At 40.0% G+C, this 144,179-nt stretch overlaps 2 protein-coding genes across 8 annotated transcripts in view; one reads left to right on the top strand and one right to left on the bottom strand.

Annotated features, from left to right (window-relative positions):
• Positions 1–30,213: 30,213 nt before the first annotated feature.
• Positions 30,214–141,548, top strand: CALD1 (caldesmon 1). Of its 7 annotated transcripts, XM_088528443.1 has the most exons (15): positions 51,772–51,942; positions 52,663–52,774; positions 112,078–112,224; positions 114,202–115,285; positions 115,932–116,015; positions 120,404–120,546; positions 124,772–124,970; positions 126,405–126,545; positions 132,959–133,002; positions 133,109–133,187; positions 134,029–134,166; positions 135,104–135,199; positions 138,082–138,165; positions 138,447–138,480; positions 139,883–141,548. In XM_088528443.1, the coding sequence occupies exons 2-15, from the start codon at positions 52,704–52,706 to the stop codon at positions 139,909–139,911; spliced, it is 2,373 nt and encodes a 790-aa protein (XP_088384569.1). In that variant the 5' UTR covers positions 51,772–51,942; positions 52,663–52,703; the 3' UTR covers positions 139,912–141,548. The 7 variants fall into 7 exon arrangements, with proteins under 7 accessions (XP_088384565.1, XP_088384567.1, XP_088384562.1 ...); XM_088528439.1 differs by lacking the exons at positions 51,772–51,942; positions 115,932–116,015 and adding an exon at positions 30,214–30,366 and having other exon boundaries at positions 114,202–114,610; positions 139,880–141,548; XM_088528441.1 differs by lacking the exons at positions 51,772–51,942; positions 115,932–116,015 and adding an exon at positions 30,214–30,370 and having other exon boundaries at positions 114,202–114,610.
• Positions 141,549–143,310: 1,762 nt separating this feature from the next.
• LOC104573504 (aldose reductase-related protein 2) overlaps positions 143,311–144,179 on the bottom strand; it is an 8,646-nt gene continuing 7,777 nt past the window's right edge. The window contains exons 9-10 of the mRNA XM_088528447.1: positions 143,842–143,924; positions 143,311–143,407 (exon numbers count right to left, since the gene is read on the bottom strand). Of these exons, the coding sequence (XP_088384573.1) occupies positions 143,365–143,407; positions 143,842–143,924 (126 nt within the window). The 3' untranslated portion in view covers positions 143,311–143,364. The remainder of the gene's footprint in view (positions 143,408–143,841; positions 143,925–144,179) is intronic.

Here is a 144,179-nt window from a genome sequence, read left to right as displayed (position 1 = left end):
CACAAAGCAAAACTAAATGAAAGCAGTGGTGATGAGGTCTTCTTCTGATAAAGACTAAGATCTACTTCTGATGAAAATTTATCTCTGAAATATTTCATCAACCAGGATGTGTCAGAAGTTAATGGTGTTTAGCTTTCCTTTATTTTGCATATATATATATTTTTTCCTCATCATATGTAAATGTTAGAATATGTTTGTCTTTCATGGCCACTGCAAACTAGGTAGCGTGAGCAATGTAAGAACCAAATTCTGTTTGAAAGAATTGGGATACCTAGTAAAGTTGCATGACTTCAGTGACAGTTCAGCCATTGGATTGTATTAATTCTTGGAGCGCAGGATGGAACTACATTTGTCTGTGGACTAGAATATTCAACTGCTATTGATTTTAGTAGAAGTTTTATGGGTACCATTTTTTTTTCCTGAAACTTGGACCTCAGTCATGTTTAGTGTAAATCTGCATTCTTAGTTATGCTCAATGTCACACACCTCTGAAAATGGGGAGTTCTTCAGCAGTGTAGAGTAGAATTCCTTTTAGGAACTTTCACCTGAGCTGGACACAGCTGTGACTCTCCTTTGAGGTAGTTCTTGAAGCAATTGAGGTGTTTCTTGTATTTTTAAAGCAACATGGTTTAAGTTGTATTTAGCCATGGTGGAGCATAGAATTTGTATATTGTGGAGACCAACTCTTCCGTCACATGCTGTTCTTAATACAGATTCATCTGCGAGGTGGCATAGAATTAAAAAAAAAAAAAAAAAAAAAAAAAAAAAAACCCTTTCCTGCAGATAAATATTCCCCCTTAAAAACACTGGGGATTAAAAAGAGATGAAGCAAAATTGCATTGTGTCAGTTGCAAAAGTGTGACTTTTTCCAGGGAAGTTTTGTGGAGCTTTGCTATTACCTTCTCCTTAATCCAGTAGCTCTAATGAATACTTTTAAACACATATGCTGATCATGTTGATTAGAGGGAGAATGGGAAAACTAAACTGTGTATTTGTCTAATGAAATGTGTCTTGCAAAGTCAACTCCTCTGTGAGAGCTCTCTCTTCACCTGGTGCAAAAGATACAAAGGTGCCTAGGGCCCTATGACACCAGACTTTCATCTTCTAGGTATGTAGACATTAGAAGGTCTTGTATTTTCCCTACTTCCACATATAAGAGGAAACAGGAGCCCTAGAGCTGCTGAGAGCTTTCCCAATTACTTCAATCCAAGTGGGATTTCTGAGCCTATTCCCTAGGCAACTCTCTCCAGTGCTTCTGCTGAGGAGGCCTCCGGGAGGAAATTACCAGTCTCCCTGCACGCTCCCTAAGCTGTTACCTTTTATCCTAGCTGTTACTCTTTGGCAGCTGTTCTATCACAGTCACAAAGTGGCTTAAGACCATTAAAGACAAACAAACAGCCTGACACCAAAAGCTATGTAAATGCATTCCAGCAGCTATGCAGAAATAGCCAAACATCTTTGCACCTTTGAGTAGAGGCAGCTGGCAATTAAGGAACCATGCTGGTCTAGGAAAAAAAAAAAAAAAAAAAAAAAAGTAGGAATTCCTGCAGATACTTTTTGTTAAGTGAATCATGAGAATATAATCAGGTTTGGTTCTATTTTCATAATTCCAGTTTCATTTATCTCTAAAATCTAAAATCTCAGGTGTGCGGCTGATGCTTTCCAAGCTGTTTTTCAGCTGCACATGGGATGTTCAGGATTACATTACATTCCTATTGGGTTACAGTGATGGCAGCAGGCTCAGGTGAAGACAGTAGTTTCCCTGTGGGAAGAAGTAGCTCCTTTTCCCTAGTAGGACCTCTGATTCCTTTATACTCTACCAGAGTTGCTTCTTCCCCACTGGCAACTCCAGGAATCACTGGACAACATAAAGCAACTGCAAGTCAGCTTAGTAAACAGCACAGCAGCACCTAGCAGTGAGGATCATGATCTGGATATCTTATTTCAAAATCATCCTTGTTGTAAAGCTCCCCTAACTTTGGTGCCCTTTTCATTACCCCCATAAACAATTCTGTCTTTCCAGGGCCTTTCCAGTTTAATGTGTTAAGAAGATTCTTCATGGTAGCCTTTGACTGAACTGACCGCCAGAAATTGTTTGTTGAGAGCACAGGCTTCCACCTTGATCACTTCTTTTCTTGTACATGCACAACAGTCCAGCTTTCTGAAACAGTGAGTCATGGCTCTTGTGGTCCCTGGATACTACCAGAATGGGAAGGGAGCATTGCTTCCCTTGACAAGGCCTAACTCTCATTTATCTCTGTCATTAAAACTATGTGCTGTCATGCAAGAATGCCTGTACACACATAACCTCCCCTAGTTGTACATGCAGGTATAGACTGAGATAATTATTTCAGTTCAACAGCCACACTAGCCTTTCTCCTAGTGAAAGGTTATGATTATGGAGACTATTATATGTCATTAAGATAATAATATTGCTGAATATGTAGCAATGTCAATGACTATATATTCCCCTAGGTCTGGGTTCTGGTTTTAGTTTGGTAGGGACATGTGAAACAATTCTGCTTGCCAGGTGGGAGGAAATTTGCCTGGCTTTCAAAAGATTGTTGTGTCAGCACTTGATAGGAGTCTTGCTAAGCAATAATAATAATAAATGTTCCCAGGCTGTGCTTGTTTTATAATTGTGCTTTAGCAGAAAATGCTCCAAGTGAGGGGACTCCATCAATGTAAGCACACAGATGGAGGCTGTCATGCCATGTGCTGCAAGTGGTAGTACCGAACTGATCTAAAAGGATGGAACATTTATATAAAATAATGATTCAATACAGAGTTATAATGTGAAGGCTAATTAAAACAATAAAAAGGGATTTAAAATTCTGAAAAGAAGCTATCTTTAATCAGAAACTACAAGAGGAACAGGCCTTGAATGGTTACCCTGCCTCGCTGTGGAGCTTTCTGAACATTTCTCTGAAGTGACTGATACTGGCCACTATCAAGGCCTGTTGGCTTAGTGATATCACAGATCTGATTCTTCTTAACTTCTCCCATGACAGCAATATTTACAAACATGTCAAGGAGTCGTGGTGATAACGCACGGCAGAACTGATGGCTGCATGTCTGTATTAGCCCTTATTTAGTGGGCAGCAGACAGAGACTTGCCTTTTGAGTTGTGGTGCCTCTCACACTATTTTCCAGACAGCCTTTTATGACAACTAGAGTTCATCAGGCAGATCATTGTATCACTCACCCACAAATGCTCTTGAAGCATTTGCAAAGTCCCAAGCTTGGCAAAATCCTGAGAGCATATTGAGTTTGTGTGGCCAGCCGTAACCTGTCTGTGCACTAGCTGTGACAGTCTTTGTCCAGAGGGCAATGAGAGACACTGTGAGCTGATATAAAGCCCAAAGCAATACAAACCTAAAAGTGATAGTTTGTTGGACAGTATCAGCTCCCAAACAATTTCTATTTGGATGTGGAAGTGTAAAGGCTTGAATTTCAGTCCTTGGGAATAATTAATCCCTAAAGAGTGAGCAACAATACCACGTGCAGTGCAGTTGGTGGGCGGTCCTGATGAAGGTAAGTAAGAGCAGAATTATTCTGGGGACTGTTAACTATGCTGACTAACAGAGAGTTGGTTAATTCTGTAAGGATAATGTTTTGGGCAATTTCCCAGACTTCAAATGCCTGCAGGCAGACTTGTCCATATTTGTGGTATATTTGAGGTCTGGTGTTCCTTCTTTGGGCCATATATTTTAAGAGGAAATGTTGCTGGAAGGAAATATTGTTGCAGAGTAGCAGTCTTCTCTGAAGCACTTTCCAAAGAAGTGTTAAGGCCAAAGGTCTTATTTTTTCAGGGCAGAAAATGAGAATCTACAAACTTTTACTGTTATAAATAGCCAGGGGCAAGGCTCTAAGGATGGATGCCTGTGAGATTATATCAGGGATTATTGTTCCCCAAACTGAGCAGAGGCGAGGTTTGTGTTTAATTGATGCATCTTTTCTTCTTTTTTTTTTTTCTTTTTTTTTTTTTCCTTTTGTTACCAAGCAGTGTGTTATCATTAAACGGATAGCAAATAATTGTAATAAATCTTGTGAGATTTTCATTCCTCTGCTCTGGAATTTCTGCTGCTAATTTCTCCTCCATTCCAAAAGGAACAAAAATATGTCTTATTTCTAATGATGGATGACAGTTTGATACTAGGGGAGTCTTTATTTTAAATATATTGTTTTTCTAGTCGTGTTAGTAGTGATGCTGATTAAATCCACATTAGATCAGTGCAGATGATGGGAGAAAATGCAGGGTGATGAGGGGACCTCTCAAGTGGGACCTAGGAGGTTCTGCTATTGGATGGTCAGCAAGGTTTGGGCAAAATAAATGCAATTATCCATGCCTCTCTTTCCCCAGCTGTAAACAGAAGGAAAAAATAATGTGTTTCTTTGAGAGACGCTGTTTGAAAATGTATTACTTTCAACCGAGGACAAAATTTGGTAATGTTATTGGTCCTACATAGAGGAAGGCTAGCTAGTCTAATTAATCGATGGATTAATTTGCTTGCCATGGGCATTGTAAAGCTCAATTTTTGCATCAACATAGGCTTAATGTGAAACTGGAGTGATGCAAAAGCTCTATGTTGGCTCTCTAGGGAGCCTGAAGGGCAGAGCGTTAGTAAAGCCCTGACATTTCCAAGCAATCGCTGCACGTGTAGACGCAGGGGTCTGCCTGGAGTCACAGCCTACCTCTGTCGCCTGCTGCAAGGTATCTGCCCTGCTCATATGCACCTACATGGAAATACCCTATCGTAACGGTCAAAACCACCACATTACTTATTAATTCCTGCAATCTTTTCTTTTTTTTTTTTTTTTTTTTGTCCGGAACGTATGTTATTTTACAAATAGTTTTTACTACACTTTTAAGTTAGTGCTATCCACACCCCCAAAACGGTAGCTAATACTCAGCACTCCAAACCAAAACAAAAAAACCCTCTGGCTATTAAATGATAAAGGAATTGCTGCCTTTTTTAGTGATTGTTGGTACTATTATGTGTGCTAAAGTCATTCCAACCAAGGGCACGTGGCAATAATGGAATTTGATGTACAATCAGTTTTAAGGAACAGCCTGTGCCTTAATATAATCCATAAAAAGCTTCCAAACTTCCTGAAATCAGTCCTTTCTGTTTCCAAGTCTGCATATGATCTCATAGGAAATGATCTGGGAGAGGCTGGCTACCCTCTTGCATAATCAAGGTGGTATTGTTCTTCTGATGCCTAAAGTTACGCGTATCCCTGATACAAGTTCAGTGATCCACCTTTCCACTGCAGCCAAATCCCTGTTATCAGACTTTGCAGTGGCATTAGATAAAACAGTAACCGAGAGGACCAAAGTGTGACTTAAAGACTGGCCTTGGTAATGTCCTTCATTTGCTTTGTCACCCTTTTTGCACTTAAAAAAAAATTCCTAAAGCATGTGCTGGCAAGTGTAATCTGAAAGAGAGAAGCACAAATATCTAAAACAAATGCTTGAGGTTTATTCTGCAGTAGGCTTAGAAATACAGCACTAGGTAAGCAATCTATGCCTAAGTTTTATAAACTGCAGTAGTAGCAAGGAGGATGGTGACAAAAATGTCTGACCAATGTATAGATGTGATGTTACATAACCTCTCTTGTAAGCTAGCAGCAGATACAGGGTGTGTTCTTCATTGGAGCCCTTTAAACGGCCCCAGAAAAATGTTTTACATAAATGCAGAGTACTTCATGCAGTGCTTATTAAAGGTTCTTTTATATCCTCGGGATACCCAGGGTTTCCTTGATATATTTAGCCCGAGAAGGGAAACACTCCAAGGAGCCTCAGTCTCTGAAAGCCTTGTATGGCAGCTAGCATTAATCTTTGTTGGCTGGGGAGAAAGAACAAAAGTATCTGTGTTTTGTAACTGTGCAGAAAGTACAATTATGGTCTAGTTAACGTGAATGGATAGTAGCTGCACTGAACTGAAATTGCAGTGAGCCTAAGCAGAGGGCTCTGTGGCATTCTGCTTACTGCAGAGTTGTTAAGCTTGGCACTCTGCTCTGGGCTTCAGTCAAACATTTTCTTAACCATATTAGGTTATATGGAAATTGTCCAAAAAGCCATAGGCTTTTGATGTACTTACTGTTTGTGCACATATCTTATGGAGCAGGCAGCCACTGCTTTTCTTAGGAACTAGAAGGTTTAATAAAATTAGACAAATGGAACCCTTTAAGAACTGTCACTGAATTTTGGTAGCAACAGTAACAGAAAAAGCCTTTCTTAGGACAAAGGAATCAAAATTTGACATTATTAAAACAAAAGTTAGTGTTTTCCTTGGGCCATTCACCCATGGATCTTGATCACTCAGCAGATTGGTTTGCAATTGCCCACTCTAGAAATTGGACCCGAAAGCTTGGTAGTTGAATATTACACAGTAAGGTTAAAAAAAAAAAAAAAGACTTTAGTGAGGCTGAGGCTAAGGTAAGAACATATAAGGCTAAGGTAAGAACATATGTTCCCTTTGGTGGACTCATCAAGGTATGGTGGTCTGCAGCAGAGGAGAATGGGTGGGCAAGCGGATCAAGCAGTTCCCTTAACCCAAAGGCAAAAAGAATAGGACTTGGCATTTATTCTCAGGAGTACCTGAGGATGGAGCCCCTGAGAGACTGGAGCCTCTGGTGGAGGGCCCTCATGGGATGCTGCCCTCTGGTATGCACAGGGCTAGGCTACACGTGTCAAGGAGATCCTCATGAGGAACCTAGGTGGGTCGGTACAAAAGCAACCATCCTGACACATCTGTGACTCCTCAGTTACTGGACGCCTACAATTCCACCAACCAGAGAGCAAATAATTTATTCTGGAAATGTCAAAATACATTTTTTCAACCCAAACTTTTAAAAAAGTGTTTTCAGAATTTAACTGACAATTTGTATGTTCTTAAGAGCCAAAAGTTGAGAAGTAAGTGCTGGATAAGCATATAATTCAGTCAGGTCTAATCTGAAGTCTCCTAGACTGTGCTATTAAAATTACTTTCTTGATCATACATCTGTTTCTATTATTTTTATTTTAATACTGTTACCTGTAGCTGTAAACACTAGCTTTGCTGAAATTATGCTCTGCTCTTGCTAATACTCTTCTAATAGTTGCCGACAGTTTTCACTTCCTCTTCTCAGGATTTAGTTCGTGGGTGCACCCTTAGCTCTTTCCATCTTTGTAAGTCAGTCCCTCTGCTTGTTTAGCATTTTTATGGCTCTCCTGTGATCTTCCTCTGTATTTTTATTATCATTCAGGAAATGAGTTCTCCAGAGCTGAAAGAAGTATCCCAGGTGTGATCATCACAGAGCTGTATTAGGTATACTACCTTTTCTCCCTGTGATGTTGTCTTTGTAATTTGTTTAGCATTGCATGGTCTCTTTTTCCTACTGCATCATGCACTGATTTGATGCATACATCTGAAAAAGTTGGTATATACATGTCCAACTCTAAACCTTTGGGCTTTTCATTGTGAATTTTGATTACATCTTTTAAAGATGCAGAAATAGCTGGAAGCATGTAGTTGGTTTGTAGCTAAAGGCAACAGTATGTTGTGAGGAAGTTAAGAGCAGTTCATGAGTTCTGAGTGTGGTTCTGCTGCTGATGGGTGATATGCCATTTAACGTCTCAGCCCTGTGTCCTTATGGGTTAGAAGATGCTAGATGTGTAGTTGCTGCATTTTGAAAGCTTCCCGCCAGGGTCAGTTCAGGTTTGTACATGAGCTGGAAAATATGAAGATCTGCAAATGTGAAGTATTTGGGCAGGCACATTACATGATCTGTAAGCCTACGCTGTCCAGGCTTGTGGAAATCTAGGAGGACAGTCATTAAACTTCTATTTGTGTATAATTGTTTATCACCTTGTTTGCTAAAAGAAGAGGGGAACTAAATCAAACAGAAAGAATGAACTTTATATTGGGTGTAAATCCTGCCAATTTCACCAGAGATATATTAAGAATATTGTTTTAACATGTCCAAATGTGCTTTGTTGTTTTGCCCAGTTGTTGATTTTTATTTTAAGAGACCTGCACAAGCAAGTATACAATCAGCAGAATGTCTCAGAAAGGGAAGTGAGCCTGTCTTTTGTTTAGGTGTGTTTATATGGGCTCAATTGATGTGATTTTGTGAGGAGCCAGTGCCTGTTGATGCTACATACATGCTGAGGGGCTTTTCCAAGTCTCGTAACAGCTCTGACAGCCAGGCTGACTCCTGTGCAGAGTTTTTTTAATAAAGTCCAATATTACTTCTATGAGTTGGGAATATAGATATATACATGATTTATAGTTTCATTAATATATGTTTATATTTGAGAGTGCATGTTTTGAGGTGGCTGAAAATCTAATAGAAGAAAAGATTTTTCTCAAGGATAGTGCATTGTAAATAGTTGCTATTAGGTTGTTGATAGATTACAGAACCACTCGTGTGAAAGTACCGATCAGGTGAAGGTGTGTTCTCTTAAAGAGCAGAGTCATAGATGAGGACTGAAAGAATGGTGGATGAGGGGCTTGAAGGATGCACGGAGGGCTTTGAAGTAACTATTTATGTTCCTCCACAGCCTTCATAGCCCATCAGACTGAGGCGTGATAGTTCAAAATGCAATCTCAATGCTGATTTCATTCAAAGAAGATGAGAGAGGGGTGACAAGTGAAACACACCTCTGTTGGTTCCCATTTTTGATCCAGTGCAGAAAAGACCTCTATTAGTTTAATTCTTGAAAAAAATCATTTCTATGAAATTTAAACCCAAGGTAGACCCTCTCAAGAAAAGCTACTGTCTAAAAGGTTTGCCTGCAATTTTTTTCTGAAAAGAGTTTGCAGATGTTGGCACTGTTTTGTCTGAGCCCTGGTTTAGCTTTAATTACAAGAGGAACATCGTCCTGATTTCGATCTTTAAAAGATTCTTCTCTATCTTGTCTGGATTGTACATTGAAACAAATGAACATCGAAACATACCACCAAAAAAAAGAGTTGAAATGGCCAATTAAAAAGAAATATTAAAGTTAAAAAGTAGTACAAAATTTGTATAAATCTGAGCAAATTAAGTGTATAGGTTTTTTTTTAGCCATGAGTTGCTTGGTGGGAGAAACCTTTGGGTGACAGGGCCCATGGAGAATGCAGGTCTCCCAAGCTGCGCATAAGTCTGGTTTGGCAAAGGTGGCTACGGCCTGTCCCTGAGCATCAAGGTCTTCAGTGACCTTCTCAGTACAACGGTAGGAGTTTTTTTTTTTTTTTTTTTTTTTTTCCCAGAGGTAAACCAGCACTAATGAAGTTGAGATTGGGGTGGATCCAACCTTCTACTATAAGTGTGCATAAAAGGGAGCTATTTGACAGTAATGATTACTTCTGGCCCACCTGTATATTCAGAATATAATTCAAAATTATGATACTGTTTTAGGTGGTTTGTTTCTATATGCCTTCTTTAACTACTTCATTGTGGCATGTAGCATAGAGGACTACTATGTTTTCTTGAGAGGGAAGACAGGAGAAAATCTTCCTATTGTTGGATTTTTCTCCCTCTCTATCTGTTCTAAAATTTTAGTTAATCGAAGTTTTGATTAAGTAGCTCAAGTGTAAAAGAAGATGTTGTTTGATGACTCTGAACAAAACGTGTACAGATGCCTGTGAAGTTAAAGGTAAGTAGAGCTCATGCTCCAGGATGTAAACTGAATGCTAGGGATTCAGAAAAGGGTTCATCTGTCTTATCATGCTTGTTATTGAACAGTCATGGCTTTACTTCATCTTCTGAATTTCTCATATACGCTCAGCAGGCTACTGAGGTTGGTAGGGTAGCAGTCAGAGCTGGTATGGTCTATATTATGCATATGATCCAAGCAGAAATAACAGAGCTCTGAAATGATAGCAAGAGGATTATCAGAAGCAAAACTAAATATGTGGAAGAATTCAAGTGAAAGTAGTAGTGGTAGGGGAGGGGGATTTTCAAGGGCAGGAGAGAGATACTCAAAAGTCAAGGTTAGTAACTGTTCTTTGTAGCTCTTTAAAATTTCCCTTTAAAATTTTAGATTCTTTTTTTTTCTGAAAGGGAAAAAAATAATCAGTCCTTAAAACTGTATATTTGGAAAAAAAAATGTGCATCTTGAGTTCGTTATACTTCTGTAGCTATCCCAGTCTGGCTTTAGATTGGAGTCTTAATGTTGATTTGAATGTTATCTATGGTTAACAACATAGCGTCCATAGAGTATCTTGTGTTTTGCCTTTGTTACATCTGTCATCGATTTTTGATATTTTTTGGCTATGAGGATTATTTGACTTGCCAGCTGAATCTTGGGACTCTTTCCCTGCAAGAGCTTCTGTGGAGAAGGTAGTGTGACTATTTGCTTCCTCTGCTTTCCGATGGTCTTTTGAAGGGTTCCAGTTTACTGCCGTTCTTGTTTGAGTTATATGCATATATATATACACACATGTATATGTATGTATGTATGTATATTTACATATATCCTTCAATGAGATTTAGAAAGTGATTAGGAGAACAGCAATAATAGAAGCTCTGTATGGAGAACAGTGTGCTCAGTGTGCTTCATACACATTTCTATAATCTGATATTAGAAATCTTGAGGCAGAAGAGATAATGCTATGACAGAAGAGCAAATGTCTCATTGCAAATGGAGGACGTCCTGTGTAAGATATCATGTTGTTAATGTGGAAGCCATGCTCCTTCCATAATAAAATGAACAGCTAAAGGCAAGGTGCTTGCTCCTCTCACCTTCCTTGCCAATCCAGGAGTGAAAGACTTGAATCTTCAAAGTGAGTTTGCAGTAGAGGTTAGAAGAACTCCTTAAACCTAATCTCTTAGAGGTTTCCTAGACACACAAGTGATTGGTAATGGAGAGAGCAGCTCTTATCACATCTACTCATTAAACAAGTATAATGAGACATCTATTTCTTCTATTTTGGTAGCTAAGAAGATGTCAGTTACTAAGATCCGTTAGCCACAAACTTAATATGCTGAAGCCAGAATAGCAACCTTGTAGTGAAAGATCTGTTTGTGGTTTTTAATACTGCTGAGCCATTCATTCAGTTCAACATAGCTTTTTCTACTTTGTAAAAGAAATGTGTGTTTAAAAGAAGGGAGAATTAAAACAAAGTGCTTATCATGACACTAATACACTAGAGTTTGAAAATTTTAGGCTAAGGAAATGGAGAATTAGACTTCTTGTAATGAAGAATGATGCTAAGAATTTACAGTGGGTCCTTTATTATGATTAAGTAGAGACAGGGCTCTAATCCTTTGAAGAATACAAGTTTTTCACCTATTTGCACAGATGTGGGTGTGATTCAGCCAAACTGTCCATGGTGCAATGCTGTTGGAGCCAGTGGGCTCTGGGTCAAGTCAAATGAAGCCAACAGATTCACAGCAACAGTCTTACTAAAGGGTTAAGCTTTTTTTCCATTGGTGAATGCCTAGCTACAGTATTCACCTTCAGAAATACCATCATATACATCTTAGGGTGATAACTGATGCTAGGAGTAAGAAATAGCTGTTGTTTCAAACTTTTCCAGGCTCTGAGAGAGTCAGAACATATGTTTTTAAGCTTACTGCCTTGTCTTTCTTTCTGAAAATGCACACAAATAATTTCTGTCTGAACCTAGACGTGCCTTTTGCATGTTACTGTAAAATACAGATAGGCCTCAACTGAGTTCTAGATAAAATCTTGTTTGTGTACTATTGGATTTTACAAAATGGTAATTGAAATATGTGGAAAAAATAAACAGGATTTAGGCAGAGTGTGGGTCTGGCTCTGAATTATAATAAACATACAGAAAACTGACAAAGTTGTGCAAAGGTAAAAATTTGTTCTCCTCTTCACAATGCTACGAGAGTGTAAACACATCAAGCATTTACTTAGTAATGTAATATCTGATTTGTATAGACTTAGGAAGAAAAATCGAGCATTTTCCTTTTCCCTCCCCACCCTTTCCTTTAGGCATTGTTAAAGTATGTGCATATTTGATCTGATCCATACTCAGGGAACTGAAACAATTTTCCTCCACTGACCGGATAGATTTTGGTCATTTCCCCAGGGCTCTGGCATGATAGTCCTGTCACATTTCTTTCCTTAGAGTTGTCTTTAAGAGCTCCCCGTCTCTTTTACAAAGGCTATAACGAATATTCAAGAAATGTCTAAGCAAAACTATGCAAGTTGAAGTCCTCATGGCACTTGGAGGTCATGGTTCAGTGACAGAGTAAATTGTGCATTAGGGCTCTTCGTAATTGATCCACATTTTTAGTTGGATGGTATAAAGCAATGTGGATAAAAACTCTCAAAGATGATTGAAATCAAAAGCAAGCAAATTGGCAGATTAACTTTTTACTCTCAGGAATTTTGGTGGATGGAGCATTGCCTTTGCTTGTAAAGCTGTCCCAAACCTAGTATGACAGTGTAATGGAAGTATAAAGTCTGGTGGACTGGCTAATAGGATGGAAACGTGATGACAGATAAGCAGATTTACAGTGTTTGGTGATACGTTTATGTGCAACTCTAATGACTGTGAAACTTCTGTCTAAGTGTATCTAGTCATCCACAGTCAAGAATTCAAACTACTTCTTTTTATACTTATAGCTGAATTAATGCACTTTGAAGTGAGAATACCTGAATGGAAGACACTACAAGAGAGGAATTAACTGCTTGCAGTTACCATTTTTTTTAAGGGCCAGTCAATCTTTGCCCTTCATAGCACTGTAAACAATTGTACTGTATGGTGTTAATAGTATTTTTTTAATGTTATTTACCATGGTATAAGTAATCATGTTATAAGTATAACAAGAGAGTGAGTAAGATACACATGTAAAAATGGAAAAAGAGAGAATCAGTTCAGGTATTACATCAGTGTATAATGATGAGACCTTGGATTAGTGTCCCTATTTTTTAATTAATGATTTTCAAGTTTCTAGATGTGTCTGCAAGATCAGGACCTCACAGTGTTAACAGAAGTGGCTGCTGTTGTTGTATTGGAAGTGGTGTCTGTGCTTCGCAATAATAATATTGGTGCTAGGGAAAAGCATGAGGCCTTGCTTAATGTATATTTAGGTAAATTTGACATTAGACTTTTGATGTCAAGGCTCCTGAAAAAGAATTCTCCTGTTTGTCTAATACAAGCAATCTAAGATTGGCTAAAATTGTCAGCTAAAAAATGTCTGCAACGGAGTTCAGCCTGACAAGTGGAAGGTTTAATTGTATCTTAGAGAACCAAGGTATCTTGGATAAGTTATTTTCTCTCACTGTTCTAGACCCTCTCCATCTCTCGCATGGGAGGACCGGTACAGCTTGTGGTAGTTCCTCGGGTTTTGATCCTGTAACGTGTTTCACTGAGGCTGAACATGCAGCTGCTTGAAGTGGATTTCAGCACTCTACAGTCCTGAGCTCTTCATTTCTGTGTGGATTGTACAGTGCAACCTTGATTCATTCTGAAGCTTATGTCTCAGTGAGACAACCTTTTAGTTAGTATGTTGGATGCTGCATATTTCATGGTTCAGTTAGTTGTGTTCGTAGAGCTTTCCATAACCCATGCAATTCTAGAAAGAAATTTATGGGTTTGAATAAGTAACCAGTTACATAGGGCAAATGGCACTGTCTCCGATTACTGTATGAAAGGAAGTTTGGGTTTACCACTAATTGCAGATAAAAATTAATATTTGCAAAGGAGACACGTATGATTTATTTATAAGTGTGTTCTGTTTCCATAATGCAATTTCCTTCGGGTTTAAGTATAGTAATTTGGAGGAAGAAGTGGAGGTCTGTGGCTCATTAGTTTCTGGTGGTTGTCAGAAATCATTAATCAATTGCCCCTTTTACCAACATAGGTCCTAATTCAGCAAAACATTTAAGCACATGCTTAACTGTGAGCATGTGTTTCAAAGCACTTTGCTAAATCAGGGCTTTAATGTGGTTCAAGCTTGCCACATTTCTTTCAAAGTCTAAGGTTACCTGGAAATGACAGGAGTAGCTATTACATCAGCTAAGGTGCCATGTACCTTCCTCACCCATCCTTTTAAAAAGTGACATGCAAAGGGGGAAAAAATGGGTTAATTTCTCCTTTTTCCCTACGCTCTTCACATTGTGTAATTCAAGTCCTACTTAAAATGGTAGCAGAGCTCTGTTCTGCTATGAAGAGGTGATCCTTGGTATGCAGACTTGCTCTCTTAGGTCTAGGTAGGATATGCTCTACAGAACAGACACATTCAGGATAAGGGGAAGACAAAATTCAGCTCTCCCAGGCACTTCTACTCATGTTAAAATTGCTGTGGGACTTCAGTGAGGATGGGAGGTCAGGACTGAGGGTTAAGTTTTCAGTCCCAGTCTTGTCTGTTTTGGCTGGTGTGAAAAGGATGAAATGCAACCACAACTAGCCTATCAACTACAATAAAGCCAGCCTTAGTGACCAGTGTCTACCCTTTCCACTGCTAATCTGGTTAAAGACTTGGAAGACCCAAAGCAAGAGACTTCTTTTTCTCTTATGTTAATTCTTAGATGGTTTATAATTCAGCAGAGATCAAGAGCTGTCAGATATTAGAGCAGTTATGAAACCTATGTGATTTTTATGCATCAATAGGAAGCTGGATCACTTGGGAATCAAGGGATCCAGCCTCACAATCCCTTCAGGATTTGTTTGGCATGGGAGAAAATATGGCCTTTACATGTTTCCCCACACCTTTTTCTTTTTTTTTTATTGAAAGCTGAATTCCCCAGCAGTGAAGGCCTCATATGATACATAGGCACCAATTCATTACAGACTCTGAGGGAGCAGTTCTCGCTGTTGAATCATCATCATTACTTTTAGATAGACATACATTTTCTTTGGATTTCTTCCTCTCAAACACTGGTGCCACTGAAACTTGTTTAGCCTGTGAAATCTGACATTATTGAAGCCTAAGGGTTGTATGTGGGAAACAAAATGACTTCATTGAGTCATGTTTCCATTTTTCTTCCATGTTTGAAAGGAACAAGAGCATATGATGGAACATTACACGTAAACCTTTGCCATGCACATTATCTTATTATCTGCACAGCAATGACAGCTGAGGTCTGGCTCCTACCTTTCAGGCTCAAGCAAAAATTTAATTGCTTATAATCAACCCTTTTCTTGCTGCAGTTACACACAGTCAGTAACCTAGTGTGGAAAATCTTGGCTGCTTCCTTTGACTTTCTATCCATTTTCTGTTATCTGTATTGAGTAATATTTTTTGCCTGACTTGGGAAGAACTCATGCCTATTTATGTTAAATTATTATTAAATTCTTGTCATGCTGACAGTGGTGGAAACTTTTTGTTAAAGCACTCTTGCCCCTCTAAGAAGAGTACTTGAGCAGGTAAAAAAGAGTTTTTGTTTTGTTTTTGTTTTTTGGGTTTTCTTGTGTGTGTGTGTGCATTTTTTTTTCTTGAACAGAAAAGTAATGATTGCAGAAGTTTTAAGACAGCTCTCAGTTTCCGTTGATGCATTGGCCATGTTCTTGTTCAAATTCCTAGTTGCCACATATACTTTTTTTTTTAAATAAATGCTAGAGGCTTAGGGGGCTTCGTACATGATGTGCTCTGGAGGTTGTCAAGTGCTTTGAATCTGGGTACCACAAATCCAGCAGAAGCTGTGGACTTTGTGCAAGACTCTGTGTTCACAGGAGAAGGAGGTCATTTTTTCAGCCTATGTTAGTATACCACTCTGAAGCAGTCTCATGTTGCTTCTCAAAAATCTTTGCTCTAGATGACATGACACATCTGAGGAAAGGGATTATTAATAGAAAATTGATTAGTTATTGGTCTAGATAATCCATACAAGCTGCATGAGTTCTCAGCAACGATAGCTGCCTGTGGAAACTGAGAGTTCTTGACCATCTAGAGAAATCACTCAGTAATGCACAAATTTGATCTTGACTAATTAAATAAAATGCCTGTGTCTGTTCAAAGGCCGCAAAGTTTAACAACAGCAGCAAAAAAATTGAATGTGGGTGGGGAACAGAAAGAGGAATGGTAGGCTACGTATGATTAATACAGATTTAACTTTGCTGTCTGCAAAGACGATGTGCAGTGACGAAGGGGATGTGTTTTGTGATTTATTTTCTTCTACTTTAAAGTAGTGGAGCTCTAAAAATGACTAATGAATCTCCTTTCAATGTTCATATCTGTGACCTAATTCATATGTGTAGGAATCTTGTCTTCCCCTTAACTGCAGCAGAAAGCTGAGGGTTTCTCATCCAAAGAGAGTTGGAGGCCAAAGCGGAGACCCTGGATAAGATCCAACACAAATAGCCGCATTCCAATGAAAACAGGAATCAGATGTACAGTGCACATGATAGTCTAATTGGCTGATGCTATTTACCATATGTTAATTGCAAGTTATATTGTAAGTCATGATGTTGACTACAATAATGATTAGAGCAGCTTCGCATAAGATGCTCAGTCGTTAAAAATCATTGTCCCAATAGAGGCATTTTTATCTGGTACCATTGAAATAGGTTCTTTCAAACAAAACTATTCTAACTGTTTTGTTTATATTCTCAAATGATGCCACTTGGAATAGACGAGGTTCCATAGATTGGGTATTACTTAAGGAACTGGCCTGCTATTCTTTCATCTTATGCAAGGTACACTGTTATAATATTTACATTTTTGTAAATTGTGTGATATGTACTGGAAGATGCATCTAAGTAGCAATTATCAGAAAACTCTGTGTTATCATAGAATCATCTAATAGTTGTGTTTGGAAGGGAGCTCTGGAGATCATCTGGTCTAAAACCCTGGGACAGTGTCCAGTTGAGTTTTGAGTATGTTCAAGGTGGAGACTCCATGGTCTCTCTGGGCAAGCTGCTTCAGTGTTCAGTCACCCAGAACTTGCAGTGTTTCAGCTTGTACCCATTGCCTCTTGTCACTGGGCACTACTGATGAAAGTCTACCTCTCTCTTCTTATGGCCTCTAATCAGGTATTTATACAGATTAATAAGAGACTTTCTCTCCTTTCTCCACCCAAATGGTGGAGAAACGGTCCCAGCTCTCTCACTTATATTTCAGATGCCCTTCCTTTAATCATCTTTGTGGACTTGCATTGGACCCACTATAAAAAGACCACTTCTCTGCTGTACTGAGAAGTCCAGAACTGGACCCAGCACTCCAGAACCAGCCTCACTTGTGCTGGACAGAGAGGAAGGATTGTCTCCCTTGAGCTGCTGGCAATGCTATACCTAGTGCAGTCCTGGATGCCAGGATGTCCCACAAGGGCGCTTTTGTTGGTCCATGATCACCTTGTCCACCAGGATCCTATTTGCTGTAGGGAATCACATTACATAAATGGAACAGGTTATGCCTTTGATCCATATGCATTATGATCCATAGGACATTTTTGACTTGTGGGAAGGAGACTAAGTCACTTTACTGGCTGACAAATCATAGTCTCTGTGTTATCTAAACAGGGATTTTTAACTGTTTATATCTTTATGGATCTTTGATCAAATTGCAAGCACAGGTAACCCTACATGGAGTTCCACTAGGCCACTAATAATATTGGTGTTGCTTTATGTTCTTTGAGCAAGACAGTACTTAGGACTTGACTGAAGCTTTTCTCTTTTGCTATCCTTTCTTCTATTATTTTAATGATTTGGATGTAATTAATTGTTGGATAAAGAGGCCCTTTGATCTGTGTAAAGATCATGCTTTGGTTCTGATGCAAACAAGAAACTCAATAGCAACCCAGCTGCTATTTTTAGTGAAGACAGCAGTTTATCATCATCTGCCATGTTTGAGGGCTGCTCTCTCCCCCTTAACAGAGCATACCACTGAAAGAATTGCACAGAAACCAGTTCTGCATTTCCAGGAATTGAAGCATTTGTGTCTCTCAGAGAAAGTTGCCTTTTTTTTTTTTTTTTTGGGTAAAGGAAACCAAATGAAAAAAGGCTAGTCCACTGACGCACTGGGAGACCTCCATGTAAGATGTTCATTCACAGAGCATGTCTGTGACTGCATACAAGTTATTTATTTTCCATTTGTTACAATCAGCCTATTGTAAATTGGGAATAGAAATTACTCTTCATACAACTGTTGTGAGACTGAAAACCATGAATCACTCAGCTAGCATTGCAGTGGAAATCATGTGAATGCCACAAACAGAAATGAAAACTTTACTGTGGTTGAACTTTGACTAAAACTCATTAGAGATTTGATTTCCTCGTATATTTGCAAGGAACCATACAAACTTCAGCTAGAGAAGAGATGATGTGTTATTACCTGAAGACCTTCCCCTTATGGAATTTCAGCCATGTTCCTCTCATGATCAAATATATCTCTTGATTTCCTGTATTAATGCAGAGAGCAAAGTGTGTATGGAATTAGTGGTTTGTTACTAGAAAGATCCCTAAAACTATCGTCCCTCTCTGGCATGAAAAATTCAGAGTATTCTGGATGAAAAACACAGAGTAGTCAAACGCTATATGGAAATCAGGAAAACAGGAAAACATGTCCCTAATTGGGCTGGCATAACTGTTGTCAGTACTGTCTGTCAGGTTTGCAGATTGGTGAAAGACTTATTTCTTTGACACCACAAATCCAACATCAACATTGAAGTCATTGAGAGAACCTCATGACTACTTGTTTGGTTGCCCTCTCCCCACCCCCCAACTTCCTTTTCAAATAGAGCCTAGCAACTAGTTATTACTCAAGTACAGAAGTGGGAGCATATTATTAGTTTTCAGTGTTGCTGCCAAGAGAGTGAATTTGACACATTGTCACATAGAAACATAATTTCTGCAGCTCAGAGCTAGCATTCCAAGTATTCCACTTCAATGTTGAGGTCTATGGGAAAAAGTCAAGGAGCACTGTTTGGAGGAATTATGTTTGCCATTCCAAATTCCAGCTAAGGAATCCCTAGATGATAATTATTTAGAAAGTTGCAGCTCTCCAGTGGGTAAAAGTCAAAACTAGAAAAATAACTGAGATGATGAATGGCTTGGAGGAGAACAATCTAATTGTTTTGGTGAAAACTGTTTTGTAGATTAAGTTCATAACTACAGCACTAGCCATCTTACTTTTCAATCATCTTTCTTCTCTTTTTCCCCATCTGATTATCTCTAATGTCCTCATTCTGCTAAGATAAGTGGAATGAACCCTAGTTCATGAAATGCTTGTCATCGTAAGGCATTTTGTGCAGTCTTTCTGTTTGATAAATTCCTTCCCTCATGGTATGTGCAGCTTTCTTATAGGTGGAAAATCAAGCAGTTCCAATCAACTGTCTTTTTGGTGTTTGCAGAGTGGACAAGCACCACTGCAGATACTATAAATATAAAAGGATAAACTGTAATGTCTTGAACATGGTATATGCAGCTTCAGCTAGCACCAGCTGGAGGAGCTGTAAGAGTTGCTTTGGACCTCCTGATGTCGTGGTCCAGCTCTACTGCTAAACTTATACCTGCTAACATGGTCTTGGAGGGGGGGTCTCCTTGCCTCTGAGCCAACCGTTCTTCCCATTTTCTTTAACTTATCTGGTTCTTGCATACAACTGCTACTTGGTAATGCTATTTCTTGTTTGCATGTAACAGATGGAATATATGATAGCTAAGGTGGTCTAATAGGCCTGTATACCACTTGGATATTTATGGGTCTAATATGACCCATATAGAAAAGTTGCTTTGGACAAATGACATCAAGACATAAGATTAATGAACTCTCCATGATTGTTGTTAACAATGAGAACTGACAATAGACAACATCAACTAGTTTCCCATGAGAAACAAAACAATATCAAAGGGCAGTATATAGCATTCCATTTTCTGTTCGCCAGATGAGGATGGGGTGATTTTAAATGTTTTGCCCATTTAGACAGATGCTTGTGTTTTCAGTGGCCTATGTATGTGGTCTGAGATTTAAAAGATAAAGCAGTGCCATTATTGTATGACAAGAGGAGACTCACAGTCATTTAAAACATATCAGGATTATTGACTTGTTCTTCACTGATACAAAGGTCCTCTGAATTAAAGGTTGAGAGCATTTAAATGTGATTTTATTACATTTCTTCTAGCCAGGTCTCTTACCTTATTTTGCACTTCTTTTAGTCTCATTTTGGTATACTTATCCTCTTAGGTATTACGTGATTGTGCATACCCCTGGCCATTATATAGAGAATAGAATGAACATTTTCTTCAGTGTGTGTGTGTATGTGTGTGTGTGTGTAACAACAGCAAGCACCATCTGAAATACAGAGTTCCTCCAATCATGTTTAATTCCAATAAATTCTATTCTTATATGAAAATCTGTGTAAAAAACAAGATGACTTAAGTATAGCATGGTTATATCCTGCCAGAGCATACTCTTCTTTTTTTCTTCCTTTCTCTTATATTGTAGTGTTGAATCCAATTTTGTTTTGCCACAAAAGAGAATTAATGTTCATAGAATTAGTTTCAGCTCTGTTTCTATGTTTAATTATCCAGAAAAGTCATTTTCCGTTGTATACAGTTGGTCACTAAACTGTTGAATTATTTACATTTGGTTGGGATGAGGAATAACATTTGAGTTCCAAAAGCTTTTTAATGTGTTTTATATGGTTTGGGTAACAATGACTTGAACTCTCACTTGTTGCAGCAACATTTCTTTGTAAGCCAATGTCCTTAAGACAAAACAAATATATTGTTTTGCCTAATGTGGTTTTCTTTCCTCTTCCAAAAATATGCAAAGAATAAAGAAAACTGTTTTGCAGCACAGTATCCTCTTTCTCTCGAGCTTACTGTTACATTGCAAATGATATGTGTTATTATGCTATTTAGTAAGGTAACCTCGTGTTCTCTGGTTAACCCCAAATTTTCTCTGGAATCAATGGAAGATTCAGATACTTCAGGAATCTGGATGTGAGTCGACAGATAGTGACCAGAATTGGGTAAAAATGCTTTTTGTACTGGTGTTTTCAGAAATTCTGAATCCTTTCTGAAATGCAGTGGGAGGCATATAAATTCTAAATGAGGTAGAAAAGCAGAGACAGACTTCCAGGCTAATTCAAATGGCTAAGGCTTCTTATGAGACTGAAGGTTCAAACACAGTTCTGCACAGCTGGGATGAAGGCTGAGTCTTTGTCCTTGTGCAAATGTGAGTGTATAGACTACAAACCAGTCCTGCTCCAAAACAGCCATTAGCTGTTATGAATAGTTTGCTATTCATGATAGTATTTAGTTGATGAGGTTTTTTCTTTGGCTGAATTGTGTTTCCCTACCAGCTGAATGACTAATCAATCAGTCTATCAATTGCCAGAAATTATATCCTTGTTTAACTGGAGATGAATTAAAAAGAAAATTTGGATCTAAACATTCTATTTTGTGAGGTTTAGCCCCACTATCTCTTCCATAATATCTTTTCAGAAAAACAACTGTCTCTAGTAATACATGAATTACAACCTAAAACCAACTTAAAATTTAAATAAGTAGTAAAGTAGGTGCAGAGAGAAAGTAAAAGCTGTTGGCAAGATCAGATTTTGAAATGGGATGTAGAATTAGTAGGGTGAAATAATCAAGTCTGTTTTATGGCTAAGAACTTGGTAGGAGAAAGCTTCTTTGAGGTCAGACATAATGAAAACACACTAGAAAGGTATAAGCTAGGCAATGGGAAAAACAGGGTGGGAGAGAGGCTGAGGAGATGTTCAGCCTTTAAAATTTAGTTAACCTTTAAGTCCTTGGAGTATATAAAGAGTCTGAACAAAGGCACTAGATCCTTCATTTTTTCTCTGCTTTTTCTGTGCTATTGCTACTCTTGTCTTCAAACAGTATTTGTGTAGTAAGGACTGTAAGGAAACAATATAAGACCTTCAATAACAAATTTTGCACAACTAGCAAGAAGTACAGCAATGAAGATGAAATAATTAAACAAAAATTAAAAATGATGATCTCTTGCCTATTTTTAAACAGGCAAAATCAATATGAGAGAAAGAGGGTGTCTTAAAAATAAGTGGCTCTGGTACTGCATATTTCAGACCTGAATTTTATGACTATTTTTTTTCTGCAAAATCTATAAATACTTTTTTGGAAAGGATGGGGGGAAGTTTTTGGAAAGGATAAGGGGGAAGAAGAGGGTAGGGAGGTGAGGAGGAGAATGAAAATGAAGTAAAACAAAATTCCTTTATTTTTTTTTCTTTTTAAATGGAATGCTAACCAATCCCTTGGCAACAAAGCCCATGTTTATTTTTAATTAAAAAATAACATAGCTGGGTTGACTTCAGTTTTCCCAGCTGCTATTCTTCCATCGCAACAGCACTCTGGCCTGTTTTCCCTTGCTGATTTCTTTCATCATTTGCACTTAGCTTGTATGTGTTACGTGCATTTTATGTAATATTTCCTACCATTGAAAGTAAGGGTTACAGCCCAAACAAGTAGCTGGGGCTCAGTCATCTCCCAGATTCACATCTACAATACCTGAACTTGCCCTTCCTCTTGGAAAAGTAGTAGGTGTGACAAGGATAACTTTTTATGTGCACATTCCATGCTGTTTATACGGCTGCCAAGCAAGATTTAAACTGCATACTGAATTTATGAGTTATAGTTCATTAAAATAAATGGACTGAGTTTGGCAAAGTTGGGGTATCACTGAGTGCTCAGGTAGTGTTTGAAGGCTGACAGGCAGCCTTAGTTAATTTTTCTTGAGATGACCTATTGCTGCCAGTTTTTGTGTTTACACATTAGGTAAAAGAGTGCCAAATAGGTCTGCCTGCCATGCCTTCTCCAAGAACTTTGTCTCCTCCTTTTGTGGGGCAGAATTGGAAGAGCTCAGGGCAGTGGACACTTTTCTCACCATCTGGTGAAAGAGCTGATGACTTGCATAGTGCAGAAGGTTATATCTATCCTTAAAAATCATCCCAGTTTCTCAAATGGATTGAAAATCAGGTTTTGGGGTGGATATTCAAGGTCCTTGAATATTTAATAATTTCTTCCACTTTCCATATATTTTTAAGCTAATGGAAGTTGAAATATTAAGCTGTTGCTTTGAAGGTGTGTGTACATGTTTCAGTCAAAACAAGCAGTGCCAGCAGCGGTGAGAATTGACAGCACTGAAGTTACAACTATTCCCAGAAAGTGATCTAGTAGCTGGAATATAAGCAGTGACTTGTTGGAACCTGTCCATGGGAGAAGATATAACTCTGTATTAATGACCAATAATGTAATTACTGGCACTTTGTGATGCATGATTTGCATTTTTATATATATATATATATATATATCGTATATATATATACGTATACGTATATATATATATCGTATAGTCATTTAAAAAAGACATCTCCTTCCATTGGTTATCCTGAATAAATAACAGGGTTCTGGTCTGCCATGATACTTTTCCTTTGTGGAAGTTTATTTGAAGAAATAATATTATCCAAACACTTCTTGGGCCTAAGAGGGATTTGGGAGAGATTGGAGATTTCTGGAGAAAGTTCTATGCTGACTCTTACCAGGATCAGTTTTCTCTTGCCTTATTGTATCCTTCCTGAATTAACATAAACAGGCTTTAACAAGTGAAAGACGTTAAAATGGCATATGGCAGTGTGGGTTTAAGTGGACCTACCATAATGCATGGTGCTGCTGCCATGGGTTGTGATGTTATTGTGCCATTTCACACTTGAATTTTGACATTTGTTCTTAGAGTTCTTAAGAAATTATTCAAGTTACTTGTTGATTTCTGTTTTTTGCCTCATAATATTCGCAGGTTATTTCCCTGATCCAACGGTGACCGTAGTGGGACAGAATGTACATGTTACTTGGAGAATGGCGATTGCCAAGTTAACCTGTGACATTTGTTCCTATAGTTTCATTTTGGTTCATTATAAAATGAATGAACCCAGGGGGGTTGAGGGGCTAGCCCAGAAAACTAAAAGCCTAGGGCTTCCCCAGGGGCTAGCCTAGAAAACTTGAATCAAAACTTCTGTATCCAGAGAAGTCCATCTTCTCCAGGGATTTTCTGCTATCCCATTTCCAGGGAAAAACCCATTTGAAAGGAAGCCACCGAAAATGTTCCCATGAACCTTCCCTGCTGAGGGAATGTCTTAATTTGCACAAAGCTCTTTTTTTCACTACTTTATTTTAATAGGAGCTGTGAGCTCCGGGATCCACAGATAGTAATTTTTAGTGCTAGCATTAATCCTGTCAATCAGAATTTTTTTTCAGAAATGCTATTAATTAAAAATTCCCTGAAAAGGATGAAACTCACAGAATGTTCACTGCAACTTCCTCTCTTCTGAAGCGCATCCCAGCGATGTGTTCACGTTCAATAACTAAGATCTAAGAGGACAAAAGACTTTTCTCAGGAGATTTTGTTGTTGTTGTTACAGACTTATTTTAGCTATCCTTCTCTGCCTGTTTTGAGCCAATTCTTTTATTTGTTATGTTGAATGATGCTAGCAACTGTCAAAGGATGCTTTAAATCTGTCCATTTGCTGTCCGTTGCAAATGACTTTTCTCGGATCATTATGCTTTAATCCTCTCTGGATTATTAACATTTGTATCAGGGCTCTCAACCTTCTGAAACCTTTTCACAAAAGGGACAATGAACCCTAAACATTTTGCAGTTGTTACAGAAGCTGGTAGCAGATACTTCAGAAATTTTGCAGTAGCAAGTTGACTGGATATCTCAGGAGATGTAGTTTTACAAGGAATTTGGGTCTTATTATGAATAAATGATGTCCCTTGATAGTATTTTCTATAGCAGACATGCTTTTATCTGTGGTCAGTGATGCAGAAGAATTTATGTTCAATTTGCTGATCATCTAAACGGAACGTGGAATGTTTTGACTTTTAACTGTAAAAGCGTTTCAGATCACAACTGGAAAGGGGAAAACCCTTCTCGAGTTGACTGTTCCTTGCCACTTTACTGGAGAGATGATCTTACATGAAAATAAAAGGCTAGTCTGGAACAAGCTTGGCCTGTTCTTGTTGCAAACTGATGTTCATAGGATTTTGAATGCTGTCCCCGTGAGAGCGTCAGAACCTGTGTGGAGTAAGTGAAGAACACAACCCTCTGTCTATTCCTCTGCATAGCAAGTGCTGAAGAAAGCAGGAAGAGAAAAGGAGTTTGATTTTCTGCTAATGCAAATGTCACTGCTTTGTGGTTATCAAATGGTTTCTGCTTAGTAGCATGAACATGGCCAAAGAAGGAAGCAAGTGCTATATTTGTGCAGCTGAGGTTAACGTTCCAGCCACATCTGTTCAGATATGCACATACCTCACTTAATTGTTAGCCTGTACTTTCAAGATTGCAAAGACCTTGCAATCTGCTTCCACTCAGTATATTAAGCTATATCTAGTCTTGCCTTTTGATTGCACTTCTCTTGCCTTTCCTGTCTCATGGCAGGACATGTTGTGTACTTTTCTGTGTACTGCTATGCCCATTGGGTTGGGAGTAGGTTAAAACTGGCGTCCAGTGGGCCCCCAATAAGCTGAATGTAAAGGGTGGATTTTGGAGAAGGACTTCTTTCCTCCCTGCCCCTCATGTCCAATATAGCCTGCAGCTGAGCTGGAAGAGGCACTGCTTACATCATGCTTTCCCTCTTCTCTAACACTTTACCTCTAGACCCTGAGCACATCTGGACTATTGAGACCATCAGCTCTTTACATTATGCAGCTTGTGTGGTTCATGAACAGAAAATAGGTGGGGAATTTTTTCATCCATCTCACTTTTTCCCTGTGCATCTGTACTTATTGATACTTTTCTGTGTCATTGAAATCCTTCTCAGATGAGACCATGGAAAGATGAAGCTGTAATAGGCTGAGTACTTTGTAACATTTGAAAACTAACAGAGGTATATGCACATAGCAACATGTTTGAAAAATTAATATTTAATTGAAGACCTGTGTGAAAGGCTGTGTCCTAATGATCACAGGACCACAGTGAAGCTATCATTCTTCAGCTGATTTTGAGATAACACTGGAACTTTCCAATCATTTATTAATAGCATATTAGCATATATAACATAATAAGATATAAAAATCATTGAGAAGAATTACTGGGTCAGAAATTTCTACTATGTATATTCATCCGTTTTGTACTTGGTTTAAAAGGTCTTTTGAAGCAAGAGCTACCATTTTATCCTATTGTTTATCCTGTATAGCACCCGGAATGTTGGGGTTTGGCAAAATTACTGCAGTCCCAGTTGTAACACTGGCAAAAAAATGCTAGTTAGGAGATTGCTGCAGTCATCTGGGAAGTAGAGCTCAGAGAGAGCAAACCATCCATATTCAGCAGAGCATGTGTGTGTGTGCTCAATCTGAAGTCAATGGCCTATAGCTATAGTTTAAAAAAATGAACTTCCATATGTATTGTTGCAGGGGAATTAATAGGTGTTTTTATTTACTTTAAATTCTGATTCTCTATACTGATATGCTGCAAATAAGTGGTTAGGTGAGCAGTTCACAGATGAGGAGATAGACTACCTCTTCTTTTTTAGGTCAACTTAGAAAATAAATTCCTTGTGTCTGTGGTTAGTGGGTGAAAACAAGGCTTCTTGTGCCCCTTTTCTGTTTTTAGGATGGTTCTGCCAAACATCATAATAACAGCTTTTTTTGTTGAAAATGATTGAACAGCTGAGGAGAAGATAAGTTTTTTTTAAGTGCTCCCTTGAGGCAAAGTTGGAAAGGTCTTTTTTTTTTCACTTTTGTTTTTCTTTTATTTTAAAATGCTCCCTCTGTAATGTGTTCTTGTATAAATATACTACATGGCAATCCTGACATAAAAATTGAAGAGAAAAAAGAAGTCTGGAAGAATTCGATAAACAAAGAAATACTTCACCTAGACTGTTTTTTTAAAGATAGCTTCCTTCTCCTGTTTTCAAATCTTGTGAAAAATTTCAATTTTCACAATAGATTTCAGTATTGATTCTTGTGATTTTTTTTTCTTGTGAATTAAAATTTTCACAAGAATCAATAGTGAAATCTATTGGCAAAAATCTGTAGCTTTAACCTTCCAGAATGAGATCCCAGGTAAACAGCCACTCTTTGTGGGGGCGTGAGAATGACAGAGCCAGATTCTTCTCAGTGGTACCCTGTGAAAGTCAAGCAGAATTGGACACACACTGAAACACAGGAAATTCCATTTAATCACTTTTTTTTTTTTTTTTTTTAATGGTGATCAAACACTGGAACAGGTTGAAGTCTCCACCCAACAGATATTCAAAGTCTGACTGGATATGGTCCTGAGCAGCTTGCTCTAGCTGACCCTAGTTGAACAGGGAGCTTAGACTAGATGGCTTCCAGAGGCACCTTCCAAACTCAAACATTGTGAGTGTGAAACGAAATTGTGCATTTAAAGGAGGGAGGAGAAATCCTGCTTTTATATATAGGTCACTAACACAGTGCAGGGGAATGGATTACCTCCTTTGCCCAAAGTGCACTCAAGTTGTCATTTATTGTGCTCCTACTCTCCTACTGATGTTGTTTTACTTTTCTATGTGATTAAATACATACTTGTGACTGAAATCTAGATGTCCGATTTCCAAAAGAGCTTCATAATTACCTTGCTGTTGGGCATTTTGGGATTGCTCCATAACGTATGGTACAATTAAAAGCACTTTCTATTTGCATTCCATGCCTAACTATGCATTAGGTGACTGAATATTCAGATGGGAAGTAGGATCACTGAGTTCCGGTATTTGTATGAAGGTTTAATTACTTCTCCAAAGTGAACTATTTCTTCTCGTAGCATTTCAGTGAACTGTGGATCTTTCTGCTATGGGAGTTTACTGAATGTTTACAGCTAATGGAAATACTAACGGAAAAAAAAACCTGCCATGGTAAACAGTAAATATGCACGTTCCACCTTCCAGGCATTCTGGAAGTCACAAGCTGTGACTGGGAGGCTGGGAGAGTATTCGTGGGAAGCATCACTATGTGTTTTTCCTGTTCTTATGCTGTACCCTAAACATCCAATATAGGCCACCGCCACAGCTAGGATACAGAGCTAGGATAAAGAGCTATTTGCACATTTACGCTAATGTGGTCTAGTCTCTCTTTTACTCTTGGTTAGGAAGGAATGTAGAAAAACATCCTAGCGCTAGGGAAGCCTTGAGATTATGTAGGCTGAAATCCCTTCAAGAAGAAACGAGATCTGAACTCTCTCCAGGCCCTAGCTGCTGATCTAATGGATAAAACGGGCCATTTACAGCGCATACATCTTTTAACTAGACTCTGTAACTTTATTTTCATTGAAAATTACCTGGTGAATGGACCCAAATTCACTAAAAGGGGACGTGTTTTTTTCCATGTGTGTTCCTGTGTGCGTTTACAAATGCATATACCTTTCTACTGAAAGATGTAATTAGGTGTCAGAGGTCACCTTGTGAAGGCCTTGGATATGCTTTGGTTTCCCTAGCTGCACAATCAAGATAGTAAAAATTCCTTCACCACTTAAACCACAAAGAACTTTTGATAAAAGCATTTCCAAGAACTTCTGATGAAAGCATTTGTGTTTTTAAAATTGCAGTTAAAAGATGCTGGAAACCTAGCTCCATTGTGTGGTTGAATGTGCAGTGCAGGGTGTGTGGCTACATTTGCAATGCTGTTAATGGCATTGTGTGAATGACAGCAGAATATGAACCCAATGTTTATGGTTAGGGGAATTCTAAAGAGAGAAGAGTCAGTAAAACTTGTGCCAATTTTTACCATTGAAGATTACAAGCTACAATGTGTCCAAACCCTTGTGATGTTTCTTGGATTGGAGTGTTTAGATTTATGAAGTCTGGATTTCGACCTGGACCTGAACTTCCTTCATGCTCAAGTTGTGTGGAAATTTCCTGTTTGGTTCTTAGCCCTTTGTAGTCATGTCACATTGGAATTGTGGTGTTATAGAAGTTCTTTTGGACAGCAAATAGCGAGAGAACATATTTCAGGCATTTTATTGATATTATAAATTATGTTGAGCCTAATTCAAAAAAAAATTGCTTTAGGACAGAATGAATACAAGGAGAATAGCAGAAGAGGACAGTGTGTGACTTGAATATTAGTAACAATGTGGGAAAGAAAAGGAGAATCTTTCATGACTTGGTCTCTAGTTTTTAAAAAATCTTGAGGAGGGTGGAAGACAACAAACAGTTCAGAAGCACAGAAAGTCCTTTAGACCCATAAACCCCCTGTTGTGCATATTCTCCATGTCTTGAAGCTATTCCTGCTGAGAATCAAGTGATGGGCACTAAGCAAACAGAAATAGGCAAAGTCAGGTTTTCAGAGAAGTGAAAATGTTTGAATGTATTTTGTAACCTAGAAGGACTTTCATGCCATACATGAGTCAGCTTGATGGGCTGATAGAGCCCAGTCTGCTCTCTTTATAAACAGAAATAATTAGTGAAAGGAAGGTGATATGAAGCTCTTGGTTGCTGTTCTCAGATTATTACAGATTATTAGGGATGTCCTCTCATATTGGTCTTCTCTGAGATGAGGGATATGTACAGTAGTGCTTACAAAGCAAAGCGCTTATATAGCCCCTTAGCTAGGAATTGTGCCATAGCTCAGATCATTACTGGAGTTCTTCCTTGGACAGCTTCTTGAGACAGGGTCATCAAAACTTCACACAAAAAATGAGGAGGTAGATATGTGTATATATTTCATTCTTTTAGTGATATTGGCACATTTAGAGTTGATCACTGTGTATGCACAGATTTATCTGGTTATGTGTTCCCCTTTACTTCTAGTTAGGAACACTGAATTCAATCTGCCCTGAAAATTTATTATTGCGAGCAACTTCTTAGACTCATTGCAGTTTTGGTTTTATTATAATGAATATTTTTCTGTCATTTACAGGCTTTATTCTTATTGTTCATCTGTTTATGCAGAGCACTTTTCACTTCTAAACATGTTGAACGCAAGTCCCAGTATAGATCGTTAGGGAGTTGCACTGAAAACTTTGCTCTGTTGTGGAAACTCACCAGCTAGTTTGATTCTTTCCTTTGTATCTTATTAATCACAAGAGAAAGTTCTGCTCAGCCCATATCAGTTTTAGTACTTAAAGAGATTTTAGTGAGAGACTGTTGAGAGCTTGTGGGAAATCCAAGTCTGCTTTGCCAAACTCCAGGTTTAGAAAATTTTGTTTTGTTTCTGTTTCTGTTTCTTTTTTGTCACTTGCAAAATTTTGCTGCATTTTACTCCACTCTTTAAAAAAAAAAAAAAAATCTTTGTATTGGCTTTGCTAAAGAAAGGTATATTACAAAAGGTATATTAATAGAGATTATTATTATTATTATTATTATTATTATTATTGTTATATTATTATTATTATAGTGTGAAATAACTATACTATTGCTAAAAAGTGTTTGTTCTTTGATTTCTCCACAGTGATCACCTCTTGTTTCTGGCGTCATCATTTTGAATTCATCAGCAGCTGTTTTGTTACTGAAAGGATCGGAGTATTTCCTCTGATTGCCTTCCTGTGAGTATGATTAAAGTACTTACCTCAGACTTCCTTGCTAGTGGAATTCATTTTTTTTTCTTTTATATTGCTTCTTTATATAGGGATGTTTCTTTTCTTCTGTGTGCTTGCTTGCTTCTTTGGAGGTTAATTGAAATCCTTCTGAGAGTCAATGGACAGCTCTGCTTTTGGTGAACAGCAATTAGACTTTTGACTGTTGTTCCTTCAGAGTCATTGTCAACACAGACTACTTTGTTCAGGACTGATAACAGATTTAAAAACTTTTGTCTTGAATTTTATCAAATTTTATTTGCAAATCAAAACCTTGGAATTTTACAATATTTACTTTGTGGGTACCAGGCTTTTTTTTCCCTACAGCTGTATCTGTTTGGATTTCAGCAAGTTTTCTGCTTGCAATGTACACCTTAAATTGTATTTACTTGTTTGAAGCTCATGCATTGGTGGTGCTATTGTATTTTCAATTCTTTTTAGAGCAAGCAGGCTCTGAGGGGTCTGCGTGAGTATGGGAGGTCCAAGTAACCATGCTTACTGACTATTTACAACATACAAGACTTAGAGACATTTTTTTTCCAAACATTTTTCTCCCACTTCACTCCTAGAACTACAGGACAAGTGAGTGCCCCGAAAGGGCTCACAAACCAGTTAAAAGAAATGTTTCCAATGTTTACGGAAATTCCAGGCTGGAGACAAACTGAGGGCTGGCTTTAAGTTTAAGCAGCGCTTATGGCAGGGGACTGTTGGGGTCAGAAATATTACGCTGAGGTCAAGGCACCTCCTTTATATGCTACCATTCTCAGGTAACTCAGGGTACAGCAAGCTTTTTATTCCCACTAATGTGTGACCATGCTCTGGGTGCCTGACCCTCTTCTGTACCTCTGCCCTGTTCCCCTCTTTCTGGCTAGAGCAGCGTGGAGGAAGACAGCAACTGGGCTGGAAGCTGCGTGCTGGTTGCATTTCCTTTCATCTCAGACAGCCTCCCTCCCAGGCAGGAATGCTGGGTCTGGGCCCGTTTTAGCTGTTTCTGTCATCGTCCTTGGGGAAGCAAATTTAACTTTGCCTATACTTCTGAGAAAGTTCGTGTAAGTGCTGAATGGACTGATAATTGTTGCAGGCTGTTCTCTGCCCTGATTGCTCTGAGTTATGTGTTACTTTTGAGCTCCTAGGGAGTATTTGGAGACTGGAGCCAGACACAATCTGGGATTTCCAGTTTGTGGGAAATTTTGATATTACGGAATTATGATTTCTTTCTGATTCAGAACAAGATAAAATTTCCCGTAAAACACTTCTGCTAGTGAGATCACTGAGTTAGACTTCTATATGCTTCCTTATTGCATTTGTGATGTACCTAAATACCCTAAAAATCTGAGCCAAGGAGATGAAGGCCATGGTTCCCAAGAGAAAATGGGATCAGACATGCAAGTGCTCTAGGATGAAACATTCAGAAATCAGTTTTTCTGACAGCTCACCGTCTAGAGTGTTGGACATGTCTAAGCATGCAAAATTTGGCATTTCAACAAGACTCTCCGTCTGCTCAAAACTGACATCTATGCTTCAATGTACTTCTGAACTCGTACCTTATTTTGGTATATAAAGTGCATCTGAAAATCTGTCCCTCAGTGACTCATTCAACTACTTCAAATGGATAGCACAAGGAGAGCTTCATCTCACTCATACTAAAGACCTGTTGTGTTTACATAGCACTTACTGAGACATGAGAAAATTCTGTCAAGAAGAAAAAAAGGACAAAATCTGGTAATTCGTTCCACACCTTCTCTTCCCGTTGTAAATGTGTCCAAATGGGAGGAGAATCTTTATAGCACATGAAGAAAAGTACTACAAAAAAGCTAGTGTTTGCCTTTAGAAAACTATTAAAACAAACTATGTAAAACAATACATTCATTTGGAAAGCATTAAAAATGAATAAAATATATATGAAAAACTGGAAACAAAGCACATATCTTTATCTTAGTATAAAGTGCATTAATGGTATTGATGTGACTGTCCTGCAACTGTTAATTCTAACTGCCAGTTGATTCTCGAGTATAGTCAAGTCAGAGTTTTGAAGAGAAGCCGAAACATACTTATATAAATTGCACTCACAGCACAATGATGCCTTAGATGGCTGAGGTGCAAAAGGACTGGTTAACTATCGTTTAATATTTAATGGAAATGTGTATTTTGTTAAAAGTCAGGCTATTCACCACTAGGAAGCATTCTGTATGAAAAGGTGTGGTCAGCTTTTAAATACTCAGGACTGAAAGCATTTCTGTACAGCCTCTGATAGACAGTTTTCTCTAATATACTTTGTGATGATTTATACCAAGATGTGTGTAGGATCCTCTTTGTCTGATCTGTCTTCTCTGCTGCGAGCAGAGGCGATGAAGCACCAAATCTTGCCTCAACTCTGTGAGTTACATGGAGGGTGTGCTGAAACTGGATGTTGTTTAGCAGCCTAAGTTTCCCAGCAGGTTCTGAAACTTGGGGTGACCTCTATTTATGGCTGGAACAGTTTTGCAGAAACTTTTATTGTGAGAGATGAGAACCTGGTGATTTTTGTGTAGCATTACATTCTTGAAGGGGTGTTAAGGCCAAATGTTTGGGGTTTTTAGTGTAATGTCAGAAGAGCGAGTTCAAGAAATAATACCATTGTCCTTCCTGAGACAACTCACAGTCCCATGAAAATGTGATGACTGCCTTTCACTGCTTGCTGAGCTTCAGTTAGTGGGTGAAAGTCTGAGTGTTTGAAAGAAATGTGCAGCTAATAGCTGAAACAAAGAAAAGCAGAGCATCCTTTAGATATAGAAAGCTACGCTTCATTTAAGGGTGAACCAAAACAAGTAAACCTGCTGTGACTCATCCAAAATTTTGGATGAAGAACATCTTTTATTTTCCAGGAATTACACCACCTAGGAATTGTAAAACTGACACACTGAGTAGCTGAAGAGCAGTCTGCTTCTAATAAACCAAGCCTTGCCAGACAGAGGTTTAAGAACCAAAAAAAAAAAAAAAAAGAATAAGAAAGAATAAGCATAAGGATCATATGTAGTGGCAGACTCACTGCTCTGCTGCTCTTGGCGTGAAGGGAGTGGAGTTGATTATCTGCATCTTCCCAGTAGGTAGAGAGCAGATATAGCTCGCTAGAGAGGATGTGGCAGGAGCATGCTGCGCCTTGGCTGTGTTCGCTGGCAAGCAGTCCTTCGGAGAGCAGTGCCAAGCACAGCTTAGGCACAGCAGACACTGTATCTTACTGTCTTCTGTGTGGTATTAACCTTCTAAGGCAGGAAATGCGTGCGCTGAGGGATGAGAGCCCGGGCGCCACGACTCTTTGGGCTTCACTGATTCTTCACTCTTCCTCAGCTTGGTCCTGATAACCTCTCCTATCAAGTTAAAATTGAAATCCTGTTGCTTTGAGCTTGCCAAAGATGTGATTTGCTTGTAGGAGTTCATTGACTGAGCAGCCTGAGAGGTTTCAGAGAGATGAGCCAATTGCTCAGAACCTCGATAATCATTATAATGTGCTGCACTAAAAAAAAAAAAAAAGACAACAGAAAAAACTTCCCAGGGCGCTGGGAGATTTTTCCTTGCATACATTACTGTAATGTTTTCAGATCACAGGATAAAAGAAACTTGGGCAGATGCTTTCCAATCATCTGGAAGCGGGAAGTAGCTGAAATCTCCAAAGGACATCTTGTCTCAGACTAATGCTGTAGACTCAGGTGCTGTGGAGGGTAGTCCTAGAAGTGCACCAGCCCACTTAGATGTTTATCTGAACTGAGTTTGAACTCCTAATTTCTGGAAATTCCCCTATGCCTATTTTCCAAGAAGAGCCTGATCTTTGCAGTTGTTTCTCACACGAGTGCTGCGGGTTTGGAGCTGTTAAGTCTTTGGCCTGACTCTCACTTTTGCTACAGTCCCTTTACACAGTACAAGCATTCTGCTTCAGGGATCTTAAAATGAAAGTAGATGACATTTAGTAGCGTAAATGAGAAACAGGTCCCTTAAAGAGAGAGAGAAAAAAAATTGGCCTTCCTCGAATTGCTTGAGTGCTGACCTTGAAAAAGCCCTTAAAGTCTCTGCAGGCAGACTGACATTTTTTTAGGAGAACAGATACCCCAAACTTCAAAAGATTACCTGAGGCAAGTGATTTTTTTCTGCCTTTTTAAGAGAAAATTCTTTTCCACTACACTTGGTACCCACATGCTTGTCTTACAGCTCTATTTTCTTGTCACACAACTTCAGTGTTTCTGGTATAATTTTCTCATCCTTCTTATTTCTTTTTTTTTCCTTCAACTTACCAGTTGTTAAATATTTTCCTATATTTTTCTTATATGAAAGATGTTAAAGCATTCTACTTCTATTTTGAATATGGGCTATGTGGGGGGAATGTTTAAATATGTTTTGAGAAGGGAGGTAAGAAAAGCTGTCATCCATCAACTGGTATTAGTTCAACTTTGAAAGTCTGATGGAAACTGAATCTGACTGTTAACGCAGACATGATACAAATTAGCTGTGACTTTATGATACCAGCTGTTTCTCTGACAGGGTAAAAGGGCACATAGCTAGAATAGCATCTTTTGTTGAAAGTAGTGTTCCCTTTGTTAAATGTAGGAGCCTGAGGGAAAAATTTGTAGTCCTTTAGTTATGTGATGTGCAGTCTGCAACATGTTCTTGGAGGTTGGGGAGTGCTTATTGCTGATGTTTCTCAAAGACAGGGTTATCATAAGTATTCCACTTTTTGCTAGTTTTATCATTGAAAGACAAATCTCACAGTCATGGAGTCATGGTTTTGGCTCTGTTAAAACTGAGGACTATTTTCTTTAGAAACACAACAAAAACATTCAATGACAAAACCTGAGAAAAGTCCGCCAAAAAAAGAAACCACAAATCTCAAAATAAAGCTTAGATCCGTTAATTATTTTTATTCATTGAGTCCTACCAGTTGTTTTCAGATGATTATGTGATGGTCTTAACAAAGTGCAGTTTACTGGGGCAGTGATGCAGATGCAGGGCCACCAGAGCCAGCTATGTGCAGTCACATCATGGGCTGTAACTCCGTCATGGTGCTACACGGCTGTGCGGAGCTTCCCTGCCAAATCCAGCTGGCTGCTGTGCCATAACCGCTCTGGTTCCGAGGAGCCCAGAGTGACGGATGGACTTGAAGAGCTCTATGGGAAAGCATTTGGGGGCTCATCTTTGTGCCAGAACTAATCACAGTCACTAATACACTAAGATGGCTCTGACAGAAAGAAAGAAAAAAAAGCCGTTTGGGTGACTTTATATCCCTATATATTTGGGCCCCACTGTGTTTCTATGGCCATAACGTTACCTCTGACTACTTCAGATGACATAAGTAGGCTGTAGAATGCAAACAGACTGAAACAATGTGATTTATTAAGTAACTGAATTAATCTTTCTTCTGCTGCTTGACTAAGAGCCAGTAAATCATTATTGGTAAGCTTTAAAAATTTACTACTACATGTAACAAACATACTCGAAATGAATCATTTGGGAAAGAATCAATATTAAGAGTGAAGGTATTATACTGGTACACTGGTGTCTAAATAGGTGTACTAGGAGACCCTAAACTTATGCTAGAACTATTAAGAGAAGCAGTATTTAGGTTGAATAGTTTACAGGCAATTTTTCTAGACAGTTTTTCTCAAGGTGCCATGCAGTCACTTTTGAATTTGAATTGGAAGGAATATGAAGCACATTGCTCCTTCCCACTTGTAAAGTGGTGTTCCTCAAAGGAAGAAGACATCACTAGCATGAAGGTAGGAAACTTGCTGCAAAGCATAATTTCTATTTTAGGCAGAAATATCATGCAGATATTTATAGCCGAAATTATCATGCAAGCCCTGCCCATCTCTGTACGAGGAGTAGAGAGGCTTTTGTATAAACTGTTATGGGAGATGATATAGCAGAAAAGCCTATCAAAGGTTCAGAAAGGCAAGCATAGAACTGTAGCAGGCACTTGAGTGAAACAGAAGAGTCAAGAGTGTCACAAACTACTAATTTTGACTCATAAACCTCTTGGAGCAACCTATGCTTAAAAATAAATAGATTTCCAGCTGAAAGTTAGGATTTAGTGGCCGTTGTGTTCTTCATCCATTGCTGGTACTGAAATGAAGCACAAAATAGAAAATTGCTAGTGCTAGTAAGTAGGTCTTGGCTGTTTCTGTTGCAAACATGCAATTTTACTATCTAACATCTGTTCCTGAAATTATATGAAGCATTTATTTAAAATCTGCTTTACCAGCAAAGTCTAAGGGCCTACGGAACATCTTGTTTTCATGAGCGTGTAGAACGGTATGTCAACAAACAAAGGTCCATACATAACATTTAAAGAACAAAATTTGACTACCAGAAGTTCTACATTCCAAGCTGATTTTTTGATGATGTAAAAATCCCTTTAGACAGCTTCCTGGTTTTGGTTGTATCTTTGAAAATCTGGTGTATCTCCAAATAGAGTCGACTGTATCTGTCCTACTCCTGCAGCCAGGCTGAGTATGGAAGCACAGGGCTGGTGATAGACACAGTCAAAATAAAAATGTGCAGGAGATGCTAGCTAATGTGTTTATTGCTAATGTACAGTAACTATCAACAAGAAAAGGATCACATGGAAAATTTTAACCAGCATTATAGGAAGGAAATGATGTGCTATCAGACTTACAATAGCCGAGAGCTTAACTGTACAGCTATGATGTCATAACCGTAAATTACATCATAGCCTCCTGCAAAATCATATTTAGTAGATCTCATAATAACTTTAATAAGTGAAGAGATTCTAGCCCTTAAATCTCAGAATTTAAGCTTACGTTTTTATTTTCTCTAATTACATTGCTTGTAATGAAAATAACATTTCCCCTTATTTTGTATTCTAAACTGTTGAGTTCTATTGTTCTGAATTTTATTAAAGTTGCCAGGTTCACTCCACGCTATGTTCAGTGATGAAATGATGTTGGCTCCTCTGGGCATTTGGGAGAGAGCAGGCTATATATTGTCCTCACCTTGGCCAGCTGCCTTATGTCCTCCGAGGAGAGAGGAATTTGGGCTGTGACTGAATTATAGTCAAACACTTGGATATAACTTCAAGAACTCAAGGAGGAATGGGAGTATTGGAGAACACTCTTCATCTATGTGACACACAGGAGAGTGGGTATTTCTCATGTCAAGCTGCTCAGGGATTTATGGTTTATGATTAGGGAAGTCCATTTGCTTTAAGTGCCTGCTGTTTTGTAGATGCAAATGGCTCACAGTCCTTTTCATGTTGTTACCCACCCTGGATGGCTCATAGCTGCCATCATATTCCCACTTGGTGTTTCATCTTGCTTAGCTCATGAGGGTCAGAAACTGCTTACTTTCTATAGTTATTTAAGTTATTTAACACCATAATCTGTGAACTCTCTTTGAAGACTCTGAGGACAAAAGCACTATTCAGTTTGGGTAAAAAAGAGTAAAGTCAGAGAGTAAACAGTAAGAACTTACTTCTGCCAGACACTAACACACTGAATACTAGATTAATTCTCAATTAGTTGCATTGATAGTAGGTGTGAGTTTTTAGGGAGAGGTGCTGAAATTTGGCTCAAAGCAATGATTAAAAAAACAAAACAAAACTTGCAGATGACCACATTCCCACAAAGACAGGGAAACTAGAATGCAACCCTCAAAATATTAGGACTACCTATTAAAATAGTGCTCGCACTGATGGAGGAAAATTGGTTTGTAAGCAAGGGTTGTCTTGAGATCTAAGCATGCTCAAGAACTAACCAGATCTAGCCTTGCTTAAGTTTTAAAACTCTGCTTGAGGGGGCCAGCATCATTTGATTAAATGACTTAATTTTCAAGCAGTATGAATCATGCAGCAACTGCACAAACTCTGGCTAGAATATATTGTACATATGTTTGTTCTTTAGGCAGTAAGAAGAGAATACAGAACTGGAGGTCATTTGAGTTACAACTACTTTGGGGGATTTTTTTTTCCAAACATTCCTTCTAACAAATGCAGTTTAAATGGGTTTGTTTATATGGCATGGAATTGGAAAGGCCCAAACTAACCAGGCTTTACACAATGTGGCCTTCTTCCAAATTAATCTAAAATATTTTAATCCCTCTGGAGTTCCTTTATCCTCTGCATCTGTGCTATAGTGGAGACACATTTTTAACATTTCTTTGAGGAAAATTACCTTTCTTTCCCTCCAACTCTACTCAGCAAGGTCAATGGAGCACTGTTATATGCTATTTAAACATCTGAGATTCATCATATATCTGCAAACCAGAAAGAATCATCATAAAAGGTCTAATGAATCCCGACTGTTAGCCAAGCAAGGGAGTCCCCTTACGGATATCGTGTATTAGAAACAAAGAACACATGCAAAATACAGTTTTTACACTTTAGCTTTATACAATTAAGAATTAAGCTGCCCCTAAAGAAGAGAGCAAGAAGGTTTGTGACCCCAAAACAACTTTGGTAAATCAAACTCTATTTGAGCCAAATTCTGAGGTCGTTGCTTGGACTACGGTTGTGGCTGAACCTGCAAGGGAGTGAAGGACCTTCTCGCCTTGTGGGCCCAGACAGGGCCTGAGCAGGAGCCTGGAGGAGCTTATTGCTTCTGGGGAAGAATATGCTCTGAGTCACATTCAAACTCCAAAGCTGACTATCTCAGCCTCTGTCTGTGTGTCTATACTTGCTTTTAAGGCTTTCCTGTTTTCTAGTTCAGTAGTAGTTTATGAGACTGAACTCATTTTACTACCCAGGAACTGAAATGCTGAGAGAGGATGAGGGTTTTTGTGGTTGTGGGTTTGTTTGTTTTCTATTTCAATTTTTATCAAATTCTTTCCAAGGCTTTTAAAAAGCTAGCACTACTTCAGCTGCTCGTAGTTCCATTCAATCTGAAATGTCCACAAAGACATAAAGCCCTCAACTTCTGAAGGTTTCATAGGAAAGACCATTTCCGATGATTCCAGGAGTAGCGTTCTACACTTATTCTTCCCTTGGATACTCCTGGATCATGAAGTTCAGATACTTTTAATATGATTCAAATACGTATATGAACCTCTGAAGGACAAAAGTTATGCTGAAAGCTTCAGTTCTATGAATTCACCGGGTTTTACCCCTGCAAATTTCTGCACGTCATTTCTGCACATCATTGGAAAAGTGCCTTGGAGAATGCAGAGCAACTAGAGCTTCTCTGCCCACACATTCCAGGCTGGCGTTGACTTTGTCCTTAATCCCAGTGTGCTCCACTTTTCCCAAGTGGAGTAATACTACTGCAGTAGTAGTATTATACCAGTAATACTACTGGTTTCCTGCATGGAATGCTGCAGGGAGTGTGTTATGTGGTGGCATGCAGTGATAACTGTGGTCTAAACTAAATCATCTGTAAAGATAAATACTCTAGACTGCTGCTGCACCTTAAAGAAGAATCATAACTACCCCGAATACCCTGTTCCCATCTCTTCATATGGTCAAAGGTATTTTGGGACCATTGCAAGTCATATAGTAATGGAATAAATTTGAAGTGCAGCAGGAGACCACATTGGAGGAAAAACTCATTAAGTGCCAAGGGCACTTCTTTCACTTTTCTTACTGGAACTGGAAAATATTCCCTAAATAATACATCTGGATGTAGAAGAATAGAGAGGGAAAAGATGAAAAACAATCCTTTAAATTCAGTAGGAGCCTACTTTAATAGCTTGTTTAATCTGCCAGCTGGCACAGTGTTGACTTCTTGCTACACATACTTTAAGGGGACCTATGTAGTTCTTGGAACTGAGTTCATATTAAGTTGCAGAAACTTAAATATTAATAAATTGGCAGGACTGCTTTTTGGTACTTAATCGAAACCAAGAAACTGCTTAGTCATCTCCAAAGATATTTCTATCTAATTTGCTTTATATAAAATTCCAGAAAAACATAGGCTTGCAGCAGTAGTATAGATGGTATAATTCAGTTCTGCCCCTAATATATGCCCTGTCTGATGTGTGTGTGTTTATCCTTCAGACAGTATAACCATAGCTGTTCCCTGTGCAATACTTTGCTTTGGGCAGACCATTATATTTGCAATCATTGCTTTCAAGTACGTTACGTTTCTGCCAGTGAGGCTGCCCCTTTGCTAGGAGAAAAAGTGGCACTATCTTTGTTTGAGGTGTCTTGCCAGGGGTATCATTTAATAAGTGCCTTACTGTATATCGTACATGTATTTTATGTGACTTCATGTGTGTTTTTTTCACCTGGCTTAGTATGGAGTTATATGGATGAGACTTAGTGCAAACTTCAAGTATAGTGTAAGCTGCCTAACAATCATTAATACTATTTGTTTCTAAAAAGTTAGGTACATCAGGAAATATGTCTTGTTTACTGTCAGCATTGAAAAAGCAAAAGAGAAAAGCTTTAACTGTCAATCAGCCTCTTATATATGTATATATATATAAATATACACATATGTACATTTAGGGAAACCTTTAAATTAATAGTATCTGAAGTGGCAGTTGTCAGTATTTCCTAATTTGTATAGGTTTGATTTTATTCAGGTAAGTTCTGAAAGATCTGGCTAGCTTGCTTGAGTTTATCCATGAAATCTTACATTATTTGCTTACCTTAAGGATACAAGTTGTTTGCAGGCTTTTTATCTGGGGTATGGGTTATTAAAATCTTCCAAGTTTTATATGGATGAGGTTCTAGCTTGATCCTTTCTCTGTATTCCTTTTCCAGTTTCTGTTTCTTTCCTCAGATTTCTTTACCTGTCCTTGCCTTGAGCTCCTTTTCCACGTGTGGACTAGGTTATCCTGGCAGGATTCTCTCTCTTGTTCTTTACTGGTCGAGACATGCCTTCTTGGGACTTCTGCAGCATCTGCCCTCAGGAGGCCTTAGAGCCTTAGAGGTGGTCATACCTGCAAATGCTTCTGCTTGCTTCATTTTGACATATATAAGATTTGAAAGCAGAGTTGAGCAGAATTTTTAGTCTATGATTAAGGTGACTACTGTCAGTAATACTATGAAAAATAGTATGTACTATGAAAAATAATTTGCATAGTAATCACAGTCTGCTTTCCCTGTTACACAGCATTTACAAACAGATTGGGATCTTCTACTTTCTCCCCCCATGTTTATTTTTAATTTGGGTCAGCACCTTCTAAAGATCTAACGCACCTCTGTGGATTGACCGTGCATTCTTCAAACTTAAAACGTGACCAGCCCCGTGTGCTCTCTTTCTTGTTCTGAACTGGATGGACCTAATGCTTACAGCAATGCGGGAGGCTGCAGGAACCCCCACTGGGGTTTGCATCCCTAGGGCAGAGGTCTCAGGGAAAGGTAGCAGATAATGCCTGACACATACATTTTTTTTTCCATTTATTTTTTGAAGGAAACTTAAACATTTTCCTTTCTGGACCACACAGACATTGTCTGAGGCACTGTTCCTAAGAAAATTAAACAACTGTAAAATTTATTGGCTTGATAGAGTGCTTAAATGTAACTTTCCCCTGTCGCATTCATACCAAGTAGGTGCGTATGCCTGTGTGCTCTTGGTATTAAGCATACAGGATAGTGTCAGGCCTCAACTGCCTTTTTAACTGACTCGGAGCCAGGCTCCGGTGCAGGTTTTTGGCCATGCTTTTTCCCTGCCCTGCTAAGCAATACCCAGTCCCACACCACATTATTGATAGGTGGTCATCGTATTTGCTGGCAGCAAGTGCTTGTGCATAAAGGTATAGATTGCAGTCAGATTATTGTCAAGATTATTTAACAACACCTCTGTGTGAGTCTCATAAGGAGAACTGGAAATACTGTCATTTTGCTGTGTCAGATGTTCTGATGGCTCATGCCCAGGGTGAAAGTGTATTATGTTGCCAATCTTGTTGTTTTCAGTTGTAACAAAGCCTCGTGGATACTGGGCATTTGATCTTGGTCTGTCCTTGCTTTTAGCTAAATTCACCATGCAGAGGGGTCTGGGATGCAAACTTCAAATATGTAAATGATTTAATGTGCTTTTCTTTGGTCGTGCCTAGTTTTGTGTTGCCCTATAGAAAGGGTTGGAGTTTTCGTTGCCCATCTTAACCAGTTTAAAGATGGCACTGACCTTTTCCAGTGAAAATGGCAAATGTTGCTGCTCATTAGAGACCAACTGATACAGGTATTTGCCAGGAACAAGCTGGCTTTCATTTGTTAAAGCAATTTAGAAAGTGTGAACTGGAAATTTACGGAGCTGGCCTCACTCCGGGTGTAATTCCACAGATTGCCATGATATTCTCCCAACTTGAATTTGAGCTGCAGTGCATCTATCATGGTGAGGTGCTCTTTGTCTATGTAAATACAGTGCACAGGTACTGGGAGGGAAGATTAATAGATTAAACTTCGAGAGCAATAATAGGACCTTCAGAATTTATCATTAATTTCTTCTTGAGAAACTGGCCTTGTTCAAAATGCTTAATATCTCTCTAGGCACACTTACTAAGACAGTAAGATAAAACAAGAATTTTAGGAGTGTTTTTCTTGCTATTCCATTTTTTCATTATAAATATGTGAGGATGACAACTAAAACTTGGTGTCATTGTTTATTGCTGGTTAGGTAGAGCAAGCAATGAAGAGCCCTTAACTCTCATTAGAGTTTGCGAAGCACAGCACTATGCAGAGCTACATACTAGGACTACTCATTTTAACAGGAAAACAAAAAGGGTTGGAAATACAAAATGAAGCCACAGTAAGCTGGCTGCTTTGTATCTTCATATTATTTTCTATTACTTTTTTATGGCTGACTATATAGCTTAATATATCATGATTTTGTACTTTAAAATGTGTTCCAGAAAGCATGTGCAGTTTTCAGTCTGGCTGAGTGAATGTTGCTGTTGGAACTTTACCTTAGATATTTTATTATTTTTCACGGTATTACCTTAGTTTTTAATTGAGGACCTGAGATACATAGAGAAATAGTGTGAAGAGTGTGCTAAAATGTTCATAAAACCCGCTTGGCCCCAAATAAGTTTACATGATACATTGTTGAACAACACAATTGTGGGTAGCCCAGTCAGAGTGGCTGATTCAAGGATACGATGAGACAGGAACACCAGATGAGAGGGGTTGGGAGCATATAGAGGCAGAAGTCAGAGTCAGAGAGGCAGCTCTGATATTTTACCTTCTTGTAGGTTGCTGGCCCTGATCAACTCCTCATCAATTCTGCCTGGGAAAGGGAAATCCTTCTCACAGTTGAGAGAGGAGGATGAAGAACTGCGCTGCTGCTGGCGGCTTCCTCAGCAGCCCTGGAGTAGGACTGGGCCCCAAGTGCAGCTCTACTGCCTTGCTCTGCTTTGGGGCTGAGGTGCTTCCCATCATTGCTCCCAGATGGACACTCATGTTACTGAGCATCTGTGTCCTGCTTCACAGAGATGCCATCCCCCATGGCCCCCAGGAAGGCTCATGCTCTCCTCTTGGAGAGGTGGGAGTTTTTCTTCTCACCGGTGAATCTAAAAGCACATGTATGAACATGTATTGAATGGAATATTGCAGTTCTATCTGTGTAGACCAGAAAGCAAAGAATAACTTTTGTTTAGTTGTGGCTACTTAATGCTGCTTGTATGACGTGCTCTCCAAAGTTCTGATTTCTTGCTAGTAGGAATCAATGGGAGAATTGTCACTGCCTTTTTATAGAGCAAGAGAAAATATATTTTCCATCTTTAATGTGGCCTTGGTCATGTGAGCTGGAGCTATCTATTTCTTGGTGGCATTTGTCTGCCGCTTTTCCTTAGGAACAAACAACAGTTGCCAGCTGGGAAGGTGTTGGCACAGACATTAGTTTTCACTTGTTGCTGATGTCAGTGGGAGACGAAGCTGGCCAATAGCCAGGGCATTGCCAGAAGTTTCAACAGTCAGGCTGCAGACTGGTGATAAAGCCTGCAGAAGGAGTAAATGCATGATGTGAGCATTCTTGTGATGAGATTAATGTGATGAAGCCAAATGTCTTAGTTGGTAAAAGTAATTTAAAAACACAAGGATAACAGGTTAATGATACCCAATGAGTCACAGATATCCCAGTGTTTGAATGCAGAGAAAAAGTGAATGTAAGTCAGAGTTCATTTTGTATCTAAGCTCTTCTATAAACTCTCTTGGGGCCCTAAAATCTATTTGATTTTAGAGTGTTTTGTCCTTACCAAGCAAGGTCTTGTTTTCATTAACTGGGTTATCTTTACTCATGATTAAACAGTACTAAAGGGCAATTCAATTTTAAGCTGGCATTTCCATCTGCAGAAAAGGAAAAGGCATTTCCTCAGTAATGATGACACGGAAAAACAATTTCTGATTCTTGCAAGCTAGTCTGCCTTGGTGTGTGTGTGCTCACGCACACATGCCGATGCAACAGGCAGTGATTTTGCACTGATGTAGGGAGGACAAAAGAGCCTATATTGGCAAAATCTGAGAGCAGACCAGGTTCTGTTATGTACGGTAGGATCACTCATATTTTGCATGCGTTACAGATGAATTTGGCCTGCTAGTGTGAAATCCAGTCCTGATTGAACTCTCTGGGAAGTGAGCCAGGGATTCCAATAGGACGAGGATTTCAACCCTAGTCTGTATACGAATAATGTTTCAGTATCTTCTGATCTTTGGGGACAAAATACTTGAAATATTTCAGAGGACACTTGAAGGGGAGAGTCAAGGGTCAATCCTTCTGACATGAGAACCAGCGACTGTGCCAGCAACTTCCAGCTATGTGTTGTTTCTTTCTTTGTCTGCCAATGGGAAATGATAGACAAATGTCACCAGAATCAGGGGTGGGAATACTATATGCAAATCCAAATGTCAAGAGAGAACTCTGCCTGGCCCCTGTGTGAATGTGCAGTAGGAGAAAGATGAGGAAGGAAGTGGAAGGAGTCAAAATGGCATACCCGCTGTCAGCCTACCCAAGGGAATAAAGAAAAATGGGGACTTTCTATTGCAGCTGGCTGCCTTGGAGGTGGTAAGTCTGCTGCTAATACTTAGGAGCGCATTGTGGCACTAGAAGCAGCAAGCTGCAAGCTCACTAGTGTCTCAGTGTTGATGCAGCTCTGTAATGCATCTTCCCCAGTGCTGACTGAGCTCAAAGACTAGGCACATATTCTTAGGGATATGAGGTGCACTCAAACAAGCATCTCCCTAAGCCTTCTGAATGTCTCAGAGGCAACTCAAGCAGATCTGTTTGGAGGCATGAGTCTTTTACTGGCAGTGACAAGAAGTGACTCTTTGGCAGTGAAAATACTTTATAGAACCACCATGTAGGCACTTTCCTGTGGTTCATGGGAGCTGAAATAGAGCCTGACACCTGCAAAGAGATATGTGGCATTCACTGTGGAAACATATACTGTCTACAGAGTGGGTGCAACCTGTCATTGCCCATTTGAATCAAAGGTCTGGACTATGTCATAGTCATGTGGGCTATCAGTGGTCTGCAGAGTATTAGCTGGGATTCTCACAAATAAATAGCTTGCTCAGGATGCCTCAGAGATGTTTACTAACTTGTTATTAGGCTTAAAAGTGTGTAAGCAATGAACACAAACTTTGACGTTTTTTACTCCAGAGTAAGCTGAGATAGAAAGAACTGACAGAGCATACGACACAGGCAGAGTTCAGCAGTCTTGGAGACTGGAGTTTTTGATTCCCTTGTTGAACTTATAGGTTGTTCTCAGACTCCTTCTCATTGAGTGAGTGGTTTGGCCGTGCAAATGGAAGTGACATGTTCTGAGAACAAAAATTTGGACTTTGAGCAACCTTCAAAGTTTGATTTTGTGGAGCTAAATATTAACCACATTAATTTGGTTAGTTTGCTGGTGAATAATTTTCCTTGGAAGTTTCAAGTAGCATGGCGAAGGAACAAGATACAGGCTAGATTAGCGCAAAACTGTATGTTCACATGACCTAATGTGTTTATTTTGCCTTGAGTCCCAAATGAGCTATTTTGTTTATGAAGGAATAAAGCTGCCTGATATGTGTATGTGTGCATGTATATATATATATATATATATGTATGTACAAGAGTTCATTATCTGCAGTCAACATGAATACTCAGCCAAGTTTGTAGTAACAATAGCAGATGTGGTTACATGAAAGGAACATTAGAAATGAATTTATAGTGCAAAGAAGAGCCTCTTTAAATGCAAACCTTACTATTGGTAATATATGATTGCCAGACGTATCCAATATCTCAGATTAAAAAAGGAGCATGCATGGGGTGTGACAAAGGACAAATAAATCAGTTGGATTCTACTTCTTGACTTCAGTGGAAGTTGTGCCTGTTTGTGAAAGATCTGAAGTGACCCTGAATGCTTCTAATGCAAAATAGAATGAGAACGGGGAAAATCATTTCCAAACATCTTCTGACAGATTTTCATAGAAAACAGATTTATTTGTTTTAACTGAAGATAGATTAAGGGACTCTAATGCTCCCAGATATTACACTAGAATGCTTGTCATACCTGCATTTAATGGGTGCCAGATTAAACAAGTTGCACTTAGACAAGGTACGTTTTTTGCTAAGTTGGTCTTTACTGCAGAAGGGAAAATGAACAGATACTGTTTTCACTTTTGGGACTGGGGGAAGTAGAAGAAAAGAGTGATGGTAGTCATAGAGTTACAGTGGATACCATGGCATGTGGTCAACTGAAACAAAATACTTCATACTAGTCACAGACCAGTACTTTACAGACGCTCCATGCCCCCAAGCCATGGCCTTGGGATAACTAAAATGTTGACAAATGGGAAAATGGAGTATTTCTCCTAATGGAGTGCAACTCACAGAGCTGCTTCTAGTCTAAGTTTATGTTGAGCTTTATAGAGATACTTGATGCTTCTTGCAGGAACATTGAAAAGAAAGAGAACAATGACTGAATATTTGCATTCTGTGTTATTCTTCAGTGAGTACAGGTTAGAAGTCAGAGGTCTTCTACATGCATGCATGCAGAGGTCTTCTCTATGCAATCAAACTGAATACCTTCTCAGCTATAGGAAGTTCAGAAAGAATTTCCCTCTATCACCTTTGCTCCACTGTTCTCTGTTTCAGACATTTCTAGCAGTAGGGTTTGGCTCTTTTTTTAGTGCTAATGTTACAGTTACATCTGGTGGCTGTGACCAGGTCTTGGTTGTGCTGTAGCACTTTGCTTAATTAGTGAGAATAATTTGCCACTGGTGGATGTAGTATAAGGGGCAACAGGCACAAAAACTTGACTAAGGCTCAATCTCTAAGGTCATAAAAAAAGTCAGTGGTAGAACTGAGCAGCAGCATGCACTGTTGCAGTGGTACAGCCTAGGATACTAGGCCAATGTACGGCCACATTATCATGCTAGCCTCCCCTTTCATTTTGTCACTTGAGTTCTCCTGAAAATCCCCCCAAGCCATCCCTCTGCACCATCCCTGCTTCAGGACACAAGAGAGAAGGAGACTAGAAACTGGTCATGGTTTCTTTTATGAAGAAACTAGAAATCCTCCTTTCTACTACTGTACTCTGCTCTGTGCTTCTTTTAGGTCCTAAAATTTCTGCTAGCTCCTCTACTCCCAGCAAAGAAGGCAAGGTCCAGCCACCCACGTGAGAGGTAGGTTGGATAAGGAAGGAAGGGGATGCACCTGGTGCATTGTGCACACAGATGTTTTTAGCTAGATGAGAAAGGAAACTCATCCCAAAAATCTGTCCCGTTACAGAGGAACCTAAGGCCAAATCCACTCTCTCTGCAGGCTGGCAAGGATATTTGCTGCCCTGGCTTCCTAAAGCAGAAGGGGCCAAACTGCTGAGAGGGAAGCCTGTTGGAAGGCACCTCCGAGCCGTGTTCACTTGCAGGGGCAGTAACTGCACCTTGCCCTCTGCTTATTCGTTATCCTAGTGAAAGCTGCCCTGGGCGTTCGTAACAGCGAGTGATGCCGGGTGAAGGAAGTGGGCACGGCTCGCTGACTGTTGTGTCCGGAGGTCACAAGGAGGAAACCTGCAATTGTTTCATTGTGCTGGGAGGGAAGCAAAATGTCCAGTGTTGGCAGGACACTGCCACCAGGCGCGGCGGGCTCCGAGCCCGCTGCAATATGCTGCCGCGCTATATTAGGGAATGTGCTCTGGCTTGATGCTTTTTGGCTCTGCGACACCGGTGCGGAGGCTCAGTGTTCTCATTGCAGCCTCAGAGCCCAGGCAGTCTACGGGGAGGTGACTGGCAGGTCTCAAGGAAGGACTTTCCACCCGTTAGAGACGTGAGCAGCAGTTTGCTTTTGTTACCTGCCTGTTACCAATCTTGCTCGCCCACCGCTAAGGTCCACTGGGCGCCGAGTGGTCTTGGAAAACAGTGCTGGAGAGGAGGTGAGGACATTATTAAATCAAAGATGGAACGGGACATTATTTTTCTCTTCATACCAGAATTATAGAGGTGTGTGTTTGTGTGTATTTCTATTTAGCTATATTGTTGTGTTTGCCTTCCAAGAGCATGTTATTTTAGAGAATATGGCTATATTTTGTCACATATTTTGAGAACACTGACCATTCCTGTGATTCGCACCTTGCTGAAAGCTGTTTATAGGAAGACAAAATTTTGAACTCTTTCAGGAGATGAAAGATAAAGGGGAGTAGGATCTGCATCTGAGTGTTTTACAGCAGGAAGAATTAGTGGGGTGTCCCTAAAGGAAGCACACTTTAGCAAGACAATGAAATCTCAACAAATTTTAACAATAAATCGTAGTCAACTGAAGATCAAAGGCACCGTGTGCAGCAGAGGGATGAAAAAGAGGGAGACTCTGGTACCACTTTTGAGATGAAGAGGAATTTTGTGGGCATGCGGTGTTAAGTGCAGCACACTTACCTTGCTGTCATTCTGATCCATGGAGTGCCTTTGCTGCGACAATGCTAGCAAATGTTATAAGAAAGCTACTTTATTCATCTGTAGTTCATTTTATATATATATATATATATATATATATATATTTCTTCTTCTTTTTAGTCTTTCTTAGTGATAATTGGGTCTTTTCAGTAAGACTGTAGGGACCTAAGGGTCCAGTCTCATAATCAAACCAGATAGGGATCTTGAGGAGACCCCTCTGTGGGCAGCTGTGGAAAAGCTGAGATCCTGAGCAAGAGGTACCTCCGAAAGTTTTTGAGAGGTATTGCAAAAGAAATGTGAGACCAGACCCACTGCTGACTCTGGTGGTGGAAAACTCATGAGAGTTCATTTCAGATTCTTCCAGGAAAAGTGATCGTATAAAGGTCAAGTGGTCTTGATCTTTAGGTAGAAACACCAAAATCATCATGCCATGTTTCACAGTATGAGAACAGCCATACTCCAGTAATTTGTAGATATGTATGAGTACCAGGAGAATGGAAATGGTCAAAGGGTTTCAAAAGTCTAGTTTTATTTGTTTAAAAAAAAAAATCCTTAAACTTTATACATGACTTTTGAATTTGGTTAATTATTCTGGAAAGAAATTGGAGAAAGAACTGAGAAGTCACAACCTTTTCTAACATATTTAAAATAAAATGTTTATATTTATGTAAAAACAAAGTATTTTTTATTTTTTATTTTCTAGGATTGAATGGGCCACTTTTGACCTAAACCAGTTTTTTTTTAGGGACAGTTTTCCTATTGTGAGAAAAATGAAACATTTTTTGGTGTGACAAAGCTATTAAAAAATGTCTAACACAAAGACGGATGCAATCACAGAGAAAAAAATAATAATTTCTTTATGCAAGTTCAGTCAGGAAACGTGTGTTTCTTTGTCAAGCCCCTCTTTTGAGCTGATTCACTCTCTAGACTTGGGAAGGTCACACAGAGAGAAATTTTCATGCTTGGCTTTGAAGAATCTAGAGCTGTTTGAAAGATTATGGTTTGGTTTCACTCCCAATGAATTTCCATTAAAATCATCAAAATGAGTATGTGCTCCCCCAAAGAAGGGGGACAGAGCAGTTCGAGAGAGGTGGCAGAGGGCAACTTGGTAAGGAGAGGTGCATGTACCCGGCTGGGTGAGGAGTGACAAAGGGGCAAATAAATGAGATGACCAAGAATGTCTGTTTTGGAGGGGGGGAGAAGGCAAAACAGGGTGGGAACGGGGGTCCTACCATACGAAGCGCCAGTGTGGCAGCAGAGAAGTCCTTGGCAAAACCCAATGGTGAGGGGGGAAACTGCCATGATGTCCGTGCAAGGCTTGGGGTCTCCACTCTTTGAAGAACTGCTCGGATCTCGTTGTGCCTGGCTGCAGTGTGGCCCCAAGAAAAGTCACCAAGGCCACGTTTGGAGGGACGTGCTGCAAATGGGCATGTTTTGTGGGTTCAGTAGCATTACTCGCACGTCTCTATAACTTAACACCATAATGAGAAGCTCTGCTCCACAGGGTAGATGTGACTGCCTGGTGCAGTCGTAGGTCCCAGCGGGCGCTGAAACCCAGGAAGCTGCTTCAAATGTGCTCTCCAGGTCATTTAATCTTCTTCCCATCCTTGTTTCTTGAGCCCGGTGCAGCCACATCAGTCCTGCAACACCAGGGCCCTCCAGCAAAGGAATCGAGGCAGGCTTTAGTTGCGCTTGCAGGTTGAAATGAAAAAGCTCCTTGGGAGAAAAAAAGGCAGATTTGGTGTTTAGTGTTTTTTTGAGGGGTACTTTTGGTAAGAGCAAACAAAGGCAAGGCTGGAAAAAAATAGCTTGTTATGTCTTGCCTTTCTATATATTGTTTACCTGTGTATTAAAAGAAAAAAAAAAAAGACAAAAAAGAGCAGCAATTGTAAAGTCACTATCAGATTTGCAAAATCAACCTTCCCTTTGAACCTCCAGAAACCAACCCCAGCCAGCCAAACATGCAGAAAGTCACAACAGCAACAACAAAATTTAAATCCCCCAATCCAGGAACAAATCAGAAACAAAAACAGCCCCGGGAAAAGTCAACTAATAAAATAACCTCCCCGAAAGCCCTGCCCTGGGCAGTGTTTTCATGAAAAAAAAAAAAAAAAGAAAGAAAAAAGGCAGAAAAAGCCACAGATTCCCTTAAGTCGCGAGATGCTTTGCTATTGCTAGTGATTTTATGGGGAGGGTGCTTGGCTGCCGTGCTGGTGGGCAGGAATATAAAGCCGCGAGGCAGATCTGTATCCGCGAGCAGAGCGCTTCAAATAATTTACAAATGCACCTTGGCTTTGTCCGCCCTTAGATCGCGAGCGGTTAGTAAGGCACCTTCTAATTTTCGTGTGCATCTGCACGCTTGCTTTCTTTGCCGAGTAAAAGGCCAGTCTTGCAGGAATGGGCTGGAAAATGTTGGTGGGGTGGCCGGGGCCGGGGGGGTGGAAATCCTCCGTGTGGCGTCTAGGCTGGGAGTGCAGAGGAAGCGGAGGCCTCCAACCCTGCACAGGAAGCAATCTCAGAGCAGGCCTTAAATGCCAGATTCCAGGCAGAGTTTAACTAACCACTGACAGCTCTGTAAACAAAGCAGGGACAAAAAGAGAACAGCTTTCCCTTTTCTGGTAGTCATTTTTGGTTTGGGGGCTGCAGGGGAATTCTGTAATACTCGGCTGGATGGGATATAAACCGGGGCTGAGGAGGCTTTGCATATGAAGAACTTATAAAGGGGAAAATATTTCATGGACTAAATCATAAAGAAGAAGGTAGGGCGCAGGGAAAATGCGTGGATTAAGCTGCAAAAAATATATTGCTACTTTTAATTCTTTGAGCAGGATTTATACATAGCTTGGCTCCTCCCAGGTGGTATTTAATAGCTCCAGCTTCTTTCTCTCTTTTTCCTTTTCTTTTTTTCTTCTTTCTCATTTTTCTTTTTTTCATTTTTTTTTCTTTTATTTTTTTTTCCTTTTTCTTTTCTCCTCTCCTCTCCTCTCCTCTCCTCTCCTCTCCTCTCCTCTCCTCTCCTCTCCTCTCCTCTCCTCTCCTCTCCTCTCCCTCTTTTCAAGGCAGGGGACTGGCTTGTGCAAAATGATTATCTGTGCAACTAGAGAAAACAAGAAAATCCTTGTGTGGCATTTTTACTGTGTCTGGTATAAATTGGAAGCTTGAAGTTAAAATCCTGTTGAATTCTTGCTATTGTTTGTAGGAAAAGACCTGTTTCGTTACAAATAGCTAGTCTGCGGCTAGCAGATATATACAGTCCTTACTTACAGCATGTTGATTTAATTTTGAATAGGAAACTAAACTCAGGCATGGGCTATGTTTATCCTGCCAGACATTAATCTTGTTTATCTCAACTGTACTGAGGAAGTTAAATTTTTTGATAGAAAATAGTTGCAGCGAGGTTAACTAAACCGAATGGACTCCGTTGGTTAAACGTACTCGTTTTGTTTTCTCTGTCACCTAAATGGTCCTCTCCCTTTCAGATTGGGAACTTTTCGGGGCTCTGCACACTTGAACACCCACCATGGATGACTTCGAACGCCGCAGAGAGCTCAGGAGGCAAAAGCGCGAGGAAATGCGCCTGGAAGCCGAGAGGTGAGCGGCATTGCATATGGCAAACGGGTGCCGGAGGTTTTGGGCTTTATTAGCAGCAGCTTTGAGGGTCTCTGCCTTGGTATCCAAAGCACGTGACAGCTAACCAGTGAGTTCTTGCTATTGACGTGCGCTGTAAAGTGTCTCCAGTCAATATTGTGGGAAAGCCTGGATGTCAGTGGTATCCGGTGCCTGATTCCCTTAGGTAACTGTGTGCGCTGGCATCTGGGTGTTCCATGGCTGCGTGTAAACACTGAAGGTGGACTGTGTGGCAAGGGGAGAAAGCATTGCTAGGGAGACTCGTGCTCAGATATCATGTGGGAGAGTGGCCGCTGTACTGAAGATGTTTATCTTCTGAGACACAGAGCTAAAATTATAGGATATTGACCGAAAGCTGAGACAAAATAACCCCCTTGGTGTACATTACATAGTACATCTGTGAGTTGTGGGCAATTACTGTGCAACTACTGCAGGGTTACTACTGCCTGTCATTTTTATTCAATCAATCACAGACACTTCATTTGGGCACCAAGGGCAGCATTTGCTCTCATTTACTATGGATTTGCTTTGGTGCAAATGAGAATAGAGCTGGGCATGGGTACAGTGATACAAGGTGAAAATATTGGGAGTGACATTTCATTACCTAGCTGCATTTTATACTGGTACAGTTCCACTCCCTTTAAGGGAGGTTCCCATGATTTGCACTGAAATATGTAGGGAGAGAGTCGAGCTTCATGTATATTTTTGTAACTCTTTTGATAGAAGGATTTGATATATGGTATATTAAAACTGTAATGATTTTTAAAAATGGAACTTATGCATCACTAGCTAGGCACATTTTGGTTTCAATTTGTGTTTAGTTTTGAATGTGGGCTTCATTTTTGTGTCCATTTTTTTTTGTGTTCAGTTTTCCATGCACTGAAAAAAGTGTGCTGTTGGAGCAAGTGTGTTTTTTAATTTATTTTTATTTTTATTTTAAAAAGCCTTAAATGGAATGGAAAGTAGTAAAATTAAGTGTCTAAATAGGTTTAGCTTGCCAGTTTTGAGTTTTCTAATAAAGTCTGACTTCCATATCAGGTCTCTGTAATGGGCATTGATGGTGCTTGGTGGGATGTCTCAGGCAGGTGAGATGCAGCAGCTGCTTTTCTTTCGACACAAAATGTATGTGAACCAAGTGTGTGAGCTCTTGCCAGGCTGTAGAATGAACTCAGGAGCTCTGCAAAGCGCGCCAGTGTTGCCCATGGATAAATAAACTTGCACCGAGTGCGGTGGCCAAAAGGAAATGAGGCAGGAGTCTCCTTTTGCAAAACCCACCTGGCCAGCAGCCTCCCCCCTGAAAAAGGGGGAGAAACATGTGTGCCATGGCACTGAGCTACCTTCTTCTCCCAGAAGGTTTTCCTCCAGGCCTGGGACGATATGTTTTGGTTGGAGCGCATGGGAGGAATTGCAGGTCCCGTGCCAGCCCCGGTCTGCTCAGCTGGGTAAGCAGAGAGCTGCTGCACCCAGCAGTATCTGGCTGGCACTTCTCATCATATCACAGCCCTTTGTCTTTTAGGCAGAAACGAGACGAAGCGAGGTGTGTGTTGTAGCTGTCGGTGTGGGTGAAAATGCTGGGCACCTGCACCAGCTGGAAGGAGGCCTGCTGTTTATCAGAGGATTCAGAAATGTTCAGATTTATCGCATGCCGGAGGTCTGGGCCAAGGCCCGTTTGCACTGAATGTGGATTCACTCCATGTGCATGCATTTTAGCAGATTTTTTAACAGTGTGGTATAATGAGAACACATGGCATTTATATAATTTTAGTCTGCTTCTGCTTCATTTTTTTTTATTTAACAAAAAAAAAAAAAAAAAAAGAAAAAGGCCGAGAGTTTAACATTTGCTGCTAAGACATATGCTCAGATGACTGTGGAGGATTCTGGGGGGTGTAGTCTAGGAGGAATTTTGTACTGTGAAAAAACATCACTTCTCCATGAAGTCATTCAAGCTCTTATACGTGTGTGAGAAGGGTGCGGAGGGATCTGCACATCAGTGATGTGGAGGTGTGACCAGCTGGTGGATGCAATGGCAGCAGCAAGGTCTGCTGTGGAAATCCAGTATTCCCGTGTGCTGGTGAGTCACAGTGTAGCCCTGTCACCCAGCACGACTGGTGTCTGTCCCCTCTTGGGGGATTGGAATGTGATTAGGCAAGAGAGTAACAGCCTCTGCCATCGGAAACAACCCCCTTTCCATCCACATACTCGTCCTTTGGGGAAATGTTTTTGAAATGTCCCAGGCAAAAATCCCTGTAGTGGCTTTGCTGGGATTTTGCTGGTAACCTCTGGGAAGGGGCTGAGGTTCGTGGGAGCCCAGCTGGAGGAGCAAGGGCTCCGGCCTGCTTCCCTGTGCTCCTCTGAATTGCTGTAGGAGCACTCTGTGCCCTTTCCCACACATTTGGAGACTTACAGCAATAAATTGCTCTATGCCAAGTCTTGCTGCACTCCCTCAACTGCTGCCAACTTCAAGCATTCAAGTATCATGAGTCAGACCCGTTAAAAGTCACAAGACTACTTTAAAAATCTTGAGATCTTAAAAATAATTTAGTCTGGCCTTTTTATTTTTATTTTGCCTTAGTAATAATAGAGCCTGATTCTCAAGGTCTGATGTGACTCTTGGAGCTGGGGCTTCAAGAAACCTACCCTGAGGGAGGGAGTGGAATGTCAGGACTGTCGGAGACATGTGTTTTTTTCCTTAGTGCCATTCAAGTCAGAGATGAGGGCAGCATCAGACTTTGGGCAGTTATTAGCAAGTGAAAATGTCACACTGAGTTCTTTTTGGTGAATTCGTACTTCAGGGTTTGGGAGATCATCCTCCTCCCCTCTACAGTTATGACAACAAGGTGTCCGTGTTTTCTCCTGCTATGAGCTATGGCAGTATGCATGTCTGCACGCTTTCAGGTGCATTATGAAGTGAGTTGTATGTTCCTAAACCACGGCATGGAAGCTGGAAATGTTCCTTTGTGCTGAGTACCTTTGTACCTGCTGCAGTTACAGGATGTTGCCCTGCATCATCCCATCAATAAACTGCAGCCTTCATATGAAGTATCCAGACGATTATGTGTACGTGATAATGTATTTGCTAAGTCTTCCAGGCACTGTTTAGGCTTGTTTGATTTGAACAGTAAACCCAGAGAACAGCCATAGCCACTGGCCACACTGATGCATTTTGTCATTTCTTGGGATAAAAGCCTGTGGAGAGCCCATCTTCTCAGCCTGCTCCGTGTGCTCAAGGGAGATCAAGGGATGAGGATGTCTTACAATGTGGGCTCGTGCACCATACATGCATGTGGCTGTTACTTGGCCTTGCCAGGTCTTGCCCAGGAGGGATGGTAGGTGTGAGGACTGGTCCATGTGCCAGCTGCTTTCCCAGTGTCCGTCAGGCTGGAGCTTCTCCACATCATTCTGTAAACTGATGGCAGTCACTGTCTTATATCTGATACTCACCTCATACCTTGAGTTGGATCCTTGAGGGGAGATGCTAGGAATTGAGTTGTTTTCTCATTAGAAAGCAGTGGAAAATGATAGTTAGTTGTGGTGTGTAGCACTGGCCTTCTGTAGTGATATGCACAGAAGTGATCCTAAGGAAACTTCTTCCCTAAGAAGAGCAATGGTGCGATTCACACTTGGCATGAGCTTTAACCTGGTGTTCACACTGTGGCAAAAGGAACTTAAATTGCTGCTAACTCAGAACCCCAGTGATTCATAAGCATTTTTCACTCTTATCATTTCTAAGGTAACACATGTCTTGGATCCTCCCATTTGGCCCAGATGGAATATTTTGAGTTTTCATGATTTGGGGGGCTGCCTAGATGCTGAGCAGCCTGTTTTGAAGTAGGGGCACAGACATGTGTGCAGGGCACATGCCAGGCAGCAGGCACACGGCTTTGACCAGCTTTACTCCATGGAGTCAGACTTACTGTGCCTGGTTAGTAGCTCCCATGCCTGAAAAAATGAGGCTTGTTGAGAAACCCATGACAAAGTAGGCCAGCTGTAACCATTGCAGTCTGTAGGCACTTTACATGTGGTTTACAATGCACAGGTGCAAGGTCACAGGAGATCGGACTCTAGTGACTCTATGGATGATGTCTATGCAGCTCCTTAATTCCTGGGGGAGATCAGCACAGGGGCTGGTCATTATGTAAGCCCCCAAGGTCCTGATCTGGACCTAGCTGAAGTCACTGGGAAGCTGTCTGCTGATTTCAGTGGGCTTTGGATTAAGCCTTATCTGAGTGATTCCGGATGGGTGATTTATGAGACAGTCTCAGTGACAGCCTTGACAAAGCCAGATGGACCCCATGCTGGCCCAGCCACAAGGTACATACTGTACTGAGGTATCGGGGCTGTGATAGAAGTGGGTTACACTCGACTGGAAAAAGCCCATGTGTAAACAGAGCACAGGGAACTGAGTGCTTTCCAGTGGGGGAAAACCTACCTACTGCTTTGTGCCTCTTTCTGGGCAGAGATGTTCTCTGGCCATTGGTTTTTGTCATTTTGACATTAATGTAACCAACACTGAAGGAATTTCAGACTAGGACTGGGCAGTGTGCTTGCACAAGCCTGTATGTGAATGTGTGAGATGAGAGGAGTGGTGTTTCTTTGAGAATTTCTTGCTGATGCATCTTGGTCTTCCACATCTACATGCAGCTGCAGAGAACTATTGAGGCAAAATACCTGTTATAGTGACAGTGGAATGACTTCCGCGATTTCAGTGTTATTGAGAGGAAAACTTAGCTCCTTGAACTCTCAAAAGAATAGCTCTTGTATTAAGTCTGTTGTGTACTTAAAGAGTGATTTTATGATTGGCTTACTTGCTATTGCATGCACAGTGTATTTTCATGTCTGCTTGGTGTCAGAACTCTTAAAAAAATTAAACTAGAAAGTCAGTCCAGTTAGCTTAATTGCCATGCCCCACAGCCATCACAAAGGTCTTAGAGTCTGTGTCAGATTGATCTTCATTTAGCTGAAGCTTGACTTCAAGACTCTCTAAAACCACCCTCTTACCTTGTGAACCATGTAGGATTTCCTGATTCGGGCAACACCTGTCCTGACTGAAGGATTAATTTACTTGAAGATGTTTAATTAGACATTACTAAATATATCTTAAAAGATGATAACTCAAGTTATCATCTATATTTACAATATAAAGAATTACAAATAGAACAACTTTTCATGACATTTATTACATGTGCCTTATTCTTTATTGTTTTTGAATCAGTGTTACACTCCCTTCAATAGGAAGCTATTTAACACTCTTGTGGATAAGGTGTTTGGGAAAACATTAGTTACTAAAGGCAGTTAGGTAAGCTTTTTTCTTTTTCTTTTCCTCTAACTACTTAATTGCAAACTCTTTCCAGTCTATCATTTAAACTGTTTTATAAGGCAAAGGATGTGGTTCACTTTCATGGACATGTGTTAGGGAATGTTCATAGAAACAACTCAGGAGCCTCCAGCAGGCTGAAAGCCTCCTCAAGTGGTAGCTTGTTCAATGCAGTTAAAAGAGTTAATCACAGGTGGTTAATCCCTAAATGTATATTGACACAACTGAGAAGTCTAGAGAATTTCAGTCCAAACATGTGAAAGCAAATGCAGAAGAGGAATTTAACATGTTTTTTATTGTGAGAGTGCTCACACTGAGGCTGGTGAAACTGAGATAAACATACGAAGGACCAATTCACCAAGTTAATAAGGTAGAACTAGCAGGATCAGACATATCCTTCTAGGGCTTAATGGAAATAATTGTTATCTTCTGGACAGGGAAGATAGGAGACATTTATTGTCATAGTGTCGTAATACTTCTGTGGAGTAATAAATATGTCAGGAATAGAAAATGGACAGTTTGCATCCTGCTGTCCAAGACAGCTCATGTGAAGGTAAGTGAGTGTTGACATTAGATCACTATTGAATGACCCCAGCTAGCTTTCCAAATCACTTCTTGTTTCTGAAATGGAGACTTGGGTACAAAGTGTACGTCAGACAACCAAGAAGTTGATTTGGAAATGTAACCAATTCTTTCCTGTCAGCCATTAAAAACCGAAACTCCCAGAAGGCAAAGATTCGGTGCTTGGTTCTAATAATTCAGAAATCTTAAATGGGTCTTCTCCCTTCCTTTCCTTATAAAAAGAGAATGGTAAGAGTTTAGAAATGAACTTACCTGGTTCCATTTTATTTATCTCTGTTTTTTGAAGTATTTGGAATTGCCTAGGTCTTGTTTCAAAATAGTTACTTAAAATTTTATGAAGCATTTTGATAGACTATGTTTAGATCAGGCTTGTGTGAGTAGACAATATAATTTTAGTGTAGTTTTCAAGGAGTGCATGTTTAAACATAAGAGAAGCTTAAACATAAGAGAAGCACATACCTAACATATAATTTCCCAGTGTGTACAATCTGTTTATTTCAAAACACTACTTCCAAAAATGTTCAGCCTTTCTTAAGGACTGTGCCCTTGTCAGGTTTAAGCCTCTCTTGCTGTTTGAAAGAAGAGCTACAATGATTTTATCGCTTCATGCTCTCTTCATATATTCTGAAGTCATGAATATTTTGAGTGTTTCTGCTCATCTTTCCATAAAATATTCACCTTCTGGAAGAGCTGAGACATGACAGCTTCTGTATAGGAGTTATTAAAAAATAAATAAGATAAAAAGTCCATGAGGATTGAGAACAAAATTTGCTCCCGTGGTTAATCTGTCTTCACAGCTACCTTGAATTCCAGGACCAACAGGAAATACTTGGATTGTCAAAGTGAGTTTGGCCCTGTATTTTAGCCATGAACATGGTTTCTTGAGCTCTCAGAGCTCATTTTTAACCCAGACAGAAAAGCAGGATCCTGTGGCTCATTAAAGCATGCCCAACTACTGTCATTCTCAAACAGACTGGATACTAGATGAATCTTTGCCATTGTAGCATTTCAGATGCCCTGGAGGAAATAACCAAACATATGCAGACCTGAGCAAAAACGCACAGCTTAGTTTTACAACCATTGTGTGTTTTGGAGATTATATTTTCTTTAAACATCTCGATGGAGGAATGTTGTATAAAAGAAGCTTTGTTCTTCCAAATGAGACATGCAGAATGTAAACTAAACTGAGCTAACCCCACTGCAATTCCTATGCAGACAACAAAATGGGCTCCTTAGTATTTCAAATATTAATCCCAAATGTATGTTAAGATCGTTCTTTAATCTTTGCACTACATCTACCATACCAAGCAAGCTTTTAGGAGGAGAGACCAAATCCAGCACCCAGACAGTTGGCAAAATGCCATGTCTTTCACCTTTTTTTCAGTAGAATGGCAGGTTTTCTTTGGAAACACCAAGAAGTGTTGGAAATTCTTGGGTGAAAAGTGCCTCCCCCCAGCCTATAGCCAGCTGACCCACCTACTACTGTAGAGAAATTTACTCTTCTGGTTCTTACTGTATTTTTAGTAGTTTAAACTAAAGTCTTTCATAAAATGGATCTTATTTAAATGACAGCTAGATACAGACATTAAAGCAGAGCTTTTGGTGCTTGTCATTTTCAATTTTAGTATGCATATTTTAAAGGGCACTGTCTGAGGAGTAATACAACATATAATATTTTATCATGGTTTTCCAAATTAGACTGAAGGACTGCACAAAGAAAAACATGAAGGTGAAGGAATGTACCTGGTGTAGTAAGTGTGTGTCAATGGCTGTCCTGTCATATCTATATGAAAAATAACAGCTCTTTAATAACTTATGTGTAAATTGGCGGTATACACTCAGTTAAGTTAGAGTAGACTGTAGCTGTCTTGCAGCTCTGTGCATCTGTCATTGTACCTCCAGACAGTGTAAATCACTCATACAAAGACTTCAGAAACTTGAAATGTGAAAAACTCCATTAACTGGTGTAAGCTTTGTGAAGGCACAGAGCTTTTGAACTTCCTATAGCACCCATGGCTGAGCTGATTGGCATCTGTGACTATAGATACATAGTCTTCTGGAGGCAGGCACAACACCTCAGTCTCCTCTAAAGCATTTTCAGTCTGTTGGTAAAGAATACACGAACCTTTCATGCAGGTTACCTTCTGCAAAAGTTCAGTTAACTCAGTATGGCAGAGAAAAAAGCCACTGTCCCAAACAAAGGCAGAATAAAGAAGAGTCATTTCTTGTTCATTGGGACTATGTTTTGTTAGACTCTTTATTAGGTATGGCCTTCTCCATCTTCTGTTTTGATAGCCAGTGCCAATTGTCAGCTAGACCTGCAAAAACATTAGTGCAGCTCGCTATAGATTCCTAGACCAATCTCTGTAGATGAAAGCAGTTCATCTGTGTCTGTTCCGAGACAGAAAACATATGATTGACCTCTCAGCTGCTTAGACCCTGCCCATGTCTCTGATGTCCACAAGCGGTGCAGTAGGTAGTGCTGAGTTCATTGAATTAAGACTTGCCAAGCCATAGGATTTTGCATGTCTCATCAGGTCTTGATGCCATTTCAGATGGAGGGTCATTCAAGTGCTGCTCATTCTTATTCCTGTTCCTATGGTCTATTCCTTTTGGCAGCCACTGCCACCATAAGTTGGTTTGCTGGTGCAGTCATCCCTGCATTCTAGGCTTAGAAAGATGGCAAGTTACTAAACAGAAGCTCCAGTTTTTACCCAGCTTTGGGACTCTTGAAAGAAGGACATGAAATTGAGTTAAGCCAGTGGGTTTTTAGAAGCATCTGCTTCTCAGTGTGAGTTTGCATTTTATTAACATTTTTATGATCTAATTTCTGCAATTAATGCAGATAATCAGAAGATTAGATTTTCCTTTAAAGAGCTGAGGCCAAATTTTTTGCAGAGATATTAGATTAAATGAAATCAAATGCTAATAAATTTTACAGATGAATAAGCATAGCATGTAAACACTATCAGATTGCTGTCAGCTTGTGCAAAGTTATCCTTTCACAGTTCAGTTGAAAGAGCTATAGAGGAAAAATGTAATTTGCAAATGAAACTCCAAACTGATTTCAACTTGCAGAAGCATCTCATTTGGTCAATTAGCTTCTGCATTTTTGGCTTTGCGCCTTTAAACAAAGCTTTAATTACTGAAGATAAATGTTTATAAGCAGCTTTATTTCTCTCATCCTAACCTACTTAATAGCTCATGCTAGACAAAGAAAATCCTTGTTTCTAGAAGATTGCCCTTGTGTGATCAAGGTCTTTCACAGAATTAATCAGATGGATGTGATTCTTGGGCACCTTAATTAATCAGTATACACGCACAAAAAAATTTTTGTGCCCAGAAAATTGCTTCTTAGAAAAGAAGCTGGGTGACAACATGGTCTTCAGAGATGCTTGCCACGTGATACAGATGGCCATAGGAAGCGGAAAAGCAAGCAGGATGCTTTTCCTTTTGGTTTATTGGAAAGTATAAACTCATGTGTAGTGGTGTGTTTAACAGTTAAAGGTCAGCTTCATCTCAGCTGACATTATAGATGTTCTTTTTCTCCCCTTTATGTCCAAGCCTGTTGGTTTGACTAAGTAAACTTGTGTATTAATTGTCTCTAGTTGGATAGGTCTTTAGAAATCTGTTGAACAAAGGCCAGCAAGCTCACCATGCTGACACAGCAAATCAAGGGCCATAACTCAACAGCTATTTGTGACCGTCTTTGTTCAAAAAACAACAACAGCACCAAGAAAACTTTCTATCCAAGTCCCACACTCTGATATTTGCTCATTTTTTCCTCCAATTGTTCTTACAGAGGGTACAAAAATTAAGACAACAGTAATCACTGCCCTAGTAAGAGCAGACTGTGTCTTTCTTATGATGAGACCAGAAGAGAGTTGCTGGAAAATGGTACTCAGAAGTGAGGTTTCTGCACTGGTTTTGTAAAGTTGCTTCCTTGTATTAGTAGTTCTCTTTTCCACCAGCATGAAACAAAATCATGTCTACAGTTGTTTAAACCTACTCACTTGTTCAAGTGCTCACTTCTTTCTGAACCCTCTTCTTCTGAATTAAACCTGTTGTATACCATGGTAAATTTTTATATGCCAATTAAGTGCACACAGTGGAAAATAATCAAATTGCCATGACTCAAGCTACTGCTTGTCAGCTGAGCCTTTTGCAGAGGGGAGTATTTTATTGTAAAACAGCGTGGGAGGGTAAGCCTGTTTACTCCCCATCTAGAATGGGAGGTTTGCATACATTTAACTCCCTTAGTTAAACCACATTTGAGATGAGCTTCTGCAACTTCTGTGTACAGGCAAGGCCTTTGACTGTGGTGGGGAGCCATGAAGATGCTGTGGTGTGCTGCTGCTAAGGTGTCTGAGTAGGCCTTCAGTGTAGCATTTTTTGTGCACATCCTGCCTTTATTTACAGCTGCTTGCTTCTTCTGTAAATGCGGCTCTGCAAAGACGTCGGAGGTGCAGACACAGACCTACGTACAATCCCTGCATGTTACTGTCTTGTTTGGTATCAGGTATTAGGGGGGAAAGGCAGATACTAGGTGGGTAGATCAGGTGTGTTTTCCCTGCCCTCCAACCATTGGTGGCCACGTGGCAAGAGATGGAGAGTTCAGAGATTTGCTGCAAGCCTCTGTGGAATTAGGAAAGGACTACAGATATTCATGCCTATGACAGTAAGCTTCCTACAAACACCTGGATCATTAGCATGGACTACTGCAACTAGCTGTTTCAAAGGAGCTCCCTGCAAAGATAAATGAAGAGATAAGCTAGAAAGCAAAATCTGAGCAATGTGACTTTTAAAATTTGCAAATGAACAAAGCACTACAGGAGTGGCTTGAGAAAGTACAGACCTAACTACTTCCTCTTGGGACGTACAGCTGCTTATGGTAAAAGTTTCTTTCCAACCTATGTGTAATAGCTTAAATCTTAAAAATATGCCTTTTATTTTTCCTGAGTTAAGCAAAATTGTGACTTGTAGAAGCAAAGAGTGCTTCCAAGAGAAAAACAATTTCATTTATAAAATGGTCAGCACTCTAGCAATATTGGGAGGATTGAATGCTCTTGTATCTGAAAAGAACTGTTGTAATACAGTGGTGAGAATGGTACAGGATGAAGTTGGCTGTGGTGCAAAATGCTAGCGTGTCCTTTAATGTAAAGAATCTGTATTTTGAGGCGAGAAAATGAAGGAGGAAAGTATAAACAGCTTTATCATCTAGTGAGAAGACCCGAGTGGAGACTTGCTTGGAGGGCCCTTTTCCTGATATTCTGTACATAGGTGATTTTTATCCTTATGCCCCCTCACGAAAATGCTGTATTAAGATGGCAAGTCATGCCATCCCTTGAGGTGAAGTTCCCAGCATGTGGTTTAACACCATTTTTCCCCATCCTGGCAAATTACGATAACTGGACTGAAAGCAAAGAATTGTGTTGTGCATTTTTTTGTCTGAACAGGTATTTTCACAAGTGCATGCAAGCTCTGGCAATAGCAGTACTCTACTCCCTTTAAAACTGGTTTCTTCTTACTAGCCTACACCTGCTAAGCTGAGCAATCCCTGCAGCTTCACAAGCTCATCCTCAGCCCGAGCAAAGCTACAGCTTTTTCTGGGCCCAGTTACGCAGAACATTCCCGAGATTCCCCAGCTGGCTGTTACTGCAGTGTCTTAATAAGGCAGCGCAATAGGCCCGAAAGACAAGGAGGTGACTTTTCTAAACACTTGCTACACATAGATGCCTTTTATGGTCCAGCTTGCGCAGTGGGGTATTCCACTGAAGGGCAGGGGTACAGACAGCAAAGTGCCTCCCGCTGCCGCACGTGTTCCAAGCACAGACATCATGTGCCTGGTGCCACAAGTACATGCTGCTCCGGGAAGGAGTTGAAAAACAGTCTGGTGGGGGAAAGTAGAAAGAGGGAGAAGCAGACTGTGGAGTGCAGTATTTTGTGTGGATGCCATCGCTATTGCTGCGCTCACACCAGATGCAGAATATAGTTGCAAATGCTGAGTGCAGGACACACGTGCATGTGCTGGGCTGGTATTTTGTAAAAAATGCCCCTAAAAGGCTCCTCGGCAGGGTTTCCTGGTTCAGGTCACCCCGTAGCAATTCCAAGGGCAAATTTTCATGTCATGCCCATGAATTTGGCTTTTCATTCTTGCAATAAATGGGATAAAATGCTAATGACCTTTCCAAACCAGTGAGTTATGATGGCCTGAGGGGCTGTCTCTGCTGGAATGCCACAAGATGCATTTGTTTAAGCAGAAGAGGCTTCCACCCTCCCCCCTTTTTTTTCTCCATACTAACTAGCAAGTCTTTTCTCTCATTAGTGTGTAATTGTTATCTCGTGCTGGAGGGGTGCGTAAGTTCTTCTTGGCCTGTTGTCTCATTTCTCACCAAAGGGTTTTTTTTGCAGTGAATGAGTCATTTTAATATCCTAAAGAAGAGGAATGTATTGGTGATCAATTTAATCCTCTACTAAAAAAAAAAAGCCCTCTACTAAACAATGAAAATCCCATCATGTTTTGTCAGACTTGGATGTATATACAGGATATACATAAACTGAATGAAGAAATAAATCTTCAAAGCAAGCCAGGAATGTTTAGGCATGTTCAATAGGTCTATAATCTAATTTTTCTTCTACTGATTACTGTCAGATGGACTAATACAGTACTTAATAAGCCATGAAGACAATGAAAGACTAATTGTGTCATCATCCCTGACACTATTTGAGAAGAGAAACACTTGAAGGTGTTGTTTTGGTGACTCACATCTTGAAAGTTTAACTTTCTTCATCTGTTTCTCTATTGTTTAGCTGGCTCCATTCTGATTTCAACTATCGTGCTCACATCATACTTACAATGAGATCCTGATGTAGTGACTTTGATATCATCATAGGTCTTGCATGTTTGTGGTTATGCTGGCTTTCAGGAAATGTGACTTTATCCATCTGTTGGCTGCATGGGTTTGCTGGACATGTCTTGTTTTAGAAGAATAAAGAAGATAAAGGCATAAATGGGCAGAAGTGGAGCAAAGATGACAACACTTGTGGTCTGACTGATGAAAGCTTTTAAGCTCTTGTCAATGCTTGCTGATAACAGAATTCCAAAATAGCTTTTTTTATTATTCTTTAATAATACGGTTTAGAACAGGAAAAGTTTAAGGAAAGTCTTAGCCCTGTGGATAGACTCTGAGAACCCATTAATAGGCTGTGTTGTACCTTCACAGTGCTTATGTATTATGCTATATACTGTGTATTATAATTCATTTCCGTCTGGCCCATTTTTTTCATTGGTGTGTGTGTTCAGCAACTATTCTGGATTTAAGGGATTGGTATAGCTGACAGTAGAGATCATCCGACTTGTCCTCATTATGCTGCTGGAGTAAAATATTGGTAAGATGTCTTGGTGACTAGGAGTGACTTTTCCGTCACCAACCCTTTTCTTTTATTTATTGGTTGTTCTTCCCCCAACTTGGGCTGTACCCTGTCATCAGTTTTTAAGCCAAATTCTTTATGAAAGTCAATAGGGAGTCCTGCGCAAAGGGAAATGACATAATGTTGCCCTTTAGTCCTACCTACAGAGAAGCAGACTTGGGAAACATGCACATTTTCCTAATTACCAAGCACTGAATTTACAGCATGTGTTCATTTTCTATCGACATCCGGCAGCTACCCAACATACTGTAAATTGGGCCATTTGTATTCAAGACAATTGTTTTTAATAAAAATATTCTGAATGTTGTCTTTATTTGGGTTGCATATGGTAAATGTTGAGGCCTTCACTGCTCTGAGGTAAAGAATGTGCCATTTTTATGAGAGACATCGAATGTTCTTAGCTAAAATATCTCTATGTCCCGCAATGTATTTGTAGGCTGCCACGTTTTGCTCAAGCAGTAACTGCATTTTACTAGAGATATATGTCTCTATAGTTTGTAATGCACATTTGGTATGAAATATGTTTTTGTATATGTAAGCTATTATCATCTGAACTGTCATCTTTTACAAGGGATGGGTTGCAGGTACTGTACAAAATGGTCTGCTTTAATAGTATCTTCAAGCTGCTTTCCTGCAGGGCAGGATAAACAGAGCTGTGGAAGGAGTTTAAAATGAAGACCTTCTTAATAAGATAATCCCTTTTCTAGTTAGAATTAGGATTCAGACTCTCCAAGCCTTAAGTGCATAAATAAATGAAGTAAGTAGGTAAGTGTAAGGACAGAAACATGAAGAAACGTAGCCAGTGGGTACTGTTTAAAAAGAAGCCACAAATGATGCCTTTGTTAGGAAGAATAGGGCCCTTTTAACTCTTTCCTTTAGCACGGCCGTGCCTGTCTTGATATTAAACTGCTTGTATAGGCATATGTATAACCATAGCATGTGAGGTGTTGTCAATTATTTACTTAATGTATATATCCCTGCATCATCCATATAACGTGGTAGTGCTGTTCCCGATAGGGAACTGAGAGGGACTCTGTGGCATAGCTAAAAACCTAGCAGAGAGAAGGGTTGATTCCTTTTGCTTTGCTCTTTTTTTTTTTGTTCGTTTGTTTGATAGATTGTTCTCCAATCTGAAAAATTTGGAGAATGATGTTGAAATCACCAAGAGCAAGAGGTTTTCAGCACTGTCCTTTTGGTTCAGGCTTAAAAAAAAAAATAAAATAAAAAAAAGAAGAAAGAAAAAAAAAGAAACCATGAAAAATGAGATTTGGGTATAGGCTGTAAAAATCCACCTCCACAAGTTTTAAGGTCTTCAGATTGGAAGCTGGCTCACTCCTGTTGGTTACATTTAATAACAACTCTATGTACATTTTACTGCATGGAAATTTGGATTTGGAGATGTTGTTTATCTTTGCCACTCACTGACTGTTGACTCCTGGATGTTGTTATAGAGATATCATGGAACAAGCTTTAGGTGCATTGGCTGGTAATTTCCTCTGGCACGGGATGAAGATTAGATTGATAACCTGATAATATTAGAGCCATTAGCTGTTGTGTGGTCAGCACTGTGGCATTAGCTGACTTACACAGCCTAAAAAGTGTTTGTGGAGCAGCTCTACTCTTAATTCCACAAACAGTTCCAGCAGCTGAAGAAGGATGACAGCACCTCCCATAGCCTCTTTCCACTGATTTATTTTTTTGTGGCATTTCATCTAGTGTATCTTTTGTTTAAGGATAGGTTACAGTATCTGTTACACATTGGTTCAAGCTTTTAGTCATGGCTTGAATGGTCAGTGGATAGGGCACTTTAATGCATTGCAGAGTGTCTGTGTGAGACAAGGATGGGGAACACATCTGGAGACTTGTTCTGGCCAAAACTAACAAACATGATGCTGATCTTTTCTGGGGAAAGCAGATGGAAAATAGGGCAGGAATAATACCAGACCCTTTGAGTGAAGGTAAGTTTCTGCCATTTGTGAACTGGATTCACTATTTGGGATAGCATCTATGGCGATATCAGATTATTATTTTTACTTTTTTTTTTTTTTTTACTTATTGTATTTTATTAAGACAGAACCATGTTCCTGTTTCTTGTAAATGTGCCTTTGTCAGCAAGGGTTTAGGCTGTCATAACACATTTCATCTCAAGCTCCATCTTTAATCACTGAGTGGTGGACCTGGGAATAGCCCTGCATCAAAGCCACTGGACCGCATTGCCTGTGTAGAGCAGAGTGCATCTGTGAGCAGCCTTACAGAGTAGCCTTGTCTGCAGTTTGCCTGCAAGCTATATTTTGGGCATCTCATAAACGAAGGCAACTCCACTTTTAATAAATAAAAATTGAAAATAGCATAGGTTTCAAAAGATGCTGCTGCTTGCAACCATGTTTGTGCAATGGAACGTGGTAGTTCAGGCCAGATTTACTGAGTGTTGTGAACACATAATAAATTAAGAACCCATAATAAATTAAGACTTTGAGGAAAAAAATAAATCAGTTATGTAACTCTGCCATTTACAAGCCCACCTCCTCACTATCTCCACTCCCCATTATTTATCAATTAAGTATGCTGTGAGTAGTGAGCTGCTGACCACAGAATTGAGGAAGGGGTGGGAAAATAGTTATTATCCTGTTCCAAAAGGCATAATGCTGGATACCAGAAGAATGAGAGTCAGATGTAGATGATGATGTTGAGTTGCCATTGGTAGAACAGAATGTACTCTACTATCCAGCTATGGTCTTTGCTCTGTCTAAAACCATATACTATGACTGAAATGTGGATGTCAGGCTGTAGCATTTGTGTGGTTTATAAGCTCCTCGTTACGTCGCTGAACTGTGTGCAATAGATTAAACTACCATTAAAATTCCATGTCTCGAAACAGTTTATTTTGCTGTGCTAAATTTCTTCCACTTCCACATAGTGTTACATACAAGTGAGGAGAGTCTTATCTTTCAGGCAGGCAAAGATTCCTTGTTGTTATTTCTTATGTGGACAAAAGTCGTACTGATATCATTCTTACAGAAAAAAAAGATTCCTTGTTGTTATTTCTTATGTGGACAAAAGTCGTACTGACATCATTCTTACAGAAAAAAAAGAGATGTGTTTTTCATGAAAGCCCATGTTGGTAGAGGTTTTCAATGAGTGTCTGGAAGCTAGAAAAGAAGGCTGAAGATTATAAAAGTTATCCTATCATTTTTTAAAATGTGAAGAGAGGGAGGAAGGAAAGGTCTATATTTCCTGCAAGGCAACAATGAGCAGCACTAGTTTTCTCCAGATGGAGAAAACTCTCAAAAGTGGTGAAGTTATTTCATGAAGAAATAAGGATAGTGGCCTTGCTTACTGATACTGAACTCTGAACAGCCAGTTCTTAGGGCAAATAATGAGCAGGGTAAATACTCAGTTTTGGGGGGCATGGGCTGGGTGTTTTCACTGAAACATTTTTTGCTGCAATTTGAATCACTTGGCTGCTCACGTGCTTTCATTTCCAGTAGCTAAAGCATCCTTACCAGCCTCTTTTTTTTTTAATTAGGTATGCTTAACTTTGAATCAGTATTATTTCAGGTAGAGATGCATCTACAAGTTAGAGAATAGCACCAAAAATTTGAAATGAACCTGAACTTAAAAGTAAAACTACTAGTAAAACTAGTAGTAAAACTACTAAAGCTGTTATTCTTGAACTGAAACAGTTGAGATCGTTATTTTAAAGTTCTCTAATTCAAATCTTACTCTTACTTGAAGTAGCCAAATCCAAGACAAATTAAACATGAGCTGAAAAATATATATTACTTGAATTTGATGATCCGAACTTACATTTTGTGATCAGATCCTTTGTACCTAGGCACTGAAGAGAAGCATCCCTTCTCCTAAATCCTTGCGTCGAATGAGTTAGCATGAGGTGAGTATGGCTGATAGAAAGACAAATGGTAACAGAACATATGGTAGAAGTCAGGTAATTATAGCTAGCATAAGCAAACTGCATAATTAATTGTGTAGCCATTAGGAAATTGTATCCAAGTGTTGCACTGAAAGGAAGTCTTGAAATCTTACTTTGAAATCTCCGGCAGTTTCTAATTGGGCTCTGAAGAAGCCAGGCTCTGTGTCCATTATTGAAAATGTCACTCAAGGTTCTTAATACTATCATTGGCTGCAGGGTATACTTACTTTACTTAAAAATAAATAGATTTCTAAGTAGAATGGGCTAAGAAAAAGCATAGCTTTTTTTTTTCTTTCTTTTTTTAAAAGTATCTCCTCTCTGATGAGTTCCTGGGAAACGGTTCCTTGTGGTGACTTCTGCTACAGCTTGGGAAAGTCCCCATTGGTTTCCCAGTAGCGCAGGGCACGTCCGAGGCCCTAGTGTGTTCATTCCCTGCTTCCTCCAGCTGTTCCCAGCTCAGGGCGGGCGCTTGGCCACCCTGGAGCCCCGGGGCTCCCTCGGAGGTGCCGAACAACCTACATGTTCTGCATTTCAGCTCAGCATCTCCTTCACAGATGGTTGGGTGTTTGCCTCTGTGACAATGGGTCCGTCAGCTTGTGATAAACAGCAAGAGGGTATTTTCTCCCCTTTTAGCCTCCAGTGCTCAATTGTCAGCATCCAGGAAAGCAGTGTTTAGACTGCACTGGAAACAGATACCAATATAGCTAGCTGACGCAAGAGTGGTTTATTTTCCATTTTAATAGTTCTTTAAACAGGTCCTGCATTCATATACAGCTCCTTTGTTGGAATAAAAATCTTTGTCATAGGCTACCAGACAGCTATAAATAGCCGTGGTGAGTATTAATGCTGTGGATAATCTCAGGAGAAGGTATTTTTAACTTTGCACATTGTTTAGAATAGGAAATTCTTTTAATGCCCACATTTTCCATTCCCGGTGCCATTAGTTTCTCCCCACCCCCTCTTATGATGTGTGCTTTGCTCGCTCTTTCTCTTCTCATTTCCTTTAGGGTTCAAGGTTACAGCCAATCTGCTCTAGAGCAGACTTGAGTTTATTATTTTTTTTAAACAAAATGCTAACTTCGGTCTTTTGCGACTGTGTGGGAATTCAGTTCATTTCGTGGGGCTATCAGAATGTAAACGAGATATCTCACTAGGCTGTCACCACAAATTGGGTAATGAATGAGCACTTTATTTCTCTAGCACATGGAACCAATGCGCTTGTTAGAATAACAGTGGCCAATCTACTTTATACTCCCACAGAAAATATTCCACTCTTTTGGCAAGTTTATGTGAGTTGCTACTTGTACCAGTACTTGTGTTAATGCTGGTATAAAAGAAAAAAAAAAAAAAAAAGGCATGCCAAAATGTGCTTGCAAGATGTGGCCCCTAGCAAACCCTATTCCCACACAAATCAATAAATAATTGTTTATCATGTTTCTAATCAAATACTGTGTTAGCCTGTTATGCAGTCTGTGGCCCAAATTCACAGTAGGTATAAGCTGATGCAATTTGAGGTACAGCCTTTGAGAGAAGTTGGGAGAAGTTGTGTTTTACATTTATCTGCAAACAGTTGTCTAGTCAGGCTGCTTTATTTTTTTAACACCAAGGTAACTTAATCTTGATTTTATTATCAAAAGAGACTGAGACATGCAGACAGGGTTAATGGGAATTAGACACATTTGTAGGGTAAGAAATTCTCTTTTCTCTCTGTTGACTAAAGAGGGAGCCTAGATGTTTGTTTGCTGCTGTTAATAGAAATGGAATTTGTGGTTTTAGCAGCTCATGTTATTGTTAAATTTGGCTATTACATTTGCCACATTCATATGTATGCAGATGCATACAAAGACCCCGAAGTTTTGAAGCGCTGCCCTGTTTGAGGTAGGGGGTGGCAGCCATGTAGACCACTCCATGTACGAATGGTGAGCAGAGAGAAGAAATTTGGAGGACAGAAAAACTGAAGCAAAATCTTTTTAGTGCAGGCTGCACCTTGATTTGAAAGACCTGCAGAGTGAATGATGTAATGTTGTTTGCCTGAAGTTCACAGAATATCGAACAGCTACTAAATAGGAAATATGACTGTCAGGGCTATATAAACTTGAATGAAATGTGCTTGTTGCGTGGTGACTGGTTGCTGAGTGTTGAGCTAGGTCCCTTTTGAGAAACTACGGTATATCTCAAGGATGGTACTAGGGTGCTCTGCACAAAGTCAGCTGATGAGCTGCCCTTTGCAGATTATGGTAGTCTTAGAAGGTCTTCAAATAAAAGTATCAGTGATCCATCTGGGAAGGAGCATGGGAAAGTACATCTAATGACTTGGGAGACTTTCTGCCCTGGGCTGCAAAGGTGGGCAAGAAGCTGCAGCAAGCAGCTAGAAACAGGACGCATTTTATTCCTTACCGTCGGGTCAGTAACAGGCACATTATTCCAGTGGGGAAGCCAGGAGCCATTAGAGGACAGTACAGAGAAAGGTGATGGATCGCAGCCACGTGGACTTCTCTACTCCCAAGTCAAGGGCAAAGACATTTTGAATAGCGATTTTCTGCATGTGCCATAGCCCTGACTAAGAGACAGCTTTGCAGAGGTAGTTTGCAGTGGTGCCAGATGTAATGCATCCACTAAAGCCTGACTGGAGACCACTAAGTTTCTCACATTTTCTGTTTATGGGATTTAGTCAAATGATTTCTTTTACAGTTACCTTGTCTTTCTTATCTGAGGAAACTGTGGCTATATTCAATTTTACTATTTTGCTTTTCTCTTTCTGTTGACTAGAATGTGACTAGATCAAATTTCCCCTTCTGCCATGAACATTAGTAACTTTTTTTTACATTAAGTTTTTCTTTTTAACAATAAAATCTCTCCCAGACTGCAGTTACATAAGATTCAAGGTCACAGTACTCATAACAGAATCTGTCTCACTTAGTAGGATTGTACTTATGGAAATGAAAATGCCCCATCAGAGTTTTTTTTTTTTTTTTTTTTTTTTTTTTTTTTTTTGCAGGCTTTTGCTACTGCGCACACAATTTGTGAGACTATTGATCCATGAAAGATGACATCATTTTTAGGCCCACTGTACTGAACTTTTTGCATCTTATTTTTTTTTAGTTGTGAGGTACACATAAAAGACATGTGGAGCATTCTCTCAGAGCATATAGTAAGGGATGATGTTGTAATTGCATAATTTAACTGATACAGCTGTTTTGCACATACTCTTAGGGGTTTTGAATCCAAGGCAATCTGGAATTAGAAATTCACGTATCTATAGGGGCAAAAGGTCCTTTAGGAGGTGTTTTGTGCTTTCATTCCTTACATTCCCTCTACTTCCTTCCCACTGTTTTCCTAGCCACCACAGAGCCCCCATTTTCAGTTTGCAGTCATCCTCACAGGAATTATTCACGTCAGAGGAAGACCTTTAATGCTCCTTTAATTGTGGATAGAGGAATGGTCCTCCAACTGACTTGCTGTCTGACAACCTGTACAACTCACAATATTTCATTTTCTTCTTTTATACTCTTCTGTATCAGCTGCTATTTGCCCTCTATCCAGAAAAGCTGGAAATGCATTTTGTCTTTGAAAACTATGAGCTTGTAAGTGACAACAAATTTAATAAATTTTCACCAAAAGAAGTATATGTTGCAAAAGGGACATCCTGTTCAAGTGAGACGTGTTGGTCTGGACAAGAAAAATACAGCTGAGTCCTCAATAGTGAAATGTACATTGTAAACAAAAAGGCATGTCCAGTCCCCTGCTGCTTATGCATTCCCCTCCATTAAGTGAATGCAGGGCATGATTGTATAGGAACATTGTCGTTAGGAAAGCTGCATGAAGTTTTAATTTACCTTCATTTTTATGAGAGACATGCTTACATAACTACTTATTAAAGCAGACAAATAGAACTTCCCCAAACATAGCCACTGCTTGGTCAGACCTTTTGTTTTCTTCAGGAGCAATTAGAGGCTACTAATAGTTGATAAAACTAATGTGGGATATTCATTTCTATTACAGTTATTCTTCTGTGCCCGATGGATAGGGCAAAGGAGAAGTCTCTACCTCAGAGATTGTTATCCCTTTAGGATGAGCTCTAGTGGCCTGTATTGTCATCACTATAATCCTTAGCATCACCACTGCCAAGATGCAGTGGTCCCTTCAGCGCAGTTAGGAAGCTTTTACTCTGGTTAAAAAAAATCAAAACAAAATTTTAAAACGGTACTTTAAAAGCATGGGTAAAATGTGTGCCCCTGTGGATTGCAGAGCGTTGTGAAATGGCAGATTGCCATCATCATGTTTTCCATGGATAAGGATGCCTCCAATAGAAGCCCCAATGAGGGCTTCTAACCTACCCATGTGGGTGAAAGCTTACACATGTCCACACTCTTTGTTGTCAGCCAGATTTAAGAGGTTTTTGAAGAGCTGTGCTGTCTAGGGGACTGTGTGCTTTTGAAGCAGTGCCTTTGCATGTCTGATGGAAAGCTACAGAAGGCAAGAGTTAAGGTTTAGCCTGTTCGCATCAAGAGAGGTGCTATTTAATCCTACTGAAAGAAAGCATCAGGGCAGGTGATGTTCAGAACATCATGGCTGTGCAAGGAGAGGTGAAAGAATGGATGTCCTCTTCCCAATAATACAGCAAGGCAATGGCAGGCTATGCTGTGATTGGAAATCACTGAAGAGGAGAAGCACTGCCAGGATGAAACAGGCTCTGCTGAGTGATCTCTGTTGAAGGGGTGTCTGGCTATGCCACCATATCACATTGGTAAAAGATTGCACATATTTTCGAGTCCTGAGTTAAATCTTGGAAAAAATCTTTATGACTACATTTGTGTGCTTATTATCTGTGTAATTGGATGGTTATTTAAAATTATTTTAAAAAAATGCTTGTGTTTACTCTCCCTTTGAAACTCCTGGGTAGCAGGATCTTTTGAATATGGACAAAGGTAAAGGCATAGCAGAGTATCACAGTAACAGACTCAGTAAAGACTGTGTGAGCAGTGGTTAATTTCTAAGGAAGCATTAATTTCCTCTTCCTGTTTTTCAAGAATTTTTATGTGTAGGAGAAATGCTTCTGCTGCATAAACATTTTTAAAGTAATGACTTTAAAGGGCATGATTGAGAGCTTGAGTCCGAATGTTTTGCTAGCACTTAAAGAATCTTTGTTTAACTCTTGCTTCCTACTTTTTCATCTTATAAACCATCTGAGGCCAAGATCAGTATAGGGCAGCTGTGTGTGTGTGAAAAGGTGAAATTAATATTATCTGCCTGTCCATCGTAACTTGTACTGTTTGGCTAAGACTTTAGCCAAGAAGAGCCAAAACAGCAAGGGGAAAGCAGACTTGGTTTCTTCGTTTCTTCCTACTTAGTGTACTGTCAACAAGCTTGTGGTTGTCATGCACGATATTCTTCTTCTGATTCTGATACAAGAAGGCAATGAACTCAACCAGCGATTTCAGATCCTAGGTTTGGGTGCATGTCTCAGACTTACTTGTCCTGGAAACATTTGTCATCCAGCTCTAGAGGCAATAGAGTCGCCAGGTCATGTTTGTCTCTAAGAGTACGATTTAGAGGCAGCATTCACAAGTGATTGCTTGGAATCTGCATCTGGTTGCTTGGTTAAATAGCTAGAGGAGCACAGTGATCTAAACTGTGGCTGAAATAGGCTAATGCACAAACAATGGGACTCCTGATTACTACATCCACAATTTGGCATCACTGGAATATAAATCAAATATGAATTATTTTCTTCACTGTTGCTCTTCGTAGTCAGTAGCGCCTGCTTAAACAGGCAGAAAAAAGTCACTGCATTTGGTGGAATAATGGGCAGTTAAAAAGAGTAAAATACTTTGTTTGCTGTTTTTGGTTGACTATAGAGAAGGTGATAATGTATCACCCCAAAAAAGAACTGTCTACCTGTGACTGCCTTCACTGTACCATTTCTGGCTATATTTGAGTAGATGTGCATATTTATGAGTGATGAGGCTCTTTCCTGTCACAGATGCAAAGAGGAGGAAAAAATTCAGATCACGCATGAGGCACATCTTAGTTTTTTATGAGAAGGCAGGTGGACTGGCTTTAAACAAAGATATGTGTCAGATTATTCTTATTGCTCAGATCTTGGACATTTTTCTTTTATTCTTGATTCAGTAGCACTTCTCCCACAGCTGAGGACACTTGGAAAAGTTAGGCTAAGTGTCCTGTTCATCACAGACAGTTCCCTTTAGAGTCCTCTGTTTGGCTGTGACCGTATGCAGCCACAGTCCTTGGATTCTGGATGGACTCAAAAGATGGGACCAAATAAAGATTTTTCTTCTATGTAGAGTGTTTAGATTCCATTCAGGATGTTTGATAATATTTTTAACGAATCTGATTGACTTTCTACATTTGGAATGAAAACCTCAGTCTGCCACAGTTTAGAGTACACTATTTGTAAACCCTAAAATCTACTAGGAAAAAAAAAGCTGTTCAGTTGGGGTAACTTGTATGAAAGAACTGCCTTAATTGATATGCCATAGAAAGGCAGATGTTAGAAGTATTGTTTCTACAGCTGTGACCTTCCCATGTTATTACTGATTCTTTCCGATCTGTCATGTTGTGTGTCTTCGGGTTTAGAAAGTAGCAAAGGACTCTGAAGCACAGGCCTGAGATAGGATGCTTTGAGAATCTGAATCTGTGCTGATGAACGGGTTTTCTTACGATAACATATGTTTTTCTTCCACTCCCTGACAAAGTGTCTCATTTTTATAAATGGGCATATACAAGGGCATATCCCAGACTGACACAGAGCAATATGGATTATATCTGCCAATGCTGGTGTTATAAGCATGGGTGAATTTATGTACATAAAAAGAGATTGCTATATCTCTAGTCAGCCACAGTGCAGAATTATGTCTGATTTTCCTAACAGCTGAATATGCAAATTGTAAATGAGCTTAGTGTGCTTCAAATCTGGGAGTGAAAAAAAGAAAAGCCTATCCTCCTTCATTCATTACTAGCAGGCTGCAAATTGCAAGTCTGTTCTTGTTTTGTTTGGGGATTGTTGTTTGGTTGAGCAGGAACCAAATATTTTTCATAACTTTAAGAATTCTAGTCTGTAGAAATTTTTGGACAGAGAAACATTTTTTAAGGTTCTAATTCCTACTTCTGAAACAATTTTTGGCTTCCAAGTGTGGTGAGTGTTTTGGGGGGAATTTCACGTAGGTAATTATGAAAAATATATTAAAGACAAGGGAGAGAAAGCTGGAAGTAACATGTTGGAAGTGGTGTCGGTGGTCCATGCTGTAGGTTAGAATTAAATGGTTAGAATTAAAACATAACACAATGGCCTCTAGACCTTTCAGCCATTGGTAAACATTATTTATTTTTTTAAATAATGTTTGGTGCTCTTTTCATAGTGCTGTTTGGGCACGTGATGCAGGTGCAGAGACTACAATAATTGCTACTAAATTCAGCTTGTCTAGTTTATAAACTGTAGCTTATAAGGTAATGGGGTAGAAAAAAAGTTGTCCTTTGGCCCCCCTCTTCACTGGACACAGGAAAATCCTGAGGAAAGAGGAGCAGACTTGCTTGATTCAGAGCATATGTCTGGGATGCTGCATGGCCTTTACATAGACCATGCAAGATTGGGCAAGGCTCTGTACACCCACTCCTTTAACTGTGCATTAAGGAAGGATCGCGAAGCATCTGGCCCTCAGCTAGAAAGTCAGAACTCAGGAAATGCCTTTGCTTGTAACATTTGCCAACTGTGGTTTCTGGTATGTTGGTGGGTGGGTTCTGAACGTGGCCATCTTGATAAGAAAATGCCTAAAGCCAGACCCTGATCATCAAAGGATCGTTTTCTTTATCTTTCATTTCAATTAAATGTAGAGTTTCTAAAAACAAAAATGCACAGTACGCTTCTCAGAACGACGTTTAACCTCTTAAGCCTTGTCATGTGCATCAGGAGTAGCCAGTTCACGGTTGAGGATAATGCTTATCTTCCTAGTTGAATCAATTTCTCATGAGGCTTTCCAGAGAATTCTGTATCCCTTCAAATTCTGTGTTGCTCATCTTATCAGAGATAAGATTTTCTTCTAGAAATATTTTAGAGGGAAAATAACAGAAGAATATTACAGAGTTTCAACAACTGTCCCTATTATAAAAGTGTAAATGTTAAAAGATTTTCAAGCCTAGGAATTATGATTCATATTCTTCCTCCTAAGGAACAATGGAGAAAGAAAACATCCCACATTGTGGTCTGCTTCTCTGGAGATCTTCAAAACCCGCTTGGATGCAGTCTTGTGCCATGTTCTCTAGGTGACCCTGCATGTGCAGGGGGGTTGGACTAGGTGACCTCTAGAGGTCCCTTCCAACCTTAAGCATTCTATGAGTCTATAATTTGATTGAGCTATTTGAGAGGTATATTGTATAGATTTTAATTTTGCAAATTGGACAACTGTAAATGTATTTAAGAATCAAATGAAAAGATGTGGACAAAGATGGGTTTTGGAAAGGACTTTTGTTACTCATAGGAATAAAATACTGTCACATTATTACACTGTACTTGTTGCTTTCATGTACAGTTTCTGCTCTTCTTTCCCTTAATGTTTGCTGTTCACCGTTCTTCGGACTCACATATGGCCCAAGCTGAATGTTGGGTGTAAAATCACTAGTGTTAGGTTATGTTCATTAAAATCTCATGATGTGTAATGCAGAGGGAGTCTGTCTTTGGCCAAAGCAAGAGGACAGACCTGCTGCTGGTCCATGCTGCTGGAAGCATGGCCAAGGGGGAATGTTTGGCTTTGATTGCACAGCGTCTGCACAAGTATCGATGTCCTCGGAGGTTTTAATGAGCATATTGGGGGTTTTGGTGAGTATATCAGGGCTATGTATCTTGGCTTTCCTTACCCTTTCTGAAGGCATTGAGGGAGCCAAAGGCTCTTGATTGGTTTCAGAGCTCTTTGAAGCCCTTGCTGAGATAGCATCTAGTTTATGAAACCCTGTAATGTTCTTCTCAAGAGCCTCCACATGAAAAAAGAGCTAAGTTTTATCGAAGTACATCTCATCAATAGTGGGTCAGCTAACTTGTTGGCAGACTGTGATGAATTCAGCTTAAAACCTCCACTCATTTTTAGTGCCTACCTTGGCATTTGAAACTGATTGAATTTTCCTACTTTTATAGGGCCAAGATCCAAAGCCTTTGCTTAGCTTTAAACTCAGAATTTCACTGCAGTTTAAGTGTAAACAAATGAGCATAGGCTGAAAAAGCTAAAACCTTTTTTTGTGAAAAACAATTGTTCTGAGATATTAGGAGTCTGAAATGCTGCCAAGTTTGTGAAAATACTTACAATTTCTCTCTTCCATAGTCTTTTGAAGTATTTATTAGAAAAAATATTTTAAAAATTTTCATAAATTTTAGTGAATTTAAATACCTAGGCCATTTTAGTGAGATGTGATTGTGATTATTTCTGTGAAAACCTAGAATGGTGAGTGGGAAATACAGTACAAGTTTTCTGGATAAAAACATAATGTTTGTAATTCTGCAAAAATTTTCTTAATTGAAAATGCTTTTTGATTAACATGATTCTTGTTTGGAACATTACCATATAATACATGGCATTTTTGTCCCATTGTAAATGCAAAAATGGATGGATTTGTCTACACTTGCTTGCATTCTGGAGTGACAGAAGATGTTCACTTTCAGAACATAAGTTGTTTAGACTGGAAGAGTAAGCTCCTAATATAATAACTTATTTTAGGAAGAAGATTGTAATGCTGCATGTGCATTAATCTCTATAGAAGTTCTAAATCCTGTAACAGCCCATGGAAAAGGAATTCCTGGAACCCTTCCAGTACTTGAAGTTTATTCCTAAAATGCAATATTTTGAAGCTTTCTCTCAGTGCACAAAATGTTATTATGAAACCATAGCTGTGGCTTTAGAAATAAGGTTGCAGCTTTTTGCAATCTGGAGGGAATTTTGCCATTTAGAAATCAACATGATTTTTCTTTTTAGTCAGAGGCCAATATTACTCTACACAAGCCGGACTGCTAGTAGATCTTTTGCAAGCTACTTTATTTAAATCTTGAAAACAAATTTGTGAGCTATTTTTTGGAAAAGTTCATATTTCTGTTAAGGAAGTTATTGATGGTTCCGTCTTAAAATAAGGAACAGAATGGAGAAGAGAGACTGTTGTCCTCTACTGGTTAGTGCAAATTGCAGAGAATGTGAAGATCTCCATCCAAGGAGGACTGGAAGGGCTCTTCTCACGTTCAGGGCATATTTTTCACAGGCCCAGGGAACAGTTGAGTTTCAGGCCTTTTCTCCACCACCTTGTAGCATATCAAATCTTTTCTGCTTCATACAAATATGGGGAAGATATCTCTTCATTCCCAAATCAAGACCAATGTTATAGTTTGAAGAGAATTTTACAGGGATGTTAGTCCTTGTGAGAGTGCTCTGGTAGTTGGGTTTTAAAGACTATGGGAATGGAATACTTCGGTGTTCCCAGCTACACTGAAAATGAAACAGAACGAAACAAAAACCCAGTAATGGAGCTACATTACGGCAATATATAAAATAATATATTTACAGAATTCAATCTCAAGTTACAAAGGTTTATAAACACAGACCGACATATTAATTTGCTTTTCCCAGTATCTTCCCAGATCTGTGAGGCTTTTCTTACTCTTGTTTTCCAGCTGTCTGGGAAATTGCTTAGATACTTACCTAATCACATGGTTAAAGTCTTTGTCCAAACTTCTGTGATAGCTTTGTGGAAGACGAGAAGTGAGGAATGCATGCCACCCCATCCCTGCTCAGGTGTTTTGAGGTAACACTCATGACATGAGTATAGGCATCTCTTCAAGCAGTATTAAAAAATCTTCAGTGTCCTGAAGATAGGCCGATTTTCAGATGGGGGAACCCTCCTATGACAGAGCAAAATGCAGAGGTTCCAAGTCTACAGTTTGAGGACTTTTATCAGCCACCCACATATCACCATTTCAGCCCTCATGGTCACTGGACTGATGGGCTGGATGAGATTTTCTAAGCCCATTAAGAATTGACACAAACTCTGTCTTCAAAGACTGAATGCTTCACAGATACAGCACTTGTTTACAAATGCATTTCTTCATGGAAACCTTAGCATATAAGATGTTTAAACATGAAAACCAAAGCAGGCCTAGGAAAATAACAAAACCACCATGTACAGTGAGAGGAACCACAGCTGCTTCTCCTCCTCCTTCCCACGGGCCTGCCTCCTTGAGAGGCTCACGATCCTGGGCTGTCAGTGGGAAGCCAAGGCTACGTACACACGATGTGGGGCTTGAGCACACTTGTGTGCGCCGAGCGGAAGTTGGGATCCAAGAGGCTTTTCTCACACTGTTACCCAGCTGGCGAGCTGTGCAGATGCAAAACTTTTCAACCAGTGATGAAGGGCTTCCTATTCATAGAGCCTGTTCCAGGCTGGCACTGGGGTGCCGACTGTGCTTAGGAAGAGCTAAGCCTGGGCTGTTGTTTGTCACCAACTTTGGCACCTGGGGAACGTGGATGAGATTGAGAGCCCGTGCTAAATCCTTAAGCAGATTTGGGCTGTTCTTTTGCAGGTAGCACAGGATGAGCCAGGTCCTTAGCAGATGGGAAGAAATCATGGAGTTTGCTGAGACCTTGCCTGTCCTGGCAGTGTAAAGTCCAGTGTAAACCCAGGACAAGCTGAGAATTAGATGCACTATCCCTTGAGGAGTTTTTCCCATGTGGTTGTCACTAAATTATGATAGATTATGATAGTACTGTGGTGCAGAAATTCCTCTTAGCAGTTGGGCAAGGGAAGAAATAATGAAGGAAAAATATGCTCACTCTCTTACTATGCTGGACTCTTTCAATTCCCAAGATCATTAGGTGCTGATGCACACACGGTGATGCAAAAACTGAGCATTTACTGTGATTTCATTTTGATTCCTTGATATCATTTTCTGTGTATTATCCTACAATAAATTGATTTTTTTAAGGACACTGCACTGCACACTGTAATGGCTGCAACTGGCAGAGCCCCAGCTGCCTGCTTGCAGGGGGCAGAGAGGAATTTTGCCTTGGACGTAGAGCTTTGCTCAGTGGACCAGGTGCAACGAGCTTTGTCTTTTTTCTTTTCCCAGTGCTTTCCCCTAAACCATTAGGCATGAGCTGGAGGCAGGAATGCAGCCTGGCTGGAGTGCTGACCTGATCTGTGCTGACAGGCCCCGTGGAAGTGTTCAGCCTTGACCCTTTGTTGCTTTCAAGAGGGAAATCCCATTAGATAGCAACTCTACCCATGAGACTGGAAGCTTTTGTATTTAGATTTCCTAAGACCTGAAGGAAGAAACCTTTTCATTGTTGTTGTTTTTAAGATCTCCTTCAAAACGGGAGAAATCTTAGGAAAAAATAGAGTTGGATGTATCCTGTTCCTTGAATAGTCCAGAAAGTGCAATACTTTTAATACTATTTAATTTTCTGCTTTTTTCCTCCCCAGAAGAAATTGGAAAGGTTTGCATTGGGAGAATAAGTTTCATGGCTTTCTAGGTCATCTTGGAATGCGCAGTGATTTGGGAAAGAAGAGTTAATGAGATTTGTGCAGCAATGAGAATTCTGATTGAGTCTTAAAAGCTAGGACAGAGATGAGTGTTCTGTGCTCATGAACCACTGAAGCAAAGGGATAGCAGAGACAGTTCAAACCCACTCCTTGTCAGTTTGTGAAAGCAGACTTAAATTAAATTGAATATATAACTAGCCCCTAATTTCCAAAGCATTTTTGTGTGGGCTTACCAATCTGATTCCTATCAAACCCAATGACTGTCATATTGACGCAAAGACCAGGCAATATTTGGAAAATTTGGGAAAGGTATTTTGCCAAGGGAAAAAAGGAAAAGCACAGCAACACCCCCCCCCGCTTTTAATATGCATTCCTATAGGAATCAGAAATACAGAAGAAGGGGAAAAAACATACTGACGTATTGACCATTCTAACAAAAATCATACTGTACTGATCTTTTTTTGGATTTTTTTAAAAGTTTTCCACTGGCTGGAAGCTTTTGAAGAAAGAAAAGAAAAGAATCATCTTCTGTCTTCAATTAACTTCGTTAATGATTAACAGAGCAGTGCAGTATGTGTGGTGTACTTTAATTAAATCAGAGGAGACATGATTTGGACAAGATTTTAGTTTCACTTTGAAAGTTATTAAATAAACTGACACTGTTTGCTCTCTGAAAGTTCTTGGGAGCATCCGGTTTGACTGTAATCCCCGCATAGCTAGTGAAATAAAGCCCGTTCCAAAATACCTAAGGGCCATTACCAGATATTAAAAATGAGCTGTGCAGTCAGCCAGGGATCTAAGTGATCATCAACCTGCACGAAGAGAGGGCCTGTTCTGTGGCTGCAACTTCATAATTTTAAACTAAATTCATGGATAAGAAAACTCCCAACTGAGTATTTCCAGCCTAGGTTTGAGTTTTGAATACCTCCGAGCTGTTCAAGTGGCATAAGCTGTTGAACAGTCAGTGCCTTCAGTGGAATTCTGACAGTTCTGCTTGCTGAGTTTATTGGGTTGTTTGTGAAGCCGAGATCCCAATCTGGTCTTGGATCTTGCTCACCACTAAAATTCAGAGCATAAGAAGACAGGAGCTTTTGGTACAGGAATGCCTCTATAAGTTGGCCCAGCAGGAAATGTTCTTCTCTTTCCAAAACTGTGTGTGTGTGTGCCTGCGCACACACTGAAATAAATTATTCCAGCAGAGAATGATCAAATGTGAAGCCTGTGCTCCAAGTCCAGCTTCAAAATTAAGCAACGCAATGCATGCCGTCCTCAGTACATGATGGCAGATGAGGGTGAACAGGTCCCCCATAGTTTACTCTTGCTTTATAGCATGTGTATTAAGGAGCCTTGGATTAGGTTTCTACTCATGCCAATTCAGTGGTAGAATTAAGGCTATAAACTGTTTTGGCTAGAGATGGCATCTGTCCTCCATGCTTGTATCGCACCTACCACATTAGGGCTCTTTCTAGTGATATATTTAATGTTCACAACAGTTATGAGGTTGGAACTTAGCAAAGATGTAAGCAATGGTGAAGTCTGAAGTGAGTAATAATGTTTGGCTGTGCCCATTATAATATATTAAGAATAATGTTAATAATTTTATATAAAACCTATTTGTGAAAGTGTTGCAGAAATTCGTTATTGTCAGAAACAGTTGAGGTGCAAGGAACTTGCATCTCTGTTATTGGCAGCTTATATGGCTTTCAGTTATGTGGATTCTGCAAATATTATACTACCTGACTGTAAGCAGAAGGTTGTACAAGTCCAGGCATAGTCTTCTGAGCTTGGGGTCCTCTTCTTGTTACTGCAGCTACTGCTCCAAGCAAGTAACTGTTCAGGGATCAATAAGAGACGGCAAAATTAAAAATTTGCCAGCCAAAATAACAGATTGCTATTTATTGCTGTAAGAATTGGCATCTCTCCCTGAAGATGTGCAAAGCGCAACAGTATGAGCTCTTGTGAGTAAACAGGGAAGGTCATGGGGAAGCGATGGCCCTTCCCAGTGCTGTAATCTGGAGAGATGTGGGTTCCCCATAAGGACAGCTCAGTGCAGGAGGTCATCAGAGCCTGTGTCATGCAGACGGCTGTGCTGGGGCTTCGGGAGGGCAGGAAAGAAAGGTACCCTTAGTGAATGCTTTCCTCTTACAGTTTCCTGCAGTTTTCAAATGACCAGAAGATAGCTACAGCATAGCTGTTACACGGAGACTGTTGTTGTGATCTGACTGTTTGTTTGAAAGCAGTCAAAACATGACATAAAAGAAAAGCTATGCTTTAGTGGAAATAGTTTATCATGCTGTGAAATACTATGCCGCTTTATTTCTGGATTGTGCTTTGCCTCAAAGTAACTGATAGAGAATGCAAACAGCAGCAAATATGTTTTTCTAATCAAGTTCAATTTACAGTGGAAGTTCTTCTTGGAATATCGCTCTAACACTTTCCTTGGAGTTTGTTTTGTTTACTGTCACAGCCATACATGCAATCAGTAACTCTTCCATGCGAGAAGCAGGGTAATATTAATACCTGAAGAGCTGAGGACAGAGACGATGTACTGCTCTCTGCAGAAAATCAAACTCCTGTCTGCGCAGCTCAGGAACAGCCCGTTCTGCAAAAGCAGGCATCAGATAGGGCCGAATGCTGTATGGGAACTATATGGGCTGTCAGTACCTGGAAGTATTTTGCTGTGCATGGTTAAAATTTCAAAGACTTCAGGGTCTCTTATTTAAATGTACAGGTTTATGTTCCCAATCCTGCAAAACTTGACTGTGCAAACAGTTCTGTCCTCTGATAAGTCATTAGCTACATGATAATGTGTCCATGTAAGCATGCAAACTCTGTTTGCATGAGTGTCTATGATTTACATATGTGTTATTATTTACAAAACCAAAACTACACATTCAATTCTGAATATATATAAAAATATGTATATCTTCACTTACATGGCTCAGTAATTATTATTTATGGGTATCACTGAACACATGAAAATATCCGGCTTCATCACTATTTGCAGACACCCAGCCAGATATAGCTAAGAGCTACAATTAAGAAAAAGGGGAGGAATAGATCATAGCCATAGGATGGCTTCTTACTAGTGAACTCTCTAAGAGTGCAAAAAGACTTACCACTGAGAAATATCAGAAGCTCCATTATTTGAGATATTTAAAACTGGACTGGAGAGAAAAAAAAAAAAAAGCATTATTTTACGATGAAGTAGATGATAGCCTTATTTTTATGAATACTCAGAGATTTAATCCAAGACGTTTTGTATGGGTTGCCCAGACTTTACCTACTGCTTATGATTTAATACGCCAAGTGTTGTTCATCTATGAAATGAAGTCCCTGCCCTCACGCCAGTGTCCTAAGGTGAAATCCCATAGGAGGGTGAATGCAAGTTCTTTTTGCTTTATGAGACGCATACACTGAGTTCCATGCACTGAACTATGGGGGCATTTCAGAGCAGGCAGTCCTTAAAAAAAAAAAAAAAAAAGTTTTTCTACTCTGTGAAAGCATGAAAGACATTGTGGCATCTTTCATTTTCCCAGGGAGGGAACAGTTAAAAATATCCTTCAAACAAGGAGCAGATGTTAATGTCATCAGAGTGGATTTTCATAAAAAACACAGAGTTCTGTTTCTCTTGCAAAATGCCAGTAGCTTTGGAAAGTCCTCCAGAAGTCTGTCTACCGATTGCAGAATAGCGGCACAGAGGAGAGGAGGTGGCGCGGTGAGGTATTTGCTGTCTCTGAAACAAATCAGGTACATTTCTGTAAGTTATTTGCCTTCCTGCTTCAAAATTGCTTTGGCTTCGAAAGGGACTAAACAAAGAGCTAAAGGAACAGGGAGGTTATTTGAGTAGCAGAGCAAGAACAGTGGGCAGCCTAGTAACACACAGAACCTACTAGTTACACGAACATACCAAAAGGAGTATGGAAAGGAGCGTATGGAAATGGTCGGGACTACTTATATGCCCCCGTCAAGTTCTAAATTCACTACAGGCTCTAAAGGAAGAAAGTTCCCAGGGTTGTTAATGATCGACTCACTGAAAACTCAGCCTTGCATACAGGAATGGTTAAAGTGAAAATAAATAAAATGTTAAGTGGCTCTCTGGACGACCTCTGGACATTCCTATTGTTAGTATGAGTAGACATTGGAACCTCCCAGTAATAATTTCCTTTTGGAAAGCTCTCATGTCTCCTTCCTCCTCCTCATTTTGCTGCTTTTAATGTTGAGAAGCTAGGAATGGCCCTGTAGTTCCTTTCATTGCTATAAAAGATGAGCCTCAACTCTTGAAGCCATTTGACTTGAATTTGTTGGAGTAAACGACACCTTCCAAGTACTCTAGTTAGTGTTTGTTTATTTGTTTTTCTCTCTTTCTTGTGTCCTACTTAGGGGTAGTAGTGCCCTGGAGCAAGTCACCATCTCTGAAGCATTAGAACATGCAGGGAAAGCAGGTTGTAGGACATGCATCTCCTGTCACCATCATCTTTCATGCTCCAGATGCCCATGTGAATTTTTGAAGGGATCTAGGGGAAGGTCATTTGCCTCTTGTTGTTCCATATGCAACATCTTCACCTCAGGACAAAAAGGGAGATTGCATATCCTTTTCAGTCAAGTTATTCAAGCAGGTAAACAACACCAACCTGGCTTCTAAAATAAAGAGGTTATTAAGTGCAGGGATATATGAATGACTTGGCTTCTCCTCCCTCTTCTTTTTAAAGTGGGCTGCAAGCATGGCAAAAACTTGGCTCAGTGTCAGCCTTTTTTGTTGGAACCAGTTCTGCATTGCTGGGGCTGCACCCAACTGGATGCAAATCCTTGGTATTGCGTGTGTTGGCCACTGTGGATCCCTCCTTTGAAAGGAGAGACACAGCGTTTCCAGTAGCAATACACTGAGTTGTGAAAACATTCCTATAGCTCTTGTTGAAACAGAGATGTTCCTCAGCCAAATAGCCTTTCTATTTTGCTTATAATGATGTGCAGGGTTCTGAGACATCTATTCACAGGAGTGTTTTTGAGGTAGAAGCTATAGGCACAAATATGCAGTTCGGTGTTAGAAATTTTTGCTCAAGGATCTGGATCTGCCTGATGGTAGGAGCAGTGGGGTTTTTTGAAAAGAATAGGACTCTTCTTTTGCTTGTATTTAATCCTGCTACATGGAAGCAGTTTTGTTGTGAGCGATGAAATAACCTGAGTATTCCAGGACACATTGAAAAGGGTTTAGAAGTGACTCAACTGGAAAAATACCTGTTTCTGTGACATAGTAGTAGATGCAGATTGGTACCAGAAATCTGTAGGACTGGCTTTGGACCCCACTTTATATTCCTAGATCTGTCAATCTGATTAGAATGCATTTTATCAGAACAGCAACCTTTGTTTAACTCGGTGTTTTCTAAGAGAGAATTCTGCTTTTGTAATTTCTCAATGATGTAAATTTCTGTGAGGAAGAAAGATGACTCCCTTGTCACCATCATTTTTTAAGGACTCTTTATATCCTCACTGTCCTACATGCCCATTTTCAGTTGAAGACAGTGTAAGAGAAATGAGGAAAACTCATCTGCAGATCTCTCTGTCATACCCAGAATCCATATTATTCTCTATTTGTAATCACCACTGCTATCCTTTCCTTGCTCCATCCCCGAATTCCAGTAAATTTTGTACCTGAAAAGACGGATAAAACAGGTAGAGGAAGAGTTAACAATCTGGGGGGGAGGGGTGGCGGGCGCCATGTATGGCAGACCTCTTCTTGAGCCTGCAGAAAGTCTAAGCCTATATGTTCTCACATGAGAATAATACACCATGCTATAAAGCACAAAATTGTAACTTGTCCTCATGAGCTATCTCCTTGAAACTGTATGGAGAGTTATATAGGGCCAGAAACAAACAAACCAAACCCAATTACCTACCTTGGCATTTGCACAGAACACAAATGAGTGAGAATATTTCTTAGAATCAGTGAGAAGGAAGCGCTCAGGTTCAAGCCTCTGTTGAAAGGCAGCCTCCTCTGCAGCTCTGAGCAGAGAGGGTTTGAGTCAGGGCTTGCTCCAAGGTAAGAGTGCCACCTACTGAAGCCACCTCCCTCCTTCCCACACACGCGCGAGCTCCTAGGAGAGATTTCCCTTCCCAGGACTAATCAATCCGCACCCACGCCCGTAATTTAAGAGGTTTAGCAGGATCGGATCGCAGCCCGGGCTGGAGTGGCTGCAGGACTCCACACTAAACTGTCTCGCTTTACTCACATGCGCTGGCTTAAAGGCATGTGAGAGCCAAATGTAAAATCATGGTAACTGCTGGTGCCTCCATTTAAATTACTTTGTTTGCATTTCTGCTTCCTGCCTCATTCACAGGATTAGATGGAAAATTGTTGAGAATAGTCTGATAGATTGGATTTTTCCGAGAGCCATGATTTTAATCCCATTACTGGGACATATGATGGTCCTATCCTGACTCCAGTTGGATTTTGCAGCTGCTTTCCAGCTCCCTGGGTTTGTTCCTATATGGAAATCACCCTCCAGTCTTTTGAATGTTCTTTCTCCAGCTTGGCCTTTCACAAGTTTGACTCGATGCAAGTGCCCGCAACACATTTAGGCAATGATTTATAATCAAAAGGGAGGACAGTTCCCTGGACACTTATTTTACATTTGGGTCCTGTCTGAGCAGGCTGCAATGCTGCTTCCCTACAAGCAAGTCCTTGTGAGGGCTCCTTCGTCCCGTGTACCTGTTTTGTGCTGCTCATTTCCCGGGCAGATTTGCTGAAGCAGAAGCTCTTGAATGGGAATCTCAACGGGAAGCGAGCATTTGCCTGTCAAACTGAGCAGCTGGGAAATCTGCAGGAATGCCTGCAATGTACGCTCCAGACATAACAAAGAGGATCTATTAGAAAGAATACAGTAAAATAAATAAATAAATTAAATAAATAAATAAATCATATGATCGTGGTGCGGGCTTGCGGGGGGAACGAGGGGGAGGATACAAGATAGATAATGAGCTTGACAAGAGGCGAACGGAGAGTCGTTTCGGAGCTACGGCACCAGCCAAATGGTTAACCTGTAGGGTGGAAAGAGCATCCAATGAGTCTCGCATGCCTGAAAGGATAATGGCATTTTTATTATCTCCCTCCACGCCCTGATCATCCATCCATTTGCTCCCCGGAGCTGGCAGCAGTTTGCACTGATTCATACGCTGCAGACATGATCAGCAGATCATACTGCAGGCAGAACTTGTCAAGCCTTTCCAAGTGAGTTCCCCACACTTTTTCTTTTGTTTGTTTGTTTTTTTGGTGTGTGTGTGATACCTGTATGACTTTAGCTTTGCTGTGTTATGTAGGAAGGGTTGGAGGGTGGCGATGGGAAAGGGGGGGCAAAATAGCGTGTGACAAGTTTGGAAGTTGGGTGAATTGAGAAATTAAGCGTTGGATAAAAACTGGGTTCTTTTGCTCTTCTTTTTGTTATACTGTGCTCTGTTGCCTAAAAGAAAAATCATTTATGTGTTTTGAACCAAACTGCAGCGTTTCAATTGCTTTGTTGAGAAGCAGGAGTAGCTAGAAGGGTGTGCTGGAAGCGCTGCTTGCGGAGGGCTGTTAATGAGAAGTTTTCAGAAGTTTCGTGCTTTGCGTGAAAGCTTTCACATAACTTGGATTGCTTAGTCCACGAAGTAAATATAGTCCGCATGGCACAGTCAGCCCTGAATATGAGAGGGAAGCAAATGTAGAAAATCAATTGGCTTGTGTAATATTGCCAAAGAAATTATCTGGTTTATGTGGGTCTTGTGCCGTTGCTTTGTTCATCCACTTTTCATGTTGAGGGGCAGAAAGCAGGGCACTATTCTGTCTCTAGAACACAGTGATTTGTCTCAGGATTTTGTTTAAAAATTTGGGAGTGATTTTCAGAAGTGCCTGAGATTTTTGGATGCCTTTTCCAGCATGAAATCATGTGCTCTTGAAGGGAGGGTGCTCAGAGATTTCTGAAACTCAGGTGCTCCAACAAGCCCCTTTCAGGATCGTGAAATCCCTAATTATTTCAGGTGGCAGGGAACAAATAGTAATTTATTAAACCAAGTATGCATCAAATGAATTTACTTTGTGGTGGGTCTTTGGTTGAATATGGTCACAGATGGTGGCAGCCAGCCCTGGAGGGACTTCCACGTGGGAACGTGGAGCTACGAGGCAGAGAACTAGTTTCACTGCAACTGATGCAAAGGGAAAAGTGAGAGAGGGCAGGGAGGAAAGGGACAAGTGACGGAGATTTGGACACTGGGGTTGCTGTAAGCAGAGCAAAGCTTGACTCTTGACCCTGCTGTGGGGAGCTGGTCCCAAGTGTGAGGCTTGAAGGCACTGGGGTGACCTTCAGACCCTCTTCAGTGGGCTGCACTGGGGCCAGCTTAGCTAGATGTCGGCGCCTGGCTGTTTTGCTTGAAAAAGTTAGAAATGCATAGATAGCTTTTCTGAGGGAGCTGATCCTCCTGTTCCCCAAGTGGGTGAGAGAAGGCATGAGTAACATGCTAAGTTTATGTCTTGCATATGTCTGAGGTGTTTGGAGAGTGCTGCAAGGAATGCCCCAGCTTACATCCGCTTTAGCACCCACAATTACATAGGTGAAGTTGATTGACCAAAGTTGGTGGAATTTTATCTGTGTGAAAGCAATTTAATCTCTGTTTTTTAAAACATGGTTAGCTGCTGTCTTCTTGGTTTCTTGCACCTTGAGAGTGGTGGCCAAATCAGTGGCCGAAGTCGGAAACTGATTTATTCCCTTTTCACAAACATCTCTGTGACCTTGGGCCAAAAGTGCAGACGACACCTTTAGCATTACCCACAAAGGCTTTTTCAAAGCATTACTCAGTCCAGTACATGATGAAATACTGCCCTTCCCAGGCTGAGGCATAACGTAATCATTTCTAGTCCTCGTGCCTTCTCAGGAGATTGCAATGGAAAAGGAGTATTAAAGTCTTTATAAGTTAATTCTCTGGAGACTCTCCAGGGAAAGGAAGAAGAGAGTGATTTCACTGTTTTGAATGAGGTACAATATGATTTTTAACTTCTTGCAAATGTCCTCTAATAGCCCTTTTATATGGCAGTTTCAGCTGCATTAATTAAGATATTGTTTGAGCTCTCAGTGTACTTCTAATATTTGCAGAAATTTCCTAATTGATGAATGGCTGAATATATCCCATTAGCATTTAACACATTGAATATTAAAAACCAAAGGTGTTACCACATAGAAAGACTTGTTTGGATTGGCCTGAAAATACAGAACCTGTTTAGTAAACATATAGGGATTAAATTGTCTAACTGCACTGGAGGCTAAAACTGGTGTTCACTATGTAAGTTTCCATGGAAAGCCCACCTGGTAAAGTGTTTCTTCCTGGAAAGTATTGTTTTTGGTCAAAATTCACATTTTGTGGGCAGTTTTGTTATTGGAAATTCAATCATTCAGAGCATGTTGTGATTGTTCCTTTGCATTGTAGGCTATCTTTAGTGTTCTTTAACTGGATGTTTAAGCCAGAGAATTGGCTAGTTTTATTAGCGTAAGAGAGGAACTTGAAGGAGATACTTCACTGTTCTCTATAGGCAGCAACAGTGTTAATAGAATTATGCTATTTTATTAATTCTGCTTGGAAAAAATGATGCTGTTCATTCTTACTTGAAGCAATCTCTTTCATTCTTTCTAGTTTCACTGTTTGCCATGCTTTTCATTTCCGTCCCCCAGACAGCAATGGCCTAAATCCTTGTTTTTCTTCAAAGCCCTTTTACATTACTCAGATAAAATAAGAGGTGTAACAGATGCACAGGACCAGATGCACAAAGGTGTTAGCTTTCAGGAAGCCTATTTATCCCAAATTTAAAAACTAAGAACATCTGACAGCCTCTGAAGGTAGCTCTGCGTAGTGACAGATTTACCATATGCCAAGAAATGGGCAGCAATTTACTTAGACTTTTAAAATATCAGGCCTTTCAAAGTCAACCTGTTTATCTGTGTGCTGTGCAGTTTATACCCAAGTTGCACATCAGTGTGATGTGTGGGAATGAAGTCCAAAGCATCTGGGAAAGTGGCTGGTAAGCATTTTGGATGCAAATATGTTTATCTATGGATGGACTGCATTTATGTTAAACGTTGTGGTAACTACACTCCATGTACATAGAGGTTTCTTGATTTATTTCTGCCTCCACCTGAATGAAATGCAAAGGCTTTGGTGTTCGGATTACCCATTGGCAGGAACAGTGGCTGTTGCAGACCAATATCCAGTTCCAGATTTCACAGCTGTGTTTAGGGGTCAGAAGAAATTTACTGGAAGAACTGATTTTTTTTTTTTTTCTGAATGAGACTATCTGGATGGAAAAAGCAGTATGAAAGAGGAAGGACAGGTCTGTAAGGAAATGCTTTGCTTTTCTGCAGCCTTTTTGCCTCAGTGAAGGATGGATGCAGAGCATTGGGCACCTAGGGCACAGTGTATGACTAAACTGTGTGGGGAGTTTAGGGCATCCGCCTGAATCTGAAGCCGTCGCTCAATGTGGACTCAGTTTCTAACATTTTCTCAGACAGCAAGTGACTCTGCAGAGTTTTGTGAAAACCTTGAGCTCAGTTGTCCTCCCTGTCAAAAGCCTGGTTCCATTTGGAAGAGTGGTGAGGAATGTTAGGCTTGCTCTCGTGCTGCTCTCTGGGAACCCAGATGCCCAAGATTAGCTGTTCATTGTCTTTGGTGAATGATAAATTTAGCAAAAACAAGAAAAATGGGGAGTATTCTGAGCAGACCAAAACTGGTTGCGAGTTCACATCAGGTTCTGTGAGTAGCTTCGCTGAAATGAAAACAGCAATTACATTTTTTAAATGAAAGCAATTTTGTTGGCACTTTCTGAACAAAAATATTTCTGCTGCTACTTTGCAGTTTTTTTTTTCTAGAAATAAAACATTCTGTTCTTTTAATTCAAAATTCATGTAAGTTAAATAAAAAACTTTTTTTAAAAAAGAAACAGGATTACATGAAGATTAGCCTTCTTGTTTCACACTGAAATAAAATAAAACACTGAACATTTTCCATATCGCTTCACTCTGACAAGGGTTTTTTTTTTCTGCTTCAGCAGAACTAGGAAATTCACTGTTAGTGCAGATCTTAAATCCAGATAACTCCTCCATAGCCACACTGTTGGCCTAGGTGTTCTCAAATGGTATTTGACCAGCATGGCATGGGGGTGGCAAAGCTTCCTCCTGCTTCTTCATGCCCCTGCCATTCCCTTCTCTGCCAGATCTACAGTCCCAGGCCTCCTACTGCACCCTTTTCCTCTATTTGCAATAAAAAAGGAGGACTCAGAAGCACAGGGGAATTTTTTTTTTGGTTATTATTTGAGGCTTTCTGTGCTTTTTATGCAATTTGAGTACCACAATTCAGATGCCGTAAACTAGATAATCCAAAACCATACATTTAAAAATGCAACCAAGCAAAATAGTTCCATCAATAGTTTGAATAAATGAAGCAGATCTAACCAACTTTCTAACTTTTCACCCCCTTTGCATTTTTTTTTTGCTAAGGAAAAGCAATAAAAATCTTTTCTTTCTTTGCAGTGTTTTCAAGTACTCCCAATTATGTTCTGAACCGGGTAAGCACTAGTGTATATTAAAAAAATCCATTTAACTTCAGTAAGGATGTCTATATCTATGAGTAGCTGGAGGGCCAAGATTATAATTATGTGTGTGTATAATGTTAGCTTTCATACATTTATCCATTCCAAATTTAATTCTCTATTTTTGAAAATCTGTGATCAAATTTTGGAGCCCAAACTAAGCTGATGTTGTCCCTTTTAATTTAGGACTCAGCCCTTTTATTCTCCTCTCGCGTTTTATTTTTATTAGTTGCTTTCTTTTTGTGCTGATGTGCAGCACATATTGTTAAAGCCACTTATTAAAGCCAGAATTTTACAGCATGGAGATTGTCCTAATAAGGGAAAAAAGCTAGCCCTTTATTGGTGAGGTAAGAGGAATCAGGCAGCGGATAATTTTTTTGCTGATTGAGAAGGATAAGGTGCGGTTTGGCAGGTACCGCATTGGTTTGGCATTTGCTGACACGGTTCCTCTTTTCTACAGTTCAAATCCTTTGCAGAGTAGACAGTCAGGGAGGGCCTTTTCCCCCATCTTTCCCTCCCCTCATCCTTCTCTTTCTCATAAGTGTTCAGCAGTGCCATAAAATCTCACTGCGACACACAGTTGCACATGGTATGGAAAAGGTTTTTGCAGGTCTAACAGTGCCATATTGAAGTCACCTTTGAAGGAGCACTAGGCACACTGAAACACATTTTTCCAAGTGAGCTATTTGCATCTAAAGCATTTAGATGTCTGCAAAGCTGTCAGAAAAAAAAACACCCTTTAGTCCAACATACTATCCTCTGATTTCTCTCTTCCCAAACATCCGTCAGTGAAGGAAAGCACAAACTGCAGTTTCCAGTTGATGCTTTAAATTGTTTGGCTGTTTTTATTTCAGATTGCTTTGAAGGTTCATACTCCAGAATTCCAGAATTTGAGAAATGAGACAGATCCTAGTGCTGAATACAAGATTCAGTACAGACCTGAAGTTTAAATAGAGTTCCTTGGGCTGTAAACTGAGTTACGATGAGTGAAGTTTGAAGTGAGGGCAGAAGTTGGTATCTAAATTCTTTCCTTCCACAGTTTCTGTTTCGGTAAGTGAAATAGTGAGCCAAGCATTGGCTCTGCTTAAAGTCACTCTGTTGCATCAGGAGACCAAAAGTAATGTGAAGGGTCTGCTCCCCTCCTACCTTCATGTTGCTCTTTGTAGGAGGTTAACTAGTGACTAAATGCCCGGGGTTTTCTTTTCTGTCACTTGGTTATTTATTTTCTTTTGATTGATAAAATTTTGATTTTATGCCTTGTGAAGCACTTTTTTTTTCCCCCTCGTTTTTCTCAGCAAAATAATTCCAGTGTACATATCCTGTTATTGTTGAGGTTAGCTTACTGGAGGCAAAGGATGTGAAAGATAAACTTGGATGATAATAAAGCAGAAAAGAAAAATAAACAGCAGCAGTAGTAGGGACTGGATGAACCAGTTCACATTAAACAAAGCGTACAGATGCACGGCTAGAGGTGGGCTATTCCCAACATCTTGCTGCGCAACCACTTCCCTTCTGTGTCTGTGGATGGTAAATTGAATTACAGTCCACTCTAATTGCAGCGGAAACTTCTTCCTTGTGACCTGCTGTGCTACCGTTGCCCCTTGTGTGCAGCTCAGCAGATGGAGGCAAGAGCTGGAAGTATCATGCTTGGCTGGTCATCTTGACAGCTGAGAGCTGATAGTTGATCCTGAGAAGTCATTAACTATGTCAGGATTTAGCACTTTGTGGCACACGCATCACCCTTGCAGATGCTGCTTCTTTCTTTTCTTTTGGTACCTGCCTTCTCCTGCCTTATTCAGACCCTGCCTCCTCAAAGTTAAAAATCTTTCTCGAATGTCAGAAGCTTGGCTATCCTTGTTGTCTTTTTTTTTTTTTTTTTTGAATTTCCATCCACCACTTTTTATATACCTTGACTAAGTAGAAATGAGAAGTATTCAGACTCTCATGAGAAAGTGACTGCAGCAGAATTTAGCATGCCAACCTGCAGAGTTTAACTCCATGTTAGCAGTTTTGATTCCGACTTCTGAATCATTTTCATATCTGTTTCAAGTAAAAGATCACCTCCTAATGCATCCTCTGTTCATTTCAAAAAATTACAGAAAGTAGCCCCTGCAGAAGCAGTCCATGTGTGCTTGTTTTCCTTCCCCAGTATTCTAAGAAATGTGAAGTCCTGTCCTAGAGGTGTCCCCCTGGGACCAAGAGACTCGTCGCTGCAGGATGTGTGATCTTGGCTTCTGTTCAGAATGTCATAGCCAAGTTGCCTGCAGATTTTTTAAACTGTGAAAATATAATGCATGCTTCTCAAAAGGAGTTTCTTGGCATGACACATTCCACCTCCAGTACTTTTGCTACTGGAGTCACTTCAGTATAATAACAAAAGTAGCCTTTAGCATCACAAATATTAACATCCTGGCACCATCCTTGCACTTTTTTTTTTCCTTTTTTTTTTTTTTGAGGGATTTGTAACTCAGCAATAGGCTTATGGGATGGGTGAACTTCCCAAGTTTCAATACTGTAGGTTTAACCATCCCAAAATTCTGTGGGTCATCCTATGCTGAAATGGCCATAGTTGGACCCTTTCTTAATTTTCAGGTTGGCCCTAGCTTTCAGCTCCTGCCAATAACAGTGGCCTCTCCTTTACCACGTGCTTCTTGTCCTTTTTTCCTTTTGTTCTTCTGAGTTCCTTGTTGGTACTGTTAAATGATACTTTGCAAAACCCAAGTGAAATGAGCTCCAACTACGCCATATTTTCTTCAAAAATTCCTTCAAAAATATTCTTATGCTTTTTAATCTAGTGCCAAATAATAGCCTAATGAGTTTTGCGTAGCACTCTTTTATTCTGTGAAGCAGAAGCTTTTTAGGATTGTGCATCCCCAGCAGAAGGGCAATGACTGGTGTCATTTTGCGTGTGGAAAACGGTGCTGTGCATCTCGCTCTTGGTCATCTGCCTCCTGCTGGAAGAAGAGTGGGCAGATGCGTCGTATCAGTTCTCCGGATCTCAAAGAGTTCCAAAGCCTGATTAGCAGGAGTCAAGTCTGTTTTCAAAGCTAACTAAACATTCACTTTTATTGGAAAGATTAAGGCAGAGAACTAATTTGAGAACTAACTTTCTTCTGGATTGTGCAGCTCCTCTGCTATCCTTGCTGCAAATCCTACAGAAAAAGCAATTTTGAAATCCTCAGCAAATGGCAACGCAGTTTTCCTCAAGGCTTGTCAAGCATGCTAAATAGTTGTAGCACTGCAGCATTGCTATGTCGGAATTCCCACTAGTCCTTATCTGCATGGCTGTGAAGCTCCCCACTGATAGCGTGTGCATTAGCTGTAATTTACAGCCCATCCAGTTGAGGACAAAATTCCTGTATTGTGCATATCTGAGAGCTGCATTTGATCTTTTGTCATTTGGGGATAGCTATGGGGTAAATTCCTTTACTTCAAGTTCCTGGATTCTTCTCTCTTTTTTCAAACTCACCCAAACCCCTCTGGAGTGATCAAGTACAGACAAAGTTCAGCTTGGTGCCTGCCATACAGTCCCCATCCTTACAACCCCTGAACTTAAAAGGTACATGATCTAGATCTGTGAAAGAACATTTGTTTCTGTTATATTTTGTGTGTGCACTAACTGCTTCCAATGCTATTCTGTCCTGGCTTTTACACCAGTGTGTTTTCAGTCCCCTCAAAGGACATATATAAATACTGTTTTTGCAAAATTGCATTAAGCAGAGATTTTGCTGTTTAGTACATGCCTTCTCCCTCTTCAGCTCTTCTTAGGATGGATGACATAAATTCAGTGAGAGTTTGAGTCCTGGGAAGGCTGATAGTGTGGTAAGGCTTAGGTAATAAGAAGGTTCAGGCTTGGGAGAATTTAAGGCAGGGCTCACTGGTGTGGAGGAGGAAGATGGAGACACTCATTAAAATGCAATAAGGTGAAGAGTGACAGGGTCTACTTGGAACATGCAAAGAAATTGGGGAAGGAACTGGAAAAGCTGCTGGAGAGGCCAAATGGAGGAGAAAAACATTTGAGAGTTCTCTCTGTAACATGGGAAAGTAGGTAGTGGGGACTTCCCTGAAGCTTCCTGAATCTTTTGTAATTTTGTGGGGGCATTTTGAGCAAAGTTTGGATCAAGGTCCAGAAAATGTGATTGTACACACTCATATCTATGTGCTAACACTGACCTATGACTGTATCATACTTATGCTAAGCTGTCAGAAGCACATCCAAGAACACCTCACTAGCAGAAAATTGCCTGTGTTTATGCATAGAGCAATAAGACTTAACTCATTAGATCTACGGGTCTTATAATGCTTTATTGCTGTAGGCACTGCCCCTCATGCTGGCCTCTGAGTCCCCCAAATGCTTGGTTTTCATTTTTTCACTGAGCATTCCTGTGTGTTATTAGTCAGATGAGAACTGAAGCACAGGGGAGTATAAGCATTTCATGCAGGAACTTGTAGCAGAGATGGGGGCCAAAAGAAGCCTTCTAAATCCCATATTAAGCATCTTAATAGCCCGCTTGAGTTAAAAGCAGGCTTAACTATTTTTTTCAGTTTGGGGAATTGTTGATCCCCAGGCCCTTTTTCTACCTCAAATGCTACTAAAGTTGATCCGTCTTCTTGACATTCAGAGGGATGATTGCAGTATTCTTATTTATTCAATAATCTTAGTCAAATGTGCTGTGGTAATAAGTTGGACCACACTCTTTGTGAGCAGGAATTCAAATTTTCTAATGTTTGTCCTATTTGTTTATCTTTTCAAATGTTCTATTTACGCTGCTGCATTCTTGCTTCCTGATTTTATTATTTATTTATCTACAAAAGAATATTAAACAGATTTGTCCACCCAGTACCCGCTTTTTGGCTGTATCTTTCCAGATATATGTCTTAAATTCCACAAGAGCTTTCATAATGGGATAAATTGAATTGTCTCTTAATTGTACTGGGGTTGATGTGCTTATGTGGATAGTTACTGTGGCTTGCCAGAAGGAGGATACTAGGACAAACCACGACAAGCTTACCTGGACCAAATGTAAAGTCTGTTCTCTGAGCCATCACTAAGTATCCATCTGCTGCGTAAATACTGTCCTGATGTTCGGCAGTCCTAATTGCTTCCTAAAACACTCTTTTGTATTATACGGTGCAAATGAGACAGGAAATGTTTCATCTTTGACTCTTGAGGTAGATCAAGAGTCGGGGTGGGAGTGCTTGGCTGATGTTCAGGTCAGTCCCATCTACGCTGTAGCAGTGAGGAAGGTTGAGAGACCAGTGTGCACAAGAGCCTTCGGATGTTATGTTTTTCTGGAGTTTCTGCATGACTAAAATCTCTATGGCAAGGGCTGATATTTTCTCACTGAATCACACTTTGGGAATCCTGCTTCACCGAGCTGACTCTTTGCACCTGTTGAAGCATGAGAAGAAGAAAGGTTTGGCAGCAAGCTAACTCCTCCTTTCCCAATGGTAGGGTGAGGACTCTGAACCCCATTTTCCATACTTCCAGGCACTTAAGTGTATCTCAGTTCACAACCCAGTGCTTCAAAGAGGTGCCAGGCTGTGTTGAGGCATGCTGACCCAGGTGCCGCCTGAAGCGTTTTCGCAGTGACATGGCCGCAATATCCCTCAAGGTAAACTAGCTTTTCAACCTTTCCTCCCTATTTCCCAGAACACACAACTCTCCTTTAAAATGTAAACTACTGATTTGGAAGTACCTAGCAACGGAAGAAATTAAACAGAGGAGAGGCAGGCTATCACTTGCTTGCAGAGAGCTAGGGGAGCTCAGGAGAGGATGTCTGTCTCTTTGTTGAGTATGCCAGCAAAAAGCATCTCGGGCTAATCAATTCTGCCAGTGGCTTTCACACACTTTGAGGCTCAGTAATGGGAGTCAGAGCTGTGCAGCTGCTGGAGATGGGCCTGGGAAGGAGTGAGCGTACCTGAAACAAGGTCTTTTGGAAGGGGCTGCAAATGCTCCTGGTAGCTTCAACGGGTTTTGGACGAGGCCTGAAGTAGTTCAGCCAAAGGGAGAACCTTATCTGCCGTGTGGTTTAGGCTAAAACGGATGCATTCATCTATGGCTTGATTCTTTCATGAACTATGTTATAATAAAAACACCCACCATGCAGAATTCAGAAGGGGTTATGAGAATTAATTAACAGTAAAGCATTTTGAGACCTTTTGCCGGAAAGAAGTTAGTGACCTTTTTGATGGAAAGAAGTTAATGAGTGCCAAATATTAATAGGAAAACAGGGGGAAGTAACCATCCCTCCCTCTGAGTTCACTGTAGGAAAATAATTCATTATACCAGAAGCCCTGGCTTAAACATCTTTTTCTATGTGTGTGTGTGTTTAACAATGCATTTTCAATTTATGTTTCTTTAAAATAGTCAGTTGTGGGTCCGATCTAGATTAGTGCCTCTGGGCCTCTCTCTCAATCCAGGTGCTGAAGAAGGAAGAGGAGGGTGAACATAATTTGCCTCTCCCAGAGGCTGAAGTTGCAACAAGAAAAGGGGCTGAAAGCTTGGGGTGAGGAGTTTTTATCTGCTGAGCATGAAGCCCTCAGAAGGTTAGGGAGAGGCTGTAGAGTTGTGGGAAGGATGGCTATCTGGTAGTGTAAGAGTTGCCAAATAACCAAGAAATCAATAACTTTCGGTGAATACACAGCTGGTAAATACCACGCAGCTCTCCCCATTCACGAAGAGCCCGTCTGCATAGGGAAATTTATTGTGAGAACGGTTTCTGTGTGAACTGTTCTGCTATAACTATTATGGCTATATCTCCCTGCGTGCAACTGCTGTTCCAGAATAAAAAGAAAATGTGTACCATAATTGATGCAATTTGGAAACATGCCTTTATACATTGTAGAAGTAGTCTCATATTCTCGCACAGAGTCTCTACAAAGCAGTTTCCTTGGGTTAAAAGTAACTTGAGGAGCTTGTATCCCGCTAAAAGTCCACAGAACATGGACACATGGGCACAAGCAAACGGTTATTTATCTGATTTACTAGTTTTTATCTTGGTATGTCCTTGAAATAGCTTGTGACTCATAGATAATTTTCTAGTAAATATCTGAAATGAGACAGGTTTTGTTGGAATTGCAGGTTCCATAAAAAGTTTTTCTGCTTCTTGTGAAGAACTCTAGTTTTTAGATTTCCAGTGTGATTGGTCACCTGTTGTAATTTCAGAGTTGTTTTCCACTGATTTCCCCTACTCTTTCACTTTGTGTAAGCCGCTCGGTAGTTTCTTAGCAGTATCTTCTGCTGGAATACGGATTGCAGTGGAGCAGTGTAAGGGAAAGCTAATTAAAAGGCTAAAGTCCAAATATTTTGTTTTATTTATGCAGATGTAGTTGCAATGGCTGCATTTCAAATTTCCAGATGTTTAAATTGTACAGTGTTGGTATATGATGTCTGCAGGTCATTGTAATGTTAGTGGGCTGTTTAAAATGACGTACGTGACCTTGCATATCTGTACAGACCTGTTTTGTGGAAGGAGTTTTACCTTTCATGAAGGTGAAAGACACATCAGGATTAGCTTTCAGAGATGCATGGAATGTATCTGCCCCTAATCCTGTTAGCAAAAGACAGGATCTGCACTCGTAATTCCTCTGCTATCTCACCAAAAACGTCTCCTAATCACCTTGGCTGTTGACGATGGATTTCTTAAACACCTGAGGAAGAGACGGATGCTTGCCCATGTTAAAAGTGAACAGGCATGAGTTGCCCCTGAAACCCTCCTGCACAGTATCCCTGCCTTCTCTGTATGGAAAATCAGTGCAAGAAAACTTTCAGACATGTGATTTTCATTATTTTTTTTCCATTCACCATATGTTGTAGCACTGAACATATTTGTAATGTCATATCCCTCCTAAAGTGGTTCACGGTCCATTCTGTTTCAGTGCATGTTCTCCTCTTACATTTCAATTGCTTTCCTGTTTGCACTGTTTATTTCAATATTTAGTCTGCTGTGGCATGTTAAGGCTGTGTCTTCCTCTTGCATATTTGATGTCAGGAGGAGTGGATGCAAAAAAGATTATTCTATGATTATCTGAATGACTGTCTGGTAAAATTACTTTTCCAGGCTCCTTGTGTGCAAATAAATACATACCTTGCAGTTTGTTTATACAGCACAAGACTTTATTTCTGAAAGCTACAGCAGACATTGTCAGAGACCTGTCTGGCTATTAGGAACAGTAATATAGTTACAATCTGCAATCTTCTGGGAAATATAGAGTTCAGACACTTTGCAGAGCCCAGGCTCATGCTAACACCTATACTGTTGGTGAATCGAGCAATAAAAGTAAAGAGCTCTGACCATTTGAAGTCATTTCAGGCGAAATCTCAGGCAAGGCTGAAGGAGTTCCTGACCATGTATAGTCCAGGTAATGATGGTCCTTGCAGTCACTCTTCTGTCAGTCATGATGGAACTTGGTTTTCCAGGCTCTGGTACTGCGGAGGCTGGAGAGCCATGTGAAACTGGTCCCATACTGGATATCTTCCATTATCTCCACTTCCTCCTCCCTGCCCCACCGCTTCTCTGTCCCACGTTCGTTCAAATCCTTATCCAATTTCAGTATCAGCCTTGGATCAGAGACCAATATTATGGTTATGGGGTCAGATCCACAACATGCATTTTGTTCCACCCGAGATATGGCTGTGTTTTGGTGATGAATGAAATCATTTGAGATAGGGCTAGTGCTTTTGGCAAGTGGTGTCCTTGATGCCAGTCAAGGTGATGCTGTATGTGTCATTCTCTTCGGGATTCACTCGCTGTAGTCTCCTCATTTTGTCTGGAACACTTAACAGATAAGTGAAGGAAAAGCATGAAGGCAAAAAGGGATTCTCTGCATTGAGATCTGTCAACTTAGAAAACTCAAGCCATGTTTCATCTTAAGTTTCACATCTTGTTTCAGCAGCATGGATGGCGAATAGATAAGATATATGCGGGAAGTTGATTATGAGTACCTTGGGATTTGTGATGAATGGTTTAGAGCGTGTGTAACTGAGATTGGTTTGTATGCTAACGATTCCAGTGGTTTTCTGAGTTAAGAAATTTTAGTGATTGCCTGTACTCAACAGAGCAAATACAAATTGAAACTAGAGAAGATTGCTATGTGAGAGACCTATAGTCGTTATCTTGCATGTCCTTTTAAAATGTAATGTTTATGGAGGCAATGAAATGCAAGCATTGATTTGTTAAGAGGGTCTCTATTGCCTAGTGTGCTGCAATAAACAAGTCTTCAAGGTAGGAAATCTGGGTGAAAAGTGGAGGAGCAGCTGAAATTGAAAGGCAAAAGACTGGGTTTCTGGGTCAGAAACACATGTATAGATTATAAACATTCGGTTTCTGCTTTCCTGAAACTATGGTTTCTTTCCTGTTTGCTGATTTGGGAGGATGCAGCATGCTGCTCTGGTGTTTAAAAATAACACCAGAAATCATCTTTAAAAAAAAGAAAAAGCTTAAACTTTTTTTTTCTTCAGAAAACAATATCTGCTGGAGATACAGGGCTAATTTTGGCACCAAGCAGAGAGGAGTGGAAGCTAATTCCCCTTTTGACTCTTTCCATCAGACCTTTTGGCCTCTGGCTCAGAAGGGAGCCTTGCTGAAATTTCCCCATGTGCTCTTGCCACTGTAGCCTCCACGGGGTGGTGGCGAGATGTCTTCTGAGCCTCATGGTTTGTGCACGCCAGGCTGAGGGGGTGCTCTCAAGAGCAGAGCTTGCCTACAAAACCTGCTTCACATTCTTGCAGCCCTCAGAATCAAACCATGAGGTAGCAATACTGGGCTTTTGTAAAAAAAAAAAAAGGCGTAACAAATGCTGACTTTATGATTGCATCCTAATCCCAAGTTTAAGAAACCCCAAGGGACAATTAGAATTCCGCTGGAAGCTGTTTAAATCTGTTCAACAAATAGACTCAATCTTCCATTTTTCCTCCTTTCTGTTCTTTCGTTTACCTCTTTCAAAATGCCTCCTCTAAGTACAGAACATAGTAGGGCCCTGTTCAGCTCCGTCTGGAAGTTTGATAAAATTGCATTTTTGGGGAGGCGAAACTGCAGGAGATAGGGTTTTGTTCATCAAAAACACTCTTTCATTTAAAGGTAGGTGGTGACATCAGAAGACTTGCACTGCTATAGATAAGGGAAACTTAACAGCAGTAATTTGGAGTTCTGTGGAAATGTTTTATAACTGTTGTGCTTGAATGAAAGACAGAGCTCCACTTTCTCATGACAGCACAGTTTCAACTCCAGCATGTGTAGGAAAAACTATCCTGCATATGATGTGAGCCCTTTTGTTTTTTAAATACACAAATGAACTGTTTCTCAGCTCCACTGCTGATAATTTATACATGCACACACATGCAAACACACATGTATATTTATATAAGAAATTGCTGTTGGTCATGAACAATGTCCTTGTACTCCCAGTGTCCTGTTTGGGGGCCTCCCCATGTGGCTACAGAGCATCCTGTGCACTGCTTTTCCCCAGCCTGCCTGGTCGGCTGGGCGTCACTGCCTACAGTACCTCCCTGGTGTCATCTAACAGCAGTAAGAAGAGAAAATTGCCCCCAAAACAAGGGCCCTTCTCTTCCCTCCCCCACAACTGTTTTTGTTTTTTTTTAAAAAAAGATTTCTGACAGTTGTCACAGATTACGATTTGAATATTGTAGGGATTAAAATGCTTGCAGGAATAAAACTTGGTAGTTTGAGTTTAGCACATTTGAGGTGTCATTTTGCCTAAAGGTAGGAAATGTAAGGAAATGCAGATTTTGCACCTCAAATCTTTTATATATTTCCTTGAAAGATCCAAATTTTCAACACCTACAGGATCTTTTTCTAAGTTATAAATCCTAGTGTCCATCATTTTTTAAATAAGTTGGTCAGTTCAGGTGGAATTTTGTCTGCAATGAAATAATAAAAAAAGGAGGTGGAGTTGGATTTTAATTTTATATACATTCTGTAAGCTAGCAATTTGAGGTTAAAAAGTGCCTTGAGAGCCTTGTTGAATACAGGGGCCTGAAACCGCAAGAAAAAGAATTTATGGCTTGGCTTTGTAGCAATTGTATATGCTGGGGCGAATCCTGTAAGTCTTTGCTTTTGCCTCAGCTAGGCAAAATGCATATTATTCTCAACAGTCATGGGCCTGAAATATTACTGGGTAAGGATGTGGCATAAATGATTTGGGATTCTATTTGCAATAAAGCACTAGAAGCTGGAGGTGGTAGCAGCAAGTAGAAAGCAATTTGCTACAGAGTCAAGAAATACCACATGAACCGCAGTGGTATGTGGGTTTTTGCTCCCACTTGTTTTAAGTTTGAAAAAAAGTAACCTTGTTTTGTACACTTCTTTGTGCATTTGTCATCTGCCAGAGAAACAGATTTTTTGGTGAATTTCACTAAGCCTCTGCGAAATAGTAAAAAAATTAATAGTTATCAGCTAGAAGGTACTTGTCCATTTATTGTTTTCTGTTTCTGCCCAGCTAATTTTCCTTTTTCTTTTTTTTTAAAATAGACTGCCTTGCTCGCTGACTGGTCAATGTCAAATCTACTGTGGATGAAGTAAAACTGCAAGGCATTATAGACTGCACATATTGAGAGAATTACATGCTTTTCCCTGGGACTTTTCCAGCAAGCCTCTTTTATTTAAATATAATATATGTTGGAGGCAAATTTGACATTGTTTCAGTAGCTGAAGGTTTTCACCCTTCATGTTAGTGGCCTTGCCTGCTGAGGTATTCTGAGGTATTGCTGAGGCAATTTTCCAGAGTTATTTGAATGTGGTTGGAGAATCTGCTTGCATCTCATATTATGAAACAGATCATCAGTTTTCAGCCATGAAGAAAAAAAATGTAGGCGCATGCATGAGTCATTCTGCCTTTGTACAGAGTGATGCAGTGATATTATGTCCTGGCTGCAACTACAAGGCTTAGGTTTTAGAGCTTCAATCTAAAACCAAAACAACAGGGTTGCCTTGAGCAGGAGGCTGCAAGAAAGTAGACAAGGCATTGGAAACCCTGTGCTACTGAACTGAAAAGACCCCGTTCATTTTGGAAGCCGGGATCTACCCTCGAGGCACAAGTGCAGTCTTCAGCAAGTAGAAAAAATCCTTGGCTACTTTTGGCATGAATTACTTGGTAGTCACCAAGTATCATTAATATCAACATGGAGCCATTTTCCTTCGCACTTACTGGCTTGCACATCACTTCTTATGCTTCTCTATCCTGTGCATACTGGTCACAACTTTAGATCCGTGTTGTTAAGGGGAGGACACCTATTGCTTCCCTACATGTGAACAAAGTTTTAGCTGTCAAAAACATCAAAGAGGAATATATGCAAGCTTGGCCTAATGGAAGATTTTTTCTTTCCCATACTTAGTTCTTCTACCATGCAAAAAGAAATTACTGTCACATTTTCAGGGTTAGATCTTTAACTAATATAAGCGATCTGTGTATTTTCCCAGACAAAACAATATTTTAGTTAACTGTTAAAATACATATTATTTAATATTTTGGGTGTTTTTAGATGAAGGCAAACAAGGCTTCTAAAGGTACAGTAGCAAACTAAGAATGACAGAAGTGACAGAAAGAATATTTTCTGATAACCCTTTGAGTAAGTTGTTTCTCATAGTTAAAAAAAATCCATCTTTGGAGCTATAGAAAATGAGTAGAATTATGAGAAATCCGTAGTATAAAACTATAATAATGAGAATAGAATGCATTGAAAGGTGTCAATCTTTTCATTTTTCCCAGGTAACTGGGTGAATACATTCTGTGGATAATTTTCCCACTGCGAAAATATACCTTATGTAGTTTCAGAAAATGTATTATTGGCAAGATTGAAAAAAAAAATTGTTTGAGACAAGCTATGAGCAAAAGAGAAGAAATATGTCCTCTGTAAATGGAAGACTGCAGTATTTAGTCCCCAAAAGGGCCACTGTATCATCTAATCTTAAAGAAATAATGGAAATGCACAAGCTGTGTCTATAATCCTAGAAAGGCATCCATCTTAATGTGAAGATGAAGAGATGGCTATTCCATCATATCTAATATATGTAATCATCCTCATGGTGAAAAACATATGCCTCACTTCCAGTTTTATTTTGTCTGGATTTAATTTCCAACCATAAATGAATTTTATCCATTTCTTTCTCCTACATTCAATATGTTAAAAAAGAGTGCATGTCAAATTGAGAAATATGTGAAAAATATGAGTGTTAATAACAACGTTCATGCACAACATTGGACTGAGAACTCTGGCGGTATGTCTGCATGTCTCCAGCATCATCTGCTGTTTTCACTCACTGCATCTTTTTGAAACATAAACATTTTGGACTAAAATTCTCCTTGTTCTCTCATAAAAATGATTATGTTTGATTCTGATTGAACAGAATCCTGGAAACTCTCACTGTATCATGAAGGAATGATTAGAGGAATTAGTTTTCACCACAACTGACCTCCCACACCATTCACTACATTTTTAGATATGACTTGAGTGAAATACAGCTGGCATTTGACACAGCTTGACAGGGACATGATCTTCAGAAGTGTGCACATTTGTTTTGTTTTGTTTTGGAGGTGAACACTGATCACTTGTTTGCATTCGCATTTTGAGGTGTGCCTGCCTATCATAACAAAAATTGCATGAACAATAAAAAGATTAAAAACATATGTAATCATAAATAAAATTTGACCAAATATCAACAGTGACAAAAAGAGCACTCCCCAGTGTGTATTATAACTGAGTCCATGCTCACCCCACCCATCCCTTCAGGAAAAGCCTGAGTAAATAGATAGACTTTCTAAGAGCACAGAAGGCCAACAAGTGCAGCCTCTATAGACCGAGTTTGCCAGTGAAATTTGCCATCAGGAATATTTTATTGATGTCCTCACCCTGCCATTAGTTTGGAGATTTGCAGGTCAACAGATGTGACCAGCTATTGTGATGCTAGGTAGTGAAGGTTGAAGATCTTAGAAATAGCTTTGACTGCAAGTAGAGACACAGTAGTTTGCTAACAGCATGAGTGATCTCATTTCTTGGGCTGCACCACAGAGGAAATCACTCTGTAATACATGTAGCGTGCAGACCATACAGGCTTCCTGACAATAAAGGTGTGCTGGAAAGTGCTTGCTTTATAGATACAATTGCATCTAACTGAAATACGTCTTGGGGGACAGTTCTATGTATGTTTTGTTGCATATTGGACTACATGATAATTGATTTTTTAAAGTACATTATGAAAAATGGAAAAGAATTTAGAAACACCAGATTTAGCTTACAACTGATGGTGGGCAGGTAGTTCTGCAGTTTATTAAATTTCTCATTAATCAGAACAGACACTGTTTAGAAGAGAGACCAAATTTTCCCATATATCTATAAATGCCTACTGTAACAGGCCTCTGAATTTGATCAGGAAATTTCCGTGCTGCCATAAAACTGACGGTAATAGTAATGTAATATTACTAGTCAAGAAACTCTAAAACTGATGTGCCTCAGATAATGTTTGAGCTGACTGATGGTTCCAAGTGGGAACCAGTTGGAACTGAATTGTGTGAAATAGTTTCAGTCTCATTGTTCTAGCCATTACCAAGTTTCTTGCTGGGTTATAACTTCATCCACATTTAACACTCAACATGAAATTCATGGAATGCAGAACCACTCAGAACAAATTCTGTGATAGATAGCCCCATTGCTTGTATTCACAGTCCAGCAGAGTTACCTACAGCCCTAGTCTGCAGAATTTGCACGTTCAGCCTGAAGGTAATGTTTTGATCTTACTGAAGTAATCAGGAGATTTCTTGCTGACTTCAACAGGTTTCACTCCTGGAGATGTAAAATTATCTTGTCCACTCATTTGGCTGGAGTATCTGTTGCAACATGTTATTCCTACCTACTGTGGTGGGAAGGGTCCTGCTGCAAGGCTTGGCCTCCTGTATTTAAATTGTGCTGTATGTGGAATATGATAGACATTGGTGCAAATGCTTTATCAGCAGAAGGACTTACACACAGTTTACAGTCTCTTTTCCCATGTCAAAAACAGGAAGGGGGTGACAAGAAAAGCAGCCAACAATATGCTTTTTTCTTTTTTTTTTTTTTTTTTTTTGCAAGTTAGATCAAGAGTGTATTATCTTTGGTAGCAAGGTGAAGGATGGTTTCCAAGTCATCTTTTCATCTGAATTGTTAATAGGAGGTAACACGTGTCAGAAGGCTTGGCATATCTCTTTGACATCATGCTGTTCTCTCATTGCTTGGGATAGGTGGAACAGCTAACTGTAGTGAGACATTTGCATGCAAAGACTTTTCTCCAAGGATGGAGAAATACCAAGGGTGGCCAGCATGGATCATTAGATTTCCATCTATCTGATAAATGGAGCTGAAGTTTTGGCCTCGTACTTAATTATTTGTTTCTTATTTCTCTGGGCATAATGAATGTTTAAACACATAGGTGAGTATCAGAAGTGCTCTGAAGAGCTCCCAAATTAATTTTGCTTGTGCTATATAGCTAGGGAGAGCTATAAGAGTGGGAGAGCGCATGAGTGAGGGTGAGTCTTCTTGCAATACAGAATGGATGAGTGGAGGGGCTGTGAATTCTTTCTGTTTGTCTTACTGTTTGCATTACAGTTAGTGTTATGAGGACTGCTCAGGTCTGTTCAGGAAGAACTTTCATTTCTGAGTTAAGTAAAGCAGCCCTTAGGAAGACAATCTGGGAGGTGATTTAAGGTAATTTTAGAGAAAGTGTGATGCAGAAATATAAAATTGATATTAGTTATTGATATTGATATTTCCATCAGATACTGTAGGTGTGTTACATGCCTATAATGTTGAACAAAACCGAATACTTAGGATGATCATTATGGGTAGTGCCCACTATCTTGGTGTGCTTGCCTGCTGTAAGAAACCACTGTCATGTGCAGTGAGAGAATGGATGTGCTTAGAAGGACTTTGAAAAAGACTGTCAGCTTTGTTATCAGAGGATTTATGTGATGTGTCCAAGGACAGCAAATATGTATTGGTTTTATTCGGTTTATTTATTTATTTAGTCCCTTCTTTTAGTTTTCTGAGCAGCTGGTAGTTTTAAAAGACATTAAGAAATGGTTGTTCTCTGCGCTGTCTAGGAATGTTCTATGTGGATGCACGCAGGAGGATAAACTACTTCAACCTCCTCTGGTCTCACCACAGACAACCCCTGAGCCATAGGTGATGGGAATTGACTTACTCATGACTATTATCCAGCTGCCATAGGCTAAAAACAAAGGTCCTGTGTATTTCGAGTTCAGAAATAAAAAGATCACAGGCTTCTTGCAGACAGAATGTCCTACTAGTGACTGGGATTTCTATGGTCAGTTTGCCAGTGCATTTTTATTTCAGAGTCTTTTTTCCTGCAGATAGGAGACCAGCTTATTGTTGTAGTCATATGCTTTCTGTTCTATATGTTTCTGAATGAATTATTGATCCCCGTTTAAATTATTTTCAAATGGTAGAAAGTATTTTTCCTTGCCTTTCCTGTCTCACCTCACCTGTACTGCTTTTTTTTTCTATTTCTTCTCTCTTTTCCTAGCACAATGCTTTATGGTCATTCTGCTCATGGTTGTCATTCTCTTTGAGAGGTGCTGTTTTGTGCAAGGAGAAAACTTAAAGCTCTTGAAGTGGAACATGAAAATAGCAAATCAGAGCCTCAGAGCACTAAGGCCAAGAAGAGTTGCACAGGATGAAAATGCTATTCAAGCTCTGGCAAATGGTTCAGCTCTACCCTCAGCCACTTTGTTTTTTTAACTTCCAATTTTAATCTTAAAAGAAAAATTGGGGCAGTTGCATTTCTGCCGAAGCTGTGCTTTCACTCTTCTTTTTTAAAGCAAAGCAAAGCAGTGCCTATGTAAAAATATCATGAGAAGGCAGTGAGAGAGATTTAGAACACAGACAGCTTGATTTATGAGTAAATCAAAACGTTTCTATTGATTTTAATGTTAAAATATTCTTTGAAACACAAACTTTAATAGTGCTTGCTTTGAACATATGAAGAGTTTTGTGTGCATTGCTGTACAGCTAGCTTAAATGGGTGACCATATACGGAAGGGTGATCTCTTACCATCGTATATCAGATCATTGCTGGAAGCAAGATAAACAAATGGCCTGATTGGGTTTGGCATATGTTAGCTTCCTATTTCCCTTTCTCTGCACAAAAGAAAAAAAAAAAAAAAGGAATCAGGAATGCAGGCCCTTCCCTTCATCTCACGCAGTAATAGCGAACTTCAGCAAAGATTTGAATGGGCCACAGGATTATTAGGATTGTGATATATTGCTTTCTTTTTCAAGTAGGATCAAACTAATTGTAATGGTGGGTTAAATGAACACTGTGGGTTCTCAGCTGTAGGCTCTTGTCACAGTGGAGATCTTGTGTGATTTGGCCTGACGGGGCTTCAGGTTCAAAAAACTTTCATAGGTATCAGATGTTTGACACTCAAAACTGAATACTGAGAGAAGCACTGTCATATATATATGTCCCTGCTTTTCTAGTCTTTCATTTTTGGTATAATGTCATCATGATAATAGTGTTATATTTGATGGAGGCTACTGAAAGGTTGCTCAGTTGTGACGAGTTTCAGTTACGTGGGCTTGAGTCTGCTCAGACGGTGTTGTGTGCATGATGCAGTCCCACAGGATGCTTGATTTACTGTAGAACTGGGGTATCTTCCAAGAGCAAACTGACAGTACAGTGCAGGCATTGCCTTTGCTATGACTATTTTATGATCATTTTGGAAAAGGGAAAACAAAATCGAGCTCCAAAACTGGAGCAGCCACCCTAATGGAGCTCAGGTCAAATCCTTTTTGTAGTTTTAGAGTGACACTGTCCTACAAGCTACAGCCCCTTTATTTATCTCTTCCTAATGTTCTGTTGCAGGCTATCCTACCAGAGAAACGATGATGATGAGGAAGAAGCTGCTAGAGAACGTCGCCGACGGGCTCGACAGGAGAGACTGCGGCAAAAGGAAGAGGGCGATCTATCAGGGGAAGTAACAGAGAAATCAGAAGTTAATGCCCAAAACAGGTAAACCTTTAATGCCATTTACTGATGAGTCAATGATACTTTTTGTTCAGAGGAGAGGCATATTTTGAAGTTCTTTATTCTTCTACTTAAATCTTGAGTTCCAGGTTTGCCAGCTTCGCTCTTATGAGTACCAAACACTGTGAGGAGTACCAAACCACAGCCAAGTGGGAATATCACTAAGACTGGGCATGACCCATTCCCATATTTATTTACTAAGTGTGCTCAGGGCTGTTGGGATAACTCACTTGGCACTCATGAGGGGAAATACCTACAGTGCATCCTGCTGGTAGCTTCTCTCAGACTTGCATATCTGGTCTGTGGATAGGTTGTAGTACATACAAGTATATAAAGTATATACTTTATATCTGGCTCCACAAAGTTCCTCATAGTCCATAGTACATCCTTGTAATGACAAGTGCACGTAACATTTGATGAAGAAACCGTAAATATGCCTTGGTAAATCAAATATTAATCCCAGGTAGCAGAATCGCAGAATGGTTGAGATTGGAAGGGATCTCTAGAGATCATCTAGTCCAACCCCCCTACTCCAGCAGGGACACCTACAGCACGTGGCGCAGGGTGGCATCCAGGCAGGTTTGGAAGATCTCCAGAGAAGGAGACTCCACAATCTCTCTGGGTAGCCTGTTCCAGGGCTCTGTCACCCTCACAAGAAAGAAGTTCTTCCTCACATAGAGATGGAACTTTGTGTGTTTCAATTTGTACCCATTACCCCTTGTCCTGTCATGGGCCACCACCGAAAAGAGTTTGGCCCCATCCTGTTTACATTCTCCTCTCAGGTACATATTGATCACATCTCCTTTCGATCTTCTCTAGGCTAAAGAGGCCCAGCTCGCTTAGTCTTTCCTCATAAGATCCAGTCCCTTAATCATCTTTATTGCTCTACAGTGGACCTTCTCAAGAAGCTCCACGTCCCTCTTGTATGGGAGGGGGCCCAGAACTGCACCCAATACTCCAGGTGCGGCCTCACCAGAGCTGAGCAGAGGGGCAGGATCCCCTCCCTTAACCTGCTGGCAATGCTCCTTCTAATCCAGGCCAGGATCCAATTGGCCTTCTTCGCCACAAGGGCATATTGCTGACTCATGGTAGCATTCTATTACATACAAGCAGAATGGATATAGATTTTAAAAAGCAGCAAGACATGATTGCAGGCAACAATCTTTTTCCAGTATAAAGTAAAAACAATAAAAGCAGTTAGAAGGAGGAAGGAAACCTGAACATAGGAGAATTAGCTGAATTTTGAAGAAGTCAAAAAATTAGAGACTGAAAGTGAAATCCAGTTCTCCTACCTGCCAGTGTTAAGTGGCATGTCTCAACTTAGGTCCCATTTTTTAAAGAGATACATGTCCTGCAAATAATCACAACTTCACCTCACTGTAAACTGACAAATTTTTTCACGATGGACTGCCTGTGGATATTGTTGCTGAACAGGAGTAGCAACCTTCTCATTGCTAGAGATGGTCACTGAAGTCAGAGGGTGTCTTGCTTGAGTAGCATCTTCAGGTATTTTGTCTGGTAGGAAGACATTTGTGAATAAGACAAAGAATTTTGCATCAGGTCAAGATGAAGGAAGGGGTCCTTAAAGCAAGCTGAGGTCTTCTAAGTGTTCTGTTATCAGATGCAGTTTGAGAGGATCAATTTTTCAGGCCTGTTTATATTTCAGCTGTTCCAAGCATCAGGGACCAGTCCATACCCATTGAAGTCTGTAAGATTCCCCGGGACTTCAGCAGCTGTTGGAGCACAGCTGGAAGGGATCCTTTTCAGGATGACAGTGTAAACACTCATATTCCTATCCATGTAGGAAAGTCAAATTAATCCTCAGAATCCATTTGCTAAATTTCAAAGTACTCAATCTATTCTGTTTCCACATCAGGGAATGATGCAGTAAACTTTCTTCTAGAAACAGTTAATACTTTGTTAGAAAGGCTTTTTTAATGCAAAGTTGTCGCTTTTATGTAGCGTGACAGAAGAGGAAACCAAACGTACTACAACCACAGGTGGAACAGATGATGATGCTGCATTCTTGGAGAGACTGGCAAGAAGGGAGGAGAGACGTCAAAAACGTCTTCAGGAAGCCCTAGAACGCCAAAAGGAATTTGACCCAACGATCACAGATGAGAGCTTGTCACTACCAAGCAGGAAAGAAGTAAACAACGTGGAAGAAAACGAGACCACAGGGAAAGAGGAAAAGGATGAAACACGTCGAGGACGCTATGAGATTGAGGAAACAGAAACGATCACCAAGTCACACCAGAGGAACAACTGGAGGCAAGATGGAGAAGAAGAGGAAAAAAAAGAAGAAAAAGACAAAGAGGAGATACAAGAGGAGAAACCAAAGGAGGTACCTGTAGAGGAAAATCAGGTAGATGTGACAATAGAAAAACCCGTAGATAAAGAAGAGGCAGTAGAAATAAAAAATCTAGCTGTAAATGCAGAGGAACACAAAGCAGAGAATGATACTAATGCTGTGCTGGAAGGGGAGCAGAAGGGAGAAGAAGAGGCTGTAGATAAGCTTAGAGAAGAAGAAAAGGAAAAGGCTGAGGAAGAAAGGAAGAAAGCAGAAGAAAGGGAGAAACTTGAGGCAGAAGAAAGGGAGAGGTTAAAAGCAGAGGAAGAAAAGAGGGCAGCTGAAGAAAAACAGAAAGCAGAGGAAGAAAAGAGGGCAGCTGAGGAGAGAGAGAGGGCTAAGGCAGAAGAGGAGAAGAGGGCAGCTGAGGAAAGGGAGAGGGCTAAGGCAGAAGAGGAGAAGAGGGCAGCTGAGGAAAGAGCAAAGGCTAAGGCAGAAGAGGAGAAGAGGGTAGCTGAAGAAAGAGCAAGGGCTAAGGCAGAAGAGGAGAAAAGGGCAGCTGAAGAAAGAGCAAGGGCTAAGGCAGAACAGGAAAAGAAGGCAGCTGAAGAAAAGGCTAAGTTAGAAGCAGAGAAATTAAAGGAAAAAAAAAAGGTAGAAGAGAAAAAAATGGAAGAAAAGAAAATAGAAGATAAACAGGTAAAAGAGAAGAAAGTACAAGAGGAAAAACCTAAAGCAGCTTTCCTAAGAAAACAGGTACAGTAAACATTTTGCACCAAAACAAAGACACCTGTGATTTGTGAGAAATGTAATGCAAGAAAAAAAAAAGATTGGATTGGAATTTCCTCACATTTCTACTACTGCATTTAAATGACTAATACTTACGCTCTTCCTCGCTCTCTCTTTTTAAACTAAAGTCCCTTATTTCTGCTTATCGACAATGCAGTATGCAACACACCTAACCTAACTCCACTGTACGGAGAAAATTTTGCATGTTCAGACCTCTGCATGTTTTTTTTGCTGCCATCTTTATTTATTGTTGTAAGCTGGCCTGATGCAGTACACATGAGGTTTGGGCAGGCACAGAGTGATGCAAAATAGGTGAGCACCTGGTAAGCTCGGTGTGAGGAACGTGTATGTTAAGTGCAGTCCCAAGTGAGGGGGCTCTCTGCTGGGACATGAGCATGATGCCACGCGAGGGAGGAAGGCCGAGGCCGGGGAATGGGAGCTCTTGGGGAGGAGGGAGGGAACACAGCTGCACATGGAGATGTGGCACAGCAGCTTGTGGAGGAGATGCAGATGCACGCTGGACTGGTACATGAGCATGGTGTGGAAAAGCACAGGCACAAAGGGAATGCTCAATGTGTTCATCTTAAATATTATTAAAAAACCCAAAACCAAGGGGGAAGAAAAAGAGGTTAAAGTGGAAGTTCAGAAGGAAAAGGTACAAGATGAGAAGCTTCGACCTACCTCCAAAAAAGATCAGGTAAAACTTAAACCATTCATTTAGATGCTGTAAGGAAACTTGAGATAAGAAAATAAAAAAGGGCCATATACCTGAAAGTTACTTGTTCAGCATAGTACTTAAGTATGTGCCTCACCCTAGGAACATGGGCAATCTTGCTGAAATAACTGGGATGAAGCTACTTATGTACTTAACATTAAGTGTATGTTTAAGTGTTTTGCTCCTAGGGTCTCAGAACCAAGTCCTGTTTGTCATAAACAGAACAAATGTTCAGTGAAGCTTGGTTCAGTCAGTAATACAAGGATGATTTGGACTCTAGGGATAGATTTTTCAAGACTGTGTCAACTAATCATCTTCCCTAGTTTCCTCCCACTTTACTGTGAACTTTTTCCCTGTGACTGAGACCTACTCTCATACCAGTAATAATAATAATAATCTTTGGCCTTTGGCCCTTTGGCCACCTGACTGCCTTAACTAATGATTTTCCCCAAACTGCAATGTCCCATAATATAAACCATGCATACCCAAGATTCTTCTTTTGTTTTGAAGAGAAATTCTACAAAATTTACTGCATTGCATTTCCACTGTAAACACAGGAGCTGGTGCCATGGTGTTTTACTGTATGGTAAGTAAATAAGATTTGGGAGCCATTTACACTCAGACTGCAGCAGAAAGACATGCTCAGTGTTACGTAGCACCTGTGTTATCCATTCAATACAGCAGGTATCAAAATAACCACTGATTCTAATTGCACAGTGAGATTGGGCAAGACCTTGCAGGCTGGGACTCATTTGGGTTCATCTGGGTCTGAATAGCTGAAGGAGAGTCACAGCATAGAGATTTGGTAAAGGTCAGCTTGCTGCCTGTGCAATTGCTGTGGAGCCCTGAGGGCTGGAGCTTTTGCTGCTGTGTGGTGACAGCAGGTGCAGACCTGTGTCCTGTGCAGACCTGGCACAGCTCCATTAATTCACAACAGACAATAAATGCTTAGCTTATCCTCATGGGTAGGTGACGGCAAATCATGTGATGATGTTTTATATATAGTTGTCTGACTCAATTGTCCAGTGTTATTTGTTAAGTAAGGTACAGGTGAGATTGAAAAAGTGAATGAAGTAATGGAGATGAACACTGCTTTAGAAAAACTTAGCAGTTTCTCTGCTTTATAGACTTTGATTATAAAACTAGAAGAAAGAGCTGTGCCAAAATTTAGAGATTGGTTGTGTGAGAACCTTCGCACAACAGAATCAGTCTGCAATACTGAGTGTTGCAGAAAATCTTTGAATATTGTAAGTAGTTTTAAAAAGGGGGCTCTAGTATAGCTGCAAACATGTTGAGGGGGATACCTGAGATGCAATTGTCATGCTTGTGCTTATGTGGAGCTTACTCAACTCTCTCTGGAGCTCCTCTCATCCTTTTAAACCATGCCCACAAGGCTGGATTCTTCCAGGAAATTGGTAGGACTTTTAAAAGCGACTCAAGAGCCCCCCATTCCTGGTACAATGCTGAAAACCAGTCTGCTGAAAAGTAGATCCCTTGTACGTGTATCAAAATAAGCATTCAGAATCAGTCATTCTTGAATAATCATTCTAGATTTCTCATTTTTTAAAATCTATGTTGTTGCTTGCTGCCTTGGAAGAAAAAATTGCAATTACACATTTATCAAAATCAGTGTTCAGAATGATTTGTCATTTTTAAAAGTATCTGTTGTTGCTTCCTGCCTCGGGAAGAAAAAATGTCAGTGTCAAGCTGCAAACAGAGTCAAGATGATCAGGTTCCCATCTTTCCCCTTTAAAGTATATCCAAATTTAACAAGACCTTTTTTTCAAATGTATATTCAGGTAAGAAGGTAGGAGCGTAAAATGAACAAGATGCTGAATGAGTACCATGTCTCTACAGAGCCAGATTTGTGCTTCTGTAATTATGCAACACAAGAGTATATTGTGACCAGAATCTGGCCCTCAAACTTTAGGTTTTAATCAAATTAGCAAACAAAGTTTGTCTCCTTTTCTGAACTGCCCCACAATTTTAGGTTCTCAATACTGGGCTGGAAAGCTCATAATGGCAAACATTCTCATGATGTGAGACTCCTGGTATTTCCTGCTCCCAATTTGGCTAGACACGCTGCAACAGTTGCTTTTCTCATGGTATTTGGGTATGGTAGTTGGCTCTAAATGGAAGCCTAGCTAGACCAAGAAATCCATAGCATTTAAGACTCGTAAGAAACTGCACCCAAATACCGGATTGTCATTAAAATTGGTAGGAGCAGGACTGGACCCTAAAGCTGTGAAATGTTTCTGTAATAACTTATTTTGTCATGCCTTTGAATAAGGAAGTCAAATTATATAATGGTTTTCTCAAATGCAAACATGCGACTATAAATCCTGCTGACTTGTGAAAAGTTATTTCCTAACCTATTAATTTTTAAACAATATTGTTTTAATATTAGTTTTGTCAGACATTTCCATTAAGATGTGAGAGATATGGCCTTGCCCAGTGGACTTCAATGCATCAGGCAGCTGGAAGAATTGGCTTTTTAATGAGTCTTAGAAAGATCTTGGTGCAAATCTCAGGAAAGGAAATCCTATGCTCTCAAAATCCTGACACAGGCATCCTGGTATTTGAAATGCTGCAACAATCAACATCCCCAGTCTTGATATCACACTGCCTGGGATTGAAGGTTGAGGAGGTAGTGCTAAGAGGCAGCAGAGCTTTGCACTGTGAACGTGTCACTAGTTATGATCTGGCCCACATTTGGGAGCATCCAAAAGACTTTGCTGTCCGATGGCATTCATTAGGCTCGAAGGATAGAATTGGTTGTCTCAGCTCCCAGAGAACAGGCAGCCCTTGCTGAGTCTGCTTGCCTTGTTTGCTGGCAAGTCACAGCATCATGGCCAAAGAATGCACGGTCACGGAAATTGGACTCCCCTCTGGCCCGCTGAAGTGGTTTTGCCAGGTCATAACTAGCGGCCCTTGGCAGGATGGCACGGGGAGAGTTTGCACGCCTGCTGCCTCTTCACAGGACAGAGCAAATTTCTTGGTGGATCGTGTCCAATCAGTGACAAAGTTGCTTAAATTCTGTAAATCCCCATTCCTGGCCTGGAGCTTGTGCCACCTTGGCATTATCTGTCATACAGATTTCTGTGAATGAAAAAAATGGACTCAGATAAAGTCAGGGCTGATACCGGGACTTCATTCAGCAGCTTGAAAACAATTATTTGTGAGGATCTTGACTTGAAGACTTTAAATCATCCCTAGCTAGTGTGGATTTTGCATCCACAGAAGTTCCTCTTTGTTGAGGAAGGGTAGAAATAACAGATTTACAGTATCTGTGCACGTGTGGGAGGGGTTGGTTTTATATTACTAGGGGTAGAATGGAGCTCCATAAAACAGCCATGTTCTAGATAGATAAATGTTACCAGAGTGATTTTTTTTTTTTTTTAGTTAGAAAATGGGATGGCAATAGGCTTCCAAGACACAAAAGTATCTTTTAGTAAAAGTCTTCAAATGAATTTTTCATGGAAAGCATTTCATGCTTGTCCTCTAGAATCTTCCACCAGTATTGGTAGAGGATTAAAAAAAATAGTTTCATGTGCTGCTATTGAAAATTTATTGAGGCTGACATTCCAGCTCACTTGCTTAGTGGGAATTAGCATAGTAGTACCTTAGTATGCTTGATAACATTCAAAAATGTACAGTAAAGATTTGTAAGGGAAGGGAGAATTCTTGCTCAGAATATTTTCTTTTCCTTATAATTAAATATTCATGTCTGATAACACCATCCGTGATAGGCACCTGACAGGACTGTGTTTATGGTTAGAGCAACTTTTATGATGCAGATGTAAATATCATTTAGTCTCCTGGCCACTGTACTTGTAATGTTGAACTCTCCACCTGTTGTGGCACTTAAAACATCAGATTCTTTCTGGTTGCACTCCCATGCTGTGCTGCTGAGCTGAACTGGCATGCACAAACTTTGTCCAACCATCCTGGCAGTCACTGAAGGCATTATTTTTATTGGCTTGTGCCAGAAGACTGTACAAAGACTGGAACAACAAGCCTAATCCCAGGAAGTTTGCAGCCCGGGATGCTAACAGGTGAATAGTGCTGCAGTAGGAGAGAGGAGGATGAGCGTGCCTTGGGAAGGTGCAGTTGCAGAATGGTGTGACATTCCCATGGCCAAACTTTCACAGAACACACAGGATTTCAGATACTTTCATCTTTAAATCGCATCTAGAAGACAGGGTGATGGTTGATCATGTTTTAGAGCTTTGCAGACTACCTCTGCTATGAAGTACATTAGCATTTTGAAGACAGTTCTTGGTTAAACATTAGCACCAAGAAATTCCTCAGCAATTATTTAAAAGCCTTACTGGATTTTTTTTCTATGACTTATATTATCTCCCGAACAGATAAAAGATGAAAAGGATAAAGCACCTAAGGAGGAATTTAAGAGTATCTGGGATCGTAAGAAGGGATTTCCTGAACCAAAGGCACAGAATGGAGAACGTGAACTCCCTGGCCACAAACTTAAATCTACTGAGAATGCTTTTGGGTAAGTTCCAAATAAATGTTGGGTTTATGCTATTGCTGAGCAGGTGGCCTCTGCATCTCTGCTAATGTCCTTCTAGCAGCTTAGTATAAGACTTAAGTTGCAATCATTGGATTGTTAGGCATAAATTAACAGTCTTGGGCTATATTTTAAAGAATTGCTCCCACAGCATTGCAGTGACAAAATGTGATACATAAAGCAGGCAGAAATAAGAGCCTCATTGCCTTTGTAGGGAAGAATATCTTATTTTTGCTTTGCCTGGTTTTTCCTTCCTTGAGGGATATTTCTTTTTAACATATATACAGGTGCCAAGACTGACCATAGTCCATTTTTTTTTTCCCAAATGAGATGTCTACCTTTACTGAAATAGACTATTTCCAGTTATATACCTGCATTGAATCAGACTGTTTGGTCAACATAGAACAGTATTCAGTTGGTAACTCCTGTTTATTATGGCAAGCCTTGACAATAATGACTTCTGTACAAAAGTGACTGTTCAGTTGGGTGAAAATCTGCCAGGAATAATGTTTTGAGGGTTTGTTTGTTTTTTTTCCCCTTTTATAAGTACCATCAAAGTTTGATTTTTTTCAGAGGACTACTGGCCTTATGGCTGTAATAGGGAGTCTAAATGAAGGTAACAAATCGGTGGTGAAAAGGTTATTAAGAAGGCATTCTGCATCCTAATGGGAGATGCATGAAGCAGAGCAGAAGTTCTTCCTTTAATAAAGGCATAGGAATGAACGGGTTAAAAATGTTCATGTTTTCCTTCGGCACTTCTGTCCCTCTTTTTACATTGACCCAGGCAAAGATCAGGTTAAGCTCTGCAGGCACTTTTTAAAATCTGTGTATGGCAGATGGTTTTTGCTGCTGTATTTCAGCATTACCCTTGTGAGTCTTCTGGGAAAAGAAAACTTTCTCAAAATAAATGCAGTTCAAAAGCCCCTGGAGACACCCTAACCTAAGGCCAAAAGACAGATCAAGTCAGACAGCACAGAGATGGAAGAACAGGAAATCAGCCTTCCTCAGAACTGTTCTGTATCTTGACTTGGGTCACATAATCAGTAACAGGAGAAGAGTTTTCTAAAAATATTTTTGTTGTGTTTTCATTTGTTTTGCTTCCTGTGGGAGACAGACTTTAGTGGCAACATGTAGATATGGGTTTCTACTCTTATTCATTTTCTGTTTTTCTTCCACTGTTTCCCAAATGTGTGAAGAAGGGGTGTCTTACCCAAGATTTTTTTTTGGAACCTGCTTCTTGTTTTTACATGAACATACCAGATGCTAGTAAGAAAGCTTTGAATAGGTCTAAATGGTGAGAATGAGAATAAAACGGGGTAATGGAGACTAAAAAAAAAATCTCCTGAGCCTTATTTGTCCACTTTAGTCAATAAGAGAATTACAGGAAAAAAAAATATGTTTTTTATTTCTTCCTTTTCCCATCTTCCCTCCTACCTTCTTTCTTGCTCATTTTCATATAGGCTGGAGCAGCAGTCCTATGATGTAACACATTTTTTCTCGCATTGTTTGACTCCTACAAACCTATTCTTTCCTTTTCCTCCTGTCTGAAAGCTGGCAACCAATTTCATTTCTTAACACCAAAGAGGCATTTACGAAACTTTTCCTCCACCCACTGTCTCAATACTAATTTCTCAATGTTGACAATAAGGAGCAGCAATTCCCAGAAGCTGTTAAAAACAAAGGAGTTTGGAAGGTGGAGGAGAATAAGGAGAATTACTACTAGTAATGGTTTCCTACCTCAGAACCAAGACGGGAAGCCCAGCATGTTGCATGAGAATAAAGTAAATCAGGAGTAGGTATACCAAAATGAACTCAAAATCTGCTTTGCAAGGAGGACAAAGTAGTCACCTGTGCTCTCCAAGCATTAGATTCTACCTCTGGCTTGTATCAGTTGAAAACTGAGAGTAGCTCTGTTGATTTCATAGAAGCTATCTATGCTGAAGTTGTTGAGGATTAGTCCTTCTTGTGTACCAATATAAAATAGAGTGGAAATTTGTTAAGAGAATCTCGGCAGAAATTAAACCTTTAGTACTCTTAATTTTTGAGGGCTGGTTGCCCTTGCCAACATCATTATTATTCTGTCTGAAATGACTTGTTAAATCTTGTTTGGCCCCTGATCTTGCAGGTGTGGGTGGGCTGGCAACACACACACTTCAAGGTGCAAGAGCAAAAGTCAATGTGGTTGCGGGGGTGCTTTCTTGCAGAGGTTGCAGCCCTGCAGCAAAGCAGGAGGAAGGTCTTAAAACAGCCGGAGATTTCTTATGGCCTGTGCAAGACAGAGGAATTGGATCTTTAGATACTCAGTATACTTAGATTCATGGAACATTTGGGTTCTTGACATCTCTGCAGACTGGATTTGATGCTGTACACTCCAGATCAGACATCATACCTCAAGTCTGGGCCCTCATTTTATTTTCAGATAGGTTCACCAGAATTTAAAGTAGAGTTTCCAGTGTCTTCTAGCAATGCTTTAGTTAACTGTATATGCCTTTTGTTTTAAAAAGGCATATTAGTTCCCTCCTTTAATTAGACATTGCTGAAGGAAGCCCTGTTAGTGACAATGCACATTAACATGATCCTTGTGGTGGAGGGTAACCTTGAGGTCTACTTTAATGAGTTACCTGCCCTGCAAAAATATTCAGGAGTAGAGCCTAGCACAGAAAAGCATTGTGGTAAGGTGGTATTGGGGAGTTACAAACTATGTACCCGTAACTCTAGATCAGAAAATCAGATATGAAAAGTTACTAGAGATGCATACACTCACAGAGGCCTAGGAGATTTTTTTTTTTTCAATTTTGCATTGCGATGTTACCCTTTCACATAAAGTGAACTTCATTTTCTAAAATGAAGTAAACACGCTGTAAAATAATTGTCAGATCATTCTCAGACATACTCAGATGAAAAACAAAAGCTGAGATTCCCATCGTAGTAATAATTTGCTTGTGCTGTTTTGCCATGTTTTTTAATAACGCAATTCCCAAATGAGGCATTCTGCCCTGCTAGCGCAGAGCTTCATCCAAGAGAGGAACAAAATGTGGGCAGAGGAATCTGTAGTAGTAGATTATAATGTGATTTTAAAACCACAGGTAAATCAGCTGTGATCCTACAATGTCTTTTCATTGATTAACCCCAGTAGAGTTAGTGATGTTCTGTGTAGGAGAGGGTCTTATGTAACTGAGGTGTAGAATTCACTGTATTACAGATTTTCAATATTTGCTTTTAATGTTATTTGTTATCTCTAATGTGATGATCTGCGTGATGAGCTCTACTAGCTTTTATTTGCTATTGGAAATCCCAATTTGTGCAATCCTGCTGTATTAAATTCTGTAATACTCTGGTTCTATTACTGAAATCATTAGTATCCAGAATCTCTGAAAGCCAACAGAACAGGGTAGAAAATTTTAAAACAAATCTATCATATTCCTTTTCTGTCTTTTGTGAATACTATATTGATGATACCTCTTAGGTGCCTGTCTCTTGCCAGAAGTAATAATAAACACACTCAGAGAGCAGACACTTATCAAAACACTGATGTGATAATTATATAACCAAGTGATACTATTTGATGCTCTTAAAAGTATGCACTCCACATGAACAATTTCAATTTTAACTTTTTTTTGTTGTATTCTTTCTTTCCATCTCATAGTAGAGCTGGTTGGAAAACTTTTCATCTTCTCCTGCGGAAAGCTGCCATTAAAAATAAATTTCCAGTTTCTTAAGAAAAAGTCATGCTTTCCCTGGAAAATGTCAACAAAAGAGCCAGTGAACCTCTCTATTCTTACAAGCTAGAAAATTCCAACTGGCAGGTGCTTGAGATGAGATAGGAACATTGCACTGGTGAAGCAATAAGATTTTCTTCTCACCTCTCCTGTCTCCTTCAGCCTTCCTAAAGTCTTAATTATTGCTTTCCATTGCTGTTTTTTCTACTTTAAGCATAACGCATTTGTTGAACAGTGCCAAAACCAGAGGTGATTTCAGTTCTAAGACAATGTGGTGCAACTGCTGCACTCATAAGTGTTATGAGACTCTAAATATCTCGGCCTAGTTAATTTGTGATAAAAACCTTTGCATCTGTTGTAGGAAGTTGCGAAGAAGCAAAAGATCTTACAAGAACAATATGTTTGTCTGCTTGTGCTGCTGGCTAGCGGGTGGTTCTAGCCAAGAAGGGACAAGCTATGGTACTTGAGCTTTCCTTTCCTTCCTTTCCTAGACGCTCCAATTTGAAAGGGGCTGATGAGGCGAAGCGGGGGTCTCCCGCTGATGAAGAAAAGAAGATGAAGGAAAAGCAACAAGAGGCGACCGTGGAGCTGGAGGAACTGAAGAAAAAGCGTGAGGAGCGCCGGAAAGCCCTTGAGGAGGAGGAGCAGAAGAAGAAGCAGGAGGAGGCTGAGAGAAAAGCCAGAGAGGAGGTATTGTTAGAGGTTACATGGTGAACTGGTCCTTGACTTTGCTTCAGATCGACAACTTTCTCTTTTTTGTTATGCCTTCTTTTAGGCAGGGCTGGTGTGTCAGGAGGTGCACTCCAATTTTAAATATACTACCTGGCATTAAAGTCGTCCCAAATACAAGGCATATTTGATCTCAATAACCACTAGGGTAGAAAGTAAAAATGCAATTCTAGCCTGAGAAGATGACAAGTCTCTAGTAATGTCTTCATAAGACAGAATTTTATTTGTGGGAGCAGGAAAATTCTTAAATTTGGGGACATGTAGAATTTTCAGTATGACATTGTAGCCACATTGCTCTTAATTTTGGGAGGATGCCTCTCTGATTATGCAGCCTGAGTTGCAAAGACATGACGGAAGTTAGTCTGCTGCAGTTGACCTGGAATGCTAATGTTTTACATAGTAGCGATGGGCTAGATCTCATTAGGAAGTTATTCTTGTCTATTTAAATACTGAGTACCCAAGCACATCTGTTTGCACATGCTTCTTCTGCCAAGAGGCTGTATAAATAGGATTTTTAAATCTCTAGTGCATCATTTAGGAATCCAAGTTGTTTAGAAAACAAATGTAATTTGAGGGGATGAATAATAATAGCATTTAAGGGCTGAACACTAATTGCTTTAATATACTAAGCTCCTTGCAGGATAACTCAGTAGAAGCAGAGATTGTACAGTGTTGTACAAGTAGAGTTTCAGTTTACCGGCACTAACAGTGGTTGTCCTTTGAGGACTTCCAGTTTGGTAACTAAGGAAGTAAAAACTCCTGTTGCATCTTCGGAGGGAAATCTGTAAGCATTTCATCTCCATTGCTTTGGGCACCACATGATTTTTTCATCTGCATTTAATTGGCACAACAATCCCCAGAGCAGGCAGTGAAGAAGAACAGTACAAAGAGGGTACAGTAGGGTACAAGGTGAATTTGAGGAAGAAAATGAGACCATGGGCATTTCTGTTTGGACAAAAGGGAATATAGGGAAGATGACTGGTCTTCTTAAAAATCTGCTTCCACCAATGTGCAGACTCAGAGAACTTTTAAAAGTATTCTTTAACAAGGTTTTTAAACTATGTATAACACTGTGAAAACATGCATGTAGATTCTGGAATCTAGTCCTTAATGAAACAGGATTTTTATAGATGTGCTTTGTTATCTCTTTAAGTGGCACTACATGCCTGGTGACCTAACTGTGAGGAGAAATTAAGGCAGCATACAGTCCCCCTCTTCCCCACTTACTTACTGAATACTGCGATTAGCGCTGTTGTGTTACCAGATTTCAGTTAGGTCCCTGAAACTTCCTGTTGATGTAAAAAAACTCTTGGAAAATTTGACAAAATTCTGCAAGACTCTAGATCCCTGTAGTGGTGACAGTTTCTGAAAGGAGAAAGGACCTTTTTTTTTTAGGAGGAGAAGAGGAGGATGAAGGAAGAAATTGAGAGGAGAAGGGCTGAAGCTGCTGAAAAACGTCAAAAGCTGCCAGCAGATGGTGTAACTGAAGAAAAGAAGCCATTTAAATGTTTCAGTCCTAAAGGTTCATCTCTCAAGGTAATCTTAAGGATATCTACATCATACATACAAAATAATGAGGGTTGTAGCCCAAACCAACTACCAAACATTTGAGCCAAATAGTTGAAATCAGGCTTAGGACATAGCACTGAAACACGTCTTGGCCTAAAGCCTTCAATAGAAAAATTTCATACAGAGGGATAATGGAAAATTAGCAGTCCTTTCTAAAAATGCAGTCTGGGCTGAGAGTCACTTGTTCTTGTTGATCAAAAATGTCCAAAAAGGATCTTCATTTGCAAAAGGGAATTATTTTGGGAACTTAAGGCAGTACTACTGTGCTTATTTGCAATGTTCATTTATTATAAGAGTATTTTGTTAACTGAAGTAGGGAGAAATCATAAGTGTTCTCTCTCTTCTTGAACATGCGCAATTACCTTTTTCCTTACCAGATTATTGCAAACTGTCTCATATGGGAGTTCTAGTTTATGTCTAATACCCCTAAAAATAACATTTAGAAGTTCTGAGCTCCATTTCATTTTCTTAAATAACAGAAAGAACTCTCTACCTTTACTGCAGGAATTTCTAAGTGTTCTTCTGTGTCCTATCTTACACTGGAGGTCTGATAATTCAGTAAAATGCCCTTTTAGTATATGAAAAAAAATCCTGGCCCTGCTGAAATTACTGAGAATTTTGTTTTGGTATTCGTTCCAGTTGTTTTCTCAGTTCACACTCAAACTACAGACATCTATTCATCATTTTCAACTATGTTTTTCTTTTCTCACTTTATGGCATTAGTCAGCCATGAATCTAATATGTCTGTCAAAAAAAGGCACCTTTAGTGTACACGAGGAAGGGAAAAAGAACAGGAGGCTATCAGGTAGGAGCTGGAGTTGGACCATGAGTAGACCTCCTGGGGTTTAGGAAGCATACTGCATCAACCGCAAACTGCATTTAGTCAGAATGACATGTATACTCGCAGACCTTTGGTTTGAATTGATGTGCAGCTTTGTCTAGAGTATTTTGGATCAGATTGCAGCAAATGTGGTGGCTACATACTTCTGACTGAACTTGGCTTTAACTCCATTCCAGACCATTCCAGTCACAAATCTGAGGACAGGATATATAGAGCTGCAAATGAAGGTTGCCGAGGTGCATGAGTATTGCCCAGTATTGCCATTTGGTTACATTTTTGGCTACGTATCGGTGACTAGAGCTAAATGTAGAGTTTCTTCTTGATGCTCTTGAGAAGGCTTCTTTTTCTTTGCTCTGTTCATTAAGTTGTACTTTATGACATACATTCAGAGCCTGAGTTCACAGATGACTCAAAAGAGAGGAAATTATTATTTGAAAGTGCTTGATAGAAAGATGTAGATCATAATTTGGGGGAGAGTGGGGCAAAACAATGTATTTGGCAGTAATTCAGAGAATAGCTTTCAGAGAACTTTTAGGCTCATGCTACACTTTCTGTATACATTTTTGTATTGTTTCCAGGAAAGATGGAGTTTTCTGAACATTGTTTAGCATAAAAGGCCCTGTTTTGTTCTGTTCTGTTTTGTTTGTGATGGCAATTGCTGCTCGTTTATTATGACATGTTAAGCAGAAGTTGCTCATTACAAAATTGCATATATGGAACTTCATACACATTTTTCTTTCTATTTCTCTCAGAAAAAAACAGTGATACTTTAAATATTTCAGTCCTGGTGTCTGTGGGTGGCCAGAGTAGATTTGTAATGCTGCTGACCTTAACACCCCAAACTGTTTCTTGGCCTTCTGTGGTCAATAACTGAGCAGAGAATAATTTTAATAACTTGATGTAAAACCTAATGTCAAACTCCAGGTTTCAGAAGCCTTCTGTGGCCTTTCATTTGAACAGAGTGCTCAGGTCCACCTAACCTGATTGATGTACAGTTGAAGTCCCAGGAGACTATTAGACAGTGCTTGAGTTATCTCTTGACTTGTAAAGCATTTGGCACGTATTTTCTCACCCAATGGATGTATCATCTGGTTAGACGTGCCAGGAATCATGTGTAACCCATAAATCCACAACTGTGAGTGGACAGGTGGAGTTAATAATGAGAAAGGGGAAACTGAGTATTAAAAGATGCTTTGAAACATGTGCACGTTCTGTATTTGCCTACATCTCAGTCTGGCAAGGAATCCTTTTCTCCATCGCTGTTCTTATTGACCATGCTGAACTTTAGGGTGAAGAAAGAACACAAACTCTGCTGCTCTCCCATCATTCTCTTGATGCTGATAGCAGCCTAACTGTGCTTAATGGGGCAAAAGCACATGTAAGGTATTCAGACTAACGCGAAGCACTTTTCTCCCAGGAACTACCACTCAAAATGTTTTTCCACCAGGTTCTTCCATATATGTCAGATATAAGGCAAAACTATAATAAAGGGATTTCTCTTTTCTACATTTATTTCTTCTTCCCTCTCCTTCTTGGTCCATTTTTTTCTGATTTTTTTTTTTGCATATATCAGTTTAAAGACTTTTTATTTCTTATAACATCTAATTTAAAGAAATGTATGAAACAGGTGTTACTGGTAATATTTAGATGGCACATGTTTCCTAAGTCATTGGGTAAAATTATGTGTTAACTTGCTTCTTTTCCATTCTGTTTCTGTTCTTGGGTGCAGATGCAAAAGAAGAAAATGCAATTTGACCCCCACATTTCAACTGCATGATGTCTTTATTAATAGGCCAAGCAACTTGTTGCATGAATCAGTGAACCAAACATCACTGTGTAATATTGAATGTGGATAAATGCATAAATACATCTTTGTATAACTTTTAGCTTAACTTACTGTACTCCACCTGTATGTTCTGGCCCTGTTCAGTAAGGCCCTGATCAGAGATGAGCCTATGCACATTTTTGATTTATGTCAGTCGGTGGCTACTCCCATGAATCAAGCAGAGTGCTCGTAAGTGTTGGGCAGGACTGAGAGAGATTTAGTTCTTTATCATTTAAGCATTTAGATGTCTAAGATCATAGAATCCTTAAGGTTGGAAGAGACCTCTAGAGATCATCTAGTCCAACCCCCCTGCACATGCAGGGTCACCTAGAGCACGTGGCACAGGACTCTGATGGGCCGCCCCCATCCTCCTCACTCCCTCCCTTAAGGTATTTATATACACTGATTAGATCCCCTCTCACCGATCTCTTCTCCAGGCTGAACAGGCCTAGCTCCCTCAGCCTTTCCTCAACAAGATAATGTTAAAGGGAACCCAGAAAAAAAAAGATTATTTTTACTTCATGTTCTCAAATTGAGGAAATGTCTTGCTTTGTGCACTAACCACCTTGCTTTGTTTATTTCTCTTACAGATATATTTTGTAATTTTGTTCACTGTATGTGCCAGCCATTTTGATTTTTTTTGCATGGAGTTGTGTGATGTGCAGTGTATAAATAGCCTTTGGCTGTGCTGTTGCTGTGCAGCATAAATGTATTTGTCCTTTATGTCGAATACGCATGTGTAAAGAGTTGTTTGCTCTAAACATATTCAACATATTTTTCTCTTCCCCACATGCAGATGCTCTACCTGAACAGATCCGTAGAGCAATTTTTCATAATTGTTCAGAAATGTATTGCCCATACACATAAGGTATCTGCCTCCTCAGGAGGACCATGTTCCATTCTAAGGGTTGCCTCCTAACTCCACTGTCCTGTTTAATTTATTTGCTTCCCTATCTTCCTGTGCTGAACAATCCCTGACTTAGTCCTGATATCACACAAAGTGCTTAGAGAACTGTTTCTATGAGATAAAGAATGACTCTGTGTCTTTTTACAACAAGCCCAAGAATACAAGTCCTGCTTTCCCCCACTTGCCCCGCTCTTACCCAGGGCCTATGGCAGCCAAGTTTTCCAGCTGTATAGAAATGTTCCAGAGGTATGGGCAGCCAATCCCCTTCCTGAACACAGGAAGACTCTGGAAGGTGTCAAGGCTTCAGCAGCCCTCTAAAGATCTGTCCTTTGTAAGAGTTCAAGTGCAATCTGAGTTCTGCTGAACTAGAAGATGCTGTAGACAGATTATTGGTGTCATTGCATTGAGCCCTGCTTCCTTAAGGTATTCCATATTGTTCATCTGTGCCACCGGCTGGGACATCGTTGGTGCTGCAAGGGTCCTGTTCAAGGAGAGTTCAGGAGAAAGTCCTGGCTCATGTTGTGCCCACATGTTATCTGTATCCACATGTGAGTGCACGCAGGGGTTTAGTGTTCCTCAGCTCCTGTCTGAGGTATTGCTGCCATCTTGTGACAGTATGTTGAAACAGTTGGTGTGTATCAGAGCAAAGCCCATCTTTCAATTTAGGACTACTTTGGAACATACGGTATCAAGTAAAACTGTTAGCATAAGTTACTCCTCAGATTGTATACTTGTTAGAGCTTTAGAGATGCGTTTGACCTAGATGTGATGCTATCTGGAGTTTCTCCAATTAGTTTATTTGGCAAATTCTACACTGAAATGAATTGCCTAAGTTTTTGCTACTAAGAATTTGAAAAATAAAACATCCATGTCCTTTGATGAGCTTGATGTGGGGCTTAATATTCTTTGACAGCCCTGATGCTAATGGTGACAGAGGAGAACCATTTAAAGGAATGGCTGTCATTAACTTGTTTTGAAGAGATGAATGCTGTAGCAGTCTCTGCTAAAGGGACTTGAAAATGGACAACCATATTGAGAACTGGAAATGCCCCCCCAAAAAAAAAATGGACAACCAGGATGATTAATAGCAATTTCTGTCCCTTATAGCTGCTTGTGTATTTTTACTCTTGAGCAAAACTGTAGACCTGGGACAAGATGTGGAACAGTATAATGGGGAAGACACGTGAAATTTATTGCTTCACAGAATCACTGAATGATTAAGATTGAAAGGGACCTTTGGATATAATCTAGTCCAGCTCCCCTGTGCAAGTAGGGTCACCTAGAGCCAATTGCACAAGATCTTGTCCAGGTGGGTTTTGAATATATTCAGATAAGGAGAATTCACAACCTCCCTGTTTTAGTGCTGTCACTGTCTGTGTTACTGTCTGTGTCACTTCACAGTCCAGAAGTTTTTCCTCAAATTCAGATGGAACTTCCTATGCTTCAACTTGTGGTTTTGGCCTCTTGTCTTATCACTGGCCACTACTGAAAAGAGTCTGGCCCCATCCTCTTGACATCCTCCCTTAAAGTATCTATACACATGGATCCCCTCTTGGACTGCTGTTCTGTAGGCTAAACAGGCCCAGCTCTCTCAGTCTCTTTGTTTGAGAGATGCTCCAGTCCCCTGATCATCATTGTAGCTCTACATAGGACTGTCCCCTGTAGCTCAATGTTCATCTTGTACTGGGGAGCCCACAACTGGGCATAGTACTCCAGGTGCAGCCTCACCAGGGCTGAGTAGAGGAGGAGGATCCCCTCCCTCCACCTGCTGTCAACGCTCTTCATGATGCAGCCCACTGGCCTTCTTGGCCACAAAGCCGCATCGCTGCCTCATGGTCTACTTACTGTCTACCAGTATGCCCGAGTCCATCTTTGAAGAGCTACTCTCCAGCAAGTGAGCGCCCAGCATGGGGCTATTCCTGCCTAGGTGAAGGACCCTGCACTCGTCCTTGGTGAACTTCGCGAGGTTTCGAATATTTCCAACCCAGAATGCACACTAACATCCCCCCTGCCCTATCGTGACTTTTTTTGGAGCTTTATTCAAGGATGTAGGCCATTTTATCTTCAAATTATCCAAGAATTTGGCAGAAGTCTCATGACTGCTTTATGATTCTTTTTCACTGGAAACATTATTTTCCTATACAGAGAGTAGATAATAACGATGGAATGTAAGATACCAGTTTGTATAGATATTGACTCAGCAGTGACCCTGCTGAATACGAGTATAGTACAGTCTGATTTACTTTTTTGGAGTTAAGGTTAAATTGCCAGTGTCCTGCAAAAATATATGTGAGGTAGTGTACATGGCTGAGCTCCAAACCTGGCCCAGTCTGTTGTCCTATCTCAGGGGAAAAAAAAAATAATGTATTTGCCTGTCTCAAGAGATACATACTTGCTCTTGTGTGGGATATATGAGTAAATTTGGCATGCAAGGTTTAATGAATATTTACTTCCAGGTAAGGTAAATATCTTATCCTTATCCTTAAGGATAAGGATAAATATCCTTATCTCCTCCTGTACTGAGAATTTATTCTCTTGCTACAAATGAAACACTGAAGAATATCCAGGATGCAAACATGTTAATGTAAAAAAAAATAGTTCCCCCCCTTGTGAATATTCTTAATAACCAGACCCTAACTACAAAATCTGTGTGTGTGATTGCAGTGATTTCTGTTAGAATCCTTCTCTTTCAGGTTGACCTTGAGATTGACTTTAACCTTGAGATTTAAAATGATATTTTACTCTGGCCTTGTCTTACATATTACCTGAAAACTTAAAACTCTTGTTTTTCTTTTTATTATTTCTAGATAGAGGAACGAGCAGAATTTTTGAACAAATCCGCTCAGAAGAGGTAAAACAATAGAACACACAGTAGGTTCAATCAGAGCGTCAAAGTGTTTAATTGGAGGGAAAAATAATTTTGCTCTTTCATTCTTTCTCTCTTCCATTTCCTACAGTGGTATGAAACCTGCCCAAACGACAGCAGTTGTCTCGAAGATTGACAGTAGACTTGAGCAATACACCAGCGCAGTTGTGGTAAGTTAATTTCAGGTCACATTGGCTCAAGTGCTAACAGCTGCTGCCACTTCTATATTTGACCCATTACCTATTAAAGAATTTCAGAGATTTTTTCACTTTTTTTTTTTTTTTTTTTTTTTAATGAGACTTGAGGACAAAATGCTTGAGAAAAGCCTTAAACCTAACTCCATAAATATAGCTAGACAAAATCTTCAGCTTCCTCAGCTCATACAGGTTCCCCTTTCCTTTGAATCTGTAATGTACAAAACATACTAGAAGACATACTGACACTCCTTCTGTCCACTCTATCCTCCCCCAGAACCCCATTCTCCAAGAAGCATCTTTGCAAACATGCCATAGCTTCTAAAACTTAGCCCTAGAATCTGAAGCTTTAAGGTTAACTTTTCTGGGTCAGACAGAACAGAGTCTGATGCCCAGTGACAGATCAACATTTTTCTCATGCTTCACATAAGGACTTCTTTCCTTTGTGCCTAAAAGAGGTATATTTACAGGCAGGGGACTGAGACTTGGAAGAGGACAAATCAAAGCCTTGGAGCAGTTACGCACACAGCTGTGGTTGTCACGAGATTTAGAAATGTAAAAAATGCAAAACTCTGTGTGACTGCAGTTCTCATAACCTGGCCTGTCGTTCAGGAGCCTGCAGCATTCAGGAGCTGCAAGTCAAAAAGATTCTCAGTGGCGTCTCTAGAGCTGGGTTCTCTTCTCCATCCTTGTAAGAACACTGCTGGAAGTAGCTCCAGCTGCTACCAGTGCGTTCCACAGCCGAGCCCAGTTGTTGAAGCATTCTGCATGTCCAGCTCTTATTGCCAAGCACAAACTAGCCTCAATTCTTTTGCAGGGCACAAAGGCTGCAAAACCAAATAAGCCAGCAGCCTCTGACCTTCCTGTGCCAGCCGAGGGTGTTCGTAACATCAAGAGCATGTGGGAGAAGGGGAATGTGTTTTCATCACCCTCTGGGCCAGGAACACCAAATAAGGTATGTATTTAACTTACCTAATGATTATAAAGGATTATGCTTCAGACCTGGCCCTACAGTTCTTGTTCATGTGAGTAAACTTGGCTGTTCTTCTCTGTGTCAGTGGCAAAGAATATCCTAAAGGATCCTGAGATCTGGTCCTCAGATATGGCTGCAGTACTTAGTACCCACAGAGCTTGCGTGTGAAGCAAGTATTGAGAGTCACATCAGATATTTTAGACAAATATAGCTGGCTGGTTCAAGCTGAGTACAGAAAAATTCTTTTTTTATTGGGAAATATCCTTTTGCGGCAGGGCAGAGGGAGATGCAGTGTAATAGATGAACTACCACTGTCTTGTAAATCACAGACAGAAGCATTTGCGAGACTTTTTTCTATGTAAATTCTTAAATCAACATTTTCTTTCTATGAGTTTGTGAGCTGTTAAGTATTCATCATAGCTGAAAACAGTGAACCATGGATTGAAGGAGGTTTTTTATGAATACCAAAGAATCTTCAGCAAGTCTTATGTCAGTTAACTCCTCTATTAAATTTTTTTTTGCAAAAATTTAGTTTAACAAAACAAAAATGTAGGAAAAAAATACCAATACCTCCTCTCCTTTTAGACTAAAGATTTTTTTCTCCTTTGAGTGACAGGAAGAGTAGCTGAGATTCAGGAGTCATCAGGAACATCAGGAAAGTTCATGCCTAGGTTAGCTCTATAGTGAATATGATTTTATTTTCCAGCTCAAATTTGCCATCATTGCAAACCTAGGGGTAGCAATACTAGGTAGTTTGTAGGGAAGAATCTTTTCCTAGACAAGTTGGCTCTTAGTTGTGGCCTTGGTGAGAATGTCTGTATTAAACTCTCATTTGGCTTTGTGTTTGAATCCAAGCTGTGGAAAAAAAATATCAATAGCTATTCTAAAAATCTTCTGATAATATTTTATTATTTTGCAGGAAACTACCGGCCTGAAAGTTGGTGTCTCCAGTCGTATCAATGAATGGTTAACCAAGAGCCCAGACGCCAATAAATCACCTGCTGCAAAACCTTCTGTAAGTATACCTGCAGCAAGCATTTCTTTAGTGGTAGGGGGTCTCTCCTGAAGCAGTGGTGGCAGTGGTGCTTCCACTGCAATTTCATGTTTTTTTTTGGAGGCACCCAGCTGCATATCATTCCTTAAAAGCTCAGGTCACAGAGGCTCTGATAATTTCTGGGTAATTAAAAGAGAGGGAGATGAGACAGAGCAGTTCTCACCTTAAGGCTGATGGGACCTTCAGAAAGACAGTGGTCACCCAGCAGAGAAGGGCAGTCTTTTATCAGCTCAGAAATCATACCATTAATTGAGAAATTTCCAGCCATAAACTTTGAATTAAATGCTTGTGCTTTGGATGTTTAAACTTTAAGTGTCTAAATATGGCTTCTAATGATGGCTGATTAGCCTGTTCTTTTCTTGAGTGGCATCAGACCAGAAAACTCTAAGGAGGTAGTAAACAGGGAATATGGGTAGGAGCAGAAACAGGTAATTGTGGAGCACGGAGGAAAGGATGAGGAACTGGACCTGAAGGTGGACCTGAATAGCAGGGTCACTCCTGATGTTAATGGAGCTTTCCTGAAGGACTGTTTTCCTCTCATATGCAGTATACTTGTTACCAGTACCTTGCCCTTTATTGATGGTGCAGTCCAGCATTTATTTTCTCAGTTCACACTCCTATTTGTCCCAAAAAGGGGGTTGGAATTTGCAGTGATTATCCATATCCATATTATCCATAACCGTATCCAGTCAGTATTTACTAGTGGCTTCAGGGAGCTTAATATAATCAGAATCCAAACGGAAATGTATATGAAAACAAAAGCAGGTACGGTGGTGACTCTATTTAATCATAGCTGCTGAAACTACAACAAGATGTGTCTTCTGATTTTCCTCTCCTTCCTCTAAGCTACATCTTCTCAATAATATAAAACTAATCTTTTTTTTTTTCTCTTCAGCCATATGCTTCTATATCTGCATTTCCCTCTTTCTTGATAGATTGCTCTTTCTTCTTTCAATATTTATGCTTGAAGGAATCTGCTCTTCTCCTATGCTGCTTCTTTGCTAAGCTGGTCAGGTAAACCTATTTATAATTGAATATGAAATAATATTATACATCTGTAATGTGTGTGTATGTTTGTTTTGTTTTATCAGAATAAATCAAGTAGAAACCTAGAATTTTTCAGTTACCAAAAACAACCCTTCTCCCAGCCCATTTCTCCAAAAAAGAATAGTTTTGACTGTGTCAAGTCTTTCTTTTGGAATTACATTCAGTAAGAAGTAGTGTGAACAAAAATCTCCATTAGATTTATGGAGAACCTAAGTTATGGGTTTCAAGATTTATGGAAATGATTATATGATGATGTTGCCTGTGGTGGCATAGGATTGTTGTGTCCTTGATGACCCTGTGCTGTAGAGAACAGGAGCTACGTGGACAGTTCAGTGGAATTTTGCTCTGTTCTTCCTTCTGCTGTTATTGCTGAACAGGCTTTTTGGAGTACAGAATGAGCTCAAAGTCTTAGCCATCAGCAGCTCTCCTTGGGTCTAAATTAGGGTCTGCTCTAGAGCATCACTATTGTTGTGCACACCTTTTGTAGAAATGAGACTTTCCTTCATCATTGGGCAGTTTTTTCTCCTGAGTTAGAAATGCTGGTATGCAGAAAACAACCTACCTATGGATGGCAAGAACAAGAATCTGGAAGCTATTCAGGATTTGAATACTTTCTGAAAAGGAACATAGTTGCATCCTAAGTTGTTTCAATAATCTTCGCCATCCGCAAAGGTAGATACCCATAGAGCTGCATTAAAGAGTTGTATTGATACCAGCCTAGCATACGTTTTCTTGATTCACACTCTTTTTTTCTCCCAAACAGAAGCTTGTGATTTGCATTGGATTTTGCTCCAAGTACCCATATATACTCTTTTCCAGAGAGTGAACTCATTGCAAAATCCAAGTCACTTTACCTCACTATTTTTTTTCTGCCAGAATAACAATTGTTCATGTTATGACTTTAAAAGATGCAGTATCCCTTCCTACTCATTTGAATTTCTACAATATTAAATGCAGAAACTTTTACTTAAGATGCAGAGGAAGCAATGCATAAGATGTTCTTTTCTGTTGTATAGGAAATGCCTACTCTGTTTTTATAGTTTTTTAATGAAATATTTTGTCTCTGATTTAAGATATCTGAGAGAAGCTTATTTCAATATTCTCCATAATGCAAACCATTAGTTTTGATTTCTTTTTCCCCAAAATTGGAATTTTCTTGCTGAAAAACATAAATTTACTGTACTCCCTAGGATGAATCAGACAAGACATGGCCAGTGCAGAGCCAAACAAAGGCAGCAGGGTTGAGTTTTGTATTAAAGCATTTATGTGTGCAGAGTGGTTATGTGGGTGCCATGCTGTATAGCTTTCTAAGTGATAGAAAATGTATTATTGCCCATGGGTGCTATTCCATGGTACTTGTAAACTTAAAAAATAATAATAATAATAAAGAAAGAAATTTGAGAGCTGAGAGGAACATACGTAGTTTTGAAATTTGGAAATCAAGTGAAAACTGGAGCCTGTGGAACCACATTATGGTTAAATAGCTGGCCTGCAGCATAGAAGTAAAAAATTATCCTTTGTATCCCTTTTTAGTATTCAGCTTGCATTCTGCCACCTTAGATGTTACTCAATATAGAAGTAAACAGCCCCTACACCCCAAGATGTACATGCAATTTACTGGAAAGGCTTTTTAGGTCAAATGCTATCTTCTGATGTTGTATGAGATTAAAAAAAAAACACTCTCCTGAGTGGGATTTTCACAGCATAATACAGATTTCTCATGAGTAACTCGTTAGAATTTTTTCTCCACTGAATGAATCTGTTTTTTTCTCTTTGACATTGGTTTTAAAATGCAGGATTTAAGACCAGGAGATGTATCTGGCAAACGTAATCTCTGGGAGAAGCAATCAGTTGAAAAAGCAACAACTTCTTCTTCTAAGGTAATGCTTGAGTTCATTGTAAAAAGGGAAATACCTCTGAGAGAGGCTTTCTGGGGGGAAGGCCGTGTTCTCCTACTTGTATGCAGTCAGTTGGAATTGGGCCCTTTCTGGTCCTGTGCTTGTGACCTCCTTTTTTATGTAGAGTAGAGATTACAATGAGGCTTGAGCAACATCTAACTTTTACATTCTCATTTGGAAGAAACTCTGCCCTATTTCCCAGTATGAATAGGCACATTTTCACATATTCAACTAGAATAACGGCTTATTTTTTTTCAATACAGGTAACAGCTGGGGGAAAAAAATCAGAGACTAATGGTAAGTAATTCTAATAATGCACCTGCATAGTAGAGATGCTAGCACTTTTTCATACAGACACATCTGTGGGGTTTTTTTTGTATCGTTGTTAATGGTGATGCAAAAAAATACACTTTCTTCCTTTGCCTTTCAAAAGCCCATTTAGTTCCTCATCAGAATTGACTGCTGAAATTGTTGAGCTCAAATTGTTGAGCAATAAGCCGCAGAGGAGGAGTGAGGTCAAGACGTTCTACAGCCATATTTGCAAAGTTTGAGCATGTCTGAGCATGCTCAAGCATGTTTGAGCATCTGTAGCATGTTTGCTATAGCTGGAGAGTGTTATTAAACTGTGTGAGGTCCAAGGATTAGGATGGTCATTTGGCTAATTACAGCATATACCAGACAACTCGGAAAGGCTCTTTTAAAGACTGGAGGGGGAAATGGATATGCTTTTTTTGTTAACATACTTGGACTGGAACTTGGTTGTACACAACAGCAATATTGCATCTCGTGGAGCTGGATTGGAGTCTTCTCAAGACAGACGCAGTCTTACTACTGCTGTTTGGGGAATACTGCCTGCTTGTGCAGAAAGGAAGCAGCAAAATTACCCTTCTAGCTCATGTACTGCTTAAAAAAAATAAAAAATAAAAATAAAAAACAATAACAACAACAAAAACTTAGACACTTCAAATAAAATCAGTTAGAGGAAATAGGCACCTAAGACCCTGTGGGGTAGAAGGGAAATTAAGTTTAGTAGATTTAAGATGCCCTGCAACATCCCTGGATTTTTCCAGTTATAGGAATAAAATGATCAAATGCAGAAAAAAAAATGCTGAGGGGTAGCCAGAGCTGCAGTGGGTTTTGTGTACTTCTCATATCAATATAGAGTCCCACAAAAGTAAATTATCTTTTACTTCTTCTCCTTTTGTAAACCGGAGTGTTAAAAAAGATGCCTTCTGGCTTCCTCAGTGTTAGCTGAGCCATTCTCCTTGAGGGCCCCCTCTTTGTGGCTGCAGGGGACGAGAGCGGGGTTGAGAGGCTGGGTTTGCGTCAGCTTTGGTTTCCTCTGGTTTTGGTTTCCCTGCCCCGCACCATCGCACAGGCTGCCTCAGTCTCTCCTGAGGGGTCTGTCAGGCAGTCAAGGAGGGTATGTGGGATAGAGCGTCCTCGGTGCCGCAGGGCAGAGGGTTCCATGGCTTCTCTGCCCCACTGCTGGGGCCTTTGGCTGTGAGCGCGGTTGCAGGAAAATCCTCCTTGTCCTCCTGGAGATGCTTCCCATCAGGCCAGCATGGGAGCCCAGTGAGGTCCTTCATGGGTCCTGCCTTTTTACACGCTGCCTGTTCATCTGGATTTAAACCCGTTACAGCTGAGAGGTATGTCCAGGCCGTGCCGAGCCATCTTTAATCTTTCTCTCTCTCAGCAGGTTTGAGACAATTTGAGAAAGAACCATAGGAGGCTACTAAAGACGCTGGACCAATCAGTTGGGGGAAAAAAAGTGCTAAATTGTTCTTTTTATATTTATGTTTATTTACCAAAATGTCTTTTTTTTTGCATTATCCCAGTTAAAACCATGTATATTAGCACTGTATTTAATAATCAGTCTAGACATTCATCATAATAGTACTGCCTTTGCACAAGAGCCTTTATTCCTAAAGAAATCCATGCTGTGAAATATATAGACTCTCCTACTGATAGTCATAATTATGTATCTGAACAGTGATTTCAACTGACATAAGAGGTCAACCCAAAATACATGTAAAGTGAAGTTGCTTAAGAAAGGTGTGCAGTAAACCTATAAAAGCAGTGGTTACTTTTGGGATACAGAAGTCTTTCTTTCTGCACTTTAGACTAAGGCATGGAAGAAATATCATCAGTTGACAGTGTAATATTTTCTGTAAGTTACCCATGTCATGAGAAATTCTGCATCAATAACTTGTGGGGTTTTTGTTCATTTTATACTTTTCTAAGTATCAATCTCTCCATTCTAGTGTAAGTTAATACCTGAATTTGGATGATTATGTTAGCTGACAGCGGTACTGATACTTCTTTTTGTTGTTAGTGACTAGTAATTGTTTGCAATTTAGAATATATACACACATAGCTTTACAAAGTTTAGCCTAAAGGCACTACTAATTGTAGAATGCTTAAATACATGCTAGAGTATTATATGTAGTAATAAACATACATAATTAGTCAATATCACAGCTTCAAAAATAAAGACAAAATCACACACTTTTCTATAGTAAGATTTCATAATTGCCATTAGAGGGATGGCGAGATAAGTATTAAAAAATTTTAAATGTCGGTTGCCCAGTACTGGGTAATTAAAAAGAAAGTTATAGTTTTTAAAAGAGAAAAAGGTAAGGGTATAGAGGGTCAAAAATAGATCACTTGTATAAAACGTTGTAGTTTAATTTATATAAAACTACCATTATTAAAAGAAAGTAAATCTAAACACAGAGAGCTTGTTTCAAATGACTGTACACTAAATCTTGCCATTCATCAGTGCCGTACACTAGATCCACCTGAAATGAAGTAAACCTCTATCTTTAGAGTGCTTCTTTTTAATTCTCTCTCCCGAATATCTTATTTACAGATGTTTTCATTTGTATATAGTAAACACATGGCTATAAGACGTCAGCTTGGTTTGAATTTACATGCCATACGGTTTAGCATTTACATCCTACAGTGTATGGGTGGAATAAACTGAGCAATTGAAGTAGCCCCAGAGTGTGTTGTTAACAGCTTTGTTGTGCATCAAAACTACCGGGATCTCCCTTTTCACCACTTCATCTTTTATAGCATCCGACTTGCTCCTAACGAAGAAGAATGTTATGTTGCAGCCCAAAGATGAGCTCCCCTGCCTGGTTGAAACATCTTGTTTACATGTAGAGATGCACTCAGTTGTCTGTATGGGGTGAAATTGTGCCTGACATTGTCTATGAGTTGTCATGTTTTCTTTTATTTTGGGGTTTTGTAAACACTCCTTTGAGTCTTTCAAATACATTTGATAGCTGCAATAAAAATGATTTGTTCAAACAATGTATTCTGAAACTGCATCCACAATAAATGGAGTATTTCCGTCAGCAGCCCTTGTTTGTTAATGACTAGGAACAAGCCAGTTGTTGGCTAGCATTCACGCTAAGGCAGTGTGAACTAAGGCATCACAAAATGAAGCTGAGAGGATGTCTCTCCTGACGTATTCTTCTACCTCAGACAGCAAAGTCCTAAAGTCGACAGCTTCAACCTGCATGTTTTTAAGGGAATAAAGGAAAAATATTAATCGTCATCTGCATCCATGCAAGACAGGAGCCATGCATCATGCAGAAGTCAGCACATCGAGCCAAGTAAGTTCTGATTTAATGGTACAGCCAGCCGTGTTTGCTGGGTGGTGGGTCCTGTAGCATTTCTTCCTGTCTCCGTGGTGAGAGGGAGACATCTCTCTGCAGATGGGATCAGGCTGGCTTTCCCATTTGCCCTCTACATTTCCTCTTTTTCTGCTTTAATGACACCCAGCCGCTCCAACCAGCTGCTCAGGGAGCATTGGAAGCCTATGGCAGGCAGGCTTGAAAGTGGGCCTCTTTTCCTCCCCTGAACTGTGTGCTCTACAGGCTTTGCCTAAGTGTCAATTTTCTGCATGATAAACACATTTTTTTTGCCCCTGGTTATTATCTGCTTTGAGAGGGGAGATGTTCGGGGTGCATTAAATCTGGAAGTTAATTTTACTTTTGGGCAAGTCGAGCAAGCTTACTGTGTTGTAGTCTGTTCTCACCAGCTGGCACCACCTCGTGGTCGATTCTGCCAATGACAGTCCCTGTGACAGTGACAGGATATGTCTGTGACCAGCCAGACTTTTCGTTGTTTAGAGTGTGGATTCCCACAAAGCTGCCCTTTAACCCCTGCCTTTGCTTCGGCCTAGCACTGCCTCTCCAAGAATACTTTAAAGAATTTGTGAGTCTGCCTTTTGGTTTGGTGTTTCTAAGGAAATGTTTTTCTGCATTTTCATTAGATAAATCCAAACCTTGTTTGGATGTGTTCTGGATGCTGCCAGCAGGTTGTAAAATAACTGATTTTATGTTTGAGACTTGCAGAACAAGTTGGTGTTATTTGCTAGTAGCCCCTGTGTTCAGCTACAGGGTGGGTTATCAATACATATGATGTTCTGCTCCCCTTCTGACCTACTGTAAGGACCCGGTTTCTGATTGCTGAGAGGGAGAGTTACACAGAATTACAAGTGCAACTTTATTCTTCATGTTCTAGCAATAACATTATCCTGCCTGATGCATAAATCAGAAAGTAGCATCTGTCATTCTTGTATGGGAACCATAAGACAGCTCTCCTATCTGTATTAAAATTCAAAAAGCAGAGTTCAGGTGTGTTCTGTAAGTAATCACACAAAATAATTCAAGCACTATATTTATTGAGTTTTGTTGTTATTCAAACTTTATTCGTATAAAATTTCAGAGTATTAAGAAATTTACTCTATAAAAATCACAACTATATAAAAAGCAGAGTAATCAAAGACTGCATTCCTGACAGCTGCTAATGGGTCAGTATGAGTTACCACACTGAAAACTGCATGTAAAAATATCTTTTATGTAAAAACATCTTTTAAGTAACCAGCTTTTTGTTGAACATGTCTTTAATTAAGGAAGATGAAGAAAGAGGAATTGAGGAGACATTGTCTTTTTACCATTAATTTGGAACAGATCTCTGCTTGTCGTCTCATTAGAAGACCCATCCCCACTGGTGCATTATTTCATGACCTAGTGATTGCCTCCAGAAAAGGAGGGCAAGTAACTCTTCTTAATGATTATCAGTACAAAAAAAAAAACAAACTAAACTAAACTGCAGGGTACATCTTCAGATCTGTTGTACGTGGAGATCTTGCAGAAGCCATAGGCATTAATATTCTGCTTTAAATGGGTAGTCCTTGTGATTGACAGCCCTAAGAAGAAAAAGAACCATTTGGTTATTTAAGTATTATATAAAGTATTTTCAACAGTATTTCACTAGTGCAGTCTCCCTCCTTTGCTTCCAAGATACTCAATTTTTGCTGCTGAGAGCAATCATTAATTTGCACACAGAGGCTTATGCACAAGTACGGTTGGACTCTATGATCTTGAAGGTCTTCTCCAACCATAATGATTCTATGATTTTAAGTACATGCAACACCAAGATGCAAGTTTGCTGGAGACTACCCTGAATGAAATCTCCCTCCTGATGTCAGTCCTGAGATGCATCTCGTTATCTGAGGTCCACAGTGTACAAAAGGAGCTCTCCCTACTTTTAGCTATATCTTTTTTCAAGATGGAAAAAAAAAAAGAAGAAGAAAAAAAAGAGTATCTGGCAGGCTAGTGAATCTGAGGATAAGGAACATACACAGGTACTGCGACCGCCCTCCAGTTTCTGTTAAAGCCGAGTATGACATCCATCTCCTTTCTAGACAGTTCAAAGTCGAACACCTAGGGGAGAGAAAAACAAACAAAAACAGCCCTTTTCACATAGGTTTGTAAGTAGATACTAAATGCACTTCATGCATTTATGATTTGAGGCAGGATCATCCTGCATCAGTGAGTGTATTTAGGAAGTCCTCAGTTAAGGACATTTCTCAGTAAAGTTAGCAATTTAGCAATTTATTCTTGAAGCAATTAAGGTAGTCGTTTGTTCTTTGAGGTGAATTCAAGGCAACGTCTAGTGGTTTAACAGAGCTGACCATA

Source organism: Tinamus guttatus, unplaced genomic scaffold, assembly GCF_059628265.1.
Source record: "Tinamus guttatus ecotype Peru unplaced genomic scaffold, ASM5962826v1 Tinamus_guttatus_pri_ptg000308l, whole genome shotgun sequence".
NCBI classification, from domain to species: Eukaryota; Metazoa; Chordata; class Aves; order Tinamiformes; family Tinamidae; genus Tinamus; species Tinamus guttatus.
Note: the sequence above shows the minus strand (reverse complement) of the source record. Positions and strands in the feature narration are given on the sequence as shown.

Coding starts and splice junctions, on each gene's coding strand:
- CALD1 (XM_088528443.1), top strand. CDS start 52,704: ATGGATGACTTCGAACGCCGCAGAGAGCTCAGGAGGCAAAAGCGCGAG. Junction 52,775..112,077: donor ATGCGCCTGGAAGCCGAGAG/GTGAGCGGCATT, acceptor GTTCTGTTGCAG/GCTATCCTACCAGAGAAACG. Junction 116,016..120,403: donor CTACCTCCAAAAAAGATCAG/GTAAAACTTAAA, acceptor TCTCCCGAACAG/ATAAAAGATGAAAAGGATAA.